The following is a 144,179-nucleotide window of genomic DNA, read 5'->3' as shown; positions in this document are numbered from 1 at the left end:
ATTCACAACTTTTTTGCAGATTCTCCATACTTGATCTGTCAAGTTAATTGGTGGATAGCCTATTCGGCACTTTATCAGAAAGTGGTCAAACTAGTCCTAAATATCTTAATTCTTCAAACGCCATAAGAGCACCGGTGATCGCGACAACAATAGAATACAATAGCATTTCCTGGAAACTGTGATCGAAGTATTAATATTCATACAAGCGTACTTGTACAAAGCTAGGTTTTGGCCGTAGCACCGCGCTACGCGCGTAGCAACGGTGCGTCCACATTTGTATCATTTGCGCGATCAGTCCCCGTAGACAAGTGGCAAAACGCTAACGCGAACGCTAACGCTAGCGCTACAAAATGTATGGATTTGACATTAGTATTCGCTAGCGAAGCGATGACTTATGTCAAATCGCATACATTTTGTAGCGCTAGCGTTATCGTTAGCGTTAGCGCTTTGCCACTTGTCTACAGGCCCAGATCTCCGTCGCGATCATCGCGCCGTATCAAGTATGCGGATCATAGTGTGGACGCCTATTAGATCATTCTGCCGATCATGCGCGTATTTAATACGACACGTATCAAATACGCGGTTAATAACGATCGGGGCGTATCATGATACGCGTATCATTTTAACACGCTTCGATGATACGATCTGATCGGAGATCTGATCGCGCAAATGATACAAATGTGGACAAAGCCTTATGAAACTTCGTATAGTCGAATTTAGTTTCACGCACCGGAACCGTACATTTATTAGGATTCAGGTGTCAAATGTATTCTATGTTCTTTCCTCTCAAAGTATATTTATACCAAAAGTTATCAAAATTGGTTGCACGGTTTATGCGTGAAGAGGTAACAGATAAACACTTTTATAATATTGGTATGGTTGCATTTCAACGCATTGTGAATATCTCAAAAGTAGGGTTCAAAGAAGAGTCGGTAGTGTCGGGAGTCGTTACGGTTCGCGAGGCCGGAGCATCGAGTTGAGCATTATTATTCGTCCTCGGTCGGGGACAGTTTACTTGTTAGGGCGTTCTCGAGCCGCATCTCGGCGCCTGAGACTAGACAAGTATCCGAGTAAACTCTCTAATTTTCGTGCAAGTTCGTCGAGTATCGTGTTAACCAAATGCATGCCACTTCAAAGTTTAAACGAATTTAATTGCACACTTGCAGACAATGTCCATTGTATTGCGGGCTGATTTATGGCGTATTGCCAATATTAATTTAAATCTGTTTGCTTAAAAACTGGGTTTTTAGGTGAAGTAAATGACAATTTTATGAGTATTTGTGTAATTGCTTACTTAACCATCCCGATACTGTAATGTTTCAGATGTCTCATGTTTGTCTCATTTGTTTTATTTCAACAGAACAAACCCTGTTGAATATAAAGATTATAGAATATTATATCTCAAAATGTGTACTATAATTTTATTGACATTCTAATTTCTACTGCAGTATAAAATTTGATGCACTTAAAATGATAGTACATGCCAGTTATACTCTCATAGAATCTGTGGAGCGAGTTTCGAGTAGAGCGGGGCGCCGCTGCAGCCTGGCGCTCATCAAGTGATCATTATAACGCGCCATGTTTTTAAAACGGCCCGCCCGCATCCGCTTCCCGATCGAAATTAATCCCTACTACAATATTGTTTCATAAAATTAGAATAATCTATTTGGAGAAAATATGGCGGCTGTAAAAAAATCCCTCCGCGCTGCAACATTAATTATTTCGCCCTTCGCCTCTGCGGTGTGTCGTCCCGGCCGCCGTGATTTTGCATATAATTTTCTGCTCAATAAACGCCACGTTAACTCTAAAGTTAAACTCCGAACAGAGGCTAGTTCTTTTTTTTATTGATCAATGTTTGCTTAGCCGGCGGTCGGGGTATTAATAAAATGGAAATTGTGAAAATATTTGGACTTTATAAGATCGGAGGAGATTTATTTGAATAGCTTTTTAAATGTCGGAAAAGGGTTTTCTTGGACTTTTAAGGACGGAATATCTTACATTAGGTTTCGATTATTCTGAATAGATACTTGAATATCTATAAATAGCGCACCGATAAGTATTAGTTTGCGACAGCGTGAAAAGCCGTAATCTCATTTAAGCCGCATAGAAGTTCTCGAATCCATCCCCCATTCGCTGGCGTTAATAAAACCATGAATTCCACTTGCAAGTCACGGAGCAAATTACCGCAAGTCTGCGGCGCGGCGCGGCGGTCGCTTCAAATGATGCTCAATTACTAATCTTCCATCGTTACTTATTTTTAAAATTGTACTCTGTTTAGATGCTGAAATTGTCTTAATTTGTGGTCGTCGTTTCGTATACTTTGGCTTTAAGATGTCGATTCGACCTGTAATTATTGACATGATTATATTTTTAAAAGCTTTTATTTAACTTGCTCTGTATGTATGTAAGTATGTATGTTACGGTGGAATTTTGCAACTCAATTTTAAAGTAGATATATTTCACCGATTGAGCTGAAATTTTAATTTTAAGTAAGCAATTACACAAATACTCATAAAATTGTCATTTACTTCACCTAAAAACCCAGTTTTTAAGCAAACAGATTTAAATCAATATTGGCAATACGCCATAAATCAGCCCGCAATACAATGGACATTGTCTGCAAGTGTGCAATTAAATTCGTTTAAACTTTGAAGTGGCATGCATTTTGCATACGCGTTTAGTTTGGATGACCATGCATGCGATATGGTACGTGACATCACTCTAAATCCAATATGGCCGACCATCCAAGATGGTAGTAATGGTAATAATTATTTTCTATGTAGTCCTACAATATGGATATTAAATGAAAGGACTTTATGAGAGTAGCTCGAAAACTAATGTTATTTCATTCTACATCCAACATGGCGGCTCATCCAAGATAGGGGAATAGTTATTTTTAATGCACTTCTGCAATATGGGTATCAAATGAAAGGGCTCATCGAAAGTAACTCGAAAACGAATGTAACGTTATTCTACATCCAACATGGCGGCTCATCCAAGATACGGGAATAGTTATTTTAATGCACTTCTGCAATATGTGTATTAAATGAAAGGACTTACTGGGAGTAACTCGGAAACGAATGTAATGACATTCTATATCCAATATGGCAGCTTAGCCGAGATAGGGGAATAGTTATTTTAAAGCACTTCTGCAATATGGGTATCAAATAAAAGGGCTCATTGAGAGTAAATTAAAAAATAATATACAAGTCGTGTCGTGTCATGCGTGTAATGTCATGTCTTGTCGTGACGTGACGCGACCTGACGTCACGTGACGTGACGCGACGTGACGAAACGTGACGTGACGTGAAATGACGTGACTGACAGCCGGGTTTTATAAAATGCCCGGTAGAATTCAGTCACTTTTGTTAAATGAAAATTAACTTTTTAGTCATGCAAAAATCTAGCCAGAGATAACTAAAAAACAAAAAATAAATTATAAACATAAAACTTTTTGAAAAAAAAAGTTTTTATTTAAATAGTCTAAAAAGAAGAAAATAAACTCCTTAAAAATTTTAACTATTAAGTTATAATCCTCAATATATTATACAATTTGCATGATAATAAAAGCTTGTCGCGAGACTCAACAATCTATCAGTACTTGATAAATTTATGAAAATAAAAATATAATAGCAATTTACTCAGATAAATAGTTATATTTAAGTATATAAATTGGTACTAGTTTATTTACAAATCGCGCGACTTAATAAATTATAAACAAAAAGCTTTTTTTCAAAAAGTTTTTTGTTTATAATTTATTAACTGTTCACATTGAAGAATCAGTTAGGTATCTACTAAAGATGCACGAAAGCAATTAAAATAAGCCAAATGCTAATTTCGAATTTCGTACTTGCGACCGCGCTGTATTGATATGGTTTATTTTTGGCGATGTGCATAGGCCATGTATATTCATAAAATTTTGGAAAATTGCTTTCCCTCATACCTTTACATTTACACACAGTTCTTAGAAAATATATTACCTAAATGCAATTCTTTCAAGAGACGACCAAAGCGAATCATAATTGAAATCACAAAGGAAAATTGAAAATCATTAAAACAAACGTACTTAAATTATATCGCAGTAAAAGGTTCCCAAAATTATTATACTAAAAAGCTTTGCCTTGGGTGTCCTTTAAAAATAATTGTTTTGATTTAAAAATTGCCAATTTCTAAAATCAATTGCACATGAGTCTTAATTTAATTTCAAAAGTAAGAACAAAGAGAAAAATAATAGCTTTAAATGTACTTAGATTGCGAATGAAGTCAAAAAGTATTCTGCTCAGATTTCGTAACACAATTCCTAGCCCTTATCTTTATGTTCCCCTAAGGTTTATATCATCCCTATTACTTATGGATATTACCGGACCCTTCCTGCAAAAATATGGAAGAACCCTTTAATGCAAGCATTACCATGTAAACGTCCCATCAACATATTCCATACAAGTTCATACATCATTGTAGCTTATAGTAATGATAGCGAGGGAGGAAATTGTTACAGTATTACATGATGGCCTATATTAGCCATGATTTGAAATATGTAATGTCTATTCTTGAATTGTTTATTTGTCTAAAACAATATCAACGAGTGGTTATTTGATCCCAAATTATAGAAAAATTAATTGTTATAACTGTAGCTGGATGAAGTAACGAGAAATAAAATGGCCACTTGAAATTTCTTCAAAATACGTAGTAAAAAATAATATAAACGTAGGTACTACATAACAAATAACAGGATAAAAATGTAGACACTTATAACGTATCTATACAGTACATAATCTATTATACTACAGTAGTCGTGTAATAGATTGTGTACTGTGTGTGATAGTATTTGTGGTAATTTGAATCATGGGATTAAGCTAGGATGTATGGTTGGATGGGATATGGATCGCATTAAACCATAATATAATTATTGTAATACTGTGAATATTTTGAAGACAAAAAAAAAGAAGAAAAAAATCGCCCACAATCGTTTCCTTAGTTTGATACTCTAACAAAAATAACTATTATTTTTGTTGGATGGAATGGAAAGGATGATGCTCATATGGGAACCGAAATTAAACAGCACTCGAACACATTGGATTACAACTTCTAATTGTATAAGTCTTTGGTAAATTAAAAGCGTATAAAGAAAGGAGCTCATCAATAAGAGGTAGAAAGTTAACAAATTGAATTGAATAAAACACACAAGTCCGCTAACGAGCCGGTGTTTACCCAAGTGGACAGTAATTGGCTTAGCCGCCGGTCGCCGACGGTAGCCGACGCACCCACACGAAAACATACTTGCAATGGACACGGCACTTTATTCTTAAATACTACCTAGACTAGCTATTTACTGGGGACATCTCTTCCCGTTGCCGTGGCTGTCAAATAAAAAGCGTCTGCATACGATTCCATACCTTTCCTTTCCAATTTTACCGTGACAGGACGCTGCGCCGAACCATGCCACGAATCGCCAATTATTTATTTTTATTTATTTATTTAAATCAGGCTACGCAGGCCCATACAATATATACCTTAATGACTAACATACATAAAAATTATATAAACTTAACGACTACACATTATCATGAATTAACGGCGACGTGACACGCGCTTCATTCCGGAGTCTCCCCCGGAACCTTCAGTAAACCACATCAGTCGGCCAGAATTCCTCCGCTTCAAAGGTCGGGAGAAGATGCGTCGGTACTCTCACCACAAAGGAACTGAAGTTGACCTTGTGGCGAGACTGCAGACGCTCGACCCTCAAGTGGAGGGATGTCTACTTACTGATGTAGTCCACGACGCCTTCGACCTCCATGGACCAGTGCAGGCGGGATATGTACAGGGGCGTCGCGGGGACCTCGCTCCGCAGACGCAGCTCAGGTACATATGGCGCGGTGCCGCGATGGTTGCGGGCGGCGGGCTTCTTCTTCCTTCTCTCCATCAGTAGCCCTCCTCATCGCACCTCTTGCTCTCGTCCTTGCCAGGTCGAGAAGACTTAGCCTTGCGGCTCTTCGTAGCCTTGCGGCTCTCCGTAGTCTTGCGACTCTCCGAAGCCTTACGGCTCTCATTTTCCCCATTTTTATGCGCCCGTGGGGGAGGCGCGGGGCGACCAGCAACATTTGCGTATTTTTGCTGAGTCGCCTGTGGACTCGGCGTCGGCGGAACTGGGAGGGGAGCGCGGGCGGGGACGGCAGCGACGGTGTTCGTTGACCCGTCCGATAATGCTGACGGGCTAAACGTGATCGCTTGTGCGCCTCGGCGATGAGTGACGAATGCGGCGTCAGGTGACCTACATAATGAATTATTACTTTTTAGTAGTGATAATTCATTACGTAGATCACTAATGATAGCTTCTGACGCCTGCAATCTACCCCGAACTCCGGTCAGCTCCTCCTTCAGGAACCTGATGTCCTTCAGTAGGCTGACGACGTCGACGTGGTCCAACGTGACGGGCGGCAGCTTATGCAGCTCTTTAGCCACAAAAGCCGGTACCTCATCTGGATCAGTCTGCTTCAGCATGGAGATTATGATCACATATTTGTTTTCTCGCTTCGATGTGGTAATAATTAGATAGCATGTATTAACATCGTTAGCATCTTGGCTGAACACTCACGTACATCAAAGCCTCAGGACCAATACGGCTGGCTGATGCTGCGTTCTTTTTCTATACCTTGCAATTCAAAGGAAATAAATTGATTATTATAACTCTACACCTGCAAAAGTTTATATTCATAAATTAGAGTCCATTTTCTTAAAAGATAATGAAAACTTTATCAATAAGTTGAAGCCCACGCCATCTAGTCAAAGAAAAGCGAGTTAGAAGCATGTATAGGAGTACTTTTACGCGCTTCGAGCATTTTAATAATAATTTTGAGTGTAAATGATGAAAATATTTTTCATATTAATCATAAGTCTACCTTATAATATTAATCTAAGAAATACAATATTTTTTCTTACCTACGTATTCCGAGATGGAAATACATTTAAAAAATGTTTAATAAGCGCCGAGCAATTTCAAGAACGCCGCGAGGCAATCGCTAACTTAGGTTCACCTTTTCCAACAAAGATGAAATTAAATAAACACACCAAAGTTTGTTGTCATGGAATACGGTTCAAATATCTCTCGTTCTTACATTTGTTTTTGTTGAGAATGTTATACATTTTTTTTTCTTTGAGATTTTTTTTAAATTATTGAAGTAACAATAATTATTTTTATTTATATTATGCATACGTTGTCGATACGTCATAAGATCATACGTATATTCTTGGCAGGTATTTAAAATAATATTATTTTATATAAAACATACTTACCTAGGTATTGATTTGTATTGCTTATTAGTGACAATAAGAAAGCTGAGGTCTCTTAACTTTTTCATAATATAGTATATTAAAATTATAAACTAAACAAGAACCGCAAAGCACCTTAATAATTATAAAGTTCAACGGTAAACATCGTGACATGGCCGTACAAAGACGGGAGATTTTGCAAATATCTAGTATTCACAACGCAAAAGTAATTTTAGAAGTGTTAATACAAGTCGGGCTGAGCTCTGTTGACTCTCACGGCGCTGGCAGCCGGCGCGGGCGTATCAGTGGCTTGTATCTTGTGTTCAATTTGCATATAAATTGTGTCTTCCGGTCAGACAACCCGCCAAGACGACACACGTACATGATGCGTCGCCGACTCGATATTATATTCCGTTATTAGAGCTGATTTCGACTTTCCGTCCTCTATTATTTCAGATTTATATTTAAGGTTTATGCACATCGGTACGATAATGACAATACTAAAAACACACGATTGTTGTAAGTCAGCCATCATCTTTTATCGTTACTGAGTTAAATTAACGTCTATATTAGTCTTCATCACTCCCCGCCTCTAGCGCGGCAATAAAACGATGAAAGAAGCTAATTTTTCAGCAAATCATCTCCGGTCCCCGTGAAGTCATCAATATTCATTTTGCGGCGCGCCTCCGAAACAAACACCTTCCAAAGTAGAGTAACAGGCTTCCTTTGAAGGGAACTATGATGCGGGTGACGGTGGTCGGTGCCCCGCCGCAGGGGCCTAACTCAATTTATTTGGCTAATTGCCTTGTTTCGGGAGCGCGTTCCATATCAATACATTGTTACAAGTTGAATGGATTACAGAAACGTCACAATTGGGACGCCCCGTGCAGTTTACGTCGAACGCATTAGCCGCCTAATTGCGTACTCGGAGCTAAACAATTTCGATTAATAGTTCCGACGTGGTTATTCTAAAATGTCCTATTTTGAACGTCATTTAAATGTAGACTGCAATTATATCCTATATCGAAATATAAGGTACCATTAAAATCACGTAGGTAACTTTACTTTTACACTTATTGTTTCTCATCAAAAAGCTCCTAGAACATCTACAAGTATAATATGTAAGTATAGATAAAACGTAATAAAATTTCCTTACACATTCCTCCCGAAATCTATATTATAATCACTCGGGTATTGGAATCTGTGCTCAGAAGTGTATAATTTAAAGGAAGCGCGCGGTCGAGCGGCCTAGCGAGTGCTCTCCGCACCATCCCTTGTCGTATTACCATATAAATTGTGACTCACATATTTCAAAAGAAAATCTAACAAGTTTTGGGTACATGTATAAGTTAGCGAGGTCTGTAAACTCGGGACAGCTGATGTAGCCTCCGCCCTCCGGTATAATATTATGATCCGTGCTGAAAGTTTTTCTTGACACCGCAAAATAGACGATTATTGCATGCTATTAGTACAAAATATTAAAAAGTACAGCTGTTATCCTTTTTACCGTTTATCCGATGGAAGCTCTCTTTCAGTGCTGCTACTTTTACAGTTAACTCTATAATATAAGGAACACATGCACACCCAAAAGTATTATCATTTATCACTTAGTTAAAAAGATTTTCAAAATAAAGATGATATATATTTCGAAATGTTGTATTTTTATTATACGATATTCTATAGAAGCAGCTGCTTTATCAATAAAATGATTATTGCAACGGCAGCGAGTCGGCAGATTGGTTTAGCCGGCGCACGTACGCGGCTGCGGCGGGCGGCGCGGCGGGCGGCGGGCGGCGGCGCGTCCAGCCGTCATTAGGGCGGCTCGGCGCCAAATTGCGACATCCGCAGCCTTTAGTCGCTGCACTAACCTTCTGTGCGGAGCCAATCAGGTATAACAATTTTCTTCATCACATTCTATCGATACGGACCCGGTGAATTGCACAAAATTTTGTCAACGTAGTTTAGACTCGAATTCCTTTTAAATCTAAAGTCGTTCCACATCCGAAAGAAGGTAATTACTTACGGCTTTGTGGACGTTTTTTGGCTTTAGTCGGGTGTAAAACCCGGTCTTTGTGAGACAAACCTCGCGGCCGTCGCCGCTCCGGAGTAACGAGCTACTTCTGTTTATTTTGCCGCAATGAATTTGCTAGCAATATTTTCTTCGTTTTTTTAATTTTGAATACTTACATCGAGTACAATTTTTTGTGGCGGTCGCGCGCCCTCGGCAATCTCCAAATTGCCTCTTTATGTGCAGATGTTCCGACCCTCGGTTTTTCCGTCTTTTGAATGTCGCTTTGCTGCTAAATAATCTGCTTCTTTATTGTGAGTTAAATCTTATGAATTCTTTTTACGTTCGAACATTATTAAAATGCGCCCGCAGTATCAATGGCAACGAAAATTACATTTATGAAACAATATTTAAACAAAACCGAAGGACTCGCTGGTTTATTTTACTTTCTTTTTATTTGTGAGCTTAGTAATATCATAATTGATATTAAGCTCGATGTTGTCCGCAATTCATTGAAGCTCGAGCCGCAATATTCCGTTTCATGAGGTACTCGTTTGTTTTTTTTTTTGGGAGAAAATGATTACTCGTGAGGCAAATTAATTCTTAAGCATTATACTTCTTCCGAAATCTGAATAAACTCGAATAAGATTTCATAAAAAATAGGCTCGGCTGAGAGCCTGCGGGTACCGCGAAATTACGTCGTTATTTGTGTTTTTATCTTACTTTCAAATAAGATATTGCTTGCAATGTTTCTCAGAAGTCACATACTTACACTTATTAATAAAATAATTACTTTTTGTAAACTGCAGGCATCAGATTATTAGGTTTTAAATGTGTTATTAAAATGTAAGACATAATTATCTCGTACTTATATATTTTAAATCATGAAAAATAGGTTGATATGATTAAAGTCTTCCTTATAGTCGTCGCGTCAGCCCTCAGTCTTGATTATTAAAAAAGAAAATAAAACTGAAAAAAAAAAGAAATGATTAGTACCTAATTATATTCATGGGTAGTGGGTAGATACTTACTACTATGTACAGGCAAACAGCCTGTATGCAAGCCTAAGCCCGAAGCTTACTCACCTTGGGATCTTTTTCATAGGAACATTTGTGAACATCGAATGCTCTTTGACATTTACTTTTGCCTGGAACATCTGAAAGAATTTTAAAACATTTAAATTTATCCTAATTAAAACCTAATTATCTAATGATAGAACCTTTAGACGCATCACAAACCATCATTTGCGATAAAGATTTCAGTAAGTAGTTATTATAAACTTTAATTCAAATTCAATTTGTTTATTTCAGACAAAGCATAATAATAATTATATAGTCCATATTTTAAATTAATGTCTCCTCGGATACCTCTTGTACCTTAAGGATTAAGATAAAGTAGCCTTGCGTGACATACGTAATATCAGAGACCAGACATACATTATTAAGAGTAGTAGCAAGGCTACCATAGAGATGGTAATATGTTTTTTTTTTTTTTTATGAAAAAAGGGGGCAAACGAGCAAACGGGTCACCTGATGGAAAGCAACTTCCGTCGCCCATGGACACTCGCAGCATCAGAAGAGCTGCAGGTGCGTTGCCGGCCTTTTAAGAGGGAATAGGGTAATAGGGGAGGGTAGGGATGGAAAGGGAAAGGAATAGGGGAGGATAGGAAAGGGAATTGGGCCTCCGGTAAACTCACTCACTCAGCGGAACACAGCGCAAGCGCTGTTTCACGCCGGTTTTCTGTGAGAACGTGGTATTTCTCCGGTCGAGCCGGCCCATTCGTGCCGAAGCATGGCTCTCCCACGTATGTATTTGTATAGCTTACCATGATGCTTGCAACTATTAATCATGTTGGTCACTCGGTCGGTATACTCTTCGGGAATCAAACTGATCATCATATCGTAATCAACATTATCGTTTTCGTCCACCTGAAAATCATCAAGTGTTAGTTTTTGAGGGAAACGAATGTTTAAATCACCATCATTTAAAAGAGTATTCCAGTCTTTTAAACTAGATACATAAGTTTTATACAACCATAAATTTTACACGTATTGATTTTGAACAGATATAACAAAGTAGATGGTATAGTACATTATGTACAATAATAGATAATTCTCAGTTCTCACCAAGTTTCCTTCTTCTAGCAAACAAAACATGTAGCATTTTAGTTTTTCATCTTCTTTAAAGATACCATTCTCGCAGTTTGATATGTCCCCTTGAAAAAGTTATTAATAACTTAACTTTATTAACGTCTGTGACAATGACATAAATTATTTTTAGAATAATAATAATTAATCAGTATAACCTCTGACACTTAGCTAACTAATTCATTATAACTCAAAAGCATCAATTAAGTTGTACATGCAGAACAAAAACAACAATATAACGTAAACATAATATTATCTATATTGTATATTTTATGTACCAGGTACCTACATGTAATATACAAAATATATTTTTTATGATAAAACATAATAAAACGTTAATAATATTAGGCCTGAATGAACTTTTACCAAAAATCTTTAATGCACTAGGTCCTGTACAGTGTGCCACAAATGTCTACAATTTGTCTTTAGTAATCACATTCTATCGATATGGACCTGGTAAATTGCACAAAATTTTGCCAATGTAGTTTCGACTTGAATTACTTTTAAAGCAAAAGTCGTTCCACATTCAATTCCCCCTTTCGCAACGCGCGATAAGGAACTTCGTTCCAATAAAAATTACTACGTTAAAGCACAAATTAATTGGCGTGATAGTTTTTCAAGAAGTACAAAAGTACTCAGGTTGTGGGCTCGCTTCGTTCGCCCTGATTATGATTAACTGATCACTATTCGTCTACTAGCCTATATTTTCCCGTTTGCCCTCTATACAAAAATTGCAGTTATAAATGTCACAAAAAACTTTTCCCATGCATTTTAAATAACATTTTTGTTAAGAGAGAACAAAGCTTGGGGGAAATTGAATTTTCTTTTGCTCTCACCCTCAGAGACGCCGGTTTTTTGGACGCACTCGTTGTGAACATGCTGTATTATTTCCAAGATTTCCTCACTCAGTACCTGAAAATACAATTATTGTTTTATAAACAATTTCCCTTTGGCCGACCGCGAAAGGAAAGAGAATTTTATATCGCGGCTTTTATGCTTTTTGTCGTAACTTTGCTTCCGTAATAATAATTTAAGCAGCATTTTAAATTAGATCAGTCTACTATAATTGCTTTTGCTCAAGAGTTACTTTTTTATCGGTCAATCATAGCGATTGAAAGTAACCCTTGAGTAAAAGCAAAATCATAATAATAGGTTTGAATAGATGCCTAATACACTACATAATAAACAGAATTTGACGACCTCTGTGGCTCAGTGGATGAGCGCATTGGTAGCTCAAGCCGGAGGTCGCGGGTTTGAATCCCGCCGAGGGAACAAAAAAAGTTCCTGGGTCATGGATGTGTATTAAATAATTATGTGTATCATATAATAAAAATCTTAAATATATGTATATTGTATGGTATAAAAGTATTAAATATATTTCCGTTGTGTGGTACCTGTAACACAAGTCCTTCGGGTAGGTACTTACCACGGGATCAGACTGACGTGGTGTAAAGCGTCCATAGATCAATAAAAAGAATAAGGGAAGCTGACACTAGCTAAAAAGGTGGAAATAATAATGGTGTAAAGTGAGAAGCAACCTCATTACCTTCTCAAACCAAAAGTACACATATTTTATTATGCTTTAACCTATAACATTAATTAGTTTCATCCTTTAATTTATAACATGTTTACTTTATTCCATTTTAATCCAGATAAAATGCGATACAACGTTTCCGGTCATGTGCTACTTAAAAAGTCTTTCAGGGATATTCTCTACCTTGTTTAAATAAATATTCTTTGTGAACGCAAAGAAGTCACTCCAATATTAAAAGTGGCATAACATTTTCAAAGAAAATTATTAAGTCGCGTTCCCACCGGGAGCGACCCAATGCACATCAACCTGTTAAGCGTTAAATATTAATTTTGGCACTGACTTGCGGACTCGTTTCCACGGTATACTTTTATTTCGGTGGTTTTATTGATAAAATTATATTTTTACAAGTACCTTTATCTTATTTATTCCTACTTGGATAGTTTCGAGTGGGCCCTAATATGGAAGATTGGGCCCTAATATGGAGTATTTTTTTTATTACTTTATGTTGTTTTGTGCTTTTATTTAAAAAAATAAAATAAATTTCTTTATGTCGTAAGTAAATTTATCTGCTGTGCTCACATTGTACGTACCCAAAACATTTTTTTCTTTATATCCAATATATAATATTTAGTCAGTCAGCAAGCAAGCTTAGGGTCAATTCAGACCGCAACATGACGCGTAGGTGCATTTCTGAATTGGTATTGAATTGACAGATTTCAATTGCGTGAGACGTCTTGCAAATCTGTCAAATCCATATAAATTTAGAAAATCTACGCGTCGGGTTCAGTCTGAATTCACCCTAATGAAGCAAACAAACATATTCCTTCTGCATAGTCCAAAAAGTTTTAGAAAATAAAAGGGACCGAAAATATAAATATTATAATAGAACATGGAAACGCGACGAGTCTTCAAAGTATTTTATGTATTCATAAAAGACATTGAGAAATAGTTTTGCCAGAATCCTCATACATCCGTCATCTGTAACTTCCTACTATAATAGGAAGCAAAGAATTTTCTTATTACTTTATTCCACGTATTATTTTAAAGCCACAACTTCGGAATAAGTCCTTTTAAAAATAATATTGGAACTATCTAATTATTGCATTATATTCATTGTTAGGTAAGGACTAAGCATAAACCATTTACTTTATACGACCTATCAAAATCCTGAATAAAGGATTAACTTTATATTTTAAAGTATTGTATATAACAATTTAATTTTATTAACCTTTTGAAGCTGTACCCAACTGCAACCAGCTGGTACCAATAGGTATACACTATACACTATACAGCCTGTATATAACTGTATTATACAGGTGATGATAATACATTCGCGTAGCATATTTTTGGCGAAAACAAACCAATAATCATCATTTTACTGAGTCTCTTCAAATTTTACACGTAACTGAGTCTCTTCAAATTTAATGAAAATTTAATGAGGAAATTAATAATTTATATCTGCTAAATTGCCCCATCTGCTAAATTGGCATCTATTTCTATAAAACCTTTTTTTCAGTAGGAATTGGCCCACCACTGCAACTGTTGTAATCCCTATATGACAAGATAATATTAAAGATAAAACTAAGATTAAGGGGATGTTCACTCAGTAAAAATTGGTAACACATTAATTCATGTACAGATTCAAATACAGAATAAAAAAATATGAAAAATCGTTACTAATTAAATAATTTCTGATTATTGAAAAATGTAATAATCTTATATCTTTAAGCGAGCAATTCTTGTATATTATATAATAATAATTGGAATCTCGGAATCGGCTCCAACGATTTTTATGAAATTTAGTATATAGGGGGTTTCGGAGGCGATAAATCGATCTAGCTAGGAATCATTTTTAGAAAATGTCGTTTAATTCGTGTTTTAGCGAATACCGAGCAAAGCTTGGTCAAATAGCTAGTGAAGTATTTAAGACTCACTGGTTTTTCTTTCTGCCCCAATCCAAGTCCAGCCAGTGCGACCACCGCTAGCGCTAGCAGCGCGGCGGGCATGACTCTACTGACTATACTCTGTCCGCTTCTGTGCACCACTATATACTCTACCAACCTACCATTAGGTAAATGGTTATTACAAGACAACTCTTGTATGTAACAATTAACACGTTGTAACCTTGGAGTTAATTAAAGGGCGATTAAGAGACGATTAGACGAGGATTTTATGGAGTAAGTAGTATATTTACTATAATAGAAGTCACACGGAAACTGTAATCTTATATATAAAATTCTTGTGTCACAATGTTAGTTATCGTACTGCTCTGAAACGGCTTTACTGATTTTTACCTATATGCATATTCAGTTATAGATCTGAGAATCGGCTACTGGCTACTTTTTATATTGATATAAGTGCATCAGTAGAATAAATAATAAATTATTACAACTCTAGACTGACGGCGACCATTGTTTGTACGACGGGATAGCGATGGACGTTGCCATGGTGACATACCTACTTATTTAGTCACTTCAATAAAATAATATGGGCGAAATACTTTATATGGCAAAACAACGTTTGCCGGGACAGCTAGTATAGTATAATATAACCATCTAATATCTTTATGTATGATTTTGGTATGTAGAGTCCGTATCAACTATCATAGTAAATCGAAATAGAAATAAAAACTATTATGAGCATAGTTCTCACGTCTAATCACTGCTCATTCTGTGTGGAGTTTAGTATCTGTTATTATCACGATATAATATATCTCCGTTTTAGAACTCACGTTATGTGATCAAAGTCACCCCTAATGTTTTCGGTTTAGAACTCTCCATTGTATCGGCTGCGTAATTATAAAATTAATGTCAAAATATGCGGCACGCGCTCCCGCCGGCCACAATAAGCCGACGGATATCAGTCTTAATGATTATTAATGGTCGGAATACTTGTAGCATCATGCTGCTGAGCTTACGGTAATGCCAACGCCATACTAAGATACTGTGTGAACGTTTTTTGTTATCTATCAATTACCTACTTTCTCTTCAATTTGTTACGTTTGTAGAACCTGCAATTATTCCGATTTTGCGAGTGTCCATGGGCGACGATAGTTGCTTTTCATCAGGTGGCCCGTGTGCTCGTTTGTCCTCTAATTTTATTTAAAAGACGAGGTTGTAGAGGAAATATGCTCCATATTTAATAGCTTCGTATGTCTTGGAATTATTCCGATTTTGCGAGTGTCCAATGTCCATAGGCGATGATAGTTGCTTTTCATCCAAGGCCCCCGTAAGGGCTACTAGCGCCTGTGTGCAAAAAAAGGATTTTGGCACCCCTTTAGGCAAATTTTTTGGGTCCTTGGTTTTGGCGCCCCTAAAGATGGTGATTTGGCGTTATGCTGCATATTTAATAGTTTCGTTCCTATGTCTTATATGTAGGGCATGCAAACACATAATTTTACTTTAAATGTCTAGTAGAAGTATTCTAAATATACCCGGAGCCAGTATTTTGATATCGTTGCCCGCAGTATCCTAAATATGCTGCATTTTCTCTATATTTACGGTTAATAATATAATACTGTCTATAAGAGTGCTCAATTGCTCACTTATATGATACTAGATGATGCCCACAACCATTGCCAAACCAAAATTCGTTTATGGCGCTGGAACTGTACATTTTTCCGGAATAAAAAGTATCCTATGTCCTGTAGTGTAGTGATGTAGTATGTATGTAGTATCTTGATATATCTTAACCGTATATAAACTGTAACCACTTGATTATTATGTCATAATAAAGCCAACTATTTAACCAGGCACATCTTTCATTTCTCGCCAGTAAGCGATCGGGTTCGCGCTGCATTCCGATCGCCTTATAAGGACTAGAGTATTTTAAACAGTGTCTCTAAGTTGAAACAATGTGTTCGTTAATATTACTGACTATTAATAACCATGATAGACGTTTCTTAGTGTTCGTGAAGACTATTTTTGCGACAAAAAATGGGTAAACAACAGTCGAAAGAAGAGACTGCAATCATCGCACAAAACGCTAGCGGTGGTACCAACACTTCCTGGCTGGAGCAGGTGCATCAACATAACAGCAACATCACCTATATGCTGGGGGTGATATGCTTCGTACTCTACTCTACGGCACTCGCTGTAGTGTACCTTGCGATACGCATTTATCGCAACTGCCAGAGAAACGGGGTGCGAAGGGAAATTCGCGAACATCCAACAGCTGGTTCCGGCGACGTCACGAGGGTTTGCATACCAAGGAGGACCAGCCGGGCGTGAGAATCGCCTAGTGAAGTGTGAAAGTGCATTTCAGTAAATATATAATATAAAGTGTGGTTCACTGTTGTAGCGGTACGGAAATATTGCATATTATATAATGGACTTATTTAGAGGACTTTATATTTTAATTATGATAATTTACTTTTAATTTTACATTTATGGCAGAAAAGTTCGAAGAATATTTTAATTCTTTGTCTAAAATAAAGACATATCTTGTAAAAATAGGCCCACGACGACGTGAAGGCTCTATTTGTTTAAAAAAATATAACGAAGCTAACATAATTTTAGAAAACTTTGATATTGAGTTGTTGAATATAAGAAGTAATTTCCCGGGCCTCAAAGTATCTAAATACCCAGCAAAATCGGTTCAGTGATTTGAGTGTGAAGAGGTAACAGACAGACAGACACACTTTGGCATTTATAATATTAAGTAAGTAGCTCGCAGAGCATCTCAGCTGAGGCATCTACAATACTTTGCCCGATTGATAAAAAACTTTTTAAAATGTTCGTTGTTCATCCACGAAAGCAATTGCTTTATCAAACAGAAGAAACAAATCACAGTTCAAACAAACTGTCCGTGTAAAAGGTTTTCGCTTGTATCCCTTTAAAAATGTGAAACAGGGTAAATTTTTCCATTCAAATCTTTTTAATAATCGCGCTCACACACTTTGCGATGTGCAATCGACATGAAAAATCCATTAAGGCAGTTTGCGTCGGCCGCCGGAGCCGGTGCGCCGCCAGTGACCGTGCTAAGCGGATTTGTTGCAGCCCCGTCGGCATCCGCAGCCATTCTCTATGCAGATGAACACGCGTATGCATCATCGAATGTTTCATGTACTGGCAATATCACGGTCGAATACAACCTGCCCGTTCCGTTATTGTCTTATCAGCTTTTCCTTGAGATACGCGCAGTGGATTGAAAAAAGGTTTGTTTATCTGAATTAGAAGTTAGTCTTTTAGTTACAGGCTTCTTAGCTTAAAGCTTGAATACTTATATAACTGTATCCCAAATATAGAGGAAAATAAAGTAACTAGTAAGTAAAGACTGTCTGTGGCTGTAAATTTTTAATACCTAGGTGCCCATTGCCCAGGTGAAATTCTTTACAAACTCTAGTCGCTTCAAATTCTTGTCTCAAAAAGCCCACGCCGAAACGAACTAAAAAGCTAAACACTAAACACGTCTAGGACACACGGCGAGGCTTAATTAAAAGGCGCATCAATTTGAAAAGAAATAATTTGAAGATAGTCAAGAGCGAGCGGAACGAGGACGAAAGACGTCATTACTGCAATCAAAGCACGAGCCGCAGCATCAACCCCCGCTAACGACGAGGGCTCTCGATAAAAATTAAAAACACGTGCAGGCCCAGTCTGAGGAAAGTTTTAATGAGACTACGGATTGCGCCCTACATATTATATCTAGCGTATTACATCCCACATTTCGGTTCTGTATTTTTAATATTATATTTGCGGTGTGGCTTGTGTGGAGTAAAGTTGAATTAAGATATTAGATACCTAATATTACGAATTCAAGACGTGCGTGGAAGAATTAAGAAGAAGGTAGGTAACATGAAAAAACTTTCCATTTTTTTGCTTAAATGGAGGCTTTAGGGGCGAAAAAATTATTTGAAATAGAAAAACAGCTGTGGATTATACCTAATATGTGAATCCACATATATTAGCTAGGTTATAAAGTAGATAAGTAGGTAAGTTACAAGTTTTATGAAAATAAAAAGGGAAAAAATGAGTTATTGTCCGTATGTTGCGAAATGTTACTTGTTCGATTCTTCCTCTCACGTCTTCATTATTATGATAGTTTGCCTAGGTGCTTAAATTAAAGATAAAATTAAATCTACACATTTTTATAAGGTAAATCGTTACTCCGTAATTATCTGTTGCATTAGGCAAATAATAATATAATATTATGCATATTTAAGTATATAAATATATTACATATTAAGTTTGAATTTAGATTTTCATCCCGTGAACATTTCGCCTAGTGCTCATGCTATCTCGCTATGTTTGTCTGCAATATAAAAAATCATTTTTAATTTTAAATCCTTTTGCTGTTTAATTGCATTATAATGTTCCTTCTAAATTCTAAACATTCGTTACCATCAAAATTCGCATTAACTTTTTAATTAGATGATTCACAAAAATCCTAATCTAACCGCGAAAGATTAATGAAACAAAAGGGTTCTCGAAACTTAAATGTTACCGAAAAGGTCCTTTGTTGGGGCTTCGTCGGCTGCAGTTCGCTAAAAATGGGAATAAATTGTGGGGATCTTTGCAAAACAATAGTTGGAAATGGTCTACGCGAGAAAAAGCCGGATGCAAATGCCATTCATATTAATTAGCAAAGCGAGACGGGGCTTTTACGAAATTAGACCGTGATTCCAGTGAAGATTTATTGTTGTGTTTGAAATGTTTTCGGAGCAAAGGTAGCCATTTAGACGCTGAACGTTGTCAGATGGACTTTTAAATTGAATTGTTCGCTCGCTTATATTATTTTTACTTAGCTACTTAGGTAGATTTTAGATACCTACGTACCTACCTACTTAGATTTTAAGGGTTCCGTAGTGGTTATTAGCAGGTAAGTATAACTTATTTCTTTTGTGTAGGTTTAGTATTATCAATTATGTGTTCTAATTTGTCCAAAAAAATCTGATTTGCCCTGCCCCAGAACCTGGGTAAGGTTCTGGGGCAGGGCAAATCAGATTTTTTTTTGTAAAAATATTGTATTGCAAACAAATGGCAAAAATTCGTTTTCTTAATTTTTATAGATAAAAGTACTAGATAATATACTTAGTAGGGACGTCAACAGTTACATCGTCGTCGTCGTCTCCCCCACGGTACGCCCATGCCTGACCTAGAAGCTACAAAACAATATTTTAAATTCTAATTTCGAGATCGTTAAAAACCATGGAAATAAAGCATACAAGTATCTAAGTCATTCCTTTATTAAATATATTTATCTACACAATTTATGATTCAGAATGTTAATAAAAACACTAACGGACTTGTAACTCACTCATAAGTGGACACAACACAATTAGGTAATGGAAATTTTTCACTCTTAATATTAATATTATTATTTACGCCTTAAGTACGCCCATGTATATTAGATATTACTATAAAATATAAATAAAAAAATAAAAATACAGTTTTTATAAATAATCGTACGTAGTTAATGGTTATTGATCACAATAATTAAGTAGGTATATTTTACAAAAGTCGAACAAGACTTAAATCAAAAGGAAAGTTTACAATTTTTTCGTATACTATTTTAAAAAGTGACGTGTTTTTCGATTTTTATCGTTTGGAAAATTTTGCTGGACTGCTAGTATCTTACATTGCAAAGTTACCTTTAATAGTGGTTGTAACGGCAGCTATTATTTTATATTACATAATATACAGTTTTTGTAATACTAATCCTACTAATAAAATAAAAAAAAAACACAATATCAAGCGGGACTCTTCCCTTACGATTACATTACAATAGTATTTTCTTTCACAAAGAGAAATTTAAGACAGAACCCTGATCAAAAAATCGAAGGATCTAAGTTACGCACTTAATAAACAAAATATAATAAAAAAATATAATCCATAAAACACCATGTAAGTACCTAATGTTTTAAATAAGTAATTATAATTTAATAATATCATATTATTTAACACTAAGGGCCTGTTTCACCATTCCTTGATAAAGTGCCGGATAGGCTATCCACAACTTTTTTGACAGATTCTCCATACACTATCTGTCAAGTTAAGTGGCCCTAAATGTATGTTAAGTATTTTACAATAAAAAAAATTAAGTAGGATTTGCATCTTATCTTCTGTATAAGTGAATATATTTCTAAATTATTAAACGATATATTATAATATTACTATGCACTGCACTTATTCAAACTCAAGGTGAAATTAATTAGAGGGCTACCGACCCAAAAAGAAAATTTAGGTTTTATCAATGCCTTTTTTATATTAAAAAATATTAAAGAAAGGACATCAAACTTCGAAGATCCAAGCAAAAATGTGTCTAACACAAGGTTTTTTTAAAAAAGAAACTATCGAGCATTTTTTCAGTACTTAATCGTGTTTTCGTCTGACATGAACTGAAGTTACTTTAGAGATTAAATGCTCAATTTAATCTCTAAAGTAACTTCAGTTCATGACTAACTGAAGTTACATGTGTAAAAATATCAGTTTTCTAGACCTTACAGATTTTGAGATGTAGGTTTAAGTACCTATGTAGTCAAGTAAGGTTCAGGTGCATTCTTAAAAATAGCACTATGTTTTACATATTATTGTTAATTTTCTTTATATTCTATAATTGTTTTTTTTTTATTATTTGATGGTAAATAATATTTTTAAAATATTTAATTTCAATAAAAATAAGTTCAGAAATAAATGTATAATACACCTCACAAAATGCTTCACATAATACTTTAGTAAAAAAGGAAGTACATTATAAATTATTATTTATAATGGAATTATTTTAATTAATTTTTTAGGTTGTGGCAAAATTTAAGTCACCACTTTTGGAAACTTGAAATACATGTTACACTTACAAGTACACAGTCTACCTACTTTTTTGCCTAGATATTTTTCACGATCCAGGGTTTAATAGTATACTAAAATGTATAAGCACCTACAGGTTAGAATGACTTTAGCATTAATAAATATCAAAAAAGTTGAGCCTTGGAATGTTTTCAAATCAAAAAAATATGATGCAGTAGAAAATGTTAAGCACACCACTGAGATCATAATAATATAATGATTAATGACAATCAGAAGCTAGTAGAATTCATTTTTGGTTAAAAATTGCATCACATAGGTAATTCATTATGAATTTTTCATAGTTTTAAATTTATCAATAATTATTATAATGACAAATGTATATTACTACAATGAAATCAAAATCAAATAATATAATACATAATTAATAAATAATTAAGCTATGCTACAAAAAAAATGGTTTAATTTAAAATGATCATTTGAAGCCTCATAGTTAACTAAGTTGATTTAAATATTTATACAAAAAGCATCAGAGTTTAGATATGAACTCCTGTTTGCGAGTTAATAAATATAGAATGGTCAAGCCAAAATATATGTTTTGGTATTGTATTGGTACTTATTATATTTCTAGGTACCTCATCAACATGAGGTGCCTAAAATTTTTAATTTAATACTTCTTGTTTGCCAAAGGACAAGAGTTTTATGCTCTTACAAAATGCATCTTAGGTACCCCATCCTACTTCATACTACCTATAAACTTAATATTATTTAGGAACACAATGTTTTACATATTACAAAGTTCTTACATTATTAAAAGTGTCGTAATTCTACAATCACCATTAATAAAGAATGGGTTGTAATTTAAAAATACTACTCAGATTTATCTCAATACGGAGAGCAGACCTAAGTCAACTTGAGCAAATGTTATGTACTGTTACATTGTAAGTACGACTAATTTTCTTGTAGTAAGTGTTTTGTAAAAATATTTTTCTTACTTTCCAATGGTCACAAGCATGGCGGAGGAAGCGGCATATCAATCATTTTACAAATCTCAAGAAGGAAATTCTTCAAGATTGCTCTCTGGTTGTCTTTAGAACCATTTAATGTGATTGTAGGTATAAACTTTGGGTTGATAATGCTAGTGTCGTCTCCATGTTTCTTCAGTAAAGCAGATCCCAGTCTGTGAGTTGCACAAATCTTGATTGGCTCTGGATCCAAGTTATATTGTTTTGCACACTAAAAATTAAAATGTATTATTATTGTAATATCATAGAAATACTTGTATTGTGCATGTTTTGGTTATCTAATTCAAAATGATACTGAAGTAGAAAAAAAAATTTTTGCATTTTTCATGTAGCATTGATTATAATAACTTTTTTTATTGATTTGCAAATGTACATTCAAATTATACTAATGTGTTTCAAATACAAAAGAACATTATATTTACCCTATAAAGAGCACTGTCAGCATCCATATTATCAATAATCATACACTCCGTAACTTCAACAGACAGCGTGCTATTTTTCAAAATATCTATAGCGCATGCATGAACCTTATTTGCATAGCACTCTTCTTCTCCGTGTTGGCAAATAAAGTAATACTCTCCATTTTCTTCCTTTGTCTGAAATAAATCAAATTAGGATCATTAATGTTTGGATTTGAAACAATAGCAAGGTTAATTGGATCTATATTTAAATCAAGTACTAGTTTGCAAATAAAATCTTTGAATCTTTGAACTTACACTAGCTTTTCCATAGGGAACTAAAGTAATATGAACAAAGTCAGATAACTTTTTAGAAACTGGTCCTAAATGTTTCACAAAAAAGTGTTTTGAGTCCGGGCATAATGCTTCATAGTAGATCCGAGCCTTCACTTTATCCTTAATATGCTTATTAAACTTATCATCCTCGAGTTCAATGATATTACTCTGTAAAGGAACAAAACAAAATTAGCAAAAATTTTCTCAGTATATTATACTAATATTCATATAACTTTACAAGCATTACCTCGGTCAGTTGGATGCTAGGTTTGTCGCGAGTCAACATGTATATTTGCCACGCTATTAGACCTAGCATTATGATTACAACCATCCTGTATCGGTTACAGGAGTAAAAAGGCATTTTGCTGATAATCACCACTCACAACAATGTTTAAGTATGTTTCAATGGTCAATAGATGAACATATGTTATGAAATTAAGAGTAATAACGTACTCATTCTCTTTCTTATCAAAGATAACCGGTAAAGGTATCGAGTAAGATAATGTCTGTTTTAAAGTTACCAACTTTAACAGACTGTGAAGTTATGAGAGTAACAATGGCAAATCACTAAAACGTCTAAAAACTCATCTAAATTGATTTACACTACACATTAATACATAATTATTTCAGATTTTTGCTATTTTAACAAAATTTTAATAGGATGAAAACATTGAAAACAGAAGTTTAGCGTTCATTCAATTGATTATTGATGTGTCATTGTCAAGTGTCAACGTCACAATTTTGACAGTAGACCAGTCTACTGTCAAAATTTATTTTTTTCTTTAGGATCTTGGCTATAGCTTTATAGAGTAAAAAGCTTTTGAAAAAAGCAAAATATGAGAACCTGTAAAAATAGGCTCAATTTATATAATAGCTATATACGTGCTGCGATAGTAGGGAGTGCGCCCAAAAAATATAGTACAGTCAGATAATACTCTTTGGGCCACCCATGCTGAGCTTTGCTTGCACTAAATAGGCACTTATAAAATTCTAATCATACCGAGCATGTACCGAGCACTCATGCAAGGAAGTATGTAAATATTTTCCAAATGTTTTCTCCTACAATAATAATAATATATTATGTTGGTGTCAACTAGGCTAGGCCTCACTCCTCAGGCACTTTGTAAGTAACATCTATTTTTAGTACATATTTTATCCCTAACATCTACAGTCTGTCAAGAAAGTGAAGAAATTAAAAAGTTGCAACATCGTAGTGTCATCCCTTTCAAATCAATCTAAGAAAAAAGGGATGACTCTACGATGTTGCCACTTTTTAAATTCTTCACTTTCTTGACAGACTGTATGTTAGGAATAAAATATGTACTTTAAATAGATGTTACTTACAAAGTGCCTGAGGAGTGAGGCCTAGCCTAGTTGACACCAAACCTTTCAAATCAATCTAAGAAAAAAGGGATGACACTATGATGTTGCCACTTTTTAATTTCTTCACTTTCTTGACAGACTGTAGTCATGATGAGGTTAAACACTTTGTCTAAATGTTATCTAAATTCAAAGGTATTTTTTATATATGGGTAAGGCCGCCAAAATTGACAATTTATTTGTGTGATGTTTTTGTCGATTTTTTCTGCAGTATCTTATAGTTGCAATTTCCATTAAATTGTAGAGAATATCTGAATAATAAGTAACCATCGAAGAATTAGATGATAGTCCCTTGCTCTAATATTAATATTTTTGCGAAAACTTTTAAATTTACTTGTTTTATCGGTAGTTTAAAATAAAATATAAATCGAAAAGCTTACAGATTTATTAACTCTTTAATATATATTTCCAGTCTCATCTTCACTCTGTTAGTTGCAACAAATTGAATTTTTCCACATCGTAAAATCCGGCTTTGACTTGTCTGCCTCCAAAGAATCTACCATTCAAGTCTACAACAGCTTTAATGGCACTTTCAATTCGTTTAAATTCCACAAATATTCTGACGGCTTCATCTGCTGCTGCATTTGGCAATTCAAATATTACTACTTTGATAACATCACCATATTTGGTATTGCATTCGTCTTTCACTTCTGGCTCTAGTTCCTCGTCTACATCACCTGGGCCAACCATATTCTAAAATAAAAAGAAACAATAGATGTGTTATAAAGAAGAGATCTTGTTTGTAATATTGTAAAAAAAGTTCTGAGACCATAATACAGCATTATTACAAATTACAATATTAAATAATTACCCTCAGTAGCACTACTTTGCTGGGTGTTTTCATTATCTCTGTTATTGAAGGCTCCTGTTTAGATTGCTGTGATGGTGAATCTGTAATGAAAACAAGATTATCAGACAAGGACAGAAATATTTATGTAATCAGAATACACAGTGGGGTTTGTTTGATTAGTGGAGTCAGACATTTTAAAATAACAGTACATTAGATTTTTTTATTTTATCTATTGTCATTATTTCCATATAATAACATTATCACTAGAATGCTTTTACTATAATTATTATTTTATTATATACAGTTATAAATTTAGTTAATGATGCATAGCAAATACCTGGCCCTGATGTTGCTGTCGGGAATCCTGGAGGTGGCATAACGGAGCTGTCTTTTTCATGAATAATTCTCCCACCCCTTTTTGATGTTTTCTCAACTTGTAAAGCAACTGACATGCCCTGTTCCTTCTTTCCTAAGCCTTGACCTTCCTGTGGAGGCAAATATGTATTAACTTGTTAATTCTTCTTTTATTTTATGTAGGGATTGACAAATCTACAATTAAAATTACAATATTTTACCTTAAAACCATATTTGGCCATAATTTTTGCTGCAACAGAACTAGCACCGTAACCGCCGATTGAAAATCCTGCGGAAGGTGTAGGTACGGGGAGAGCTACAGGTGGAGGTGATGGTGTTTCAACTGTCAGGGACGGGGGTGGTGCTATGGCGACACCGGCTGCTCGCTTTGTGATTTCTTCAGCCTCTTCTTCTTCTTGTTTCTAAAGAATAATAACAACATTTAAATAGGCCTCTCAAAATAAAAATAAAAAACTCTAATATCAGAACAGTTTTGAGTTTGTTCAACAAATTTTTAAGATACTATTAAACTAGTTATTACCATAGGAATCATGGTTTTCTCTGGAACAGCATCATCATCACCAAATCTGCTTTTTCTCTTTCTTTCTGATCTCTCTCCTCTTTCACTACCATCAAGGTTGAGACGTTTAGCCTGCATTTCTGAAAATTTTACACAATAGTCATTAGGTAAATTCTGGCATATTATTCATTTCAAATATCAATTTTAGTTTAACTATGTATGTAATGTTAATAAGTATAAAATAATTTGCAATGTTTACCTTTTGCAACCTTTTCATAATCATTGGGCCACATAGGATCATATTCATTTGGAATATTCCAGTCAATATCATTAGGATCTGTTATCTTTGGCTGAACGTTAATAATATTTGCTTCTTCTTCATCTTTTGGTTTACTCTTTAAATCTATTACTGGAGTTAAAACCTGTGATGTAAATACAGATTGACAATACATAGTAAATTAACACGACAAAAAAGTAAAGAAATATTGGCTATGTATACATACAAGTGTAAGGTCTAAAAAGTATAATATATATTTACCTGAGCAGACCTACGCGATGCCTCTCTTTTAGGTTGGGTAACAGCAGCCTTTTTAAGTTGCAATTGCGATTGTAAAAGTTTGATTCCTGATGACCATCCGGCAACCTTTTCAGTCGTGCGTGCTTTGATTGTGTCAACATCATCATATAAGGACATTTTTTATATTAATTAAGATACAAGTGTACCATTAATTATGTTTAGGTATGCTAAACACTTGAGAATTAAGACCGCTTTTGTCTTTCTGTGTAGACATTAATATAATTATTCTATCTGGAATAAGCTTTATCTTAATTTAAGCATAAATTCATAACGTTGCTTATAAATTTAAGATATTTTTTGTTGAAAATTAGCTGAAAATTGGAATTAGAATTTAGAGAAATTGCTACTTCTTCTCAAAACTTAAATTTAATGTCAAATGTCAACATGACAAAAGATTAATAGCTTCTTTGTCTTCTTTTTTAAACACCTTTCCTTCAGCAGTAGCCAGTAGCCACCTAATGCTGTACATCATACATGTACTAGGCTGAAGGCTCTAGAGCTAGACTCTAGAGCTACGGGGCTAAATGGTCACATTTAGCAATTCCTCTCAAACAATTCAGCAAATGAATTGTCAAAACTGTCAAAATGACAAATGTCAAATCAGTACAAAAATACAGAAATGAATTGCAAGCAGAGTTGCATTTTGCGATTTTTTTTTTAATGAAATAAGGGGGCAAACGAGCAAACGGGTCACCTGATGGAAAGCAATTTCCGTCACCCATGGACACTCGCAGCATCAGAAGAGCTGCATGTGCGTTGCCGGCCTTTTAAGAGAGAATAGGGTAATATGGGAGGGTAGGGAAGGGAAGGGAATAGGGGAGGGTAGGAAAGGGAACAGGGTAGGGGATTGGGCCTCCGGTAAACTCACTCACTCGGCGAAACACAGCGCAAGCGCTGTTTCACGCCGGTTTTCTGTGAGAACGTGATATTTATAAAAATGAATCATATTATGATTCATATCATGATTCTTCTAAGCGACCATTTTAGCCCCGCAGCTATCCCCAACCCGCGGCCCGCGGGCCGCATGGACTTTATCTGTGGCCCACGTGATATTAACCATATTTTTGAAATTCACAACCTCCGGCAAAATAATGTAAGGTCGTCGTGAAAGATGTGAAATTTTTTACACTTTTATAAATCGTTAATTTTGAAGAACGTTATTTTTTAACCCTAAAGTTTTTGTTGCGGCCCGTGACACCAAGAACAAGACATGTTTGTGGCCCGTATGAAAAAAAGGTTGGGGACCACGGCTCTAGAGCATAGATAAAGTATTATAATATAGATGTAGGCTTAGCCCGTCATCGCGTGGCCATTTTGTGCTTATTTTCATACAAGTAGTGTGCATTTATTTTCTTGAATATTTCTATTTGTCGATTATTTTGAAGCACATTATGATACAGGAAAGAAAGTTAATTAGTTCATGATATCGATTAACGGCCATTCCCAATATTTGATCTATCTCTGGTTTTGCCCTACTAGAGATAGGAATAGCTCACATTAGACATTAGAGACAATATCACGGAGCTCATACAAAGAGGAGCTGGCCTAAGCAACTGTGCACTGAGATTTTCAACTAGGTCCTGACGTCATCATTGTGGGCGGGGCTTAAGTCAGTACACTTTCAGTGTTTGTCAGGTGCACACGTAACGAGACTCCCAATAAATTGGTGTTTTCTGCGTATTTAACAAGGAAAGGATGAAGTATTGTGTTTTACAATGTCGGAAACACTCAGACAGACGCTCTGATAATATAAATACCATCACATTTCATTTGGAAATAATTTTAAATATAAAAGTTCTAGAAAATTTCAGCTTTCAGCGTTAATTATACTACTTGACACTAGGTGGCCAAACCTTTGAAAGATAATACAGACGTAAATGCGTATAATTTTGCATAAGTTTATTACAATAATTATACTTGAATACTGAAAACCGTTATACACTTAGTCTTAAACACATTTAATAGCTAAAACCGTGATTATATAGCTTTTCTTATAATATCTATACTAATCTATACTAATATTATAAATGCGAAAGTATCTCTGTCTGTCTGTCTGTCTGTCTCGCTTTCACGCCAAAACTACTGAACCGATTGCAATGAAATTTTGTACACAGTTATTCTAGAGTCTGAGGAAGGACATAGGCTACATTTTGATGTGGGAAAATATCTTATTTCCATGAAAATATCGATGAAAATGAATTCGCATTGCGCGTGGCCAGCGCTCATCCCGGGGGTCCTGGGTTCGAGTCCCGCAGGCGGAACAAAAAGTTTTCAATGTTCCTGGGTCTTGGAGGTGTATTAAAATAAAATTTCAAAAATCTTAATTTTATGTATAATATTATAAAAAAATCCAGAAATATATCGATACAATGAACATTTTAGTTCTAATACGATTCAACAGATGGCGTTTTATTTTTTACTTTATTGTAACATAGAACTAATCATACTTATTAGTTAGTATGTTTTTGTTTATAGTTTTTAATACGTTAGAATATTATGTTTAATAATATTATCACTTGGTATAATAATAATCAATCTATCTTATCTTATAGAACTCCTACTGCATTTCTAATATATGTGACAAGTTGACAACAGAAGGCGCTCTAAAATAAAGGAGTTCGAATGTACCGTGTTGGCCTATATTCCATCCAGAAAATAATATATCAATGCAATCAACATTTTAATTCTAATATATGAAAACAGATGGCGTTTTATTTTTTACTTTATTATTGTAACAGAACTAATCATACCTACTTTACTATATAATATTGTTTTTATTCATAACTAGCTGTTGCCCGCGACATCGTCTGCGTGGACTTTAGTTTATAGCGCGCGGTGTCAACAAAATTTGTGTCAAATTTAAAAACTTTTTAAAACCCTGGTAAGTGGTACCCCTCTTAGGGCCGCGCTACACCGGAATGGCAGCGCTAAAAGTGCTCGCCTCGCATGGCAGCGCCATTCCGGTGTAGCGCGGCCCTTAATTAATCAAAATACCCAAAAACAGCTGTGCAGTGTGCACATAATCTATACTAATATTATAAATGCGAAAGTATCTCTGTCTGTCTGTCAGTCTCGCTTTCACGCCAAACGCCAAAAGTATCTCTGTCTGTCTGTCTGTCTGTCAGTCTCGCTTTCACGCCAAACGCCAAAACTTCCGAACCGATTGTAACGAAATTTTGTATACAGATAGTCTAAAGCCTGAGAAAGGACATAGGCTACTTTTTTACTGGAAAAAAGGGTTGTAAGGGGGTGAAAATGCGTAAATTTGTTCAAATTAAGTTAGTTCCAACAATTCATAATAGATGGCGCCGTGCGTCTTCTACATCGCGCTGACGCTTGCTCAAAAGTCTTTCTATAAGACGTGGTATCATCTTACATTTAAGTTTCGATTTTTTTCGATTGTTATATCTACTCGTATTCTACGGTATTAAATAACTCAGTACTTTATCTGTGCAGTGACGTAACCTTAAATCTATCAATGATAAATAGTTTATGGGTAAAGTTGTGTAATTGGAGGGCTAAATAAGCTTTAAAATTTGGCATAAAATATAAAGTTTAATATAAAAAAATGAAATACTTATTGTGTGCACACTGCACAGCTGTATTGATTTAAGGGGTACCAGGGTTTTTTTATAAAAGCTTTTGACACCAATTTTGTTGACATCGCGCGCTATAATATATACGTGGGAGAGCCATGCTTCGGCACGAATGGGCCGGCTCGACCGGAGAAATACCACGTTCTCACAGAAAACCGGCGTGAAACAGCGCTTGCGCTGTGTTTCGCCGAGTGAGTGAGTTTACCGGAGGCCCAATCCCCTATTCCCTACCCTACCCTATTCCCTTCCCTCCCCATCCCTACCCTTCCCTATTCCCTCTTAAAAGGCCGGCAACGCACCTGCAGCTCTTCTGATGCTGCGAGTGTCCATGGGCGACGGAAGTTGCTTTCCATCAGGTGACCCGTTTGCTCGTTTGCCCCCTTATCTCATAAAAAAAAAATATATATATAAACTGAAGTCCACGCGGACGAAGTCGCGGGCAACAGCTAGTTACTTATAAACCGCCATCTGTCGTCACCTATGATAACTATTTGAAACGTAAAAAATATCCAGGGCCTTAGTACGTCCCATAATATTCAAGACAAAATGACATCTAGTGTAAGATAGTTGAACTACGTAGTAACATCAACATCGACCTAAGCTAGTAGTTTGGCTTTTAGCCGATAGATGAAATATTGAGAAGTGGGCGGAGCTTGAGACCCCCTCACCCCGCAAATTGTCACGCGTCGTTTCATAAGGAAACTTGATTGCAACATCTCCTCTTAGTATTAGCTCCGTGGACAATATATATTTTATGCCAATTCAATGTTAGCTGCGATCAGTTGTATGTCAAACCAGAGATAGATTGAATATTGGGAACGGCCGTAACTATAGTTCAAGTGATGAGAATCCGTAAGCACACGTAAAAAGCTATGCAATTTTTATAGCTAAATTATTAATTGATGTGTCATTTTTAGCACTAATGCCTTATATAGCACGAATAAGGGATTAATAAACTTATAAATTATCTTTTTAGATTACAAAAATACCTATTGAAAAGCCCAAAAAACGTTGTTCAAAACTTACGTATTTAATGTTAAATCCACGTGTTTGAGGCATTCTTTGACCATTCTTATGGTTTATTATTTAGCGGAACCACAAAACTCAACAATATCTAGCATTAAATGTTGACTAAAAATCTTTATTAACACTTTTATTACATGAATTATGCAGACCGACTCCTTTGTTATGTCCTAGTAAGTAGGGCATAACATTACACGCTTTTGACGCTTATACACCGATATAAGCCCCAATTTCACCAACGACCGTTAAAGTTAACGCTCGAAATAGTATCACGTTACCACTTTCGTTTTTCTTATGAATGAAAGAGAAGACATGATATTTTAACAAGCTGTTAACACTAACGGACGTTGGTGAAATTGGGGCTAAGGCTCTCTCCAGTCTATAGTACCTCAATGCTCTAGAGTCTAGATTAGAAGTCTAGAGTGTAGAAGAAAGGAGATTTACTTTCTGGTTGACCTTCCGTGAAGTATGATTTATGAGCCTACATATAGGTAGGGATGTAGTGTGTGTCCAATAAAGACATACATATTTGTCTCGTGTGTATGTATACAATGGTACAGACCTCAGAATCACGAGAGCCGCAGCCCGCAGGTGAGCGTACGGTCGTTGTGTATGTTGTGTCATGTGTGCGTGCATTGCCGAGCCAGTGTCAACCGCGGAAATAGCTGTGCCTACAACTGCAACACTGGTACAGTTTTGGGTAGAGTGCATAACTGGTTCCTACATCAGTGGCAGGCATAGACATAATATATACTGTCGTAAAGACCACCTGACAACTCGAAAATGCGTGACCATTTTTGATCTGTCAATGTGTGCGTGTGCTAGTGATGTATATTTTACTATCGATAGTATAGTATTTTGCTATCGATAGTTTAGTCCGTTCGAGTTATTTTACCTGAGTATCTATAAGAAATAAATAATATGCAACTTTGATAGATTTGTATTTCAAATTAGGTATCATAAATTTAATTGGCAAAAAAAGGTGACGATTGAAAAGTAGATACACATTTTCTTTTGGAATGATTTTTCAATCGTCGGATATGTTATGACATGAGGTTCTTATAGGGGTAAATAATTTACACTTAACACATTATAAAGTTACTTATTTATTACTTAGGTAAAATCTATCTGGTAAATCAGTCCTTACATTGAAAGTAAACGTTGAAAGTAAACAACACACATAGTATATTATATTTTATTCATAAATTAAATACATTTTATAAAATATCATAATATTTTATTACAATTATTTTGAACCGACTTCCAAACAGGATTTGGAGATCATTGAAATGATAGGCAGATATTTCTATAAATGAAACTACCAGATCTTCAAAGCTCACTGAAATATAATATTTAAAAAATGCGTGTTCACAAAATCAACATCTAGCTTGTCGCTAGCCATAATAATTTTTTAACAATTTGTCAACCAACTGTCTTCTGTACATTTTTTCCCTCTCCAGCCTTAAAATATAATATAAGCAATAGTGTCATAGACTACAAACTAAAATTATCAGATTTAAATAACGATCATTAATATTAATTAAAATTAAGCTCGCAGGTGCGACAGAGACGCCACACCACCCCCCCACGGAGAAAGCAAACCCCGGGGGCAAACTAATCAAACAATCTGAACCTCACTCGTCTGCCAGACCTTGTTGTGTAAGGTTCTTTGGGCAGATCAGTAGAAGGTGAAGGCTGAGGAGATGAAGTATCTGTGGACGAAGGAATGACAGGGTCAGGAAAAGGTAGATTTGGAGCTACAGAGGAGGGAGCATCATCCTGAACTATGTACGCTGGTTTTATTCGGTCGACACTAACATTGACTGATTTTCCCTTGATAGAGACCGTAAAGGTCTTACCGTCGGCAGATCTATCCAGAATTTTAAATGGTCCGCTATACGGTGGCTGAAGGGGTCGACGAACAGCATCATCTCTTAAGTAGATATGCGAGGCTGAAGCTAGATCCTTGAAAATAAAATTGGATTTATTCCCATGACGAGAAACAGGTGTCGGTCGAATTGAAGACATATGCTGGCAAAGGCGCGTCACGAAATCAGCAGGATCTCTAGAGGCAACAGCATGAAGAGGGGGAACTACTAATTCGCCCGGAAGACGCAAAGTTTCGCCATAAAGCATCTCCGCAGCAGATGATCCAATGTCCTCCTTAAAAGCAGAACGGATGCCCAACAGTGCCAGGGGCAGGGCAGTAACCCAGTCGCCACCGTGACACATGATGGAAGCCTTTAACTGTCGATGAAATCTCTCGATCATTCCATTCGCCTGTGGATGATAAGCGGTGGTTCTGATGCGCTTAGTGGCAAAACTCTGCATCAACCTACGAAACAAGTCCGACTCAAATTGAGTACCTTGGTCAGTCGTAATGGTCGATGGTACACCGAAACGCGAGACCCACTCACGAACAAAAGTTTCCGCTACTTCCTCAGCTGTTATACCTTGCATTGGCCAGACTTCGGGCCATCTAGATACCCGATCAATGGCAGTTAGGCAATAACGAAAACCTTTGCAAGGAGGAAGTGGACCGACAATGTCGATATTCACATGCATAAATCGACCAGTCGGAGTGTCGAATTGACCAAGTGGAGACGAATTGTGTCTCGACACTTTACTGCGTTGACACGCATCGCATGTACGAGCCCACTGCCGGCAATCTTTGTTAAGAGACGGCCAGACATAGCGATCAGCTATGAGGCGAGCCGAACACTTAATGCCAGGGTGGCTCAAATTGTGCATTTTATTAAATACTAAGCGACGTAGATCCAAGGGAACATAAGGACGAGGCTTGCCAGTCGAGAAATCACAGAATAAAGAGAAGTCAGTGCCTGGTACGCTTACTTTTGTAAGCTTTAAACTGGAATTTTTCAGAAGTTGGAACAACTCTTTGTCTGTCTCCTGTGACTTGGCAAGTGCCTCATATTCCTGTTCCAGGGATATTGCGTCGATACGTGACATAGCGTCTGCAACGATGTTGTCCTCCCCACGAATGTATCTGATATCAGTCGTGAATTGACTGATAAATGACAACTGGTTCAACTGTGGTGGAGGGAGCTTTTCGCGACGTTGTACGAAAGCGTACAGCAATGGCTTGTGGTCCGTGAAAACAGTCACGTGTTGAACCTCAACGATGTGCCGAAAGTGCTGTACACTTTCGTACACAGCCAAAAGTTCGCGATAGTACGCTGGCCACTCACACTGACGAGGGGTCAGTTTTTTACTAAAAAATGCCAGCGGTAACCATTGCCCATCGATATGTTGCTGTAAGCAAGCGCCGATATGCACACTGGACGCGTCGGTAAATAAACCGAGAGGTGCATTGGCGACGGGATGGTGGAGCATTGTTGCAGCCGAGAGGGTCTTCTTACACTCCTCGAAATTTTTAAGAAGTTCTGGTGACCAAGGAAATGGCTTCGAGCCTTTACTTTTGGTAGCAACCAGGGCGTTAATGAGAGGCGCCTGAAACTTAGCAGCTTGGGGAATAAAACGCCTATAAAAGTTAAGCATGCCTAGGAAACGGCGCATCCCCTGGACATTCTCAGGGGGCTTAAAATCCAAAAGTGCTTGGACACGTTCCTGTGGAGGACGAGTGCCATCGGCACTGATGTGATATCCTAGGAACTTTACCTCGCTGACACCCAGGATGCACTTGGAGGGGTTTAACACGACACCATACTCCTGGAGACGCAAAAATAGAGTGCGCAAGTGCTCTTTGTGAGTACCCTCGTCTGGTGAAAAGATCAGAATGTCATCCACATAAGGGAAGCAGAAATCAAGACCCCGAGTGACCTCATCGATAAAACGCTGGAAAGTTTGACCAGCGTTGCGCAAACCGAAGGTCATAAAAGGAAATTCGAAGAGGCCAAACGGAGTCGTGATGGCTGTCTCCGAAATATGGTCCTTGAAAACCGGGATCTGATGGTATGCTTTCACCAGGTCGAGGGTACTGAACACCTTGGCTCCAGCGAGGTTGTGAGTAAAGTCATTAATGTGCCTCACGGGGTACTTATCGGGAATGGTCCTAGCGTTCAGGGCACGGTAGTCGCCACAAGGACGCCAGGAATTGTCCTTTTTTACGGTCATATGCAAGGGAGACGACCAGGCGCTCTTGGAAGGTCTGGCAATGCCACTACGTACCATGTCCTCGAATTCTTTTTTAGCAGAAATCAATTTCTGAGGCGCTAAACGACGAGGGCGGCAAGAGACTGGGGGACCATCAGTAGTCTGTATGTGATGCACAGTATTGTGCTTAATGACTCTGGGCAAACCAGGCGGTCGGGTGATATCCGGAAATTCAGCGAGTACAGACACAAAGTTGGAATTACCGGCGACGATGGCTTTGACGCTGGGCTGCTCGACGGATGCGCAGGATGCAGGGCAAGATAAACCGGTGATACCATCTATCAATGTCTTATTGCGACAATCAGGTAACAGGCGGTAATGTGCTAGAAAGTCCGCACCTATTATCGCCCGCTGTACGTCAGCAACGACAAATAGCCACTCAAAGTCCCGACGTAAACCTAAATTGAGCCGGAGGTTGACTGTACCAAAAGTTTTGACATTACTTCCGTTTGCAGCTGTTAACACGTAGTCAGGCGATTCTGCCCGTCTAGGAAGCCAGCTATGGGGGAAGCAGCATAAATCCGATCCGGTGTCAATTAAAAATTGGCGTTTAGTTACCTGGTCAGTAACGAAGAGACGGCGGCTAACTGATGAACAATCAGTCTCCGCCACTACTAATTGCCTCTGGAGTTTTCCGGGGGCTCGGTCCAGGTGCACGGCTTTATGCATTTGGCACCTTTAACCCCGAAATGCCGGTGGTACCAGCAAAGTGTACTTGGAGCTGGTGAGTTCGCACGAGAGTTCCTAGACCTTGACCTGTTCCGGTTGCGGACACGGGGTCGGTCACGTAAGGAGAGAGCGTTGACCTGTTTGCTAAGTTCCTCAACTTTACCCATCAAAGTGACCAAAAGATCCTGGGAAGGAGGAAGAGAGGGTGAAACACTGGCTGATGGCTCAGCTGTGGAGAAAACTGCCGGTGGTCCTGTCAGCTCAGTAATTTTATCAGCCAGATTCGCTAGCTGTTCAAGTGACAAGTCCGGCTGAGATGCTAAAATAACCTGTACATTTTGAGGCAGCCGTCTCAGCCATAACTGCTTTAAAATGTTCTGGTAAGAGAGAGAAACCCCTGCCAGAGATCTCAAGTGACGAAGGAATTGGGACGATTTTCTGTCCCCCATTTCTTCACCACTGAGGAGCTGACGAACCTTTTGCTCCTCCGACAGTGATAATCTTTTAATAAGCTCAGTTTTGAGCGTTTCATATTGCTTTCCTTTCTCCGGAGGCCGCACCAAAATGTCCTCAATTTCCCCTGCATATTTGTGGTCGATCTGACCAACAATATAACTATATTTGGTGGAATCAGCAACGATTCCTGCAATGTCAAATTGAGCCTCCACCTGCGCGAACCATACTGCCGGCTTATTAGGCCAAAATGGAGGTAATTTCACTGAAACTTTACATGTCTCAGACCTTGGCTGAGATCCTTCACCTTCACCCTCACCGTCTGCCATATTGATACAAAGAACAAAAAACCGCGAGAAAAGAAAAAAAAATGTACACCAAATATGTCCCAAGTTAATGTACAAATGGTAACTTAAAAACTAATATCTTATTAATAAAAATGAAAATTAAGTTTTTCACAAACTAATATTTACAAAGGAAAGGTTATTATCCAAAAACAGCATTCAAACACACAAAGAAATGCTAAAATGAAAAGAAATGTTAAACTAAAGGCAATAATGTTGTAAAAATAAAAGTTAGTTTGTTAAAATTAACATTCAGACTTTACAGGCAAAAACACATGAAATTAGTGCAAAAAAACCTTAATTGCGTAAAATTAATGTAGCGCCTGGCGTGAATTGACAATATTATTGTTAGTTATTACCTGTTAGCATATAATTATGCATCAAATTTAATTAAAACTGGTAAGAAACAAAATTAGACTATGTTAATGCAAAGTCCCAAAAATGTTAGTTAATTGCAAACAAAACGTGCCAAACATTTACCAATATACGTTTATACACATTATAACTACGTACTAACTAAATTGTCCTTTGAAGAAAACCTAACTAACTTATTGTTAAAAGTTCGAAGAAAACGACATAAAAACTCTTTTCCCGTTATCACCAAAGTTTGTTTACGTTTTTCTCACTTGACAGATATTGACGTGGGTACCACAAACGACAAAAGACCGTTCCAAGCATAGATAATAATACCATATGTTCCGAGGTGTAAAAGTCACAGTCAAAGATTCGGAAACGAATGACAAAATATTATGTCACTAGTAAGTACGGCCAACACTATAAACGAATGAAGTGAAAGCGGAAGTAGACAACTGTAGGGCCACACCACCGAATTGATCGCCAGGGAAAAGTCCCGATTCTCGACAATATAATATGGCGAATGGCTTGATCGAAGCTTCTCAAGGGAGATTTTCTCTTGATGGAGTCTTCTTTCAATGCCGGAAAACGGAATGGTTGAATTACAGCTAGGAGTATGCCGATATAAGTTGATTTCCACCCGAAATCCAGCGAAAATCTAGTCGCGGAACGGCGGCCGGGTCGTTAAAAGGAAAACAGATTTGTACTTGGTAGCGGCGAAGATGACGGCCGAGATAAAAAACCTCAAGGCAGCCAGCGCAGGAACCAGGAACGTGACGGTGGGGACTGTAGTCCTCGAATCACGTCGGGGTCACCACTTTGGAGATCATTGAAATGATAGGCAGATATTTCTATAAATGAAACTACCAGATCTTCAAAGCTCACTGAAATATAATATTTAAAAAATGCGTGTTCACAAAATCAACATCTAGCTTGTCGCTAGCCATAATAATTTTTTAACAATTTGTCAACCAACTGTCTTCTGTACATTTTTTCCCTCTCCAGCCTTAAAATATAATATAAGCAATAGTGTCATAGACTACAAACTAAAATTATCAGATTTAAATAACGATCATTAATATTGATTAAAATTAAGCTCGCAGGTGCGACAGAGACGCCACAAGGAGGAGTCTAGACGTTCGCCTGTGGATATATTTTTATGTACCTATGTTCAACGATTACTCCGCCGTTTATAAACCGATTTTCAATTTTTTCTTTTGCTGTACATTGTATTGTTCCGAGTAGATATCATGTTCACAAAAGTGGTGGTCAGCCCCCCGATGCACGATCGTCGGAAAGATCTCACGTGAAAAGATTTCATCTGTCAGTATCACAGCGATTCACAAACTTTCCGTCGCCGAAATGAATCCGAAACCAAAGAGAATAATTGACACTTTTTTTTTTTGGCAATAAGTGCTACGGTATAACATTATATAGCCTTGGTTATTTCATCGCTGTCAATATCAAGATCAAAGATGGGAAAATAATTATTGTACCTCCCAAACTTTCCTGCACCTCTTAATTTAATGAACAAAATTTTTAAGACTAAGACTAGTCTTACCATACAAAAAATATATATTTCAGCTGAGTTTTAATCAACGAATGATTTTGAGTATTTCATTGAATATTAAAAATTTGCTACTCATTAAAAAAATTAATACAAAACACTATTTACTATTCAGAATGTAGCCAATACATCAAAGATCTTACCTAATGAAACTTCTTTTAAATACAAAAGTACTTTGTAAGTCAGCGAAATACGTTACATATTATTAAAGTTGGGATAGCTCCTTTAACCAAAATAGTATTTATTCTAATTTTTCTTTAAAAATTTTCAATGAAATGTTTGCTACATATTGTTGAATTTTTCTTGGGATTCCAACCAACACGCCCAATTAATTTCAGCCATTTTCCTCTTATTAGAGGATCTTGAGGGAATCTGTAAAACAAATGATTATGATATATAAATATAAACCTTCCTCTAGTTTTAGAGTCACTCTATATTATAGTAGTTATATTATATTAGCTATATTATAATATACTATTAGTTAAAATAAGATAATATGTCCTTTTAGTCCGGCCGCACATTATCCGAATTTGTGATCACTAAAATTCGGACGCCCCGCCCCGCTCGTACATTTTGACACGTCAGAAATTCTTTTAGTATGATGGGTCTACAACAAAATGTATGAACAGAGTGCGTTCCGCCGGGCGTCCGAATTTTTCTGATCAGAAATTTCGGATAATGTGCGGCCGGGCTTAAGGTGATAAAGGTAAATGATTTTTATTTTAGATTTATGTTATTGTAAAATATCGATAAGCATATCGATAAATTTGATTCAAGCACTAGCGTATATGTAAGAAATTTTGATGAAAAATTTTTCTTCAAAATTTGTGTAATATAGGAACAATAGTACCTTTAGTTACGCAAAATATGAAAGTAAAAGGGAGGATTCACAATATTTTATTTGAAATAGAGAACTAAAGACCAGAATATAGCAAAAATAAACACATCGTAGCAATTATGACATGAAGATTAATTACGGATGAAATGTATATTTTTCAGAATTATTCCTATGATTTACACTGCAATCACTCACAGCACAAGTTATTATTGTTATATATAATAGTATTTGTTGAAAATAACATACGATTTAAATAATAAATTGCAAATACCGAAAGGGCATAAAAACGATTGACGACTTTTGACGACCTGTCAAATAAAAGTTGTTACAATTTTCATAAAGGATTTTCTTCTCTCTCGCACTCTTTGTTGGTCTTTAGGTATATATTATGTCTATGGTGGCAGGCATTACACGCATCATTGATATTATTATGATTCTATCAATATTATCACGGAATCATAATAATTTTGATACGTCATACGTGAGATAATTAGATATATGCGCACGCTAAACGGTAATTCTGCATTACATGCATTACGTGCTGTAATGCACGAATTATCGTGTATTGCAGTGAATGATGCGAATTACATGCAAACTACGTGCTGTACAACGTGCTGTACATTGAATGACAACTTCTTTAATTTTTCAGCACGACATGAGTGACGTGCTGTAATTCACGCATGATCGTTTATTGTAGTGAATGACGCGAATGACATGCAAACTACGTGCTGTACATTGATTTACAAGTGATTTAATTTTTCGTCATGCAATAATGCAGCGGATCGCGCGATCGGCATGTCATCGGCATGCCCATGGGACAACTCAGTTCCAGGGTGGTGCTCCCGAACACTTAAAAAAAATATGCGTTTCTTTGAACAGGGCATACAAACTGTTAGTGTGCGCAAAATTAATAAATCAAATAATATATTTTGCCATAATATAATATTTTATTGCTAATAAATAACTTTTGGACGAATATAGGCTGATATGATGATGATGATGATGAAATAACTTTTTCAATTTAATTTATACAAAAAACGTCGGTAAGTATTTACAAGAACGTATCGTGATCTCCGTAGTCCAGTGGTTTAGCGTGGTCGTGGGTTTGATTCTCGCGTTGGAAATAATATTTTATTTCCAAGATTGGTTAGGACAATGCAGGCTGATCACCTAATTGTCTGACAAGTAATGCGTCCATGCGTCGGATGGGCATGTAAAAAGTCGGCCCTGCGCCTGATCTTTCGCCAGTCGTGTCGTTCTTTCGGCCCACTGCATAGCTAGCACAAGCACGTAGACAAACGAAAGAAACTAAATTTTGACAGTTTTACCGGAAAAACATTGGAGAAAAAGTTTCTTTCGTATCTCGATATCTTCCGCTTTTGAAAATCTATAAGTCAAGCATGACGAACCGCTTTTGACATTTAGTTTCTTGATTCTTTTTTTTTTATTATGGCACTTGGCTATAAAACCATGGCTAGTGTCGAGTGAATGGCGGCAAATTAAAAAAATCGATGTATAGCAACCCTGTCTATAGCCGGAATTATAGTTTTGATCTACAAACTACGAATAATAAAGTTACTTAGTTTTTATTTTTTTATAGTTTTATAGCCAAAGTGCCATGATAAAAAAAAGAATCAAGAAACTAAATGTCAAAAAAATAAAATTTGCCGTTGCTATAACGGTTGCTATGGAAAGAGTTTCTTGTCTTTGTCCACTGAAACTCAAGTCGACGGGTGGCGCCATGCTCAGGAAAAAGATATGTAGACATGGGAAAGAAACTGCCATTACTTTCTTCCGAAGAATCGACTGGGCAACGGCGTGCTAGCTATGCTGGGCTAGGAGAGTAAAAGGAATAAAGAGTGTACCTACTCTTGTGTACTGTGCACACATTTGAGCACTATAAAATTACTCCTGTGGGATGGTCTCAATGAAACCGGCCACCGTCACCGAAACCGGTGTGGGAAACCGGAAATATTTGTACAATAATTTATTCAAGGTGCAATGAATAAGATTATCATCATAAAAAAACTTGAGAGGTGTCAAGGGACACCCGGATGGAACGAAGGTCCAGTTTACATGTTATACTAGTTACTTTAAAAACTATAGCAAAAATGCTAAATAGTTGTAAGCCGTGCGGTAGTGCTTGTTTCTCTCCCCCTCTCTGGCATTGAACAGTGCGGTGAAGCGACGTCTATTTTTGAGTGTAGGGGAACTGCATGCAAAACGGACCATGCAGGCAAAACGGAACGGTCAAATTACTTGAAACCTACTAGGGCCATCTATTTGCTAGGTAACGCTTCTAATTACTCGGGCCCTTCCCGTTCTCGGTCATTGCCGGCGAAACTGTCATACGGAACAGCGGATTTTTATTGCGGTTAAATATTTTTTTCACATTTTGATGTAAAAAACACAATTTTTGACCAGTCCGCACTTTTGTTGTAATTAATATTTTCTATTTAATGATATGACACAGTGTTCTGCATGATTTTAACTTTAATATAGTATTTAAAGAATGAAAGGGGTAAAACGGTTAACTTCAAAATGTGACATTTATTCATGAAAACCTAAAAACAAAAAAGACGGGTGCAGTGCATGATTTGTCTCCTCTAGGCACATTGTAGTTTAGTTGTACACAACATTTATTTGTAAAAGGTATTCCCCAAATGACATATGCATTGGGACCATTTTGCCCTTTACCGTGGTCCATTTTACCTTCACACGCAGGCAAAATGGCCTGTGTGATTAATAGGAATTGTAGAGTGATTAATAATAAAGATATTCTATAAAAAATGTAATAGTAAAGCTATATTTGTTGATGTAAGACGAGTTTTGCCTTAAATATACAATTTTGCCTTCAGTTCCCCTATACAGGTATTTATTACTTACATAAGAAATAATACCTATCTAAGCCCGGGTGTCCTTTGACACCTCTCAAGTTTTTTTTTGTTTATTTTCCGTTATTATGGTGTGTGAAATATTTTAGTGAAATTATACATTTATTCGAGCTAATTTTTTTTTTAATTTTTGGCAGTTTAGAGTTTAGACTGAAATGTTTCATAAAGTGTTTAACCTATACTTGGTACTACTAATATATATTCTGTGCCTAAACATAAATTAAAAAAAATTATACTTATCGGATATTATAATAGGTAGGTACTTACAACTCGGGCGAGTTAACTTGACACCTGGCTTAAATTTTACCCCTCCCTCGCTTCCCCGCGCAGCACCCCGCTCTCGTCGTACGCGTCCAGTAGCGTTAGCATATTATATCTGTTACCCTTACACGTGTGTTATTGAGTTTGCGTTTCGGAGTTATTTGTTAGTAGTTAATGGTTATTGTTTTTGGATTTTTGTTGAGTTTTGTTGTGTTATTTGTTAGTTGTTAACTTGTTACGTTTGAACGTTAAATTTGTTAAGTTTTTGTTATTCGTATTAACGTTTGAACATTGCCGTGCGTCTGTGGTATGAATTAGCTACTCACGGAATATATTAATATGAAGCTAGATACAAATTATCGGACGCATCCATAAACCTCGTATTCCTGCTGGGGAACCCTTGGGCGAGTCCAACTCGTACTTGGTTAATACTGTGGTTAGTGTAGCCCTATAAAAATAACTAGTTCCGGTAACGTAATTTTTTTTTTGAAATAACTTAAAATAAAAAAACTTTTTTTGCACTCAGTACTTATGAGAAACGTCAATTGAACCAGGTGTCATGTTAATTCGCCCGAGTTGTAAGTGTTTTTTTTCTTCTGTTCTGAATTTCGAAATTTAATAATAGAATAGAGAAGGAGATAATTTTCCGAGCTCCACGCGGTACCTAACTTGTTTTCGCATTTCTTTTATTTAATTTTTAAGTTTATTAATTTACGTTTTAGTTTTATTGTTCAATATAGTATTTTGATATGTAACTTCTTTCAATACATATCTGTATCTATCTAATATCACAGCTAATATATAAAAATAAGTCGGGGTTTCCTTCCTGACGCTATAACTCCAGAACGCACGAACCGATTTCCACGATTTTGCATTCGTTGGAAAGGTCTCGGGCTCCGTGAGGTTTATAAAACAAAAAAAAATCAGAAAAACCTCAAGAGAAAAGCAGGAAAACTGGGTAAACAGGCAAAACAACATTTGCCGGGACAGCTAGTACTTATTATAAAACAAAGTCGCTTTTTTTCCCTCATGTCCCTTTGTTCCCTTTAATCTTTAAAACTACGCAACGGATTTTGATGATTTTCTCAGTGTTAGATAGCCCATTTATCGAGGAAGGCTATAGGCTATATTTTATCCCGCTAAGACTAATAGGAGCGAAGAAATAGATGAAAATGTGGAAAAATATTTGAAAGGGCTAACTTGAACGCGCTAATCTCGGGAACTACTGGTCCGATTTGAAAAATTCTTTCAGTGTTAGATAGTCCATTTATTGAGGAAGTCTATAGGCTATATTTTATCACGCTAAGACGATTAGAAGAATGCGGAAAAAACGGAGGAAATAATTTGAAAGGGCTTATCTCGCGAACTACTGCGGCAATTTTTATGTTATTTGGCACAGATAAGAAGTAGCCCACGTGAAGGATCATAGGCTATCGATTTTAATCAGTTTTTTAGTGGCTATATATTTTATACCTACCCGTGCGACGCCGGGGCGGGTCGCTAGTTTTAATTAACTTGTTAATAACACGAGTGTGTTTATTATGACAAAAGCCCCGCCACCCGTGTACAGACACCAGCACTAAATTTTAATTATTATTTTTAATAGTTTATAACATAAATTATAATAATTAGTTTTTAATAGTTTATAATATAAATTAAAAACTATTGAGAACAATTAAATTTTTGTATATTTTTTTAATGAAATAAGGGGGCAAACGAGCAAACGGGTCACCTGATGGAAAAAAACTTCCGTCGCCCATGGACACTCGCAGCATCAGAAGAGCTGCAGGTGCGTTGCTGGCCTTTTAAGAGCGAATAGGGTAATAGAGGAGCCGCAGGGCCGTCTCTAGCCCATGTGGCGCCCGTGTGCAAACATTACCCTAGCGCCCCCTAAGAAGCGCGCGCGCGGTCAAAATGAAATGGGTACAAAGTAAAAGTACAGTTTGTCCGGCCGTTTGAGGGCGAGGACTCTAAGCGGTGGCTTCCTTCGTTCCACCAGACGAACTATAACAGCACATCAAGTTAGTATAGGTACTGTCAAATTTCTCTTATATAAATAAATTTCTCTATTGTTATTTGTTTGTAGATTGAAGTTTTTTTCGGTTTTGACCATGATGTCTTGACTGACCCTAACAAGCTTAACCCCAAAACATAAATTTTATATCGCTTAAGTACTTCAATTTTACTTTATATTTCATGTTATATACTTATTAAACATCATCACAACATCGGTATTAATTCGATTTCATTGAAGAGCTCTAACTTCTCTACATCCGAAGAGCCAGCATGGCACAGTTTGTTTTCTAAATTAGAACACTGTGCTTTTCACATTTAAGGTTCATTTCACGTTGAAAAATAAAGATTATAATATTTATATTGCAAAAGCCGAGCCGCTAATGGCGCGCCTTGCTTTGCTGTAATTCTACAAATATAAGAAGAGCTTCGGATATTACACAAAAATTATGCTACAAATACCCATTCTGTTTAGGACTTGCAGATTTTGTGAAGAGGAGGATGAAACACCTATTCACCTTCTCCTCGACTGCCCTGCTCTACTACAGAGCAGGAATAGGCACCTTGGTCGCCACGAATACTCGTCCACAGAGGAAATTCGTGGCACCAACCCCAACCATATCGTTCAACTTTTGAGCAGTATAGGGTTGGGGATGATACTCTAGTGCGAAGGAGTCACAATACGAGTAGATCCTCATGGGTCGCAGTGACGTCAGGGCTACAGAGACCTGCCTTCTTTAAAAAAAAATTACCCAAAAATGTTTTCAAACTGGAGTTCTTTTTACGTTGGTCAATAAAGCGTGGGCCGTGGCGGCCGGCCAGCGCGGGCGCGCGCCAAGTGCGAGCGGCGCTCGGTGCCCCTAGGACCGCGGCGCCCGTGTGCACCGCACACGTTGCACCTATGGGAAAGACGCCCCTGAGGGGGGGGGGGGTAGGGATGGGATGGGAAGGGAATAGGGTAAGGGATTGGGCCTCCGGTAAACTCACTCACTCGGCGAAACACAGCGCAAGCGCTGTTTCATGCCGGTTTTCTGTGAGAACGTGGTATTTCTCCGGTCGAGCCGGCCCATTCGTGCCGAAGCATGGCTCTCCCACGTTTTTTTTTTAGTTTAGTAAATAACATTATTATTATACTCTTGAATTATCCTCCTGAATTATCATGCTGCATGATGAAAAATGAGCGTTCATCATGCAGCATGTAATTCACGTAAATGAATGGTCATGCTGAATTACCGTGTACGGGGTACTTTATGCGCTCGCTAAACGGTAATTCTGCATTACATGCATTACGTGCTGTAATGCACGAATTATCGTGTATTGCAGTGAATGATGCGAATTACATGCAAACTACGTGCTGTACAACGTGCTGTACATTGAATGACAACTTCTTTAATTTTTCAGCACGACATGAGTTACGAGCTGTAATTCACGCATGATCGTTTATTGTAGTGAATGACGCGAATGACATGCAAACTACGTGCTGTACATTGATTTACAAGTGGTTTAATTTTTCGTCATGCAATAATGCAGCGGATCGCGCGATCGGCATGTCATCGGCATGCCCATGGGACAACTCAGTTCCAGGGTGGTGCTCCCGAACACTTAAAAAAATTATGCGTTTCTTTGAACAGGGCATACAAACTGTTAATGTGCGCAAAATTAATAAATCAAATAATATATTTTGCCATAATATAATATTTTATTGCTAATAAATAACTTTTGGACGAATATAGGCTGATATGATGATGATGATGATGAAATAACTTTTTCAATTTAATTTATACAAAAAACGTCGGTAAGTATTTACAATAACGTATCGTGATCTCCGTGGTCCAGTGGTTTAGCGTGGTCGTGGGTTTGTTTCTCTCCCCCTCTCTGGCATTGAACAGTGCGGTGAAGCGACGTCTATTTTTGAGTGTAGGGGAACTGCATGCAAAACGGACCATGCAGGCAAAACGGAACGGTCTAATTACTTGAAACCTACTAGGGCCATCTATTTGTTAGATAACGATACTAATTACTCGGGCCCTTCCCGTTCTCGGTCATTGCCGGCGAAACTGTCATACGGAGCAGCGGATTTTTATTGCAGTTAAATATTTTTTTCACATTTTGATGTAAAAAACACAATTTTTGACCAGTCCGCACTTTTGTTGTAATTAATATTTTCTATTTAATGATATGACACAGTGTTCTGCATGATTTTAACTTTAATATAGTATGTAAAGAATGAAAGGGGTAAAACGGTTAACTTCAAAATGTGACATTTATTCATGAAAACCTAAAAACAAAAAAGACGGGTGCAGTGCATGATTTGTCTCCTCTAGGCACATTGTAGTTTAGTTGTACACAACATTTATTTGTAAAAGGTATTCCCCAAATGACATATGCATTGGGACCATTTTGCCCTTTACCGTGGTCCATTTTACCTTCACACGCAGGCAAAATGGCCTGTGTGATTAATAGGAATTGTAGAGTGATTAATAATAAAGATATTCTATAAAAAATGTAATAGTAAAGCTATATTTGTTGATGTAAGACGAGTTTTGCCTTAAATATACAATTTTGCCTTCAGTTCCCCTATACAGGTATTTATTACTTACATAAGAAATAATACCTATCTAAGCCCGGGTGTCCTTTGACACCTCTCAAGTTTTTTTTTGTTTATTTTCCGTTATTATGGTGTGTGAAATATTTTAGTGAAATTATACATTTATTCGAGCTAATTTTTTTTTTAATTTTTGGCAGTTTAGAGTTTAGACTGAAATGTTTCATAAAGTGTTTAACCTATACTTGGTACTACTAATATATATTCTGTGCCTAAACATAAATTAAAAAAAATTATACTTATCGGATATAATAGGTAGGTACTTAAGTGTTTTTTTTCTTCTGTTCTGAATTTCGAAATTTAATAATAGAATAGAGAAGGAGATAATTTTCCGAGCTCCACGCGGTACCTAACTTGTTTTCGCATTTCTTTTATTTAATTTTTAAGTTTATTAATTTACGTTTTAGTTTTATTGTTCAATATAGTATTTTGATATGTAACTTCTTTCAATACATATCTGTATCTATCTAATATCACAGTCGGGGTTTCCTTCCTGACGCTATAACTCCAGAACGCACGAACTGATTTCCACGATTTTGCATTCGTTGGAAAGGTCTCGGGCTCCGTGAGGTTTATAAAACAAAAAAAAATCAGAAAAACCTCAAGAGAAAAGCAGGAAAACTGGGTAAACAGGCAAAACAACATTTTCCGGGACAGCTAGTACTTATTATAAAACAAAGTCGCTTTTTTTCCCTCATGTCCCTTTGTTCCCTTTAATCTTTAAAACTACGCAACGGATTTTGATGATTTTCTCAGTGTTAGATAGCCCATTTATCGAGGAAGGCTATAGGCTATATTTTATCACGCTAAGACGAATAGGAGCGAAGAAATAGATGAAAATGTGGAAAATTATTTGAAAGGGCTAACTTGAACGCGCTAATCTCAGGAACTACTGGTCCGATTTGAAAAATTCTTTCAATGTTAGATAGTCCATTTATTGAGGAAGTCTATAGGCTATATTTTATCACGCTAAGACTAATAGAAGAATGCGGAAAAAACGGAGGAAATAATTTGAAAGGGCTTATCTCGCGAACTACTGCGGCAATTTTTATGTTATTTGGCACAGATAAGAAGTAGCCCACGTGAAGGATCATAGGCTATCGATTTTAATCAGTTTTTTAGTGGCTATATATTTTATACCTACCCGTGCGACGCCGGGGCGGGTCGCTAGTTTTAATTAACTTGTTATTAACACGAGTGTGTTTTTTATGACAAAAGCCCCGCCACCCGTGTACAGACACCAGCACTAAATTTTAATTATTATTTTTAATAGTTTATAACATAAATTATAATAATTAGTTTTTAATAGTTTATAATATAAATTATAAACTATTGAGAACAATTAAAATTTTGTATATTTTTTTAATGAAATAAGGGGGCAAACGAGCAAACGGGTCACCTGATGGAACTTCCGTCGCCCATGGACACTCGCAGCATCAGAAGAGCTGCAGGTGCGTTGCTGGCCTTTTAAGAGCGAATAGGGTAATAGGGGAGCCGCAGGGCCGTCTCTAGCCCATGTGGCGCCCGTGTGCAAACATTACCCTAGCGCCCCCTAAGAAGCGCGCGCGCGGTCAAAATGAAATGGGTACAAAGTAAAAGTACAGTTTGTCCGGCCGTTTGAGGGTGAGGACTCTAAGCGGTGGCTTCCTTCGTTCCACCAGACGAACTATAACAGCACATCAAGTTAGTATAGGTACTGTCAAATTTCTCCAATATAAATAGATAACAAACTCTGTTGTTATTTGTTTGTAGATTGAAGTTTTTTTCGGTTTTGACCATGATGTCTTGAACTCTTGACTGACCCTAACAAGCTTAACCCCAAAACATAAATTTTATATCGCTTAAGTACTTCAATTTTACTTTAAATTTCATGTTATATACTTATTAAACATCACATCATCACAACATCGGTATTAATTCGATTTCATTATTCGATTTCATTGAAGAGCTCTAACTTCTCTACATCCGAAGAGCCAGCATGGCACAGTTTGTTTTCTAAATTAGAACACTGTGCTTTTCACATTTAAGGTTCATTTCACGTTGAAAAATAAAGATTATAATATTTATATTGCAAAAGCCGAGCCGCTAATAGCGCGCCTTGCTTTGCTGTAATTCTACAAATATAAGAAGAGCTTTGGATATTACACAAAAATTATGCTACAAATACCCATTCTGTTTAGGACTTGCAGATTCTGTGAAGAGGAGGATGAAACACCTATTCACCTTCTCCTCGACTGCCCTGCTCTACTACAGAGCAGGAACAGGCACCTTGGTCGCCACGAATACTCGTTCACAGAGGAAATTCGTGGCACCAACCCCAACCATATCGTTCAATTTATGAGCAGTATTGGGTTGGGGATGATACTCTAGTGCGAAGGAGTCACAATAGATCCTCATGGGTCGCAGTGACGTCAGGGCTACAGAGACCTGCCTTCTTTAAAAAAAAAATTACCCAAAAATGTTTGCAAACTGGAGTTCTTTTTACGTTGGTCAATAAAGCGTGGGCCGTGGCGGCCGGACAGCGCGGGCGCGCGCCAAGTGCGAGCGGCGCTCGGTGCCCCTAGGACCGCGGCGCCCGTGTGCACCGCACACGTTGCACATATGGGAAAGACGCCCCTGAGGGGAGGGTAGGGATGGGAAGGGAAGGGAATAGGGTAACGGATTGGGCCTCCGGTAAACTCACTCACTCGGCGAAACACAGCGCAAGCGCTGTTTCATGCCGGTTTTCTGTGAGAACGTGGTATTTCTCCGGTCGAGCCGGCCCATTCGTGCCGAAGCATGGCTCTCCCACGTATTTTTTAGTTTAGTAAATAACATTATTATACTCTTGAATTATCCTCCTGAATTATCATGCTGCATGATGAAAAATGAGCGTTCATCATGCAGCATGTAATTCACGTAAATGAATGGTCATGCTGAATTACCGTGTACGGGGTACTTAGGGCCAGTTACCAAGGGGCCGAGGTGCCAGGCGGCGGCGGGACTCGGGGCTCAGCGCAGCACAACTGTGGTTCTGTGCGTAGAATAAATAAAAAAAATCTTCATTATTGACACTTTATTCAACTGTCAAAATATTCAAATTTTCGAAACAGTGAATTTTTAACAAATTAAATAAATTAATGAATAAGTTGCGTGCATGTTGCGTGCTACGAATAGTTTAAATTCAAAATATTGTTCAAATAAAACTGTTTGATCTTAATACATAGTTTTTGTTAAAAGTTAATATTTCATGCTTTTTATTTTGTCGGAATCAAATGCGTTTGTGATGGTCATAAAAGTTAGTACGTAGTATTTTCCATAAAAAATTGGGTAGTTAGTAATATTTTTATTGACACCATTTCCTTATTTTATTATAAAGATGTTATAAAGTATGATAATTCAAAAATTAAATATTTGGTAAGTAAAATATCAGCTACGTTAAAATGGCTAACGACTCTGCAGTGGAACAACAATGTAAAAGTCATACAATATTAGGTAAAATTAATGCTCATTCTACTGAAGATGTGTCAAAGGTAAGTGGAAAGAAATTTTATTGCACAGTGTTTTTAAAGGATGGTCTAAGATGCTTCTACTCTTATAAAATAGTTTTTAATATAATATATTTTTTTAATTTTCTAGGCCCCAGAAATAACTGATTTCACCATTGTTAAGCCTATTAGCCGCGGTGCCTTTGGTAAAGTATTCCTAGCTCACAAGAAGACAAATAAAGATCAGCTATTCGCTATTAAAGTAATGAAGAAGTCGGATATGATAAACAAAAATATGGTAGCTCAAGTTGTAACTGAGAGGAATGCCTTAGCTTTATCAAGGAGTCCTTTTTGTGTGCATCTATTTTATTCACTGCAGTCAGCATCTTCAATTTATCTGGTAATAGGAAATTGTATATTAATGGGTGGTTTCACAAAAATAGGGAAACTTTGTTTCCGCAGCATATTTCAGTTAAAATCAATACTAATTATTTAATACCACAATTGCTAAATCATAGTTTACAATGTGTTTAATTTATCCCCCAAAGTATGTTAAAAATAACATTATATTATATATATTTAAAATCTGTTTTATATGTCCCAAATGTCAGGACCTAGCCGTGTCCGTTCTCCGAAATTTTGTGTTTAGGAATCCATATTTAAAAAAGTACTATGTTTATACTTATTTTTATTATTATTTTTTAAAATATTTAAGTACTCGCAGCTAATTATGTGAGTATTTTGTAGTTAAAATAAACAATAATTATTTTTTCTCGAATGAGTTTAGTGTCCTTAACTTTATTCGTCAGGCCCTAGCCACTTACGAATTTAAAAATTTGGCGACATCATTAGAATGTACGTTGAATATTATTAATGAATTTTAAAGTATTACGTGAAGTTATTCTCTGACAACACTCGCTCTGCGGTAGTCACTTGAAACAAAAATGAAATTTTGTGGGCCACCATGTGGTAATTCCAGTCACTTGTTCAATATCCTAGATAAGTAATTTTGTTGTTTATTGATATTAAATTCTTATGAATTAATCTATATATATATATATCGGCATTGTTCGCAATATCATATTAGACTTCGTAATGTTATTTGCAAAAGAATTTTAAGTTCAATTTTATTCCAAATAATCAGTCCCTAGACCATCAGGCCCTAGCTTGTAAAGGCGCTCGGACTGAAGTTTAGTATGAAAACATCAGTACTATAACGAAATACATATATTGTTTAAGCCTTCTCAACTGATAAAATATAATAGACTTAAGAAAAACAATTATTGAAAAAATATCAAAAGCTAAAACTCATCAAGAGCAGTCAAATTTCAAACAGCTTTGGTCTGGCCTAAATGTTGAAAAATATATACTTTGGTGATACAGTTCCACTCTTTATATTATATCATATAAGAAGTTTCGACCCAGTAGTCCTAAAATAATATGAAATCAGCTAAGTGCGAGTCAGACTCGCGCATGAAGGGTAAAAAGTTGTCAGTCCCTAGATGCCTAAATTAGCAAAACTCAAAAAATTTCCTAAAATAAGACATAAAGTGACTGGCCCTTTTAGATAAGACACAATTAATTTATCACCTATCATTACACTAACAGGGAATTTAATAACAAAATAAAAATGATGCAGACAAAATACCTTCAAAAGTTGCCCTATTTTTGTGCAACCACCCAAATAAGGAAATAAAAATATCTTTACAAAATTACAATTTGTTTAGTAATCATTGATTGAAACTTTTAATGGGACTTTTTTGTCTCCAACATTAAGATTCTTTGATAGGAATAGCATAAAATAACTTAATGCTGTTCACATTATAAGAAGTACAACTTGTATTGTTCTAGGTGATGGAATACATGATTGGTGGTGATCTAAAATCTCTGCTCGGTGTATGTGGGTTCATGGAGGAGGCCATGGCAGTGTTCTATGTGGCTGAAGTCACACTGGCGTTGGACTATTTACACAAACACAACATAGTGCACAGAGATTTGAAGCCAGATAACATGCTGATATCTCACTCTGGTCATGTGAAGCTTACAGATTTTGGACTTTCTAAAATTGAAATACACAGAGGTATTGTTTATTAATATTTTTTTCAATGATTATTTTGTTTCAATTTCATTTGGTAAAAATATAGGTAATCCATACATTTTAACTCCACTTAAAAGTGGTTATGGTATTTTTTAAATATTGTGAGGTTAACATGTAAGATTTAAATTGGTAGAGTTATATATATGCCACTGAGCTTTGTGTATATTTTGACAAAAATGAATTCACAACATACAATTTTTGGAAATTAACATAATTCATGTTGCAAAAATAATAGACAAATAATAGAAATCATCATCACAAAGTTTGGAAATATTTTTGTAAAGTATGTGTTTAACGTTGTTAGTGGCGGCAGAATAGGAAGATCTTCCGACCGAGAGAGATAGCATGCTCGGTCAGGACAAAGCCCACTGACGTCATCTCAGATGTTGCATATATCTTGCCGTTCTCCGAAACTTCGATAGCGCGATGCAGGATTGTTAGGCGAATTGTGGGTACCGCCATATCATTCCCCCCCGAAGACCTGTGGTATTCTTCGATGCGCTTGTGTTGTCAGGTGTGGGCCGAAGCTACCCGTGCAATGACCAGGAGAGGGACCCCGGAGGTGCTCTGCTTGTTGACCGGTGGTTGTAGCCTATGGCTGCCCCGTTCAAGCCAGACGCGGGTTCGACCGGCGCGGAAGCCTAACGCAGCTTATGGTCGAGGCGATCCGGTTATGCTTGATGTCTGCTAACGCGGTGCGGATGGGCAGGGAGTGTTGATAATGATTGATGTCCAGAAGGATGCGTGTTTTTGTCGGTGGTCACCAATTTAACGTTGTTAGTATCGGCCGAAAAGGAAGATCTTCCGACCGAGAGAGATAGCATGCTCGGTCAGGCCGAAGCCTACTGACGTCATCTCAGACGTTGTATATATCTTGCCGTTCTCCGAAACTTCGATAGCGCGATACAGGATTGTTAGGCGAATTATGGGTACCGCCACATGTGTAAATAATGTATTACATACTTTACATTTCAGATTTGGAAATATCAGACTTTGTGGCTCACACCCCCAGTCTGAACATGCGTACGCCAGGGCAGCTGTTGTCACTCACCTCGCACCTGTCCTTTGGGTCTGGTGGTGGTGACCCCCACAACTCAGTCAGCGAAACCTGTGAGAACCTTCTTGATGAACTTAGAGATTCCAGTATGATATTGCTTCTAAATTCTATCCCTCTAATAAAAATTAATATATTATTTACATAGCTGAATATAATGATGTTGGAAAAGTTTAAACTTTTTCAATATATCAAACTGAAAACTTGACAGACATAGATAATAACATAAGCTATTTACTGTGCCAATATTTTTACACGTAATATTTTAATATTTAAATGTGGAAATAATAAAATTAAAAATATTAATAATGAGTCATGAAATGTAAAATAAAATTTTACAGCTAAAAAGAAGAATATGTTGGATGGTTTGGAGAATTCACCAATATTGGACCATTCACAACTGTCAGGAATTCATCCATTTATGAGTGCAGAGAGCATTACATTGGAGGAAAATGCTGCAAGTATTTCCCGCTAAATAGTAATTTATGTCATTATCAGATATTTAATGATTTATTGCACTATTAAGTACTTATACAAAAAGCAAAATGTGCATTATACTTATTTCAAAGTAATGAAAAACATTTTTATACGGAGTGTAAAAGCAAGTATTTATATTTTAACAGTAGTTATAAAAACACAATATTATGTTTTCAGACACATTCAGGATCTTTAAGTTCGTATCATACCTGCGAAAGTTCTAAGAATAGTAATAATTCTAAGAGCAATAAGTCAACTGATGTGAGCAGCAACAATGGTTCAAGTGATTCTACTCTGTTCAGTGACTCGCAACATGATGAGTCTACTTCTCCGCTCTGTAGAGGACATTCACTTAAAAGGATACCAAGGTATTTATTTGCCATTCCTTACTTATCTTTATTATTAAGAGCTTGGTAAATTTTGCAGATAAAATTATGATCATTAGATTTGTTTTGCTATTTTAATCTTACTATAATAGTACAAGAGCTATACATAATGAAATATCTTCTTACTCTTCTTGTGTTTAATTCGTAACTTTAATATCTTAAGTGAAGTTCAGGCTGTTGCTATAGTCCGGTCGCGGCAAAAATTCATAAATTGAAATATCATCACTTGTCTCATTCACTTCGCGTTCTGAGCGCGTGAATCACGCACGAATGTCTTTCTATCTCATTTCCACAAGGAGCTTACAGGAATCTTCAGAAAGAAATCAGGAATCGTGAGTTAAAGAAACGTAGCTATTGTCAATATATGAATTTCTCAATGGCTAGCTCTACAAATGTATCACTAACCTTTACAGTTTTCGTGCCAAAAAAAGGAAGAGAATTCTCGACTGCGACGGAGATACGCCCACAGGAGTGACCAGCCTGGCCGAGTCCAAGGAGAACCACAGTGGACTCACACAGGAAATCATGGCGCTGGAGTTGGAGAAGAGTCAAAACACACCGAAACGTATCAATATTCATCCTACACCTGAGAGACGGAAAAATCCAATCAAAGGTGTACTAAAGAAAAGGTATGATAAAAGCAGTAATACAACTAAGCAAACTTGAGGCATTATAACCAGCGGCAGCGCGCGCGACGTAGGCCACTGCCCACGAGGATAAAATATAAAAATTTGACTTTACAAAAAATTATTTCTCAAGAAAATTCGTCCTCTTGCATCGTCCATCAGTAAGCCTCGCAAAACATATCTTCCCACATCAAATTGCCTCGCCACTGATTATAACGAATCTATTGACACCTAATTCTTTAAATCAGATCAGAGTTGAAATTCCATTCGATATTATATCGACTCATCACTCATACTACAAATTATACATAGATTTCTAAAATCATTCCTCTTCTTTTTATTTATCTGACCGTTGCTTCAAATAGGAAAGAATAAACAATATAATGATAGCGACAAGTTAAAGTGTTAAATATCGTTTTCAGATGGGCGTCACAAAACGACAGTCATCACTTCAATGTCGGCGTAATATTCTCCACCCCCGTGTCAGCTAACAAGACGATGGAGACCAAGAAGAAGGCGACAAGATTTAATCTGCCAGTAGACGAATCGCTGTCGAGTGTTAAAGAAAAGTCGTTCACATTCGGAAAACATATCTCCACAAGCTTAGAAATATTTCCGATGCGGAGATTGAGTAAGGTAATAGAGATGAGTTTTCCATTACACAGTTTGGATATATTTATATAACCAATATAAACACACTATAGTTTGTGCGTTTTATGATGATAATATGCGTGACACATTATAAATGACAATAGTAGGGAAGTTACCTAACAAAAATTAATCGATAGTTTGAAAATATCGAATCACTTCGTAAAGGTATTGCAATCAAAATTATCGAGTTCGTACTGACATTTCAGTGGTGCCGTCGATTTTTAAGATGGCCGCACTTTTTTATCGATTTGATTTCGATTCAACCATAAACTTAATATACACTGTCGTAAAGACCACCTGACAACCCGAAAATGCGTGACCATTTTCGATCTGTCAATGTGTGCGTGTGCTAGTGATGTATATTTTACTATCGATAGTATAGTATTTTGCTATCGATAGTATAGTCCGCTCGAGTTATTTTACCTGAATTTCTATAAGAAATAAATAATATGCAACTTTGACAGATTTGTATTTCAAATTAGGTATCATAAATTTTAATTGGCAAAAAAAGGTAACGATTGAAAAGTAGATACACATTTTCTTTTGGAATGATTTTACAATCGTCGGATATGTTATGACATGAGGTTCTTATAGGGGTAAATAATATACACATAACACATTATAAAGTTACTTATTTATTACTCAGGTAAAATCTATCTGGTAAATCAGTCCTTACATTGAAAGTAAACGTTGAAAGTAAACAACACACATAGTATATTATATTTTATTCTTAAATTAAATACATATCATAAAATATCATAATATTTTTTATTATAATTATTTTTAACCGACTTCCAAACAGGAGGAGTCTAGACGTTTGGCTGTGGATATATTTTTTATGTATGTTCAACGATTACTCCGCCGTTTATGAACCGATTTTCAAATTTTTTCTTTTGTTGTACATTGTATTGTTCCGAGTAGGTATCATGTTCACAAAAGTGGTGGTCTGGTGATGGAAACCATGAGAAATCGAGGTGACTCCTTGATATTCAAATGGGAACATATTATGGTCCCAGAAAACGTTCAAAATCTTTCGATTAATAAATTTAAAAAAGTAGTCAAATAATGTTTTGTGCCAAAGCCTATTATAAGGTCAATGATTTCATAAACGATGGCACATCTTGGGAATGCTGAATTACTGCTTGCAAGGCTACTTCTACATGACTTACAATTATTATGTATCTATCTATGTTTACATTGTATAATTTTTAGTTACAGCATTGTAAATTTTATTTTAAAAGAAATTTTTTTTCTCACGTTTTTTGGTAAAAAGTGGGCCCCGTGCGAGTTTCTTACGCCGGTTCTTCTCGTCGGCTTAGTTCCCGAACCGGTGGTAGGCACCATGTATTCTGAAAATATATTTTATTTTAGATTTGTTCAGAAATAAAGCAATTTTGATTTTGATTTTTTAAAACACCAACTGTAGGTATAGAAAACCTAAGGACAGCTAAAAAGAGTAAAATTATCATTTTTTAAACAAAAAATTAAAACCGACTTCCAAGGTAATGACAATTCTTATTCTGTACTCAGTATTAATTATGTTCTCAATCTTCATTATTTTGCAATCGGTACCAGCTAACCTAATCGCCAGTTCTCTGACAGAATAGGTATAACTGCAACTTATATACTTAGGACTGGTACCGACTTCAAAATTATGAAGATTGAGTACAGAATAAGGATTATTTAATACTTTTTAGTTCATTTAAGTATAATCTTAAATGAACTAAAAAGCAATAATTGCTTATAATTGCTTATTTTTAATAATTGCTTCAGTAACAAGTGCAACAGTATGTCAAACTTACTGGCACAAATAAAGTTGGGATAGCTCCTTTAACCAAAATAGTATTTCTACTTTTTCTTTAAAAATTTTCAATGAAATGTTTGCTACATATTGTTGAATTTTTCTTGGGATTCCAACCAACACGCCCAATTAATTTCAGCCATTTTCCTCTTATTAGAGGATCTTGAGGGAATCTGTAAAACAAATGACTATGATATATAAATATAAACCTTCCTCTAGTTTTAGAGTCACTCTATATTATAGTAGTTATATTATATTAGCTATATTATAATATACTATTAGTTAAAATAAGATAATATGTCCTTTTTAGTCCGGCCGCACATTATCCGAATTTGTGATCGCTAAAATTCGGACGCCCCGCCCCGCTCATACATTTTGACACGTCAGAAATTCTTTTAGTATGATGGGTCTACAACAAAATGTATGAACAGAGTGCGTTCCGCCGGGCGTCCGAATTTTTCTGATCAGAAATTTCGGATAATGTGCGACCGGGCAAGGTGATAAATATAAAGGTAAATGATTTTTAATTTTAGTTTTATGTTATTGTAAAATATCGATAAATTTGATTCAAGCACTTATAGCGTATATGTAAAAAATTTTGATGAAAAATTTTTCTTCAAAATTTGTGTAACATAAGAACAATAGTACCTTTAGTTACGCAAAATATGAAAGTCAAAGGGAGGATTCATAATATTTTATTTGAAATAGAGAACTAAAGACAGAATAGAGCGAAAATAAACACATCGTAGCAATTAGGACATGAAGATTAATTACCTGTGAAATGTATATTTTTCAGGATTATTCTTATGATTTACACTGCAAACAATTACAGCACAAGTCAGAATTTTTAAATATAATAATATTTATTAAAAATAACAAACAAATTGAACAATATATTGGAAATACCGAAAGGGCATAAAAACGACTGACGACTTTTGACGACCTGTCAAATAAAAGTGGTTACAATTTTCATTAGACTGCCTCTCTCTTTTTATCTTGTTATAATTCCATAAAGGATTTTCTTCTCTCTCGCACTCTTTGTTGGTCTTTAGCATTATAGGTTTATGGATTCAACAGTCAATCTCTATTGACATAAGTTCCGTTTCATGCATATTATGACACTTTTCAAATGTTTTCGTAACAATATTTTTATACTCCTATTTCACAGTTAATATTTATAATTTTTATTAATAAGTTAGCATTTAGCATCTTTTCATTTTTTTTATTCATTTACAATTATAGGAAACATTTATTTTTGTAGATGGAATATAATTTATTACATTTAGTTTTTTTTTGTTTTCTTGTAAAAAAAAAACCCGTAGCAAGGAACATGCAAACTGTCACCCATATCATCTTAGAACGCACAAACTATAATAAAAAGATTCACACTGAGTATACTGACTTTATAGTTATTCAATGTTTTGTGCTTGATGTCACGCCACTTTTCTTATGTCTCAAACAAAGATGAAACATTGTGCAACTATAATATCTGTATAGCAGATAAGGACCAGACATTTTGTAATTCTAACAGATGTCATTTTTTATTAAGGGCCAAGGGGGTAACTTTACATTCTTTTCGTTACTTAAAGTTTTTTTTTTATTTCAGGGCGAGGGAAGTATCGAGCAAGCAACAGATCTGTGTAAAACGCCGCTAGCTAATCCTCATACACCGTATCGTACGCCGAAAAGCGTGAGGCGAGGCAACCAGGTGTCAGACCAGCGTATACTCGGCACGCCAGACTATCTTGCTCCAGAGCTGCTGTTAAAGTAATGTCGCGGCCGCACATGCGTCTATCGTCACGAAGCTTCATGCTATGAGACGATACCATTCGACGATACATGCATATCGTCCAGCATAAGACGTATTCATTATTATTATTGAACCATCGAGGAAATTGATTCCTAGGCAGTTGATAGATCTGCATGATGTGGTCGGCTTATGTCAATTCAATGATAGCTGTGATCGGTCGGCTGGGTTTGACGTAACGCGACCAAACTACGTCGTCCCCATCTGCCTAGGAATCAAATTCTCTGTACTCTCTCTGTACTGTTCTCTGTCGTCGTATCAAAATCCGATAGCTGGACACAGATAAAATATATTTTTTGATACAAGATTTCGATACGGATCTCTGTAATTCATAAAGGGATATAACTAGCGTGATACTGTTGCGCGTCTGTAGAACTCGAAGAGTAATATATGTGTGAATGAGTGAAGGAGAAAAGTTGACCTAATATACGAGTTTTGACGTGCAAATAAAGAAATAGTTTTGTCAGAATTCCTATCTGATTAACACATAAATCAGAATTCGTAGGAAAAAAAATATCCACAGCCGAACATATAACCTCCTCGTTTTTCGGAAGTCGGTTAAAAATAAATACTCCATTTATAACACCTACGTTTTTTTTGTTAAGGCAGGGCCACGGTCCCCCGGTAGACTGGTGGGCGCTGGGCGTGTGCCTGTACGAGTTCATGACCGGAGTGCCGCCTTTCAACGACGAAACGCCGCAGGCTGTGTTCAAGAACATATTGTCCAGAAGTAAGTTCAGGGGCTGTAGCCAAAGTCCCTTTCCTTAAAAACGATGACAAAATTCGTTATTAAAATGTATGGGATTTGACATTAGTCTCCGAAAGCGAAATGTCATTTAGCGATGACTTATGTCAAACCGCATACATTTTGATAACGAATTTCGTCATCGTTTTTAACGAAAGATACTTTGTCTAAGGGGGCTGTTACGTTTCAAGCCACGAGGCGAGTCTCAGAAATGCATAAAAAACGTCAAAAGTTGTATGAAATGTTGTTGCTATCCAACTAATAACTAGCTAAAAGCCGAGCTTTGTGAGGGCTCGTGTCCATTAAAAGTGATGTTTCTTAGGAAAAATTTCGGAAGCTATTTCTCAACATTTTAGTACTGAGTGATTATAAAAGAAAAAGTATATGTATTTTTATTTTTATTTTAACAAGGATCAATATATATAATAAATCGTGGGTGGAAGGTTTAATTGCATCCTGTATTTAAATGTAAACAAAATATTATAGGAGATTGGGTACCTACAAATATTTTATTACAGGTACAGGTGAACAAGATTTCATACGTTTCAGATCTAGAATGGCCCGAGGACGACGAGGCATTATCCCCCGAAGCAGTGAGCGCTATAGAAGCCCTACTAACTATGGAGCCGGAGGGCCGGCCCACCGCGCCCACCGTCCGCGCCATGCCGCTCTTCCGACACGTGGACTGGGACAACCAGCTCAACATGGAACCGCCGTTTGTACCCGCGCCAGACGATGTACACGATACGGGATACTTTCAAGGTGAATTTCACGACTATGGTGTTATAGCTTATTATTAGCACTAATTGACGCCCGCAACTCCGTTTCGCCAAAACTCGTTTATCGCGCGGGAACCATACATTTTACCGGAATAAAAAGTATTCTATGTCCTTTCCCGGGACTCAAAGTATCTCCATACCAAATTTCAGCAAAATTGGTTCAGCGGTTTGGGCGTGAAGAGGTACTGTTACCTCTTCATGCATACGGACAAACAGACACACTTTCGCATTTATAATATTAGTATGGATAATATTATGCAAGGTGTCATAGAACTAAGTGATAATAATTTAGGGTGTGTATGTATCCGTTATAATATAAAGTTCACTGTAAAAGTAGCAGCGCTGAAAGAGCAAAATTTTTTGTGTGATTTGTGTGGACAAACACCACCGCGTCAGGATTTACCCATGTGAACGAACGAAAAAAAGTGAACTTAATAGAGGCAGGCCTGTACCACTCGTGCGTGTAGGTATCGAACTGTAAGTACAATCATCATGAATAATATAAATTGTATCGTTTTTCAGCCCGCAACATTCTCCAGCATCTACACGTATCGAACTTCGACATGTAACGCCTAGACTAGTCCATGTGAGTGCCCTAGTATTGTGGTAGTAGCTTGTAGCCAAATATATTATGAGATTATCGTATATTCCAATATCTGCATCATGAATGTGTTCATTGTGATTTAATTGTGAAATATATTTAGATACTGTTGATTTTGATTGTTTTATTACATTAGTTAATCACTTTAAACTTTTAGGGTGGGTTGCACCAGAGGCGTGGTTATAGTTACCGTTATGGTCAAAGTTATGGTTATAGTTAAGGCTAACTTTAACTTTGACCACAGAATTTGACAGATGACAGCTGGTCCGACAAGGCTTTAAATGAATGTGGGCGGGGGCGCTGCTGGTAAAGGAGAACTGTAAAAAATTGCGTTTTTGTTTGATGACAGCGTTAGCTCCTTTTTCGCCACGTTCATTTAAAGCCTTGTCGAGCTCACTAGGTTATCATCAAATATGGCGTCCATTATGGGCTTTAACCAAAGATTTGACATTTTGCATTGTAGTTAAAGTTAAAGTTACAGTTATTACTTATAGGTAAAGTAAGTTGGTGCAACCCACCCTCACTTGGCAATTTTTAAAATTCTTAGATGCATAGTAGCCTAAGAATAAGATTTTATCCTAAAATAAAATACAATCTGAAATATACATCAAATTATATTCTTAAACTTACAATAATTGGCACAAAATGTAATGGCGTTCTAATTTAGATAATCAATTTATTAAGAAAGACAAACATCTATTGACTTTCTCAAAATAATTGACGAAGAAGTTAATGCTAGCGAACAACCCAATCGACACAATAATTACAAGTTCTGATTTGTATTGATATAATAGCGCTATCATCACTGGATTTCCATTTTCCGTGCTGAATTTGCAACATATCAATGTTATGTCCAACGCCCAGTAGTCTAAGGGCCTATTTCACCACTTTCTGATAAAGTTCCGAATAGGCTATTCACAACTTTTTTGACAGATTCTCCAATCTCCATACTTGATCTGTCAAGTTAATTGGTGGATAGCCTATTTGTCACTTATAAGGAAGTGATGAAACAGGCCCTAAGTGTCTAAACCATAGAGTTAATATTACCTATCGGAATATTACCTTTATGCTCTAAACACACTATGCCGAATTTCCGCGGCGTAAATTCCGCATGATTAGGTACGTCGGCAATGTGAAATATCAAACGCATACAATACGCGACGGAATTTTGGCATGGTTTACGTCATCGGTAATTTAAATTCGGAAATTTAGATGTTTAGACACGTAACACGTTTAATGTGTTTAATCCAGATCTGCAGCATACCTACAACAAGCGCTCACTACTACCAAGTTTTTTTTGACACCATTTTATTCAATCAATAGCGCGTTTAATTGGCTTACGCGTAAAGGTAGCCTTTCGAAGCGAGCGTCTATAGCGTCAGTGACGCCGCGACAATGAAAATTGTGTGGTTTGGAGTGGTTTGGAGTCAAGCACAGCGACATTAACGCGTCTGTGACGTCACTTACCTGCGCCAAATCATACATTTTTTACAGACGAGGCGTCACTGACGCTATAGACGCTCGCTTCGAAAGGCTACCTTAACCGACAATAACGCTATTGAACCAATAAATTCCTGTCAAAAAATTAAAAATATCTATCAATGTAAATCAGCACTTGTATTGTGTCAAATGTGTTTACTTGGAGTTCTTCTGTATCCACGGGAGGAAGGAGGTGACGCGGGTGTAGACGCCGGGGTACTGGCCCTTACCGCAGCCGATACCCCACGACACTACACCTACTTGAATCCACCGCCCGCCCTCGTTCACCATCAGAGGACCGCCGCTGTCGCCCTGAAATAATAGCAAAGGGGCTGAAAAAAGTGATTAAGACTGAATTTACAAGAGTAATATTGTAAATCGAATGGCAAGCTGTAACTTCTGTTACTTGTATTATAATAATATCCCCTTTTTTCGTATGGCAAAACATAAAATAGATTTCTATAATATGAAATACTACATAATGCCCGCAGCTCCGTTGCGCCAAAATTAGTTAATAAAATTAAGGGAACCGTACATTTTCCGGGATAAAATCCTAAGTAGGTAATAGGTATCCTATGTTCTTTCCCGGGACTCAAAGTATCTCCATACCAAATTTCAACAAAATCAGATTTGGCGATTTCAACAGAATCAGAGCGGTTTGGGCATGAAGAGGTAACAGACAGTCAGACACACTTTCCCATTTATAATATTAGTAAAGTATGGATAGGCCTAGATATTTCTTAGCACTCACACTGCAGGAGTCCATGCTAGCTTTGCCGGCGCACAGCATGTGGTCGACGATGCCACCCGGCGCCGCCGAGCCGTACTTCGCGCGGCACTCCTGGTTAGACCAGATCGGTATGGTCACTTCCTGCAGGATCGAGGGTTGAGGACCACCTGAGGACAAACAGGACTTTATTATCAGCATACAGGTGTAACAAAACTTTGTGATAATACTTTGGGGTGTGCAAGTGTCCCTTATATAGTTTACTGTGAATGTAGTAGATTTGTATGGGCAAGCGCCCCTGCGTCATAACTTTTTCCATACAAAAGCAAAATAATAAGTTACTAAAGCGCCGCTACTTTCACAGCAATCTTTATATTATATTGGTCCCATTCACACCCTAAGTATTATCATTTAGTTTTGTTACAACCTGTATACTTAGCTTTTTCAGCAGCAGCAGTATTTAATAACAAATCAATTAATCATCTGTAACGTTAAAATTATTCTTGGTTCTTGTCTTAAATGCGCTTTTTTATGTAAGTGCTATGAAAAAAATCACCACTTAGGCCCGTATAAATAGTCAGTACCCAAGATGCATTTCGGTCTCAAGACACGGTTCAGGCTCTGTGATTGGTTAGCTGTCAAAATTTGGACTAATCACATAGCTGAACCGCGTCTTGAGACCGGGCCTAAGACCAACTAATGTTCCTTCTTCCTAATTTAAATTAAAAACTTACTCTCGCGCAGACTGCCCCAGCCAATGACCGTAGCGTCGCGTCCGGTATACGCACGCGAGCCGCCCGTCGGCAGACACACCGGCCGGATCGTCTTAGAGAACGTCACGGGCTGGTCCAGCGTCAATATCGCCACGTCGTTGTACTAGAAGACGGAAACAATCACAATTTTAGCCAAGCAAAATGATCCATGTTTGTCCTACATGGATCATTTTGCTTATCTCAAATCAAAACTAACACTGCCATTTTGTAATACGTTGCTCCATTGCGTGCTGACTTGTGGTGCGTCCTCGCAAAATGACCGCAACAGAGCGACATAGCACGCCCTGGCCCCTGTATGCTAATAACGAGAAGGTTGTGTAGATAGCGCTTATGAGTTTCTACAAGGGAACTATTAGACATAGGTTACAACTTACATGGTCAGACTTGCATCAGTTCAATCCATCAGTCTGATCCATACTGACGGGAGAATGTTCGTGTAACCATTTGATCGATGGGCTGAACTGCTGCCAGGCGGTCAGCTTCTGTAAGCGTATTCTTAGGGTTTTACAGTAATTGTATTCATGAATTGGAGATAATGTCTTACCAAAATTCTCATATCGAAGTTACGGTGTCTCACGACTCTCTTGATTTTCCTCTCGATGTGTTGGGTTTCGAAGTTGGAGCGGATGTCGTGGTCGCCGAGTCTCGCGGTGAGACGGGCGACGTCCCACGAGGTCATGCTGGAAGAATAACCAATCAGTTTTTATAACAACAGACAGTAGAAGCTGAAAATAACAGGGCACCATTAACAAGGGTGCATCTATGCAAACAGTGGTAATAACGCCGTCGCATCTCGCGGACATAGAATTTTATACTTAGAGTTATCGTATCGTGTCTGTTCTTCGCTATGTGTTAATGTGCGATATTCTAAGGGGCAGTAAGTTTGCTCCGCGACCGTGCTTATCGTATAAAAACGTAACACGCGTTGAATGCACCATAATGCCTTTACGAAGGCTTTATATTCTAATGTCCATATAAAATCACACCCTAAAATCCTCAATACTGAACAATTAGGTACATCATGCATATAAAATCACATCATATAAATTATAAGTCCTCAAAACTGAAAAACTTACTGTGCGACACAGTGCGCGGCGGACAGAATGTGCCTGTCGTCGATGAGTGATCCGCCGCAGAACTGGCGGCCGTTGTTGAACAGTCCCACTATCCACGGCCACTCGTTGAGCTCGGCGTTGTGGCCGCCCACTATACGCTGCTCGTCCTCCGTGCTTCCGTACGGCTAAATAAAAAAAGTCAAGAACTATAGGCAGTGACGGATTAAGACTATTTGATGCCCTAAGCAATCCATGCCTGTGGGCCCCCCTATACGTATCTCAACTAGAATCGGTCTTTGAACCTTTACTCTTCTGGTGCCCCCTCAGACGTGATGCTCTAGGCAATTGCTTAATTTGATTAAGGGCTAATTCGTCACTGACTAGAGGTCTACCAGAATCTGATGGCAAATTTTGACGGCAGATTTCCAAAAAATATCCTAGATCATTGGATACATTTTTATATTTGCATGTTTCACATACAGAATAAGCCGCTAACGGCTAAAGGAAAAAAAGGATCACAATGTTTTATTCGACTATTACCCCGGTATTGCTAGATTCAATTTATTTTCTCACTTTTTGCCATCAGATTCTGTAGCTCTACCATGAGTTTAAAGCTTTAGTATTTATCGATACTCGATACCGACTACGTAAATATTTAGTATGGCGATTTTAGTTCCGCAAGTAACTACTAGAGGCGCTGTAAAATTTTCCATACTAAAAATTTACGGTATTCGGCATCGAGTATCGAAAAATACTATAGCTTTAAACTCATGGTAGAGCTACCGTTAGACCTATAACCATTCGGACTTAAGCGAATAATAGTGATAATAGGCACATTATATTCTATTAAATAATTATTTATACCGTGTATTTTACCCGGGATGAATCTATAGACACATTAATTAAATCGGACCAGTACCTAGTGGCTCTATGTTTCAAACAAAAACATACAAACATACTATTATATAAATTGCTTAAATCATTAGGTTAAGAGGATACAACAGCGGCTAGAGAAATGAAAAAAAAGTACGTGTAATATCTATAGCTGTCTCCCTTACCTCAAGCGTATACCGCAGAACGCGATAGAGACAACTGCAGAAAATCCAGAAAATCAACGATTCGTTGTCCCCTGATTCCTTCTCCAAAACTTAACCGATTTAAGTACTTTTTTCGTTAAAGATTAAAAAAAGGCTTGAGCTGTGTTCCTATGTTTTGCTTTTTTTGTATAATCTAGCCAAATCTGTTTTCTGGACGTTTGAACACAGTGGAAAATCTGGCCATTTTTTTGGGTTTTTGAACGTTCATATCTTATTTAATAATTAAATTATGAAAAAAAAGAAAACATAGGGACATTGTATTAGTGGCCGTAGATATTCAGGAAAAAAATTATAACTCTACTAGCATTATCCAGGGAGGAAACAGGGGACAACATTTGTATGGAAAAAAGGGCGGTGTGGAATCCTCTTAAGGTACCTAGGCTTCGCCCATACTCATGTTAAAACAAGCCAATAATTCTTGTTGTCGAAAAATATTCAAGGGAACATAAAATGTTCTTACCAGAGCGCCATTCTTTATGCCACACGAGCTGTCCGTGCCGGGTTGCGCAGGAGGCCGAGTGGGCTGAGCAGTCGGTCGGGTAGGTTGTGTGGGGTACGCTGGTGGCCATGTCTGAAAGGGGAAATATTCTTGTCTATTTAGGAGCAGAGGCAGATTCTTCGATTGAGAAAGAGGGTTCTTGCTGTCTTTGCCCATCGGCAAAGAATAGGGATGATGACAAGGTCAAAGATTAGCGAATTTTGTTAATAATATAAAGAAATCACGGTGAAAAATAAGTGTTCCCAAAATTACAGCTCGATAGCATTTTTATTTTTTTTGTTATGCGCCTTCAAAGTTAGATAATCAAGTCGATATTTTTTTTCAATTAAATTTCTTAATATCTGTTTACCAATCGATAACTTATGCAATTAAAATCAACTTTTGTTATGAAACCACTTTCATAAACGCAATAATTGATATACCTATCGAACAAAGTTCTCTCCCGATGCGTACAAACTACGAAAGAGTGACGTCAGTCTTTCGTAGCACTTTGTATGGAGCGTTTCGGGCAGGTCTATTTTATGAGATGTTTGAATTGTCATATCTTGGTGAATTTTTAAGCTATCAGACTCATTCTTTCAGCGATGTTTCTATTTTTAAGGGTCTTTCAATTACCAATAAGAAAAAAAAATAGTCATCAAGCCTATTGGGAGATAAAAACTTAACCACCCTTATTAATAAAGCTTAATATTATGTAGCTCTTACTGCCACGTCGTTTCCAACGTGTTAGACAAATACTTTAACATTTTTATTCGTAAAGGGATGTAATAACACGTAATAAATAAAATCTTACTTGTTTCGTTGTGCTTGGGCTCGGTGGTTTGGTTCCCCATGTCGTTGACTGAGAAACGGTGTCAGTTTGTGGTGTCGTAGGGGCAGTCGGGTAGCCAACTGTAACGTGTAATTTATTATTAGATGACTATGAGTAACATCCAAGATGGTTATATATGAGCTGTCCGTCAATCCTAATGCCGAACCCATAGTCCATAATTGATTCGTAAATGATTAAACGAAAAATTTTTGGAGTGGTAGAAGTCAAGCCATTCTAAACGGACGACCTATGTAAGGCTAGCTCTATAACTAGTTCGCTTCAATCTTTTTGGGAGCGTCTGTTCTGTTCTTTATTGAGAAGGTTTAGGTGGTATTGTAAAGCCTCAGTTGTGACTTGTTAGCTTCATTGAGAATATGGAAGAATAACTTACAATGCTTAGTGCTTACCCAAGTTAGGTGGATGCGTGGCGGGAGTGTGGTTAGGCGGGTGAGTCGGCAGCGGTGGCTGTGTCGGCGGCCACTGCGAGATGAACTGCCTCTGGTTTGTATTCCATGATGACATCCAAGCGGGCATCAGGTTGTTAGATGACCTGAAAGGTTCATTTCTGACTAGATGACGCCCGCAACTCTGTTGCGCCAAAATTCGTTTATCGTGCGAGAACCGTACATTTTTTTGGGATAAAAAAGTTTCCTGAGTCATTTCCCGGGACTCCATACCAAATTTCAGCACAATCGGTTCAGCGGTTTTGACATGACACACTTTATTAATATGGCTGTCAACGTTTCATAGTGAAAACAATCTCAAAGTAATCGGAACGGAAATCCCTAGGGGAAAAACGCAAGCATGCTACATAGCTTTCGCTACCATGCACGTCAACACACGTCAACGTATAACACAAGAAACAATGTGCAGGCTTCGCTTTCAACCTGCATCCCTGATCTGTGGACAAGAAATATAAGCACATGTAAAATTTAAGATAACTTCGTACCTATGTAGAATCAGATTAGCTTACCCAGCGTATGGCAACACAGGGGAAGAGATGGGTAGGGCGGGGTTGAGAAGACCGAAGCGTTGTAAGTCGAGCTCCTGCTGTGGAGGTGTACCGACAGGCTCGGTACAGCACACACCAAACACCTGGAATAGAATTTGTATTAGACAGACCAAGGTTTTAATAGAGTGCTTAGATACGTCAAGTCTAAAAAAATTTTAGTTTTAGTTGTATTATCTAGCTATTTTGCTATAGTAGGTATGCCTATATAAGTGGTTGTCATCAAAAACAAGTGAATAGTAGGTATATAAAAAGAATCCATTTATTAGCAATCGGATGCGCATACTGCGTGTACAAAACTCAATCTTGTAAATGGCTTGTGAGGAACGAGTTTAAAAATCAAGTTAAAAATAAACACTCATAAAACATACATAAATAGCCGTTATTAATGAGATCAATATTAAATTATAAGTAATTGAGAATATATGCGTTCAATTAATCTTGAATGGTGATTGACTTTATAAATGGTAAATGGGACAAAATTGCATGTTTATTGACAGACATAAAATTAGTACACGTCCAGAAGAATGCGTGCTAAATAGAAAAAAGTAAATTGACGAAAACGCGTCAGAAACTAGCCCGTTTTGTCGAGCAAGGCAAACCACTGGCAGCGCAGAGCTCCCGAGCTCGCTCGAATTTCCGTGTAGCTCTATTAAATCTTTTTGTGCTCATTCCACAGGGTTTATTTTTATCATGACACTGAGTTCTAGGCATGCTTTGTGGATGCTCTTTGTGGCACTGAACTATTTGACAGCTGACATGATATTATGTAGCACAAGCCCGGCCGCACTGTATCCGAAATTTCTGATCAGAAAAATTCGGACGCGCGCCGGAACTCACTCTGTTCATATATTTTGTTGTAGACCCGCATGCATACTATCAGAATTCTGACGTGTCAAAATGTATGAGCGAGGCGGGGCGTACGAATTTTCCTGATCAGAAATTCGGATAAGCCTACGAATAATAAAAACTATGTGCGGCCGTGTTAAATGTCTGTCATTTATCTTATGACCTGACCACAGAATATATATTAGTATTTAGTAGTACCAAACCTGACTAAGATGTTACAAGTGTATAAGGCCTCTACATTGCATAGGAACCTAATGGTAGATTTACACGGGTCGATTTTAGTCGTGCGGCTAAGTCACTAGTCGAATTGCCTGTCCAAGCCGAATTGCCACCCCATTTACACAGTTCTATAAAAATGGCTTGTGTTAGGGAATAATGCAAGTTTCATCAAAATCGGTATAGTAGTTTTTGAGATAGGGAATTTTAGTTCTCAATTACGTATAGTTCTTATTTCGCGTAACTTTCTGCCGCGCACTGTAAAACTCTTGAACGAACTGTCACCAGCAGTATTTCCGGACCTATACGACCTGCAAACCTACAAGAAAAGAGCGTATTCCCTCTTAAAAGGCCGGCAACGCACCTGCAGCTCTTCTGATGTTGCGAGTGTCCATGGGCGACGGTAGTTGCTTACCATCAGGTGACCCGTTTGCTCGTTTGCCCCCTCATTTAATAATAAAAAAAATTTTGAAGTCGGTTTTATCGTTTTTAAATTATTATTATTTTTAATAGATTACCTCGAGCTTGTCGCTATTGGTGTATTTACACCCGTCGTACTGTCCCATGCCCCAGCCGGGGTAGTTGGCGAAGTCGACCATCTTGAACAGCGGGTAACAGTCGCGGAAGCTTTTGCATTTTCCCCGACGACCCAGACTCGTCTGACAGTCGCTCTCTGCGGCCTAAAGACATGAAAGTTAAAGGATGAAAAATATAGTTATAGGATGAAACTTTATTTTTACAGTAAATAATTTATGTAGAGTCAATTGTGAACGTAACGAACCTTGAGTACCTATGGAAATGTAAATACATGTATGTTTTTTTCGCCCAAAAGTCATAGAACAAAAGATTTTCATAATGACCCCTTGAGTCACCCCTTTTCGGCTTAGTATACCTTATTTGAAACACCCAGTGTAATAGGTATCTACATCTACACTACTATTATAAAGAGGAAAGATTTGATTGTTTGTTTGTTTTGAATAGGCTCCGAAACTACTGGACCGATTTGAAATATTCTTTTACCATTGGAATCCTACATTAATTTTGCTGAACATAGGCTAAATTTTATTTTGGAAAAAAATAGGGTTCCGTAAGATATTTGGGATTTTCGGACGCAAGGTGTAAAAAATCAACCAGAAATGTTACTTTTTTCGCGTACGCTGCCTAAACTATAAAAGATAGAACCATAAAATGTTCTAAGTAATTGTAGATCTTTTAAATATCTACAAAAAAGTCCGCAACACACTATACCTATCTATGTTGAGTGAGGCAAAATAACCATTTTTTTATTAAAAAATCTTAAAATGTTTTTGGACTATATTTAAATGCCTTTATTTTACTCATGGCATTAATTCTTATTAAAATAAATCATTTAAAAATCAATGACCACCCGTGCGAAGCCGGGCCGGGCCGCTAGTCGATAATATTTTGGTGGAATAATATAAGATTTCAGATTGGAAATCAAGACACGTTTGGCTCTGTACCGGATCATCTCGTACCTACTACCTATATGCGATGTGCTATCCTTCCGTCATATTATTCCAGTGATAAATAGCATGAATCATTCAAGTGAATATTGTCTATGAACTCAATAATAAGAATGCTACCTACTTACATCATTTAGCCGAAATAATAAAAGCTGTTTTCCACCACGCGCGACATTCGCGGCGCGCTTCTTTCTACTGACGAGTGCTGGAACAAACAAAAGAAAAATATTTACATATTGCCTATTGGAATGTGAAATTCGGCATAGATAAATAATTTAAATACATATAATAGTTATCTACAGTTGTTTGCTTTTGTTAACCGACTTCCAAAAAACGAGGAGGTTATATATTCGGCTGTGGATATTTTTTTAATTGTAAAAACTTGCTTCATAGATGAAAAATACCTACGTATTTAAACTTATATCTAAGCCTTTTAATGAGCACATTATTTCATTATAATTCATTCTCATCTTTGACTATTTTAATATGTAGAATATCATTTAAACATAATATTTTAATTACATAAGATTATATTAGCTGCTTTACATTTTGTATAGTGCGTAGGTAATCGTTCTTCCCTCTCATTTTTCATTTTTGTGCGTATTAAATATTGTATCAAGTACTTTACACTAATTTAAAATAGAAAGTGTGTATTTGTCTATCTTTAACCGCTTAACTGATTTGAATGTTTGGTATGAAGATTGAGTCACATTGAGTCCGGGGACTGGGGAGACGACGCGGCGACTTTTACGCCAAAACGCACAATGTAACATAGAAGTTTATTCATAGGCAGTTGACCACTGACATACAAGTAGTACGTAGTACTTATAACCTCAGTGCAGTTGACGGACCTACGTAATTTGGTCATGTTTTATCTAACCCAGCCCACAGATCACAAATAACATTGAATTGACATAATAAGACTAAATTACGTAGGCCCGTCAACTGCCTATAAATCGATTTCTTCGATGGTAAATGTTCTCAAATCCTACATGAATATTATGAATTTTTTATTTGCTCGAGCCAAAAACTTTCGGGGCAAAAAACCCATGACATCTAAAAGCGCCCTTAGGTGGAACACCATGTAAGGCGTATTCAAATAAGTATTCAAAATATTCGGAATTTTTGGTGGTCTGTTGTGCCGGGCTCGCCTTATGACTAATCAGGTGGAATTGATCATTCAGAGTGCGTCCAAAAGACATTGCTTTGAGGTTTTAGTTGTACAAAATGTATTGGCTTTATAGCTTCAATACGTACCTGTTTTTTTACTTGTTAGAACGTTTTGGAATTTCATTTCACTTGCTTTAATATTGTTTTTAATGTTAGTTTCTGATTTGGGTGAAATTTTGTATTTAGATGCTCTGAGTTTCGGAAAAGTACGGTACTTAATATTGATGACTTAGGATAGTTTGCCATGTTTATCAAGCTTATGCTCTATAAACCAAGTAGATATAGTGTATACTCTTTATTGCGTTACCAAATTGCGGGTAACCTACTAGAAGGTAATCTTAAGCCTAGATAAAAATATCATTGTTAGGGTTCCGTACCCAAAGGTAAAAACGGGACCCTATTACGGATATATACGGGACTTCGTTGTCTGTCCGTCCGTCTGTCTGTCTGTCTGTCTGTCTATCTGTCTGTCTGTCTGTCTGTCTGTCTCCAGGCTGTAACTCAAGAACGGTAAGGTAGCTAGAAAGTTGAAATTTTCACAGATTATGTATATCTGTTGCCGCTATAACAACAAATACTAAAATCAAAATCAAATTAATATTTAAGGGGGGCGCCCATACAATAAACGTGATTTTTTGGCCTTTTTTGCTCTATATCAATAATGACAACAGGTAGGTACTTGAAGTCCTTAATTATATATGTACTTTAAAATTTAATAATAATTTTAAAATAAAATAAAAAATTAAGGGGGGCTCCCATACAAAAAATACAAATTTTGGCCTAATTTTGATCTATAATGGTACGGAAACCTTCATGCGCGAGTCCGACTCGCACTTGGCCGATTTTTATTGGTACTGCGTTCCGATTTGTCCTTCCTTCTTCTCTGCCTTTGATTGTTCCTCTTAATTAATTTCGTTACCTCCAAGACATTTTGTCTTGTCCCACTCCCTGAGATAATATCAAGAGGTTTGTGGTTGGTAACCACTATGGATGATGGATGAACTGTCGATCCTGGTTTACATGACATTAAATGGTGAGTGTCCGCAAAAAATTCATCACCAGTGGGCTTAGCGAACGTTTTCTTAGTGCTTCTTTATAGAATCGCCGATCAAAAATGAATGGAATTGACATAAGCGCTCCATAATATGAAGTCGACATTTGACTCATGTCGTGTCAATTCCATCCATCCATAGATAACGTTTGGCTACGAGCTCTAAATGCTTACCTATATGAAGTCATGAAAAGTTATAATTTATAAAGCTTATCTCGCTAGGTGGTCCTCGAATGTTTTGTATGTCCAGGCCTGGTGTATGTATGTCCAGGCCTGGTTGTGGCAGCATGTAATTAACTAATTACCCTTCGTTATTGAGACCTACGGGTCCGCTGCCTAAGGCTTCCATTGAAATTTATTTTTAACCGACAAAAAACCAGAGGAGGTTCTCAATATTGTATTTTTTTAACAATTTATGAACAGGCGTTTATAATAGTGCCAAAGGGTTATATTCTTTACATCCAGATCCAGAAGAACGAAAGAATAATTTTTCAGTTTTTAAGAGTCCCGGAAAAATGTACGGTTCCTGCTCGATAAACGAGTTTTAGCGCAACGTAGTTGCGGTCATCATCTTGTTTTGATTATAATTTATAAATCTAGATAGTAAATAGTAAATACTTTACATAGTGCCAAAGATACGACAGTACAGTATATTTTTCCAACCATTATTAGAAATACATAATAATATGACGTACCTACAGACTACAAGCTGATTTGTAAATAAACATGGCCGAATAATGGTTTGTGGTAGCCGGTAGGCAAGTGGTTTTAGGGCTGATGGTCGTTTTATCGTTTTGAGTTACTCATATAGGTACCAATTACGAGGCTAATTTGGCATTTAACTCACGGCAGCCGGCGGGTTCATCCGATAAGTAATTCAATACGATGGACGGACAAAAAAATCGTCGTTTTTCCTAGACGTATTGTTTCTGAGGCCTCACAATTAAAAATATACTTTAATAACTTAAAAATAACGTTTCAATTTCAAAACGTGCCTTTTCCAATGCGCGTTGAAATATGTAAACAAGCTACGAGACTGCATGTATCTTAAATCGAAGAAAAATATTAAAATTTTTAGTCAAACATTAAAAAATATTAAATTCGCACCTAACAATGGCTAAACTCTTTTAAAACTGGCCAGAAAGATATAGTAGTATAACTATTTTATAATTGTAAAATCTCTAGTTTCCTTCGTGATGTTTTGAAGTTAAAATGTCAAAGAATCTAATTTTAACGCAACAATTAACCTGAGCTACCATCAAATACCAATGTACTCATATTTTTAATCTGTATTTTATAGGCATAAACAGATCATTTAAAATTATTTTTATTAATCACTTCATCGTAAAGGCTTTGATTTATAGTTCCAGGTGATTTTTCGAAGTACGCGAAGTTACAAAAACAATTTCGTCTAAATTAGCAATCAAGTTTTTTTATTGTCTAATAGCAGCTTTAATGTCACTTACGAGTCTAATTGCGCCACATTTACATTTAAATGTTGGGGACGCGAACTATTTCCAGTACTAAAAGCCTGGTAAATGCCAACGGGTCCTAATCTCGGTCCAATTAAAGACCTTCAAATTGAGCGGCAAAAAATTGGCCCCAGCAGTATAATAGTGATGGATGTCGTTGACGGCGGGCCGTGGGCGGGAAATTTACATTGAATCGATTCGGTACATCCGAATAATGACCCCGGCTGATTGAAGGCATCAGATTAGATCTAACCATATTGCTCACGCTGTCACCGTCACCAATCACCATAGACCTACGAATAATAAAAACTAAGGAAACCGCCTTCCCGGCCAGGGCCGAATATTGCAAATGTATTGAAATGTGTACCTAAGGTACACTTTTTTGACAAGTATTGTGGAGCATGTTTTTTGACGGAGTTACTTTTCCTTAGTTTTTATTATTCGTAGCCATAGACCTAAGAATTATTGTCCTGACGTTAAATGTTTTACCGCTTTTTACATCGACCAATGAACTATTAAGTAGGGGTTATTTCTGATCTTCAATGTAAATTAGATTGCAGGGTAAGTTGTGTATTCCACAATAAGGTCTATTAATGGTACCAAACCATTGCGGAAATACACAACTTACTTATTTAATAAGGATTAATTTTTTGAGTTTCACAAAATGTGCAACCATTTCACATTTAAAAAATCACGTTACAAAATTCCTCCTCTGTAATGTTATACAAAATATATAGAGCTGGAAAATATTTATGCTATATTATAGCTTAATGTTGCTCGAATTTACTGAGAAACATCCGATTTTAAACTTAATAACAATAGAATACAATAGCATTTCCTGGAAACTGTGATCGAAGTAATATTGATTGAAATAAGTCAACATAGTAACGAGGTAAAATTTAGCTACAATGCATTTGCACTGGAGCAAGTAGGTACCAATGCAAGTAGGTTCAATGGGAATGTAGAGCAAACTCATAACTTAGAGCAAGAGCCCATTGGACTGTCTCATAAAGGTTTAAAAGGATATCATAAACAAATGTGAGTTAGATTACTATTCCTCAAAACCATATTCGAATATCCTTATAGTTATTTTTACTTTCTCTAGCCTCAAAACTGTCCGGCCAGCATTGTTTGGAGTACGCAACGGAATACACAAAGTGAAAACTGTCATCAGGGTTAAAATTAACAAAACAATGCCATTAGTTATTGGAAATTGAAGTATACTTTAGCTTCTTTTGGCTATATTGATGAAGTATGAAAAAATATATTTTCAGTTTTCACTTAGCTCTTAATTTAAATACTAGATACATCTAGATCTTACCATCGATGTAGACAGCGTCGTCGGTGAACCAGGTCCCGTTCCCGAGTCCCTTGTCCTCCTCGGCCACACTCGTCGAAGCAAACAGTAGGAAACATACTATCAACTTATATCCCAGCATGATGGGTGCACATACAAAGTCGGTAAGGACGCGCGCGCGATGTGTGTCGCGAGGAGTCCGTGAGCAAAATGCTTCATAAACTTGTATATGTCGCCTTATAATATTTTTTCTTCGCTACTGCAATCCAGTGCTGCAGATAACGAGCATTTTTTTCTCCTTTTGTATTGAGCTGACATTTGCCGATCCTTATACAGCTTTTATGAGACAAATATTTTGTCTTCAGGCGGTTTTTGATTGAAACCTTTGTAGGAAAATGAGCAATAAATTATTTTATTGTAATTAACTAATCTGAACTAATCTATTTATTATTTTATAATTATTGTTGATTATGATTTGTAATAAAAGTAAGCAAGTGTGACAACTAATAAAATAAATTACGCGTGATTTTATGCGTTAATCAAGTGACAATTATTATAGTTTAATGTATAAAATTAGAGTCTACTGCGAGTTTAACAAATTTTAATGCGGTAATTAGTCATTGCTGATCGACGTTATGCGTGAAAAATGGCTTTCATTAATTTTATTAAGCCACTGGGCTTTTAAGATACACGATTAATTAATTAATAAAAAATATTTATTCGCAAATAAATAATTATGTTAAATTAATATGATATTCGGTTATATTGTGACTTTGTCTACTGCATGAAATCCTTTGAATAGCACGACTGTCTTTGGAAATGTAATGCAAAATTAAATGTAAATTTTATTTCGTTTAGTACGTCTTGTTTAGTAAACAAAACAATTTTAAATAGGTAAATTGCTTTGTTGCTATTTTTTAACCAATTAACAACATTTACGTAGGTTTTAAGAAATCCTGAAAGGCATTTTAAAACTTTCGAGCAGTTTTTACTGTTCAACAACCTATATAATATGTCACCTAAGTCTTTAGGCTCTAAAGAAAAGCGACTCTAAAGTTGTAGTAAAAACGTGTTGCGTCGTAAGAGATGTTTGACCCTAGAAGTTCACAAAGGAGCACATTGGAATACATAGATGAGCGGTTTGTGAAAACTGGAAATAGCCTGTTACAATTCTACATCAGTGCATGTTTTCTGGATGAAAATTTTCCTCTTGTAGAGTCTCTATGCAGCTTTGACATTTGTATCTATTCATACAAATGTCAAAGCTGCGTAGACCGGTATTGTTAATTCATAGACTTTATACAAGCTCCAATTAAACACCATAACCATTTATCTCTGTTCAATAAATATGTCAAAATAATATCATGTCTAGTACACACTTACAAGGTTGTTTTGGTGCGTGGCCAAATACTGAACTAGCGCTGCAATATTGTTTGTTGTTTAATACTAGGTGCAATAGTGTGGCTCGAGGGAAATATTTTTTACACTCCCGGCCCCGCATTAATGATATACAAGCTTCGTTTTTCACTGGCCGAAATTTAAACTAACGCTGGCGTTATTTTGACTGGCAGCTGCTACCTATCCATGGCAACGTCGACGCCGTGCCAAAACACTCTTGGAATTAAAAATAAAGCCGAAAATAAATTGCAAAATAAAGCAAATAAATGTGGTTGTTTTTTTCGTGTAGGTTACATTTATCATTACAAAGTCGCTACTTAACTGTGCATTTCCGTGTTTTTATTTTTATCTTGTTGCGAAATTTCCTAATAAAATTATAATTCAACCTGTTTCATCAAATATTAAATTATCCCAAACATACTCTAATTAAATATGACATTGCAACAATAACAAACTTATTAGTGCCTAAACAAATACAGTTTTGGCCTACCTATTACCTAATATTTTTTTGATAAATGCGTTCTTGGTTAAATATTCACTATGAACAAGCTCAACTTTATTTATCAGCTTGTTTTTTTAACACAAAGTAAAGTAAAACAAAAAGCCTATATCTAGAGTAGATAGAAACTAGCCCGGCAAACGTTGTTTTGCCATATAAATTATTTCTAGTATCAATATAAAAAGTAGATAAAAACCTATTCTCAGGCCTAACGAATGTACATACAAAATTTCATTAAAATCGGTTGAGCTGTTTTGAAGAAGTTCGCGCACAGACTCTGTGACATGTCACATGAGAATATAACTAATATTATAAAGCTGAAGGGTTTGTTTTTTTGTTTGAACGCGCTAATCTCAGGAACTACTGGTCCTGTGACTCACAGTGACTGGTGGTTTAAAAAATTCTTTCAGTGTTAGATAGCCCATTTATCGAGGAAGGCTATATTATAACGTCACGCTGTGGCTTTTAGGAGCGAAGAAACAGAGGAAAAAGTGGAAAAAAGCGGGGAAAATTATTAATCTTTGAGAGCTTCCGTTGCGTGCGCTGCAAAAACGGTCGAAGATACCCAAAAAATATGTATTGAAGAATAATTCCACTTTAAATGATCTAAAAAATGTGCGCGATAGTACAATATATCTATCTTTTAAGATTAACTCACAATAATCGTTTTTATATGGTCTAAGAATGGTCGAAATTAATGCATTAATGAAATAGATGCAGACGAAGTCGTGGGTAACAGCTATAATTAATAAAGCTGAGGAAATTATTCGCCAAAATAAATATGATGCCCATAATTACTTTTCCACGCGAACGAAGTCGCGGGCACGGCTAGTTTTATATATTAGAGATCTTCATGTAACATGTCACAATTTCTATGAAATTATGTGTCTTATATTTAGTAACAAAATTGTGATTGAAAATTGTTAATAAGTAAATTTAAATAAAAAAATAAATGACGTTTACTCATCAAGGAATATGAAACATTAAAGCCATACGAATATGTTTTGGCACGTGTTCAAAGTCAGAAGTAAAGCCATCTTTATTACTTCATGAACTGTTAGGTATTTATGGGACAATGCACGTTTCACTCTTGTTCCTGTTTAATAGGTACATTACTACTTAGATATAATATAAAGTATCACTTGGGTCAGTTTGTAACAGTTTTGTTGAATCACTCTGGATCACTGACACTGCTAATCAGTTTAATATCAGTGCAGAGGTTTTAATGTTATTCTGATGTTTCAGATTTGGGATCAGCTTTGGACAAACCCGAATATGTCAATTATTAACCGCAGCGTATTGTTATCTGCAATTTAATCCAATAAGGGCTTTTAAAATGTCAATACGAGTCTGAGGTCTAACCGCAAAAACAATTAAGTAAACATGAAAATATTGAGTTATTGGATTATTTTTAGTGTAAAGTTTTTAAATATAAATTTCCCCCTTCGTAGGCTCTATCACTTATTTTCGTAGGTGAAAGTAACTAATTTCTTAAAAATTTATCAGTATGTAATATGTATACGATTTATTACAGATAATAAATAATATATTATTATCCTTTGTTCTGCTGAAATATTTTGCTATTTTTAGTTATTTGTAAATATTGTTAAAAAAATTATGTTACTTGCTTTCAATGTATTATAGTTTTATATGTTTTATTGTTATATTAAACAACCTAAAAAATAACCTTTTAGCTTATTTCACTCTATTTATAGCTAAGTAGCGTGTTTTGTACATAGATATTAGAAGTAATTTATTACGTATATTTATTCATCTAATGTTGTTCTCGCGATAAAAGGTGTCTTGGGTCTGATTCATCACAATTGTCGTCACCTTAACTTTTATACGATCCGACACGATATCGTCAGCAAAGTCATAACGACGCGTGTTTTGTTTTAAATGTCTAGATCCTGATAATCTTTACAAGAAATATTCTATGTAGTTCTTAACCATTTTATTGCAACTTTCAATTTTCGTAAATCGACTAAACACAATATCTAAGGTATCGTTGTACTGTAGAAGTAAATACTACCTAAGGCTTAAAAAACGTAGTATAAAATAGTACATATGCTTCTCAGATACACTTCAGTGGCACGATTCTTTTGCCTCGAATTTCGCTTCCATCTTCGACTCTTATAAGTGCCCTTCAATTTTCAAATGTTGAGACATACGATTGCAAGTCGATATTGTCGTTTGATATAAAATACTTTTATCTTGAGCCATAATTTAGATTTAAAAAGACAAAAGAAGTGTCAACGGCCGCTGTAAACGAAGGCAAGCATCAATTTTAAACATGCGGTTTAGTGATCTATGCTCGATAAGTTTCTCCGTATTCGATGTCTATCTTGCTTCAAAACAGACAAAAAACAATGCATTATATAATTAAGAATCTATTAATTTCCTTTAAATTGAAAAGTTTTCTGGTAAAATAACAATAAATAATTAAAAAAATATTTTAATCTAGGACCTAGGAGGATCTAATTGCTAAAATAATTGCCAACAAAGTGCTTTTCGACATTTTTGAATCCAAATTAATAGTTGCAGTTCTTAGTTTGAAAATGTAGCGAACAAATATCTTATATTTTTGATAGATACAGTAGTTTAGGTTTTTGATAGAGTTTAAAATATTTATTTTCGAAACTAAATCAGATGACTGCAGATGTGGTACAATTTTTAAAAGCTCGTAAATTGTAGTGACGTACGAAATTTCAATACATTTTTGTCTTCCGTCAATGTCTTCCGAGAGTTCCGAGTAAACGTCATACGGATTGTTTGTTTTTTTACGCAGTTTTACTCAGGATGTTGACTCTACCATCGTGACTGTACTAATGTAGAGACATTAGGCATAATACACTCATTTATTCAGCATTCCGTTATGTCAATTAAACATAGCGCTCTCGATGCGTACTTTTCGCTCAATTAATCTCCTTTATTCGTATATTGTGTGTTTAGATAATGAACCAATTTATTTGATTTCAACGTCTACTAAGAATTTAAAAATTGAATTTCAAAGTTTTCCACTGGTTATTTATATCGTTGACGACCTCTGGGGCTCAGTGGTGAGCGCGTCGGTAGCTCAAGCCGGGGGTCGCGGGTTCGAATCCCGTCGACGGAAAAAAAAGTTTTCAATATTCCCGGGTCTGGATGTGTATTAAATATGTGTTTGATATAATAAAAATCTTAAATATATGTATACTAGTATTAAATATATTTCCGTTGTCTGGTACCTGTAACACAAGTCCTTTAGGTACTTAGCACGGAGCCAGACTGACGTGGTGTGAAGCGTCCATAGATATTATTATCTAAAGTGTAGTACATATTCATATTTTTTATACAGATCACTCTACCTACCTCAACAGCCGTAATATGTACGATATAATGTATACGAAACTAAATATAAACTAAATAATTAAAAGTAAATATTATTGACATCCGCTTTGCTTACGCAGAAATTTGACTATCACGCATATTTTTTAATTTTTTTCATGATGAAATCTATCCTATGTTCTTTCCCAGGATTTGAGGTATCTTCATTGCGTTTTCGGCAAAATATGTTATGCACCTTATGCATAATAAGATGACAGACAGATAGAGGCACTTTCGCATTTAAAGTATTAGTATGGATAGCTGTAAACATTTTTTTTTTGTACGTCCATATATCCGGGCTACAACTCCAATACAAAAGACTTAAACGAGCGCGCAGGAATTTTTCCAATGTTTGTTAATTGCATTAAACATTTTGGTCTGGTTATTAAACGTGGTTAAAATTGCTTTTAATTTAAGGGTTTAGTAAAAAGGGCATAGCCCTTATCGTCATCATCATCATCAACATGAGTTTAGGATTCCAGTTAAACATGAAAGAAAATCTGAATACATAAATGAAATGACAAAGCCTTGGACTACACTGCTGTTAATTATTATGTTTTAATATAAAGTTTATAAAAAATAATAAAGTATTAATTTGCTTTGTATTAATATAAGATAATAAAGTATTAATTAGCTTTGTATTAATATAAGTAATATTAGCTAGGTCTGCATTAAAGTTTAAATATTTTTTATATTATGTCTAATAAGTAATAACTACAAGTAATATTAACGAATTTGGACTTTGCATAATAGTAAGCAAAAGACACTACGTAACTTATCGATCTATAAAAAATATTTTTCTTAAACTAAAATAGCCTTAAGGCGAGGATAAACCCCAATTTGTTATTCCGTGACTCCCGGTTTACCTAGTTCCAATATAATAACGAAGTGTTAAAAAATATGAGATATAAAGCACAATATTCAAAATACCTTAAATCATAAACATTTTAATAAAACGTAATACTTTTTTGAAATATAATCTGGATGTTTTCAATTAAAAATTTTTTAATTGAAAACATCCAGAAGAAGTTTATTCGTTTTCTAAATTTTAAGTCTGGCTCTTCTTTACCCACACAGAATTACGTTGAAGAGTGTCGTCATTATAAACTAATGCGCCTAGATGATCGTCGTAACTTATATGACATGTGTCTTCTATATGATATATTAAATGGTAATATAGATAGTCCTTATCTGTTAAATCTAGTCTTGTTTAACGTACCCCATCGCAGAACACGTCAAACTCCTCTATTTTATGTCCCATTTCAGTATACTAATTACGCTAAAAATTGTGTTCTCACTAGAATTATACAAACATACAACAAAAAATTTTCTCATATTGATCCCTTTATAGAAACAAAACCATCATTAAAATCAAAAATTAAATTATCCTTGTTAGAAAAATAAAAAGCCTGTGTGATAATTGGAGTCGTTAGTTAGTTTTAAAATTAATGAAATTGTACTGAATTTATATATTGTTTTCAATATCCTCATCTATAATTATTAATTAATTACTTTTACTATTTAAATTATACTTATATCTTATATGCATATATCATACTTATTTTATCATTTATTCACCAAATTATATCATACACATTTATATATGTATATATTTATTATTTATATTATACTATAACTTATAAGTTATAATAGATAAAATAAATGGCTTGATATTATTATAAGAACTAGCATTAAGTGTCAAACATGTTTTCATTTCCGTTTCTATGCTGTTTACTTTTGGTAAAATTGTAATAAGCATTGTAATAAGTTGTGGATAGCTGTTATTGGCCTTATGTACTTGTTGTATTCTTCTATTGTACATTGTAAAATTGATGGCTGTTGTTATCCCAAATAAATAAATAAATAAATACTTTGGCTGTAATTAATTTACAAACTTACCTCCGAAAAAACTGTATTTCATCGAAATATAAGTATTAACTAGGATAATTGTACATTTTATTTGAATAAATTGTTAGTAAATCTATATTATAAATTCTTTAACCGAGCAATTTTGTTTCTTAATATTTATTTCCAAAGATATTTAAAAAAAACATGAAAAATAGAGAAGATCCGCCCGAGAACCTATAGTTTTATGCTAGGCTAAAATGAATCTTATTGCGATGCGTATACGCTTGGTCTTTGGTTGTGTGCAAGGTTATCGTTTTTGATTGAGATTAATCCCCGCCTTAATTTCGCCAGTGAAGTTGCATACACGGTCATGGGTTATTATTATTAATAATTGTGGTAATAGAATGTTCATCGAAGTAATTTTTTTCAAAATTTTTGACCTGACTAAAGGGATAATCATATCTACTCGTAGTGGTAGCCGATTGTGATTTGTGGACTATGTTCTACTTCTCAGTAATGTTCAATATTGGAATTACTTGTACTGTTGTAATTCATTAATTTGATCGAATCGGAGTATCCGCGGCGGCTACCGACTTAAATGTCTCATATCAACCGTAAGTACAATTGAGAAATAAAATGCCACATAAATTCGGTCGTGTTTGAATTTTTTGTTTACATTTTAATTAAAATGAATTGAAACGGAGTATAAAACAAAAATAGGTAGGTATGTGTGTTTGTTAAGAAAAAATACTAAAATAAAAGCCACGGAGCCTAAAGAAATCTCAGAGAAGACTTTAAAAAATTTAGGCGTTTACATTAAAAATTTTAGACGTTTACTTACAATATAACCGCCTGGTTTTTGAAAAATTATACATTATTTGTTAAAAGTTTTTGATTCTATAGGCCCTTAAAATATAGGGCCTAAAGAATCAAAACAGTGTTGATCCTAGTATATGGATATTTTAACTTAACAATGCTATTTTTGAACATAAATAGTTGTTTGAATGTGCCTCGAGTATGGAAAGAGCAATGCGTTTATTCACACTTGCTTGATGACTGCTCAAATCAAGACTCAAATAAATTAATGATTTCTAAAATGTAACCTCTGGTCGGCTGCAATTCGTCGTTTTTGTGGTAAAACTTGAGTGAAAGTAAAATAAGCTGTATAAGACAATTACATTTTGATAGCGTTTAAACTGAAAATAATAGTGTTACTAACGACTTACTTGTTAGTTTTTACAAATAACTAATAAGTCGTTAGTAACACTAAGATTTTAACAATCGGGGCTCGGGACCAATAAAAAATCTAATCCATCTTACCATACTTCTATACTAATTTTTGAATGCGAAAGTGTGTCTGTCTGGCTGTTACCTCTTCACGCCCAAACCGCTGAACCGATTTGCTGAAATTTGGTATGGAGATACTTTGAGTCCCAGGAAAGGACATAGGATAATTTTATCCCTAAAAATGTACCAAATGTACGGTTCCCGCGCGATAAACGAATTTTGGCGCAACGGAGTTGCGGGCGTCATCTAGTGCTAATAATAATGGGTCCCTACTGCCGTCTACTAAGTTTTTGTTAGTTGTAATCTTATTATCACTTATCTACAATAATTATCTATATGTTTTTATTATTTAAATATTTTAATAGCCTTTCAGGTGACTGACATTCTTTATGAACACATTATTTGCTCGACGGACAAATCAGGCGTTACTTAGCCATACCATCAGAGTTGGCGAACCTACGTTCTTCTTCTTCCTTTGGCGTATGCCTTCCTGGGGGTGAGCCAAGATCTTTTCGTTTTCGCTTCGATATAGAATCGCCTATCAAATGTATGGAACGACATTAGAGATACTTTGAGGCGCGGGAAAGGCCAAAGGAAACTTTTTGTCCCGAAAAAGGTACGGTTCCCACGCGATAAACGAATTTCGCCGCAACGCGAACGGAGTTGCAAGCGTCATCTAGTCCTTTCATTAGTGTAAACACGTTGTCCTTGAAACTAGCAAATGAGCCCGTCAAAATGAACAACTTTTTCTATGAGAACAATGCTGGGAACTCAAAAATAAAATGCCGTCTTCATACCCATAATGCCCGGATCGACATTTTGTATAGGTATGAAGACGGATTTTTTTGAGTTCCCAGCATTTCTCATAGAAAAATTTGTTCATTTTGATGGGCTCATTTGATGGTTTCAAGGATAACGGCGTTTACACTAACATCTTGTATATACATATAATATTATAAAGCGGAAGAGATTTATTGTTAGTTTGTTTGAACGCGCTAATCTCAGGAACTACTGGTCCCAATTAAAAAATTCTTTCAGTGTTAGATAGCCCATTTATCGAGGAAGGCTAAAGGCTATAAATTATTATCACTCTAAGACCAATAGAAGCGAAGAAACAGAGAAAAATGTGGAAAACCCGGGAAAATTATTTGAAGCCGCTTATCTTGCGAACTACTGGATGAATTTTTAAGGGGGCGACTGACCCTAAAGTCTCGATTTTATAAATCATTTTTATACTTTAAAATAAGCCCCGAACTGTTTCATTTTCTAAAATTAGATACTACATTATATTTCCGAGAATTCGATCTGAGCAAAAACACGATATCTTAAAATTTTCTCGATAGAAAAAATCACAAAGATGCATCTAATTTTCACGATTTTTTTATTTATTGTCATAACCGTGCATTGAACTAAGTTTAAATATTTTAACAAATTGCATAAAATTATACCATTGAGAGATCGACCTAGCGGATTTTTAAAATGTTGAATATTTATCGAGTTATTGAGAAAAAACTAATTTGGCGATGAATCCGCGTCATTCCTTTTCACCTGGCATATGAAAGACGAGCGTAAGTGTGAAGAGAGAAGGACGATGTTTGATTTTTGGGGTTAGTCGCCCTCTTAAGTCATTTGGCACAGATGTAGAGTAGACCAATTGAAGGGACATAGGCAATTTTTTGCGGGAAAATATACGGTTTCCGTAAAATTCCTAATTTTAAACTTTAAACGTCTAACTAGTATTAGGATAATTTTCATCTCTCAAATGGACCGTTTTCACTTGAGTTTTGTTAGGTGTATTAAGTTAACAATTAACATTTACCTGTAGGTACCTTAATATTAGTATGTTAAAACAATCTAAGCGGGCCCCTAGACGATCAATTTTATTGTGCAATATCACGTATTGTGCAATATTATTGACCGTCTAGGATTAATATTGAACGCGCCCGCCTTTCAATCTTATTGTCAAATAAACTGTTCAATATTAAATTGAAACGTAATATTGCACAATAAAATTGATTGTCTAATTCTAGGGGCCCGCTAAGATGAATATTATACTACTCAAAAATTGATACGATAGGTCGTATCAATTTTTGAGTAAAATGATGATTTTACTACCGTTTTTATATGAAAGTAAGTTCCTTCAAGGTTTTGCTTGTTTCGCAGTGATACAGAAAGTATAATTAATATTTTATTTTGTGTATAAATGTATACTTGTAAGCATAATATTGTTATCAGAAACTAGTTCCTGCAAAACACGCCAAAACATTGGTTTTGTCTTATGTAACGTAAGCCGGTTGTAAGGCTGAGGTCAGTAACGAAGGTCCCGGGTCACTAACTGAAGGTCACTAATAAAGACAATAATAATTATGTTTCTTAAAACATGTCTGCGCTATTATAAAGCCTTTTGCATCCGTAGTAGATGGTTTATACAGTATTTTAGGAATGTAGCGAACTCTCTTCAATTATTATTATTGTAGTACCTGGGACATCATTTCAAATGTCTATGTTTTGGTTGCTCATTGTCAGCCTAGTCCAAATGAAACGAGCTAGTCACTACGTCTGGAACCTAACTATGTGCGGGTTTTCTCCCGATGCATTCCTTCGCCGTTAGACCTTCCGTATTATATTATGTACAGGGGACTTGAAATTGTCTCAAAGATATGGAATCAGGATCCGTGATGAGGGATCGAACCTGCACCCTCTCGAGTGAAAACCAAAAATCTGTCGGTCTGTCCACTAAGCCACGGAATCTCATTTATACATCTTGTATTGTTTACAAAGTAATTTGGTTTTGCGTCATATCGTAATGACTTTTAATTGTATCCTGACAAGAATTGACCATCATTAAGTGGGCAGCGCTCACGTCTAGAGTTTTACACGGTGACATTACAGCATATAATGTGTTGGATTACACGTCGTTGCGCTGGTTATTAAAAGTTAACAATCTATATACGTTATGAAACCAGTTCAGCGTTGTTACCTTTAGTTCTAGGAAACCAAAGTCATCATCACATCATGTCATCTTTAATATTTTCGCTATTAGAAGTAAACTAGAGCGAAACGTACGACACGACGTCTAATATTGAAGTGAAGTGTCGCGTAGTTCTTAGGAAGTTCTTAAGAATATATTTAGGCCATTACTATTTACACTATTTTTTAATTATAGGGTACTAGATGACGCCCGCAACTCCGTTGCGTATTTTATTGAACCGTACATTTTTTATTATACTTTTTGTACACATCAAGGTACAGAGGCGGGCTTAATGCCTTAAGGCATTTTCTTCCAGCCAACCTTTGGGTGATGTAGAGACGAGATGAGGTAGATGGAAAGTACATGTACATTTTTCCGGGATAAAAACTGTCTTATGTCCTTTCCCGGGACTCAAAGTATCTCCATGCTCAGCGGTTTGAGCGTGAAGAGGTAAAAGACATACAGACAGACACACTTTCGCATTTATAATATTAGTAAGGAAGTATGGATATTGGGTGTCTATTATATAGTGGTCCTCACGCTATATAAATTTTCATTTTCTTCTAATTTCTGCTGACGTTTTTTTAAGTCTAAAATGAATAAATAATCCAAAGTGAAATATTGCTTCTCATCGGTTATTTTTTTTACAAAGTGTATTATTATAATATGTCAGAAAACGCTGAAGCAAATGATGGAAGAAGTAAATGCTTTGGTGTTAGTTGTTACCCAAGATACCTACACCTATACTCATGAATTAATGACATAATAACTCTATGTATAAATATTAAAAAGTATTAAAAGTAAGATGGCGATTAAGCAGACTGGACAAACTAATAACAGTCTTTATGTAAAATGTAACTTTTAGAACTGTGTGTAACTTACACAACGACTATTCGTTTTCTAAATGTTACATTTCTAAATTTGGCATTCTATGACGATGTAACAATGTATAATATACAAGGTGTAACAAAATAAAGTGATAATACTTCAGATATTAGGGTATGTACGAGTCCTTGTATTGAGTTAACTGCCAAAGTAGCAGCGGTGAATGGGAAAGAGTTACTTTTTTATTAACTTTTGTATGGGCAAATTCCTAACCTAAGTGCTAGTCAATACAAACAACCAAAAAATATATTTTAGCGCTGCTACTTTCACATAGAACTCTACACATTAATGGGACAAATACACACCCTAAAGTAATTATCATTTTGTTACACCTGTATAAGAGTATATTTTTATTTTATTTTTTATTTATTTATTTAAATGCACAAAACACATTACAATCCCAGCTAAACAAATATAATATATTACATTTAAATGTACGATCTAGATCGCAACGTAACAAATATGTGCACACATTAAAATTAAAATATTAACAAGACGTAAAACTAGCACAATTTTTTGGTTTTTAACTTAAGGCAGTACGTTTGGACGTTACTTATTTCACTCATAAGTATAATAAATTAATTGATGTAAAAATCAGATGAGGCTCGCTAACTCATATTGGTAAATCTTGAGTGTGAACAAAGTACCCACTCTAATATGATTTATGGACTAAAATTATTTTTTTTACTTAAGTGTTATAAGAAAAATTGATGATAAATAGTTTATAACCCGTTTTTTATCAATCTTTAAGAATAACGACCATAAAAATTATTTAATTAATGTACAGTGAGAAAGATGTCGCCCATAGTAACGATATTAAAATACTCCATAGTTGCTTGGAGGAAAATAGCTTGTGTTCAGTCAAACATGTAAAATACATCTGAATATTTTGTAATTCTTACTTATTATGGTTTATATAAATCTATTAAAGTCATAATATGTGAGATCAGCATATTTTATGTAATATAATATTATATAAGTACCATTTTGAATCAGTTATTTAATAAAACCGGCCAAGTGCGAGTTGGACTTGCCCATGAAGGGTTCCGCAGCAGCAATAAGGTTTATTTCTCGTAAAAGTCTCTCTCGCAAATTATTTTGGTTAGAAAAAAAATGATATTAGAAACCTTAATATGATTTTTGAAGACCAATCCATAGATACCCCATACGCATAGGTTATATGAAAAAAAAAATTGTTTCAGTTGTACCCATGGGGACCCCTAAAATTTTTAATAATTATTTTTCCATTTTTGTATCAAAATCTTAATGCGGTTTACATACTACATCTACTTACCATTTACAGTTTCAATAGTATAGCTATTATAGTTTCGGAGAAAAGTGGCTGTAAAATACGGACGGACAGACATGACGAATATAAAATAAGGGTTCCGTTTTTTGCCATTTGGCTACGGAACCCTAAAAATGGATTTAAAATCCTTTAAGCAATTCACGTCTAGTTCACACTTCACATGACGTGCATCATTAACAATTAATATTACAATTCATAATATTAATAACTATAAACATAATTATCTACTATTCATTAAATCTTAATTTCATAAAAATAAACCTTATTGCTGCTGCGGAACCCTTCATGGGCGAGTCCAACTCGCACTTGGCCGGTTTTTTTGTAAAGTAGAGCATTAATTTAAATAACGAGTAGTAGTTACTTTTTTCTATAAAAACAGCTCGTTCAGTTCAGCTTTGTGTTTTTTCCTGATATTTTATTGCCACGAAAAAAAAAAACCTAATTTAAAATAATATTATGATTTCTTCAATTTACAATGATTGGTATTTGTGTGCTTTTCTAAATTATTGTTAGATTTACGAATTTCAAAGCATTGGCGATCTTTTTTGGCAGTCATACCTACTCTATATATCTAACAATATAATATACTTATTATATATAGACTTTTCAAACATTTTTTTTACTGCAAAGCCCATTTAGGGTCACCTTACATCCACAATAAGTGTCATTGTTACGCCCCTGGATAGAAGGTGATAGAAGGGTAAGAAATTCTATAATAGAGATATTATTTCTATGACCCACTTCTATTAACACTACATTATTTTTGTGTATCCAATTATAAATCTGACTTCCATTTGGCGAGTGTGGCCAGCAACTGATTAGTCCTTTATTTTCTTCTAATCACTAATCACCTGCACTCGCACTAATCAAATTGAATACAGTAGACCTACTACGAAACCGTTTTGAAACTCTAACAATCGAATCAGAATGCCGCGTCCTGCTCTAACGACGTCATTTCACGTTTGTTAGGCTGCGTCCCCATCAGACACGGCACGGCGCCGCCACCGTGTTACGGCACGACGCCGCCACCGTGATACGGTACGGCGCCGCACCGTGACACGGTGCCGTGTACGGTGCTCCGCGCGCCCCTATTCTGGTGAAACTTCCGAACAAAGTTTGTGTCCAAACTTAAACGAGGCATAATATGAAAATACAAATCAAAGTCGCGTAATGCAAATATTGTAATGTATACCGAGGAAATTTTATCTATAATAAATAATAGATGAAATTTCCTCGGTTTCTTTTTAAACAAAAAATATTTAATGATTCTTTTTCAATCTTCGTCTTAGTAACAACAAGAGAATTATTTTTTCGCGATCCATATCCATTATCCAGACAAGCACTCTCGTTCGAGCGCAAATATCGACTGAATAGGGACGCACCGTACGCGGCACCGTGACACGGTGCGGCGCCGTACCGTATCACGGTGGCGGCATCGTGCCGTAACACGGTGCCGGCGCCGCGCCGTGTCTGATGGGGACAGAGCCTTAGAGTAGGACGCCGCATTCTCGTACGATTGTTTGAGTCTCAATATGGTTTCGTGGTACGGGCTACGGCGCCTGGCCCTTAGTTTAGAAATGTTCTGATCTACGAATACTATTTAAATATTATTATATTTTTGTCCGCTCGTCAAGTCGTCACCCGATGTACATTTAAATATACAAATTTTATTCAGTCTGTTTCTTCATTGACTTTTTATTACAAATGTCGAAGAAGATTCTATAAATAAATAAGGTAGATAGATGTATTATGCAATTTATAGAAATACAAGAATTTTATATTTAAATATAAATAAGAATCACTAATAAGTAATAAGCATCGTACGCTCTATAATTGACAAATTGGAAATAAGGAAACTGTAGCCCATACTTTTATTACCGACTTCCAAAAATCCTCGGCTGTATGTATCTTTTTTTTTGTATGTTCAACGATAACTCAGCCATTTGTGATCCGATTTTCAAAATTCTTTTTGTATTGTATAGGGTTTAACTCGAATTTGGTACCATGTTCACAAAAGTGGTGATCTGATGATGGGATCCTGGATGAATCGAGGGGACTCCTTGAAATTTGTATGGAAACATATAGTGATTTCAATTTTTTCTGAAGCATTCGAGGTAACTGCTACCAAAAAGTAAGATTTTATACCCTGGAACCGAAGGTACCCAACAGAACTTTTGAATCCTTATAGATACAGGTTCGCGAATTTCGGCGTTGTTTAAACAACTGAAAACATAAGCCAACACATCAATTTATTTGATCATCATCATCAAAATCATAATTATGCCATGGGTCATCACATTATGACCCAATTATTGATGTTTTTCGTGATATTTTGCATCGAAGCATTTTTTCGCTGATTATCAAGATTATTTCGCTGTTTGTGGACCGATTTTCAAAATTCTTGTGTTGTTGTATAGGATATAATCTTGATTTTGTATAATAATTACGAAAGTGGTGAGTTGACGATGGGATTTATGAGCAATCGAGGGAAATGCTTGAAATTTATCAAAATACTCATATTGGTTAAAATGTTGTTTCTAGTTACTTAAACATAAGAGAAAGTTCATACGAAGGTGTCTCTTGGTCCAAAGGCACTGAACAGAACTCCTGAACCTTTAAATATAAAAGTTTTTAAATTGCAGCATCGCTTAGATAACTGCAAGCATTTACCACAATTTCGCTTACCGTAACATAATGTGAATAGTTAACATTCGTAGTGGTTATTTACGTATAAAGATCTTGCAGGTAACTAAAAAGAGTGAAATTATTATTTTTAACAAAAAATTAAAACCGACTTCCAAGGTACTCGTAAAAACAATAATAATATGAACTAAAAAGTATTAAATAACTCTTACTCTGTAATAGTGCCTTTTTCAGAATTCGTCTAAATCTCAACTATTTCTGTACATAAGTACTACAGTCTTCATTACTTTGAAGTCGGTACCAGTCCCAAAAGCTTCAGATATTCTGACATTGACTGAACTCACGATAAAATTAGCTGGTACCGACTTCAAATAATGAAGACTGTAGTATGTACAGAAATAGTTGAGATTTAGACGAATTCTGAAAAAGGCACTATTACAGAGTAACAGTTATTTAATACTTTTTAGTTCATATTATTATTGTTTTTACCTTGGAAGTCGGTTGTAATTTTTTGTTAAAAATAATAAATATAATAATTTTAAGTGCCTCGAAGTAAGTATTTAGTAAGTAAGTAAATCTTGCATTTTAATCTTATTTATATACTTATATCATACGAATTTAACGTATTAGTCAATTTTCGACTATGGCAGTGGGGAATACCCTAGATCGGATGCCTATATGCCTAAAAATTTATTCGATTTCGCGCTACTCATTAACATACTGTATGCGAAAAATAAAATTATACTCAATGTTATTGTTGAAATTTATTAGTGCATATTATAATTCCGTATTTATAAGAAATCTTAATTAAGGTCTTCTGGTCCTATGCAGGCGGCATTGAAGTTTGCGGCATGTTAAGGAAACACACCGAGGCTTTGATTTCATCGCAAACCATGTCCGACTGTCTCGCGTGATACTCGTCTTTTGTTTTACTAAAAATTCCTTTTTCGAAAATGATTTATCGTATACTTTTCCTGTTCTGCGTCTTCTGCAGCACCTTTGGCGCCGTGGATATAAGTGAGTATTTAATTTTGTTTTGTTTAATATTTAATAACTGGTTGTTTTAATATTATTTTGCATGCAAATGTAAAATATTTTGGTTTCCCCACAAAATTCCGTACATTTTATGCTCTCAAATGATGTAAGTAAGAATTGTTTCATCTCTGTAATCTCATGATTGTTTTATTTGTGAGTTAGCGCTAACATCATGATTACTTGGCCGATGTTTTTGTGATTGTTAAATTGCCGTTGCGACGATGAATTAAATGAATTTGCATTTATTAATCAAACACAAGAAAATAGGTATAGGTTTTCCTGGGTATTTTCATGAGGAAGCAATTTTCTGTGCATTTGAGTTAATTGACCCTTGTGCGTGTATCACCAGAATTAAAACAAAATCGTTACACCCCAAAATTTAAACATTAAATGTGAACATGGGCGTACTGAGTGGGGGCAGCGGGGGGGAGGGGGGGGGGGGGGCGCTGGGTACGCCCATGAATGTGAAATAGCACATTTAATAAATGTTAAGTATATTTTTCTTTTCATGGCTATACTTATTATTTAAAATTTATATTACATTGTGTATTTTTTAATTAAGAGTATTGTAGGTAGGTATAAACTATAAAGTAATAATTATTGTCCCTTGCACCGTAATGTGCAGGTAGTGTAGAGATTGTTAGATATAATAACAGGTGCTCAACTAAGAATTTTCTTGCAGACTTTGACTATAATTATAGAGTAATCTTATATATAAAATTCTCGTGTCACAATGTTAGTCACTGTACTCCTCCGAAACGGCTTCACCGATTTTTACCAAATTTTATATGCATATTCAGTAGGTCTGAGAATCGGCTACTGGCTACTTTTTATATTGATAAGTGCATATTTTATTGAATAAATAATAGTAAATTATTACAACTCGAGACCGACGGCGACCATTTTTTGTGCAAAGGGATAGCGATAGACGTTGCCATGGTGACATATTTATTTAGTAACTTCAATAAAACTAGCTATTTAACCGAGCTTTGCTCGGTATTCAATAAAACACGAATAAAATGACATTTTCTAAAAATGATTCCTAGCTAGATCGATGTATCGCCCCCGAAACCTCCTATACTAATACTAAATTTCATGAAAATCGTTGGAGCCGATTCCGAGATTCGTGTTGCCCCCGTTTCCGTAATTTGTTTACACATATTACGTATTAAATATTTATTACATTAATATGTTTCTATTATAAGCATTGTCGTAGATAAATAGCGATGAATATTATAGCAGAAGCCTTTGCAGGAAGAAGGAAAAGTAAAGGCTTTTGAAATCAATACAAGTCAAGTCTGCATAAAATTATAACTTTGTCTTGCATCACCAACAGTTAGGACATAATTCAGCCATACTTTACACTCATACTGCAGTACGTATACTTATCATAAATATAAAATTCTCGTGTCACAATGTTAGGCCGCGTACTCCTCCGAAACGGCTTTACTGATTTTAAGCAAATTTTATATGCATAATCAGTGGGTCTGAGAATCGGCTACTGGGTACTTTTTATGTTGATAAACTGCATTTGTTGAATAAATAATAGTAAATTATTACAACTCGAGAGTCGAGACCGACGGCAACCATTTTTTGTGCGACGGGATAGCGATGTACGTTGAGAACTCCGAACTATGTCTAGTCGAGGGTTTTTTCTCCTTGAAGATTACATGGCAGGGTATCTCGCGCTATAAAAGAATTTCTGTTTGGAGTTGCTGTAGCTATTTTTATTTAAATTATATTATTACCACTAGATGACCCTTAACTCAGTTGCGCAGGAATTTCATTTGTCATTTTCCGGGACCCAAAGAATCTCTATACCAAATTTCAGCAAAATCGGTTCAGCGGTTTGGGCATGAAGAGGAAACAGACAGAGAGACACACTTTCACATTTTTAATATTAAGTATGGATCATAATATAAAACATTGCTTTTCCAGGGAAATACCTGAAAGTATGTGATCGGAACTCCCCCGACGTGAGCGACTGTCTCGTGGACGCGGTGGCTGAGGGCATCCAGACCATGTCCAACGGCATCCCGGAGCTGGGCGTACCCGGCGTTGACCCCTACCACCAGAAGGAGCTGAGGGTCGACTACTCGCGGAACCAGGTAGGCAATTTAGGCAATGATGAAATGATTATGAGTTATGACCGTATCGTTAATATTGCATGAAAATTATGACGACATAGAGTGGATGAACCACATAACCAACATTTTATAACATAAAGACTTTTACTAATTTTTTTCCCTTATAATTTTAACAAACCTTCTAACTTATCTACTTTATCATCTAGCTAATATTATATTTGGCTACACATAAAATCCCCAGTTTTTTTATTTTATTCATTTTTGCAAATGTGTATTTTTTATGCAAAAAATTGACAATTTTTAGGGTTCCGTAGCCAACAAGGAACCCTTATAGTTTCGGTCTGTCCGTCCGTCTGTCTGTCCGTCTGTCCGTCCGTCTTTCTGTCCCTCTGTCCGTCCGTCCGACTGTCTGTCCGCGGTTTTGCTCAGTGACTATAGGACTTACAAAGCTGTAATTCGGCATGAATGCACATAATAATGTACGTATACACTTACACAAGCACGACTGAACATGAATTCTATGAGATTAAATTGTCAACGTGCCGATAAGTGCCGACTGGACGTCAAAAAAAGAGTTCTGCTGTCATGTATCACACGTCTCTTTTTACCACGCAGTGTTACTGATAATGACATCTCGCTTGCTCAGGCCTTTGTTTTTCTATTCCGCTAGGTATAATTTATAATATTAACTTTATGATCCACACCTAAGCAATTTGATTGGGCTATGTCAAGATTAGCCGACAGATAACAACTACCATTTATTAGTTTTTATTATCCGTAGATATGACCCTACTAAATTGTACGTTATAGGCGCGCCATTTACCTCTGAATCAATTTCTCCGATGATGCATTGCATTTTGTGTCAATGAGCCATAAAGAGAAACAGTTTTTTAAAGTAACCGAAGCAGAAAATCAAACATTGTTTCAGGTACAATTATAAAAATATGAGAATTTAAAAATAAACATTTTGTAATCACGTTTTTGCTAACAGGAACTTGATTTGCAGAGATTAATTAGATGCTGTGTCCAAAAACTTTTGATATTCAACATAAAAACTAGTTAAAAATGGTCATATCAAAAGGATGTTAATTGCGCTAAAACTACCATAAAGTTTTTACTGTGGTTATAATCGACTTGTTACATCATCATAATAGACAGGTTTAGTGTACTACCTAATCTAAATATTAGGTATATTTATACCTTTTTAGGGTTCCGTACCCAAAGGGTAAAAACGGGATCTTATTACTGAGACTTCGATGTCTGTCCGTCTGTCTGTATGTCTGTCTTCAGGCTGTTACTCAAGAACCGCTTTAGCTAGACTTCTGAGATTTTCACAGATTGTGTATTTTTGATGCCGCTATAACAAAAAATACTAGAAAACAACATAAAGCTAAGATTTAAGGGGGGCTCCCATACAACAAACGTGATTTTTTACCCTTTTTGGCTCGTAATCCATAATGGCTACATGACATGTAGATACTTGATTTTTTTTCCTATAACTTTCGCTCTATATCGATACGGAACCCTTCGTGCACGAGTCCGACTCTGTGGCTCAGTTGGTGGGCTGTTGGCAGCTCAAGCCGGGGGTCGCAGGTTCGAATCCCGCCGACGGAACAAAAAGTTTTCAAAGTTCCCTGGGTCATGGATGTGTATTAAATATGTGTATTAAATAATAAAAATCTTAAATATATGTATAATATAAAAGTATTAAATATATTTCCGTTGTCTGGTACCCGTAACACAAGTCCTTCAGGTACTTAGCACAGGGCCAGACTGACGTGGTGTGAAGCATCCATAGATACTATTATTAAACAACGACTAAGTCGTTCCAATGGTCTGGAAATTGGCCGTCTTGTAATTACAGTTGCTTCCCTTAAAACGCCTTTGGTAGGTAGAACAAAATTTAAATTCTTCTCATTCAATTTATCTTACTTAGGTAAGTAGCCATTGCCACTTTCTCGTTCTGTTACAATGGCAGAGAAAATAAAAGTATATACAGCCGAACGTATAATCTCCTCCTTTTAGGAAGTCGGTTAAAAAGTAAAGGCAGTTACTACTATAACATCTTTGCAGATATCGAAGGTGTTATTCATAGTATGCTTTAGGTATAAGACAAAATACGGAAATAATTTATTAGTTCAAGTCAGTCTGTGAATATGTAATGAATATTTTTTGGTATTCTATTCGTGTTATCCTTGTACAAACAATGCATTGATATTTTGGCTGTGTCAAAGTCATCGTCTAACTTGGTCAAGTGTATCTACCAAATTTGTAGAGTTCTTTCTATCTACCAAAATATATTGTGTAGAGTTCTTTCTATCTGCCAAAATATATTGTGTAGAGTTCTTTCTATCTCCAAAATATATTGTGTAGAGTTCTTTCTATCTACAAAAATATATTGTGTAGAGTTCTTTCTATCTACCAAAATATATTGTGTAGAGTTCTTTCTATCTACCAAAATATATTGTGTAGAGTTCTTTCTATCTGCCAAAATATATTGTGTAGAGTTCTTTCTATCTGCCAAAATACCTACATTGTGTAGAGTTCTTTCTATCTCCAAAATATATTGTGTAGAGTTCTTTCTATCTACCAAAATATATTGTGTAGAGTTCTTTCTATCTGCCAAAATATATTGTGTAGAGTTCTTTATATCTACCAAAATATATTGTGTAGAGTTCTTTCTATCTACCAATATATGCAGGGTGTAACAAAAATAAGTGATATTACTTTAGGATGTGTACGTGTTCCTTGTAGAGAGTTCACTGTGAAATTAGCAGCGCTGAAAGACCAATTTTTTTTTCACTTTTGTATGGGCAAGCGCCCGAACGTCACGAGTTTCCCCATACAAAAGTAAAAAAAAAAGGTCTTTCAGCGCTGCTACTTTCACAGTGAACTCTCTATAAGGAACACGTACACATCCTAAAGTATTATCAGTTATTTTTGTTACACCTTGTATTGTGTAGAGTTCTATCTATCTGCCAAAATATATTGTGTAGAGTTCTTTCTATCTGCCAAAATACCTACATTGTGTAGAGTTCTTTCTATCTCCAAAATATATTGTGTAGAGTTCTTTCTATCTACCAAAATATATTGTGTAGAGTTCTTTCTATCTGCCAAAATATATTGTGTAGAGTTCTTTATATCTACCAAAATATATTGTGTAGATTTCTTTCCATGGGCGTACCGAGGGGGGGGGGGGGCAGGGGGGGGCAGTTGCCCCCCCTGGATCATGTTGACGTTCCTACTAAGTATATTATCTAGTACTTTTATCTATAAAAATTAAGAACGAATTTTTGCCATTTGTTTGCATTACAATATTTTGACAACTAAAAATTATTAATTTTTTATTCTTTATAAACACCTAGCTTATGAAAAATCTGATTTGCCCCCCCCCTGGCCCAGAACCTGGGTGATTTGCCCCCCCCTGGCACCAGAACCTGGGTAATTTGCCCCCCCTGGCCCAGAACCTGGGTACGCCCATGGTTCTTTCTATCTGCCAAAATATATTGTGTAGAGTTCTTGTCTAGGATATTGATAGTTAATTACTTAACCTACTCTTTATCTTTTTGCTATTAAAATGTATTTACTCATAAATTAAATAATGAATTAAAATCCGATCGCATTAAAACTGAAAACCTCCTTCTCTTTTAACTGTCTTTCAAAAAAGAAAAAAGTTCTTTGTTCGGTTGTCGATATCTTTTTCAGCACTACAATTAATGGTAGAGCTTTGTCCGAATGAATTATATAAAACAAAATTATATACAAGTACTTACTCAAAGTAAAATATTTTGTTTCATTCTTTTTCATGCAAAAACTACTGAATTAATTTTGATGTAATTTAGGTTGCTAAAGGTGCGTGGTGTACAGTACATAATAAACAATCTTTTTTTCTATAAAACCTAAAATGCTCATTAAAACCCACTTCAAATTTAGCTTAATTATAACAATTCAGTTTTCAGACAAATTTTACTTTAACCGGAAACCGAGTCAGATCGGGTACATAATATCATTACATTAATTATTGTACCTGTCTTATTATTATTCATTGTTTTTGGCTTTTCGAATAAAAAATGGCATTGGTGTTTTTGTTGAAAACATGATGTTATCAATAGATAATAGATATACAACAATTAACATTAACTATTCTAAAATTTTAATATTAATTATTATGTTAACATTATTATTTAAGTAGTTAATTTAACCCTCCGTGTACTAGGTGACTAATCTCACCATGCTGTACTAGGTGGGGTATGACATACCCCAACAATGAAAGGCAGTTAAATTTGAAAAATTGTTCCTTGTTGTGATTGTAAAATAATAAGTAATATATTTAAATATCTAATAATGATTTGGTTTAAGTAAAGTAAATTCAATTTTACATTATAAAATACATTTTATAAGCAAAAGTCCAAAAACTTGACTTTTTCTTCAAACTGTAAACTATGAAATCTTTTCTTCAGTACAAAAATCAAATGGAAACTATTACAATCAAATTCTTCTCAATTTCTAAGACTATAGTATATCTAGTTTTAACCTATTTATAATATCAATTTAAAATAAACAATATGAAATAGATCTTGGTCACTTAAGTTTCCTTAATATTGACAGTTATTTAGACAGAAAAATTAGTATGTAAAATACATAATATGGACATATTATATTTTTTGCAAATGTGCCCAGTATTCCTATAAAATATTAGTATAGGCCATATCCGGTATACCTGATTTGATATTCATTACCAGCCGATTCTTGTTCGAAACTCATTAGCTCAACGTCACAGTCATCATCTTCTTCAGTCAGTGCTCGTAAAATATTTTTTTTCGACAACCGAGACATTTTTAGCAAAAGTTATACCAGAAAATAATATTTCATCAAGTTAAACACTAAATTAAACATATCAATAAATAAAAACAAAAGAAGTTACACTTAATTTTTTAGCTACGTGCTGTACTAGGTGGGGTATGTGATACCCCAGCGCACTTTAATCACATTTAACAGAATTGGTGATAAACGTAGGACTGAATATTTGGTAGGAATTAAAACAGTAACGTCTTATTTGCAGCTATTGAGTAAACCAACTCGCATACTTTTTTCGTTTAAAAATGCTGTCAATTTTTTTAGCGCTGGGGTATGTCATACCACTCATACCCCACCTCGTACACGGAGGGTTAAATTACTTTAAACTCTGTAATTAAATTTTAAAAGAATAATTCTTTTAAAATCATCTGACATCTGATGTAGTATCAAAGCGCACGGAGTGCGCGGCCAAGTTCCAGCAGGTCGCGCGCATGCCGTGCACTATTTACACGAACCATTTCGACGCACTTTTAACCCCCCCCTGTAGCTCAGTGCCTATTGCGAGAGCAAAGATAAAATTACACCTACGTAATTATGTGCTAGTACTTAAGCAGTTTACCAAATTTAATAGATATAGCTTCAGTAGATCCTGAAATATCTCCCTGTGAAAATAGCTAATTTTGGCACTCACTCACTCATTGACCGGTACCTAATCAAAACCTCTGGGCCACTTCCAATTGTCCTAGCGTTATGAAATTTGGCACACAGGTTGTGTGTTATATGCAGATTAACAAAAAATTAAGAAATTTAAGAAATCGGTCAAGCGTGAGTCGGTTCACCTACAAACCTTAGAGGCCACTTCCGATTGTCCTAGCGTTATGAAATTTGGCACGCAGGTCATATTGTGTTATAAGTAGATTAAAAAAAAATGAGAAATTTGAGAAATCGGTCAAGCGTGAGTTAGTTCATCTACGAACTTTAGATACCACTTCCAATTTTCCTAACGTAATGAAATTTGACACTCAGGTCGTGTGTTATAATATGTAGATTAATAAAAAAAATAAGAAGAAATCGGTCAAGCGCGAGTCGGCTCCTCTACGAACTATAGGTAAAAATTCTTATACGCCAGTGATACAATGAGAATACGATGTCAAGGGTGGGAGGATTGGTTTAAAATATTGTCATCATGTATAATGCATACTGCATAGGCTATAGCTTATTAATCCTTCGATCGCGGATTCTTGGAAATCTATTGATTACGCGGTCGAATTCGACTGCTTGGGAGTTGATATAGGTTAAATAAATACTGTTTACTTGAAAATTTCGCTTCTATTGATAGTTTAACAAATACAACTAGCACCATATATCGAATATATTGTTTAAGTCGGGTGTGGCACAAAAAGAAAAACAAGTTCCTATCGGCAAATTTTTGGTCTAAAAAGAGTTGAAATCCAATCCAATACCAAGTTTAGATGCACTTCATCGATCGTTATCATTTTCATCAACAGCCTGATCCATAATACTTCTAAATTTGAACTTGGCAGGTTTTCGTGCTATACGTAACTCTTGAATAATTCATAATTGTATAATTAGATAATAATATAATTAAATTAACCTGCCACGTTCAAATTAGAAGGATTATGGATCAGGCTGTTGATGAAAATGATAACGATCGATGAAGTGCATCTAAACTTGGCATTGGATTGGATTTCGACTCTTTTTTTAGACCAAAAATTTGCCGATAGGAACTTGGCCCCATTTTAACAGGTATGTTTTTGGTGGGATTTCAATTTTACGATCCAAGCTGCATTTATTTCAAAATTATTATTTTTTATTTCCAGATACAAGCAACGATTACAATGAAACAAATCATAGTAGCAGGCCTCAAAGCATCTACTGTTAAAGATGCACGGTAAACATTTAAAATTATATTTCTTTAGAGTTATAACTGTAGACCGTATGTCACTTGCTCTATTCCGCTAGGTATAAATTAATATACCTAGCGGAATAGAGCAACAATCTCGAGCTGTCAAACGAAACCGAAATTGGTTTCATCTGTGTGTAAAATATGTGTACGTATACACTTACACGAGCATGATTGAACATGATTTCTATGAGATTAAATTGTCAACGTGCGGCACGTGCCGACTGGACGTCAAAAAAGAGTGCTGCTGTCATGTATCACACGTCTCTTTTTACCACGCAGTGTTACTGATACTTGATAGTGACATCTCTCTTGCTCAGGCCTTTGTTTCTCTATTCCGCTAGGTATATTAGGGAGCATACCCATACTACGTGACCCATTTAGGAGGGGGAGGGGGGTCTTCAAAATACTACGCTCGGTCACGAGAGGGGGGAGGGGGTCTAGAGTTTTGTCACGTAGTCAATTTCGCCGAGAGAAACGTCATACGAAAATTTTTTTCTCGTCATTTAATACTTAACACTGGCATTTATTATGGTTATTTATAGCCACCAGCCATTAAAAAAACAGGCACTGTTGTCACTTATCAGGCATTTTGAAGTTTGGTGAAGCTGTCAAGCTTGGTGATCTTATTTACTATATATTTTAGTGTTCAATTACAATTTGAACTACACTCGTGACTAAAATAGTGTACCTACTATACCATCGAGGAAATTGATTCCTAAGTAGTTGACAGACCAACGTCATGTAGTGATCTGTCGGTTGGGTTTAACTTTAAACGCGACCAAATTACTTAGGTCCGCCAGCTGCCTAGAAATTAATTTCTCTGATTGTTCTATTGTAATTTTAGACTATCACTAAATATTATAAAACAAAGTTTTTCTCCCATGTCCCTTTGTTCCCTTTAATCTTTAAAACTACGCAACGGTTTTTATGCGGTTTTCTTTAATAGATAGAGTGATTTAAGAGGAAGGTTTATAAGTATAATAAATTTCCTTAAATAGTGGAGAAATACTGTTATTGTTGGGGTTTCTAATGTGATGTCGTAAATAATTACATTTTTTTCCGCTTACATTGCAAACGCAGGCTGAAACCTACGAGATTTATCAAAATAATGTACCAAGTACTGCTGTACACATTGAAAAGGTCTACAGGAAACTCCGCAATCGTATATGTCTACCTCTTATGGATATCCCACAATAACAGTTTTTTGTCATTTACTTTTAACGACAAAATATTATAATGGCTAATTTTCGAAGCGATTTTAACCAATGCGGCATTAATCCTTATTCAATAAAACCACGTTAATTACATTGTAAATTGAATATCTATACTAATATTATAAATGCGAAAGTACCTCTATCTGTCTGTCTGTCTGTCTCGCTTTCACGCCAAAAGTACTGAACCGATTGTAATGAAACTTTGTACACAGATAGTCTAAAGCCTGAAAAAGGACATAGGCTACTTATTAACTGGAAAAAGGGGTTGTAAAGGAGTGTTTATACGTAAATTTGTTCAAATTAAGTTAGTTCCAAAAATTCATAATAGATGACGCTGTGCGTCGTCCTACATCGCACAAGCGCTTACTCAAATGTGTTTCTATAAGAGGTGGTAAGGATAACGAAAGTTTTTCGCGAGTTTATTTGAAGTTATAAGAAGATTTTTGAAGTTTGAAATAATCGTACCGCGGAAGCATTTCTGTAACCTACATGGAAACGGGAACTACCGCACGCTACAAGCTGAAGTCCACGCGGACGGAGTCGCGGGCAACAGCTAGTAGATCTATATGGCTCTTTACACTCATATATTTTAATAAATATATTTTCGAAGATATTACAAATTAAAAAATTGCGAGACTTAGCTTTTGCGGCAGTACCGACCAATGCGGGCAACCGGCCACGGGCTGATATAGATAGAGTATAAGTAAAGAATATAAATCAAAACTGCTGAATCGATTTTAATCATTTTTTTCAGTGGCTATATATTTTATTATACTCGGGCCGTGCGAAGCCGGGGCGGGTCGCTAGTTATTATACAATATTATACATAAATCTAAGTGATAATACTTTAGGATGTGTATGTGTTCCTAACATAGAGTTCACTGTGCATGCTATGGTGCATGCACCGCCTGAGTTCATATTATGCACTCTAACACACACACACACACACTCACATACACACACATACTCACATACACACACACTCGCACCATGACACAATGTATTAGGTCTTATGTGTTAAAAGTCAAAACATACATTTAATATTATACTTAGTACCCACACAAACACACAACATCCCTAATTCTTGCACCATAGCAGTTTTTACTTACTGAACCCAAGACACTGTCGTAGGGCTATGGGGCTCGCACTTTCAGCGCTCATACAAGCACTCACACGAATACACTGAACACACACACACACACACACACACACACACACACACACACACACACACACACACACACACACACACACACACACACACACACACACACACACACACACCCTTCTTTCCCCCTAGACAGTACCATTTACTGAACCCAAGACACTCGTGTCGTAGGGCTAGGACACCATAAACACAAACATACACTCGCACACACACACACGCACACACAAAATGACCTTTTTATCCTTAACTCTAGCCTATGTTTTACATTTAATAAATATTATCTAAAAGTATTCGTTTACTAAACCCAAAAACATGATAGATTATAAAATTATAATAACATGAACATTGGATTGTACTTCTTTTACAACCGCCTCAACTGTGAGAATCACTGACTCCGATATCACATTTAGTTTCGAAGTCAGAGATCAACCAACCTGTGCCATCCGAGTTTAAATCCTAATTTGTGTACAATATTCATTGCCTGTAAACAAGATGTAAGTTTTTGGGATATCAATAAACGTATTACTGTGAAAGTAGCAGCGCTGAAAGACCATTTTTTTCACTTCTGTATGGAGAAAAAAAAATTGCTCATTCAACGCTGCGACTTTCACAGTAAAGTTTTTTTTAGTGGTGTCAAGTATTTCTTTTTGGCAATCTATTGGGTAGCAATGTATTTTTTGGAGATCGTTATTTTTATTCCCTTATGTAATTAAGTAGTAATAATTATTATAAACATGCAAAGAGTCTTTTGTAATAAATAACTTAATAAGCACAAAATATATGAGTCAAACTATTTTCATTTGCTATCTAGTATCTACTCTTGCAAAATGATTAAAAAATATTCTTGTCAATACCACGTGAACAATTGAAGGGGGGGGGGTTTGGGCATATACCACGCGTGGTCACCAGGGGGAGGGGGGGGGGGGGGTCAAAAAATCTTAAAAAGTAGGTCACGTAGTATGGGTATGCTCCCTTAACTGTATGGTCACTTGTAAGGTATTATACTTTACGCCAATTGAATAAATATTATTTACTTACATAGAATATAGATAAGTAGTTAATAACATGGTTTTATATCCATAACTCATAAGTTATAACGACGTCGGGCGTGAGTTCCGAGAAATAGAAAAACAGGTGACCTGTAATAATCCTCCTTATTTAATCCTAATCCTTTTGAATAAGCTTTATACACGAGCTTGTTACGCGGTATAGGTACTTTGAGATGTGTGAGTGTGACAGAATGTGCGCTTTTGTAATTTTGGACGTGGCGGTAATATCGTGGACGTACGCAGTAAAACGATAACATAGAGAATTAAAATGTATTGAAGTATAATATTATGAAGACGCTTTTAAATTTCCGTCGACAATAACTTCAGAAGAGTGGTAGACGTCGTGACTCGTGATGTCCTCTAACGTGCACGTTAGAGGACATCACGACGTCTACAGTCTACACTCTTCTGTAGCTCTACTATGAGTTTAAAGCTGTAGTATATTTTATCAATACTCGATACCGACTACGTAAATATTTAGTATGGTAATTTTAGTTCCGCAAGTGACCGCTAGAACAAAACGTCCGCGGTGCGTAAAATCAAAAGGGCATTTAACGTAGGTACCCAACGTTTTATTGTGGAAGTCGGCGTCCACGATAACGTGACGTCCGGAATTATAAAAGCGCACAATACCTATTTTTTTCTAGGCTGAAGGCAGACGACGACAAGTTCCATTTAGAGGTTGACATGTTCACGCCGCGCGTGCGCGTGACGGGCCGGTACAGGGGGGAGGGCGGATACAACGCCATCTTCGTCAACACTACGGGAGATTTCTCCGTTAATATGAGTAAGGGAACCACTGTGAATAACTCTATACGATAGAGTATAATATATTGAACTTGGCTTGACACGCTACTGCGTGTCTAAATAGTAGGCTCTATAGTTCAAACGTCTTGTTATCTATGAAAAACGTGTTGTATGAGAAGCAACGATTTTCTTAAGATTATTATCAAAGAGTTTTAATAAAACACTTGGTTAAACTGTAGACAGCTGTATATTATGAAGGTAGTTCTTGAGTTGAAAACCTAGATTAGGTACTTTTTGTATAATGTATGTTTTCATTGCTTTCACTACATTGCATAAGCTAGTTATATACTTCGAGCACCGACAGCATCGTTGTGTAGCTATCATTTTACAGCCCTAGTACAAAAAACTGTACTAGAGTACTGTGTAAACAGCCTTAGGCTGTTTACACACACCACACGCCGCTGCATACATATTTTCTATGGGCCCTTTTAGTAGAGGAGACCGAGGGAGATCGACCTTCACCGATCTGATAACCAGATGAGACGTATTTTTTATCAAGTATAATTTATAAACAAATATGCCTATAATTACTTGCCTATCTAAAAATGCTCATGGCTATTTTTAATTAAATTAACTTTACCTAATAGATTTTTTTTATCACTTTCATTCTTTTGATAACCAAATGAATTTTATTTCACTGATTACTTTTTAATACACAGAATATGCCTCAGTAGGCTTGCCTACTCATTTATGTGTATAGCTACCTGGCAAGCCGATGTGAACACTTGAACAGGTAAGTCAATATAGGTGACTCCATCGTTCTGCTAATTTATCGAAAGTTATATCAAATTTTAGATTATTTTATTACAAAATCAGTCATATAGATTTGCCTGCAAAAATCATACTTAAAGTACTGTTGCCTAGCTAAAAAATAGCCATGAGCACTTTTATATAGGCAAGTAATTATAGGCATATTTGTTTATAAATTATTTTTGATAAAAAAAATGTCTCATCTGGTTATCAGATCGGTGAAGGTCGACCTCCCACCGACTCTTAGACCATTTTCACACGGCGCCTGCCACCGCGGCGCCGTGTGTAAGCACGCTAGGCTAAGGGCTCGTACCTACATAAAAAACGTTCCAATCTCATAATAAACACTTTAAAATTCGCAAATATTTGCGGTGCGACGTAGCATCGCAGTTTTGTGTACGAGCCTATGAGCTATTAAAAGAGGATGTAATACAGGCAGATTCCTCGAGAAATATCAACAGGTCATTCAGTACAATTGTAGTCATCATGATTGCTACATACGTATCTCACCATACCTTCGTATCTAACGCACGTATTTTTTTACAGCTGACCTCACCTACACATGGAAGTTAGACGGTAAGCCGGAAGTGATCGACGGCAAGACGTACGTCAGAATAAACAGCTTCTACATGCATCCCGACCTAGGAGACCTCAAGGCCGATATGACTAATGAAAATCCCGAATTTGCGGAAATAAGTAAGTTGGAATATGAAGTACCTACTACATAGTCTAGAAAATGAGGCGCACTTTTCAAAGTCCAACATTTCATCATTATTTTGACAAAATGGTGGTCGATACTTACCTAGTTTTAAATGTTTCCTATTTTTTTACAATCATTTGATGTGATTTGAATGATTGATGAAAATAATGAACTTTCATATTAAGCGGGCTCCACACTCGCGGCGCGAATTGCGGCCGCGATTCACGGGCGTTACGCGCCAGGAACACGACGCGGATAAATATGGGCCCTCTAAACTCGCAATCTTTGCATTAATTTTACATTCCCGCGTTTGAGTAAAATGGACGTTGAAGTCATTGTTGCTGCTGCTCTTACAGAGTGTGCTTATCAAAATGTCGCGGGCCAAAAAACCGACACCGGACGGGGAAAGCTGCGAAGCGCGAACGCGAAGCCGCGAATCCTTCCACAGTTGCGGCTCGCGGCCTTTGCGGGCTTTCGCGCCGCGAGTGTGGAGCCCGCATTATAATAATTGGATGAATTTCATAAATGTAGCGTACCAGAACGCAAATAATATTGCCTAATGTTTTCAGTACGATTGGGAGTAACTTTGTCAAACGAAAACTGGAGGACATTCTACAAGGAACTGCTGCCCTACGCTCAAGCCAATTGGAACAAGATCGGAATAAAAGTCGCCAATAAGATTTTTCTCAAAGTTCCATACGACGAGATCTTTCCCAACAAATCCTAAACAGCCAAAATTATTATGTATAATATAATTCGTCTATGATAATACCTAAGTTTTTTAGTAAGAAGTAAGAAATAAGTATTTTATACCTACTTATATTAATATAATATTATTATGTTATGGCTTTGTTTTTTTTTAAAACCTTATTAAATTGAGAAATAGCCCAAAGCCCCAGAATAATTTTCAATTGCGACTCAGCAGTCAGTACTTACCGTTACACTTGTCTGTCTCTCTGTCTGTCTGTCTGTCTGTCTGTCTGTCTGTCTGTCTGTCTGTCTGTCTGTCTGTCTGTCTGTCTGTCTGTCTGTCTGTCTGTCCGTCCGTCCGTCCGTCCGTCCGTCCGTCGTGAAAAAAGGTAGCTAAAGTAAAGCTAAGGTAGGTAGATAAAAATGCATCACAAAAAACTAAAATATCCAACGCTGAACATATAACCTAACTAACCTAACCTTCATCTTTAGAAATTGGAAGTCGGACGTTGTTTTAAATCTTGGCTGCCGGCAGTATACTTACCCGCGCCGGTTCCCATTACTGATATTTTTGGGAGCCGGCGCCGGCAGCGGAGGCACTCCCTTATTTAAATAACTCTGATATTGGCGATTCCATGGCGATTCACAAAGAAGATATCAATAAAAAAGAAGAAGGTGAAGATTGCCCATAATATCTCAAAAGTGACAATTTGGAGTTTTTGGGAGAATGTGAAAGAGTGATGTTGTGTTTTTATATTATTTTCCTAAAATTGTGTTATCTGGGTTTTTAATGTGTAATATTGGTAGGATTATAATATTAATATTACTGAATCGACCGACTTGACTTCTTGACTGTATTGACTTTATACTTAGACTTTGGACCTGACGATAATGTATAAAAAATTGTATTAGAGAATATTGTTTTCCCGCCATAATATTATACTCGACACTGGCCATGGTTATAGCCGAAGTGCCATTATATGAAAAAAAAAAAACTGACAATTCATAATTGTCATTTGTCAATTTCACAAACACAAGGATTGTCATCCGACATCTGTAGATTTTTATGTATTTATTTATTATATTAACGGAAATGGACCTCATTTCTGTTTAAAAAATATTGTATTTGTGATTTACAAGAAGTGATGTTAGTAACAAATTATCAACTTTAAAATGGCAACATCAATCAAGTATTTACTAGCCGGTCTAGTCCGACTTTGGCTTGTATACTCGGACTACTGGCAAATAATTGCGAATAGAGTGGAAATTGCTACCCCTCTGAATTCATGGAAGCGTCTAATAGAAGGTGTTTACCTCTACGATCATAACATTGACCCATACGAGGGCGACGCTTTCCACGAGTCGCCTATCCTACTTGTATGCTTTCATTTCTTACTTAAAAGAGTGCCATTTCTTCTACCTCTGCTTTTTACCATCTTGGATCTCGTGACAGCTTATTTACTATATAAAACGTCTAAAGTATTCATAAACATCTTTAAAACAAGTCAAGAGGAGAACCTTAAAGATGTTGCTGAAGAATCGAAGACTTTGCTCCTCAAAGACTCGCAATTGTCTGAAACGTCGGAGTATGTGCTAACGGTGTATTTATTCAATCCATACTCAGTTTTGAACTGTGCTGGTATGACAACAACTGTAGTGCAGAATTTTCTGGTAGCAGTTGCACTGTGGGGAGCGACCAGTGGCCGCAGGGTTGTGGCTTGTGTGTTCATAGCTTTGGCTACACACCAGGCACTATATCCTATACTACTTACCGTACCAATATCCATTCTACTGGCTGATATGAACAAAGGTTGCAATAAGTGCTCCTACATCAGAACTATGCTGTACTTTGTGTTGTCATGGGGATTTTGGATATTCATCTCAGCATACATAATGAATGGTTCCTATAACTATGTTTACAACACATATGGATTTATGTAAGTTATCTATTTATTAACCATTGGTTTTCCTTTCTCAAATTATTTGCTCCATTAAAGTAGAAAAAGGTGGTTGCACTTATTGTCAAATTGTGAGCTCTATGTTTTTTATAAATGGCATAAGTTTTCTATAATTTATACAATAAATTTTACTTAATTTTACTGATGCAAAACTTTTTATTATTTCAGACTATCAGTTCCAGAATTGAAGCCAAATATTGGAGTGTTTTGGTACTTCTTCACTGAAATGTTTGAGCACTTCCGGCTGTTATTTGTTTGTGCATTTCAAATTAATGCGCTAGCTCTGTATGTTGTACCTCTCACACTGAGATTCCGGAAAGAGCCTGTTCTACTGGCTACGGTTCTGATTGTCTTATCCACAATATTCAGGTCATATCCCTGTGCTGGGGATGTCGGATTCTATATGGCCTTGATACCTATGTGGAAACATCTTTTCTCATGTAAGTGTTTAAAACTTTGTACATTTCAAAATAAGTAAATTATGCTTAAAAATTGCTCTTAATGAAATTAAACCACCAGACAAGACTATAGAAGATTCAAGATTATCTCAGAGATACTTAATGCATAAGTAGTGGATTTTTTTACCATCCTACACAAAACTACTTCCATCTTATTTTTTTAAGTTTTTGAATTCTCAAATACCACTTTTTTTTCAGTTATGCAGCAGAAATTTACTGTGGCCTGTGCATTTATCATCACGTCAGCACTGGGGCCAACAGTCTGGCACCTCTGGATCTACTCGGGCTCTGCAAATGCAAACTTTTTCTTTGGAGTTACTTTGTCTTTTGCCACAGCACAAATATTCCTAATCACAGATTTATTATTTGCCTACATCAAAAGAGAGTTCACTTTGAAACACGGCTACTCCCGTGAAATTGATGGCAAACCAGCAAAATTAGTTTTACGGTAATACAAGATAGTATTATATTTGCTAGCTCACCAAACTATCTTATAAATAAAGCATTTACAAGTGTTGCATAGTGTTAATATTTTTTAATGGCTGACAGAAACTTGTTAGGGTGTTTTTAAAGTTATGCAGATTTGCCTGTGCACACAGGAATGGTCAACTTTTCTTACACTTTGCAATGGATGTTGTGACGTGAATCCATTATAAATAATGCCAATCAGCATGCATGTCTAAATCGACATTAATCTAATATCACCCTAAATCTCATGAACAAATATTTATATGTGTATTATTCTGAAAGTATTTCATAACCAAAATGTTATATTTTTATATTATAAAACAGGAATGGTTTAAAAAACAGGAATATGAATATAATTCACAATCTCAGAAGTCAGAACCCTGTAAATTTTTTTTGATCTTCCATTTGTACTAGGCATTTCATTGTCTGAATATTACCGATCATTCCACTTGACACCACCAAAACAACACAGTGTTGTTTTGGTGGTGTCAAGTGGAATGATCCCACTTGACACCACCAAAACAACACCACTGTCCACTGGTGGTGTCATTTGGAATCTCTAGTCCATAATATGACACCACCCTAGTGATGTCAAGATCGCGATGACCATTTGAATGACAGGTAAATATAAACTTTACTGCTAGAACTTAATTGGAGTTTTTATATCAACAACTAAGCAACTATGTAACATCACTAATATAGTCGGTGGTGTCATATGGACTAAAGATTCCATATGAGACCACTTATAGTGGTGTCGTTTTGGTGGTGTCAAGTTTAATGATCGGTAATATTCAGACAATGAAATGCCTAGTACAAATGGAAGATCAAAAAAATTTTACAGGGTTCTGACTTCTGAGATTGTGAATTATATTCATATTCCTGTTTTTTAAACCATTCCTGTTTTATAATATAAAAATTAAAAATGCCTATGAGATATAAAATATAAGTATGTTTAATATGTTAAGGACATCACACACTTAATTTTATAATATAATAATATTATAATACTAGTACTTGAAAACAACGACATAGTATCCATGATATAATATTGCGTGTGTGGTTTAGTTTAGCAGTAATATTGCAATAGTTTGCATACTATAGGGTGCAATTAAACCTATCGGCCAAATTTTTTTTCGGGCTTAGGTATCATTAGGAGAGTCCATTTAACCAAAAAAGTTGGGTGTTAATTTTTGTACAATAACATACCTATTTTATCCCAATTAAAATTGTAGCTTAATGTTCATTGTTCACTTTGTACAAATTACGATATGGCGCCGGCTGATCTCTCGCAATTCACGCACGTAGGGGTAGAGCGGGGGTGACACGGGCGATGGCGCCAGGGAGGCGCTGTTATCAATGAACGCCTAAGCAGGATGGCGCGTAGTGTCCATAATTTTCGTGTTTTGTAGGAAAACTTCCGGAAGCTATTTCTCGACATTTCAGTACTGAGTAATTATAAAAGAAAAAGTACGTGAATTTTTATTTTTAACAAGGAACAATATATCAAAATTTGGCCGGAAGGATTAATTACATCCTGTATATTTTTCAATTTTCATAATCCATTGAACGATGACAATAGCAGAATGCCAAATGTACAAAATTGTATAAAACTCTATTGAAAAAGTTAAAATTAAAAATAAACCTAAAAAATTATGGCTAACTACAGGGTTAAAAAAGTCGTGTAAACACAAAAGAATGTCAAGAATTATATTAAACCAAACAAAAAATGATATCATCGCCCAGTTCTACAAAAAATACTGCAAAACCCTAAAACGCAGTATTAAAATATCCAAAAAATTTACCTACAAAAAACAAATGGATAAATCTGATAACAAGACAAAAACTATGTGGCGTATAATAAATCAGAAATCGGGCAGAACAAAAACTCATACACATCAAAACATCTCACTAAAACTTAACAATAAAACTATTAAATGCCCTATAGAAATAGCAAACGCTTTCAATAACTATTTTGCAAAAGTCGGTATAGATCCAAATGAAAAAACCTCCGCAAAAGGTCGACCCGTCGTTAACTCACCGCTGTCCTCTATGTATTTAAATCCCGTGGACCGAAAATAAATTATTAATCTAATTCGATCTATTAAAAACAAACACAGCAGTGGTATCGATGACATCCCACCAATCCTGCTTAAACATTGCGCCGTAAATCTTTCCGTACCCCTAACATACCTTGTGAATCAAAGTTTCATAGAGGCCAAATTTCCTGATGCTTTAAAAATATCCCTAATAAACCCAATTCCTAAAAAACACGACACCCAAACCCCAAATAACTATAGACCTATAGATTTACTACCTACATTCTCCAAAATATTTGAAAAGGCCATGTGTAACAGACTATACAACTTTCTCGAAAGAAATAATATTCTAGATGACAGTCAGAACGGTTTTAGGCAGGCGAGATCCACGACGCTGGCTGTCTATAAATAAATTCAAACCGCACTCCAATACATAAACGATCAAAAGTATGTTTTAGGTGTTCTACTGGATATGACAAAGGCATATGACAAGGTACTATATGACATACTCCTTGAAAAACTGATAGGGTCAGGTATACGTGGACCAGCATACTCGTGGCTTAAATCCTATTTAGAAAATAGGAAACAGATTGTACAAATGCAACACTATGATCATGACACGCGAGAAATAACTAAAATAAGATCAGGCGAACTGGAGATGACGTGCTCCATTCCCCAGGGAAGTGTAATAGGGTGTGTACTATTTTTAACTTACATTAACGACTTACCAAAAGTCTTAAATAACCAGATAGCTTTACAAATACTATTTGCAGACGATATATCCATTTTAATAAAATATGAGAACATAAACCCTAATGATAATCTATTGCAAAAAGTATAAAAAGACGTTACGAATTGGCTTCGTGATCACAATTTAGAAATTAACTTAAAAAAAACAAAAACTATTCAATCTCGATCGTACAAAAAAACAGCTATTAACATAAATACAACATTTGAGAACATGACCTTAGAAACAGTAGACACATTCAACTTGCTCGCGATAAATATTGACACACATCTAAACTGGAAAACTCATATCGAGAACATTAAGCAAGCGCCTGCACAAGGCACTAAGTTTGTACTTACATTAAATTTGTTTGTATACTTGGTTTGCAAATAAAGTATTTGAATTTGAATTTGAATTTGAAACTTCCTTATTTTTGTGTTTGTCATATTGTGCTTAACTTGGTAACAAGAGTATTCAATTAAAACGTGAATAAATTCTTACTTTACGTTTTGACCAAAGTATATTTAATCTGTAAATTCTTTAGAGTCATTCTGTAAATTTAAGCATGCCTAATTAAAATACCTGTTCATCAAATATTGTGTCAATTTCAGTATTAAAATTTCTTAAATTAACTGTTTAAGAAAGACAATTGCATTTCATTTTCATTCCAGTCTTTTTAAAGTCAATCTAATTTATTTTTTATGAATATAATTTGTCACAAAATGTTTACGTAACGCTTTTTTTCTAAACGTGCATTTTAATTATTCTCACAAATTATTTTTTGTGGGGCATCTTCTGCTGTATGAAATATGGTTATATGGAATTTCAAAGAGTGAATAGATTACTTAACTTGTAATGTTTTCAATTAATATTATATAAAGTCAATAAAGACTGTATTTTTATCATTTGTTTTTATCAGTACCTTTAGTATTATACTCATCGCCCTACATAAACAGAATGCTTTATCTTATCAGATCATTAGTATCTTGGTGACTAACCAACAATGTGTGCAGCTATGTTACCGTGATTAAGTTTCGCATAATGAGAAAACTGTGTCAACTTTTGTTATTTACTCTGATAGTTTTGTGTAAGTTTTATAAACATTTTATTTATATTATGTGAATATAGTCAAACTTTGTAACGACGATATTTTTGAGAATTGAGTCATTTTAACGACTAAAACATTTAATATGTAAGGGTTTTAAGAGAACACAATAGCAGTGTAAATAAATGTTTGTAATTAAAATATTTCATAAATATTACCAGTTTCAGAGGAAGCTATATTGTCTAGTATTCCGAGGCATTTGCAGCAATGTTACCAAAACGGAGGACCGCTTTTGGGTGCTCCAAAGCGCCTAGACGTGTTTCTCTCTCTTATAAGAAGATTAGAAAGAGAGACAAGTTTGGATGTGAGATTATTCAGCGCGTCATTACTTAGGAGGTAAAAATATTTGACTAATTAATATCGATGATACATTGTTATATTTGCGTGAGGTTTTTAGTTTGCTACATTAGAAACCCCATAGAATTTGTTCGGTTTCCAAACGTAATTTCGTCTTGTCTTTTCATCTTCATTTTATTTGTGACTATTACAGTCATCCTATTTATAACATTTTATTATTGACATATATTCCAGTTTGCGACTCGACGGTATCGAAGAGGCCGGCAATTCTGTCGAAACTGACTACCTGCTGCCTTATAGAGCGTCCGCCTTCCAGTACAACAGATATAAGCTGCTCATGAACATATTCCTGCCGAGCCAAGATCTAATAGATATTGACGAAATACTGACGATCGAGGAGAAATGCTTGCTGCATACTATGCTCAGTTCCACCGTACAGAGATGGGAGAGAGGAGATGAGAGCACTGTATGTCCGCTGTCCATTGAACAACGACAGACAGTAATGGCACAGTCTATGAATAGGTAGGTTATTAACCCATCAATCACCAAGCGGCAGCCGGCTGCCGCATAACAATTGAACATCTATTGTCTGCGATACCCACGTTGTGTTAAATCTTTTTTGATTATGTTTTAATAATTATTCATACCATGACACCAAAGAAGCGGTTGGAGATAATATGACAAAATCCTTCAAGCACGTTTCTTCGAGTGAGGATACTGGAAACCCAAGACTCAAAAGTCAAGACACTCAAGAGGAATGTGGGTTGAAAGACAATATATTTTGAGCTTTGGTATAATTGCCATTGTAGATGGCGCTAATCGTTAAAGCGCGATGAAGTTATTTATTTATATCGGCTTAAAGATAACATAAATGAACTCTTTCATTTTAAACATCTCTAAGTATATCAAAATGTCAATTTCTACTTTTTGCTTCAGACTAACGAAATACAGCAAGCCTTAGTCCTTACCCTAGGACTTATTTTCCTACCAAATGCTTTCAGGCTAAACAGTCGATGTCCGATAGAGCACGGCGTTATACAAACCGATTGGGGGCCTATCGCCCCGGGCACGGTGGTAGCAGCCATCGCCGCGTCGCTAGAGGCTCAGAGAGTATCCATAATAGATGTCCTTAACACCAATGAGTTTAGAGAGGAAGTATCGCAGGCTCTCCTAGACAACGCCTTACAAGAGTGGGACGACAAAATTGAGACGCTAGATGAGAACGCGAACATGCTCGAGTCCAATTCCGATGTAAATAATATCTGGGTTGCTACTTTAGCAGGTATGTAGAATTACTTACCTAATCGACCTTGAGAAATTACCCCCTTATGGAAACAAGGTCTGCATTATTTATACGGTCATTATAGTTATACAAGGCATGTAAGTAGCAACTTACCTGCCTAATATAAAAAAGGTTTACAGATAGGTAAGGATAAAACATTACATAACTATAACTTATATTATGACTTCGTTGTGAGTCAATGCAGAAACGTATAATAGGTATAATTACGCCATCTATTGGCCAAATAAAAATGGAAAAACTATTATGATAGCAAGAACTGCTGCATAAGAGCCTGTCCACACGGGCGTTGTGTCAGCGTTGCGTCGACGCGGCGCTGACGTTTGATGCATAGCTGGCCACACGGACGCTGCGTCATCGCAGCGTTTTTTTTTACAAAGCAGTCTTAACGTCAACATCCCGCTTCGTCTCGGGGGCTGTTGTCTGTCTTGTGTGCGTTGCGCACTGCTGTCACGACGCAGCGCGCCGTGTGAACACCTTGGTTATTTGTATGTAAAATAACGCAACGGCAGGCGTGTGGACTGGCTCTAACTTGTGTCTTCTACGACGCGCAAACTATTTCTAGAATTTTTAGAAAAATTAAATTTAGAAAAATCAGCTAATGCAATTTTCAGGTGACCTAGCCGAGGTGGTAGTGAATCAGGGACCTCGGGTAGGTGCTAAGCGGTTGTCAGTTGGCAGCAGTAACCGGTGGAACGATACTCTGCTACCGCGACACCACTACATGTTCCCGCAGAACGAGACTGTCACTGACTGGCAAATCACTGACGCTGAGATATTGGCCGGGATCGATGGTATGTATAACTTTCTCTGAAGTTCTGTCGGGGTATACGTTTAAAGATACAAGTAGCGATGAATCAGGTACGAAGTATTTCTGGCAAGAAACTTTGCTTAGGCTTCAGTCTCGAAATCAGCGGGCAGCGGGGCGAGAGCGGCGGCGGCGCACGACAATGTATAGATTTATATGGATAAGCCGTCTAGTACGCTGCGCGCCGTTCACCACTGTCCATATAAATCCATACATTGTCAAGTGCCGCCGCCGGTCCCGCTCCGATGGCCGCTGATTTCGAGTCTGAGGGTCACAGCATACATATTATTATCAACTCGGAAAGGGATCGTTACCGTATCGCCTTTCGCCTAGCCGTCAACCAGGCGTCGACCTAACGTATGCACGTAACCAAAGCGTATTAGTAGCGCATCTACGTCAACTCGTCTAGGCGACGCCTCGCTTACGGCTCGGGGAAGGGGAAAGGGGCAAGGGTGGACGAAGAAACGTAAGCTTAAGTACGGAGAGACGTAAGCACGGGGACGACTAGCCGTAAGCGGGGGGATGACGAGCCGTAAGCTAGTTGACCACGCTTCCCGGTTCGGAGCCTGTTCCGAGGCGAGGCGATTAGGTTACGATTCCGCTTAGTGTGCGTTGCAGTAGGGAGTTCCGAGTTTCATACAAACAATATTGAACAGCTCGAGGGGATCCGATGCCGATGCCTTTCCAAGTTGATATGTTTGCTGTGACCTTGAAGCTTTGATCGGATAAGAAATGTTTTAAATTATTTAAGTGCAAAATTAAGTCGGAAAATTGAATGAAACAGTTTGAATCCTTGATAGTTAATTATAAAAATTCCTATGTGATTTTTTATAATCAAGGATTCAAACTATTTGTGTAAACTGTTTCTAGGGAGCCTAGGTGTTTAAAATTCTTGGTAAGTATAGTTTTGTAGTGATTGCAATAATATTATAATCTTATATCTTTAAACGAGCAATTCTTGTGTATTATGTTTATGAGTCCTAGCTAGATCGATTTATCGCCCCCGAAACACCCTATACAAAATTTCATGAAAATCGTTGGAGCGGATTCCGATATATATATATATATATATATATATATATATATATATATATATATATATATATATATATATATATATATATATATATATATATATATATATATATATATATATATAAAACACGAAGAAAATGACATTTTCTAAAAATGAGTCATATATATATATATATATATATATATGACTCATTTTTAGAAAATGTCATTTTCTTCGTGTTTTATCGAATAGCTAGTTTTATAATTAAATGTGTACCTCTTACTTTCAGGTCTCATATTAGCGCATCATGTTCCCAATTGGGTGGAACAGAGGCGGTCTTTGCGGTTGTCGCAGATCATCGAAATGTACTACTCAAACGAAGGTCCTACTTTCGATCAAAAAGTCAGTGCGTGGAACCGGCAGGCGTTGTTCTCAAGTCTCATCAACAGTAATGACTTGTTGGAGGAAACCTTTAAGTTCTCGAATCTTCTGTCCTTGCATCAGATCACGGTGTATGTGCCGAGAGAAGAAATGAGAAGACTTAGCGAGGCAGCCGCGACCGCGTTTATGAACTATGTTCGTAAGTTACATGAAGGAATAAAGTTTAAACCAATAAACTTACTAACCGCCGTACTCAGAGACATTTAATTATGATTAATCTTCAATTTAATGAAGAGTTTGACAGATAATGTATGGGGCTTATGTCAACATTTTTAATTAATTATTATATTTAAGTAATTAATGTTCCACTCTGAGTGCGGCAGTTAGTACTGTAAGTTTTAATAAAACTGAAAATAGGTTGGCCATTTATGACGTCTTCTAAGACCGCTTATTCTAAACGCTAATAAATTGCGATTAGAATATCCATACTATTATTCTGCCATCCTCGAGCTTTAACGGCATTTTAGCTTGAGGACGGCAGAAATTAGAAATGTTCTACTTTGCCTTATATATTTTTTTATGAAATAAGGGGGCAAACGAGCAAACGGGTCACCTGATGGAAAGCAACTTCCGTCGCCCATGGACGATAGGGGGTGAATAGGGTGATAGGGGAGGGTAGGGAAGGGAATAAGGGAGGGTAGGGAAGGGGATTGACCCTCCGGTAAACTCACTCGGCGAAACACAGCGCTAGCGCTGTTTTACGCTGGTTTTCTGTGAGCCCGTGGTATTTCTCCTGCCGAGCCGGCCCATTCGTGCCGAAGCATGGCTCTTCCATGTCATATTGTTCGCATCAAACATAGTTAACGGTAAATAGAAAAACTCTTTGTCGTTTATAATATCAGTATAAAGTATTCACTGCATATTTTTTATATTTCAATGTGCTATTAATTAAAATGAATCAATATTTGTATGCGATTCCAGCGTCGGTCCTGCGGATGTACCACAGCGACTACAAGTTGACTAGCGGCGTGACCACCGCCGACTTCATAGTGGCCACTGACGGCTCGTGGAAGAACTATCAGGTGGAACAGTTTATGTCGTGAGTATTCAGGCTAGAATCAAGGTGTTGCTAATTTTGTTTGTCGCGCGAAAACTACACTTTCAGGATAGCGATACTGTCCTATGTATGTCCTTTTCTGGGACCTCAAAGTATTTTCACACCAAATTGCATGGAAGTCGGTTTAACAATATGAGTGTTTTGTATGGCAAAAGTTTGTGAGTCTTTATGTTTCTTACTTGTTACTTCCTCACACAAAACCTACTGAATGTAAATTAAAATAAATAGTACTGAAGTAGCTAAGGTCAAAATGTACACGGGCTTTGTTCATAAGTCATACAATCAGTAGACTCGTGTTGTCTGCATGACCACCTAAACATACCTAATTACTGGTGTTCGCGTTGTTGATTCTCTTCTCTTTATTCTATTTGTCTTCTCATCTCAACACGAAAATAATACAAAGGTATTCCTAGCAGATCAATAGTTTAATATATTATATCAATGTCTAATTTTGGTGTCAGTGCCGGTTTTAACACTACCAGCGCACTGGTAGTGCCAAAAAACCGGCCAAGTGCGAGTTGGACTCGCCCATGAAGGGTTCCGCAGCAGCAATAAGGTTTCTGATTTATTTTCATATTTCAGTTGATTTAATGAATGGTTTTTACCATTTATGACGTAAAAAAAAAACTACTGGCTAGATCTCGTTCTAACCAATTTTCGTTGGTAGTTTTGGTAGTAATGTACATCATATATTTTTGACTTATCATGCCCCTACTTTAGAAGTTAGAGGGGGTGGGGGCACACATTTTACCACTTTGGAAGAGTGTCTCTCGCAAACTATACAGGTTAGAAAAAAATGATATTAGAAACCTCAATATGATTTTTGAAGACCTATCCATAGATACCCCACACGCATAGGTTAGATGAAAAAAAAATGTTTTTGTTTCAGTTGTATCTATGGGGACAACAACAACATCCGCCTAGTATGGGTCCCGGGCCACAGCAACGTCCCCGGCAATGAAACCGCTGACGAGCTGGCTAGGCTTGGGGCCGAGAGTCTCATATATGGTCCAGAACCATTCTGTGGTATAACTCCCAGTACCACAAAGCAAGTGCTCAAGGAATGGGGTCACAGACTATGCAGGAAGCAGTGGGCTGAGACCCCTGGCCTTGAACACTCCAAGGCACTAATTCCTGACTTCAACAAGAAACAATCAGAATTAGTGCTCACCTTGGGTAGGAACCAATTAAAAATCCTTACCAGAAGCCTAACTGGGCACTGCAAGCTCAACAAACACCTAAACAGAATGGGTATTTGTAGCATAATGACTTGCAGATTCTGTGAGGAGGAGGATGAAACACCTATTCACCTTCTCCTCGACTGCCCTGCTCTACTACAGAGCAGGAACAGGCACCTTGGTCGCCACGAATACTCGTCCACAGAGGAAATTCGTGGCACCAACCCCAACCATATCGTTCAATTTATGAGCAGTATAGGGTTGGGGATGATACTCTAGTGCGAAGGAGTCACAATAGATCCTCATGGGTCGCAGTGACGTCAGGGCTACAGTGACCTGCCTTCTTTAAAAAAAAAAAAAAAAAAATCTATGGGGACCCCTAAAATTTTTTATAATTTTTCCATTTTTGTATCAAAATCTTAAAGCGGTTCACAGACTACATGTACTTACCAAGTTTCAATAGTATAGCTCTTATAGTTTCGGAGAAAAGTGGCTGTGACATACGGACGGACGGACAGACAGGCAGACATGACGAATCCATAAGGGTTCCGTTTTCTGCCATTTGGCTACGGAACCCACAAAAGGGGGTGACAAATAAAAAAAATATTCCAGCTGGCTCGGCGGCGCTGTCGAGGTGGACGCAGGTCGCAGCACGTTAGCGCTGCTGCACGGCAATACGGGACAGTGGTTGGTGCCGCCCGCCAGCAACTTGACAGCGTTCTTTACTACCCTCAACAATGCGACGATTGAGTGTAAGATGCTCTGTTTATATTGGAACAAATGTGCAGTTGTAAATAATGTTGTGTTCTTTCACAAGATAATATTGCTATTGCTCTCTCATCGCGTACAGTAATGTCAGTGTAAATATATAAGTACTAGATGACGCCCGCAACTCTGTTGCGCCAAAACTAGTTTATTGCGCGGGAACCGTACATTTTTACGGGATAAAAAGTATCCTATGTCCTAACCCGGGACTCAAAGTATCTCCATGCCAAATTTCAGCAAAATCGGTCCAGCGGTTTGGGCGTGAAGAGGTAACAGACAGACACACTTTCACATTTATAATATTAGTATCAATCATCCTATAGCGGAGGGTACCCTCAGAAAAGTTGATTCCTAGGCAGATAGCGGACCTAAGTAATTTGGTCGCGTTAAGTCAAACCCATTACCCATCCGACCGATCACAGCTAACATATGTCGACCAAAATATGACGTAGGTATTCCCGTCAACTGCCTAGGAATCAATTTCCTCGATGGGACAATTAGCCCGTGGGCCGTGATCAATGGAAACAATGCATATTGCAATGCACTGCATAACTAGATGTCGAACTGGATTGAAAAATATTTACATTGATATCGTGTTTCGTGATTACAATGCCAGCACCGGAATCTAGTAATGCTTGCTGTAATAATTTAAATCAACGTTAAATAATAAGAGTGCATAGTAACTGGCAGCAATGACCGATAAAAATAGTATGAGGAACCTCGAGAAACAATATACTCGAGTTTACAGACGACACTGTGATAAAATTTTGTAGTATCAGAATCGTACATTTGATACATTTTATTTTGATAATTTTATGTGTCCATAAATCTGCCGAAACAAAGCGTATTGTTGCTTTATGTTTTAAAGCTGAAAACAGTTAAAACAAACGTTGACGAATGCCGTAATTTAAGCTAATCTTGGGCCAGGATTCCGCACAATAATGTTTTATATGTCTATAACTTAAGAGGAGTCCACACCGCCGTTTTTCCATACAAACGTTGTACCCTGTTTCCTCCCTGGATAATACCGGTAGTGTTATGATTTTTTCCTGAATATATATGGCCACTATTAGCATGTCCCTATGTTTTCTTTTTTTTTTATAATTTTATTATTAAAAAAGATAAGAACGTCCAAAAACCCAAAAAATGGGCCAGATTTTCCTCTGTGTTCAAACACCCAGAAAATAAAACTGGCTAGAATATACAAAAAAAAAACTGGAACACAGCTCAAGCTTTGCTTTAATTCTAAGTGAAAAAAATACTTAATCGGTTAAGTTTTGGAGAAGGAATCAGCGGACAACGAATCGAAGATTTTCTGTTCTTTTATTAGAACTTTTGTCGTATTATCTCTATCGCGCTCTGCGGTGGGAGACTTGAGATTGGTGAGACAGCTATATATTTTCAAATACCTATTTTCAATTTCTCTCGCCCCTGGTGTATCCTCTTAACTTGGTTCATTTAACATTTAATACTTATATCAGAACTAGCGACCCGCCCTGGCTTCGCATCCTGGTACATTGAAAAAATGATTAAAATCGATTCAGCAGTTTTGACTTGTATCCATTATTATTTATTACTACCCGTGGCCCGCCGCAAAAGCTACTTCCCGCAATTTTTATCTGTAATATCATCGAAAATATTCATTTAAATATAATATGCTGTAAAAGGCCATATCGATCTACATTAAATCAACAATGTATTTAAGTTATTTAAATGGATAAGGATTAATGCTGTATTTATTAAAATTGTTTTGAAAATTAGCCATTATTTGTCGTAAAAAGAAAATGACAAAAAAAATTATTGTGGGATATACATATGAGATAGACATATAGCATCGCGGAGTTTTCTGTAGACCTTTTCAATGTGTACAATACTTGGTACATTATTTTGATAAATCTTGTAGGTTTCAGCCTGCGTTTGTAAAAAAAATGTAATTATTTACGACATCACATTAGAAACCCCAACAATAACAGTATTTCTCCACTATTTAATGAATGTTATTATACTTATAAGTTATTCCTTCCTCTTGAATCACTCTATCTATTAAAGAAAACCGCATCAAAATCCGTTGCGTAGTTTTAAAGATTAAAGGGACTTGAGGGAAAAAAGCGACATTTGTTTTATAATAATTATGTACCATCGAGGAAGTTGATTCCTATGCTGACAGACCAACGTTATTTGGTCGAATATGTCAATTATTTTTTTTTTATGAAATAAGGGGGCAAACGAGCAAACGGGTCACCTGATGGAAAGCAACTTCCGTCGCCCATGGACACTCGCAGCATCAGAAGAGCTGCAGGTGCGTTGCCGGCCTTTTAAGGGGTAATAGGGGAGGGTAGGGAAGAGAATAGGGGAGGGTAGGGAAGGGAAAAGGGTAGCGGATTGGGCCTCCGGTAAACTCACTCGCTCGGCGAAACACAGCGGAAGCGATGTTTCACGCCGGTTTTCTGTGAGGACGTGGTATTTCTCCGGTTGAGCCGGCCCATTCGTGCCGAAGCATGGCTCTCCCACGTCAAAAAATTCAATATTAATTGTGATCTGTCAGCTAGGTTTGACGTAACGCAACCAAACTACTTAGGTCCCCGATTTGCATAGGAATCAACTTCTCTGATAGTACTTATAGAAGATACCAAATCATTGTCATACTATTAAATCTTTTGTTTACTTATTCAAATACTAAGTAAGAAACTAGGGATAACTTCTGTGATTTAAGACTTAAGTATTCTAATTTTTTGTCAAAATTTTGTCTAGATTGTATGTTTATTTATTTTATAATATTTTGTGTAAGTAGATCTCTAAAATTTTTGAATGCGTCATAGGTATTTAATGTAAGGTTATAGGTTACTTATGATCCCATCAGGTTTTTTGTCAAGGATAAGCAAAAAATTCTATGAAATTTTATAATGTATTGCATGGATGACTTGTAATGTATTGTGATCATAAAAACTCATATTATGGTCTTGTATGAATATGGGACAGCAGTATAAATAAACTTTTTTTTATTTCCAGGGCCAAATCGTTTGAATCTGCCGAATGTAGTGTCCAGAATAATCACGCACTCGCGCAATCAAACCGTGAGCGAGATAGAAGACATGAGCAGCGCGGGTCACAGTACAGTGGTGCTTATAGTCAGCCCTACCGACCGACCATCCTCAGTTGAGCTGGAAAGAGCGAGACAGCTGATGGCTTCCCTGCGCACTAGCTTCTTCGATGTCTACTTCACGTATATTGCCCAGGATTTGACGGACTTCCAAAACGTTAATAACGAATATCTCGACTATTCGGAGATATTTTTACAGGTACTTCTTCATGTTTAGTTGTTAAAGTAGTGTAGCATAAATTAGAAGAAAGAAATCCCAATTCCCATGGCCATACATGAAAGTAAAAACTTGACATAATATAATGGTCCGTTGAATATTGTCCAAAGCATGACATCGTGCTTGTAACTGCAATGCATTGGAGGCACTTCACTTGGCTATTTGTATTTTCGTATTTGATGTATTCGCCAAACAATCACCATGTGTAGACGGTACGTTTGACAAATATTGACCTTATTTGCCTATTTGACAAATATGACAAATATGATAATACCAAATACACGTATCCGTACCTTTATCAGTTTTTGACGCACATCAAAGGAGTCAAATAGGCAAGTAAAGGAAATCAAGTAAAAGTTTGGTATTTGAAGTCGACGAATTTAATAAAAATAAGGTAATTGAAAGATATGTATTTTGCAGGTGCCTTCAATCAGTATTGCTGATGTGATGAATGCCGTGGAAACTCACGTCGTGAACACTAAAATTCCGAGTAGAATTTTTAGTCCGCAATGTCCTGTAAATGGTAGCACATTTGAACAAAGGCAGTATGAGGATTATGTTCTACCAGGCAGGGAACAAGCGTACAGAATACATCCGTTTTACTTAAGGCAGACGCCAGTTGTGAATGTTCAGGTAAAAAGATAAAAATATATTAAACATAACGTTTAAAGTCCTACTTACTATGTTTGTTTAGGTTGGGTTGCAACTTGCACCAGAGGCGAAGTTATAGTTAAGGTTAAAGTTATCGTCAAATATGGCGTCCATTATGGACTTTTACTATAGTTTGTGCGTTTTAAGATGATATGCGTGACACATTATAATTGACAATAGTAAGGAAGTTACCTAAAAAAATTATTCGATAATTTAAAAATATCGAATCACTTCCTAAAGGAATTGTCGATTTCGTACTGACGTTTCAGAGTGGTGCCGGCGATTTTAGATGGCCGCCCTTTTTATCGATTTGATTTCGATTCAACAGAGTCAATCTCTATCGGCATAGGTTCCGTTTCATGCATCTAACATTTTTCAAATATTTTCGTAACAATAATTTTATACTCCTATTTCACAGTTAATATTTATAATTTTATATTATTAATAAGTTAGCATTTAGCAACTTTTAATTTTTATTCATTTACAGTTACAGGAAACATTTGTTTTTGCAGATGGAATATAATTTATTACATTGGATTTTTTTGTTTTCTTGTAAAAAAAGTAAAAAAAAATCCGTAGCAAGGAATATGAAAACTGCCACCCATATCATCATATAACGCACAAACTATAGGTATTTGACAGTTCATTTCACATTTTGTTAACCGACTTCCAAAAAGAAGAAGGTTACTCAATTCGACCGTACTTATATATGTTCTTTTTTTATGTTTGTTCGCAGATATCTCCGCCGTTTGTGGACCGATTTTCAAAATTCTTAAAAGTTAAAGTTACCATAAAATTATTTTTTTGAAACTAATATACTTACCTACTTCAACAAGTAACACAATAGGAAGGGCAGTCTCATAAAAACAAATATTATTAAAATTTAACTGCCGTACTCAGAGTGGAACATTAATTACTTAAATTGGAGGTTAATCATGATTAAATGTATCTGAGTGCGGCAGAAATAGTATTTGTTTCTAATTGCATAAAGCGCCATCTATTAGCAGATATTGTATATAAACAAAAGTGTAAGCAACTATAACATAGGTGATTTTTTTAGGAAGTAAAGTTGCTTCCATAGAAAAACTAGTTATTTATATTTAAAACAACATAATATTATATTAATTCTTATTTCAATTGTCATTTTTTTACAGTTTCGCAACGATGGCCACGGCCGGCTTTTAGTATGCACGTGGCGTGGAGCAGATATGACCCACAGGTGTCAGGCCATCGCCGAGAGAGAATCCTATATATTCAATATCACCAACCCGTGTCCCTCGCCAGAATTCTGTCCTCCAGCGAATTTCTTGGTTACAGCAACTACAACATCAAATATATGCGCACGTAAGCACAGCTATACCAATAATAATTACAAATATGCATGTAATACGTATGTATTTGTCATGCTTTAACCAATTAACCAATTTACATCATAATATTATTGAATTTATTATACATTATACATAGGATTAAAATAGAAAAAAATACATTATTTAAGTAGAGTTTCAACTTGAAACAAGAATCATTTTCATTGGATGCTTTTTTACATAAAAATTTACTTACAAAATAAAAAAAACATGCGTGTAATAAATATGTATGTATAAATAATAATTACAACAAGCTTAAAAAAATATACAAAAAGCGTCCACACTGACGAGGCCCCGGGGGGATTCGAACCCCCGATCTCCTGTTTACTAGACAGGCGCTTTAACCAACTAAGCCACGGCGCCGTTGCATCACTTTGCGAAATTTACGTTTATAATAAGTAACAGAACTTATCGTCGTTGCGCCTGCCAAATCCTGTAGTGTTTAAGCCCGGCCGCACATTGTCCGAATTCTGATCAGGAACAGTTGAATTTCGCCGGACCGCCACCCCGCACACTATCCGAAATATCCTTCCGGCGAGTTCGAGCTCACTCGGCTCAGTACAAAATGTAAGAGACAGCGCGGACGTTCAACTGTTTCGTATCAGAAATTTCGGACAATGTGCGGCCGGGCTTAGTCAAATTTTCCGGGGGAAACAAACAACTATTTTATTTAATGATTGATGTACTTATTAACAAATTAAGACCCAATTTCACCAACCTATGTTTGTTAAAACCTAACGATGCATTACTTAACGGAGCTTAGAAAATTAAACAGACTGTTAAAATACTTATGTCCCACAGTAAAAATTTAACAGCGGATTAGTAAATGCAATGTTAAGTGAACAACGAGTGAACAACTATCAATTCGTTCATTCTTGTTATAAGGCGACGAAATTGCAATGTACATTACGACATGTTTGCTGCAATGTGTCACTTTCTTCCATAGTAGTATAATAGTAGATAATGCGACCAAATTAAAATATCACTGATCGCATACATTTGTTACGCTATAATAGTTCTTAATTTACCACGTTAATAATTATTATCTGTCAAAGCTGAAAACATGAATCATAGTATAAACTTTTATTTACATATTTCGGTTTGGTAATTTTGATACAAGTTAGTATATTTGCAATGTCAAGGAAAATCGGAAGGCTGAATTTTTGGCAAAGTGAAAATAAATAATTATTCATATCTATGAAAATAATTAATAATAAGGACGTAGCGGAAACATGGCGGAAAGATTAAAAAGTCAAAACAGATTCTTTTATTGATATTGCATATTATTTTATTGTCTTTGAAAGTTGTTATTTTGACTCATATAACAGCCTGTTAAATATTTAACGGACCTCCATAGCAGGAATTAAATTTAACACCGTGTTAGGCGATTTGACATGACATTAGCGTATGGTGGATCGCTCGATAGTTCTAACAGGCCGTTAACTGATTTAACAAGCGATTATTTATTTAACATTGCTTGATGAAACTGGGTCTAACATGACATTAGGGCATGGTGGAACGCTCGATAGCTCTAACAGGCCATTAACTGATTTAACAAGCCATTATTTATTTAATATTGCTTGATGAAACTGGGTCTAGTGAATAACGAGTGAATAACATTCAATTCGTTCGTTCTTGTTATAAGGCGACGAAATTGCAATGTACAAGTTTAATACGACATGTTGGCTGCAATGTGTGATTTTCACCTTATTCGTTTATTACGTCATCTGGTAGATAATGCGACCAAATCAAAATATCACTGATCGCATACATTTGTTACGCTACAATAGCTCTTTTTAATTTACCAGGTTAATAATTATGATCTGTCAAAGCTGAAAACATGAATCATGATACAAACTTTTATTTACTTATTTCGGTTTGGTAATTTTTATACAAGTCAGTGTATTTGCAATGTCAAAGAAAATCCGAGGGCTAAATTTGTGACAAAATGAAAATAAATAATTATGCATAACATGAAAAATAATAAATAATATGTAAAGTTTTGGCGAAACATGGCGGAAACACTCAAAAGTCGAAACAGATTCTTTTATTGATATTGGATATTGTCTTTGAAAGTTGTTGTTTTGACTATTATAACGGCCTGTTACATATTTAACGGACCTCCCCAGCAGGAATTAAAATTTAACACCGTGTTAGGCGATTTGACATGACATTAGCGTATGGTGGATCGCTCGATAGTTCTAACAGGCCGTTAACTGATTTAACAAGCGATTATTTATTTAACATTGCTTGATGAAACTGGGTCTAACATGACATTAGGGCATGGTGGAACGCTCGATAGCTCTAACAGGCCATTAACTGATTTAACAAGCCATTATTTATTTAACATTGCTTGATGAAACTGGGTCTTAAGGTCTTTCATGATAAGATTTGCCATTAAGGTCAAGTGGGGTAAGAGAAACATATTTTACTGGTTTGTGAATATTTTGACTTTCAGCTATCAAAATTATACATTTAAATATCAATATTAATTGAAACAAATCTTCGCTTTTGAAATATTATACTATTTTTTTTTTGATACAGAACTAGATTGTTTCTTATAATTACGGCACAATTTAGCAACAAAGCTAGGTCATAAAAATGTTCCTATTACCCGAGATTTGGGGTAAGAGGAACACTCGATACTTTTAGGTAATATCTTATGTTTTTAAGTGTTTAATTGTTTATAGGTACTTATAGCATGTATTATTTTTTTTTTTTAGTTAAGGGAATGAAAATCTTCCCTAGTTTAAAATAGGGTCTTATTTAGGCTGACAGCATACAAAAACGAAATTTAGAGTAACAGGAACATATAGGTAAGGTCAGAGGTGCTAAACTTTTTCCGGTATTGAAAAATAACTTTCCGCCCACGACTTCGTCCGCGTTTTGGTTATATCGCGCTTGGCACAATTTTTCAAAACATGAACCCCCTTTAGTATCCCGGTTAGATCGGTTAAAATGAAGCCTATGCCCCTAGCCCCGGACATCAAGCTACTTACCTTCAGTTTTAGGCGTCAAAACGCAACAGACAGACAGAAAGACAGACTTTCGCATTTATAATATTAGTTGGAATAAACTTGTAGGATAAACCTTAACCTTTTGAATGTAACCAACTTTCGTACTCAAAAAAAATAGTAGACCTATTTGATATTTCATTCATTTTGGTCACAGCTACTTTTATATGGAACAGCTGACTTTAATTTTATTTCGGGTACGAAAGTTGGTCCTATAGCAAAATTTGTTCATACTCATAGGTTCATCCTACAAATCTTGGCCAGTACTTAAAAAGTCAGCCGGTATTTTAGCGGATTCAAAAAATGTTTGTTACCCCCTGAAACCGGGAAAGAGGAACATAATATGTTTCTTTTAACCTGGTATAGCCGTTCCTCTTTCCCAGCTTGACGTTTTGAAGGTTATGTTTTTATTGACATCAAAAACACTAAAAACACACACAACAAACAATGCAATACGTAGAAAATAAAAATTAAATGCAATAATAATTATTACACTTTCCATAGCAATCAACCGCAAAACTGATGTTTTTAATATGTTAATAACACAAATAAGGAATGTCTTGGTTTTTTACTTTGACAACAGATTTTTTTTTTCTATCTTTTACCCGCTTAGTTGCCGTGTTGTTGCTTCGTCTACCCAAGAATATATGAACTACGCCTAATAGGTACTGTTTTATCGACGTGGTGACCATAGAGCTCGGCGTTATAGTTTTCTTGTTATTAGTTACAGTTTCTCTTCCCCCCACGTCCCTCTTACCCCACCTGACCTTATTTTTTCATGTTTCTTTTATTTATGTAGCGCGTTGATCATTTAAAGCAGGGGTTCTCAAACTTATTTTGTCTACCGCCCACTTTGAGCACAAATTATGTTTTAGCACCCATTTGTTTTAATTTAAAATGCATTCAGATGAAATTAATCACCCCCCAAGTCTCTACAAAATTCTTTTCTGGGTCCCACACCGCCTCCCTTAAGACCTTCAGCGCCCCCAAGGGGGCGTTATCGCCCACTTTGGGAAAGGCTGATTAGCAACTTTCTCTCGAAATATGTATTTGTTTCTTTTATATTTAAATGTGTATTCTTACTGTATTATAAAACTTAATTTTAGCTTAATTTTATTTTTAAAGCGGAAGAGTTTGTTTGTTTGAACGCGCTAATCTCAGGAACTATTGGTCGGATTTGAAAAAATCTTTCAATGTTGGAGAGGCTATCTATCGAGGAAGGCTATAGGCTATATTTTATCACGCTAATACTAATAGGAGCAAAGAAATAAAGGAAAGTGTAGAAAAAACGGGGGGAAATTATTTGAAAGGGCTTATTTGAACGCGCTAATCTCAGGAACTACTGGTCCGATTTGAAAAATTGTTTCAGTGTTAGATAGCCCATAGAAATAGAGGAAAATGTGGAAAAAGCGGAGGAAAGAAACTACTGGAGCAATTTTTATGTTATTTGGCACACATGAAGAATAGACCACGTGAAAGGACATAGGTTTCTTTTTTGCGGAAAAATGTACGGTTTCCATGACATTCATAAATTACGCGGGCGAAGCCGCGCGGAACATCTAGTAATAATATTATATCATGTTGTGACTCATTGTGGTATGTATTATTTTACATAAAACCGAAATATATTAAAGCTGCTCATTATTATTTCAGATAAAGACTGTCGCCTGCCACACCAAGTAGGTTACTACATACAACATTCTGGTTTGCGGTGCCTGCCACTGATGGGTTCCGCCGCCAATGTGTCGCCAGTTTTGAAAGTACATCTTATACTTTCTCTTATAATCTCGCTGGTAAAGTTATAATGTCTGCAATAAACATATTTTGTAAGTACAAATAATTTATCGTTTTATTTATCGAAGAGACTTGTTTGAGATAAAAATTAGAACACGTTGTTGCATATTAAAGGTTCTACAACTTAAAGAAAAAAAAACAATAATATAATTTTAAGCCAATTTCAGTTGCTTTCTTTATGTTCTAGCTAATTAGAAAATATTATAAAAATAATGAACATTCTGTACCCCTGGTGGGACTCGAACCCACAATCCCCGGCTTAGGAGGCCGATGCCTTATCCATTAGGCCACAGGGGCTTATGTTGCAATTACTCAATTTACTGTATGTATGATATACGAACAATTTGTTTTAAAAATTATTTATAACAACTATTTTAATATGAAACTATAATAATAATGTACCTGTTTACCAACCAATTTTCGCTAAAGCTACAATGGAATTATCGATTCAAATGGGAAACGAGGAACATGTTATAATGAGCGCCATCTATGATTTTGAAAGAGAATTAAATGGCTCTTTTCGTAGACCTCCTGGATAGAAAACTATTTATAGGCAACAAGAGGGCGTTATGTAACCATTTGGTACTTTTGTAGGTTTATTTCTGTAACAAAAGTAAATGTTAATAATTAACCTACTTTTATAAATGCGAGTGCTATGCTTAAACATTTTTTTATGTTTACTGTTCATAATATAAAGTTATCACACGACAAAAGGAAAATCGATACAGAACAGTAAAGTCTTCTACTAGGCCTGCTTTTTAAATACCTATTGTGTGTAGTAAATTTAATGTTTTCATTATGAAATGGTTTCAGCAATAATATTTTTAAATATTCTCGTGGTCGTGATAAAAATTAAAAATAATGCAACTTGTCCTTTAAAACGATAAGTGTACATACTTTTTATCTCTATCATCATCGACTCCGTGGCGCAACGGTAGCGCGTCTGACTCCAGATCAGAAGGTTGCGTGTTCAAATCACGTCGGGGTCAATATTTCTTTTTGTTTTACTTTAGTTTTAATTTAATGAATAGAATTTTTCATTCAGCTTTTTATCATCGACAATTAAATAAGTTTGGTTTTCTTAATGTCTTCCTCCACCTAAAATTCACAGTTCCATTCATTTTTCAATAATAACATTTTTATAAGTACTTACATACTCCTATGAAGGTAATAAAGGTGACGTACGTAACTAAAGTGAGGCTTGTGCCTATGTAGATAACAAAAATAAATTATACTCAACAAAATGACCATGGCTTATAAGATCACGATTTACGATGAAGCCGTGTCGTTATAATAAATTACAAAAATACGAGTCAAATTTAATAAAAAACATGTCGCTGAACCGGTATAAGCGACTCCGGAGCTGCATCGCTCAGGAATACGTCTGTAAATATCAACTTTAATTTGCAGCAACTCCGTAATTGATGGGGCAAACATTACAGAATGTTGTACGCAAATGGCACAGAATGGCACAGATATGCGACAAGAATATGTATTCTACTGATTATATCGATTCTAGTTCAAGCGAGTTGAGTTTTTAACATTGTTGCTTACCTCATACTTAGTAAATAACTAGGAATAGCAGAGTTTCACAAAAGCGGTTTTTTAATATATAATCCTATCGAAGGTCTTTGACCTTCAGGCTTCAATAATTGGTATCGAATTGTTTATCCTCATGAACAATAGATGCGAGGGTGAGGGATGCTTCAGCCCTTAAGAGGAGTCCACACCGCCCTTTTTTCCATACAAACGTTGTCCCCTGTTTCCTCTCTGGATAATGCTAGTAGAGTTATATTTTTTTTCCTGAATATCTACGGCCACTAATACAATGTCCCTATGTTTTCTATTTTTTCATAATTTAATTATTAAATAAGATATGAACGTTCAAAAACCCAAAAAAATGGCCAGATTTTCCGCTGTGTTCAAACGTCCAGAAAACAGATTTGGCTAGATTATACAAAAAAAAGCAAAACATAGGAACACAGCTCAAGCCTTTTTTTAATCTTTAATGAAAAAAGTACTTAAATCGGTTAAGTTTTGGAGAAGGAATCAGGGGACAACGAATCGTTGATTTTCTGGATTTTCTGCAGTTGTCTCTATCGCGTTCTGCGGTATAGGCTTGAGGTAAGGGAGACAGCTATAGATATTACACGTACTTTTTATTCATTTCTCTTGCCCCTGGTGTATCCTCTTAACTCTTAAGTTACTGCTAAATGTTTGTAAGACACTGTAGGTATTTCTTTGAAACGCTAACACATTTTGCATTAAACTATAAATCTTAAAACAAGGAAACCAAAACACAAAATCCTTTTGCCGAAAAGTTTATTGGCCGTCAAGTGATTGGCATACGTGTCTAGAGTTGTTTGCAAATAGTTACATTCCTCGTTAGTCGCACACACACAAAATTCTCCCCGTAACACCTACACATTTACGTTACATGTGGGTGTGTTAGTCTTGGTTACAGGTATATGAACTGCTCATAAAACAATTTTCGGCACATGCTGCATGCATATTCAATTATCGCATATACCGCGTGATTGTTTATTTTCAGTCATGGCCTCACGTCTGACTTTAAATTTTTAAAAATATTCCATGCAGGTGGAAAATATTCTCATTGAAACTGATCAAAAGCAACGGAAAGGACTTTTGCCTTTGATTGTTTCTCTCTTACACGTTGCCTTTACGTAATTAGACCCCTGAAGAACCGCCATACTAGTACAAATAACCAAGAATTTTGTGTCACCATCTCCCGGTCTATTACTTGCTAAGTACCAACACTACTCTATAAGTAGACAATGTGTCTTCTAAATATTCTACTTAATTTCCAAAAACATCTACCAAGTGTTGCATGGCCCAAACCTCTGTGCCTAAAAACTGATTGCCATTGAAGACCTAACCCTTTCAATAATAAACCAAAAACTGCCTACGTCTATACTGACAAGCTAGGTACGTTTTATTTGTCAGACTAAGTAAGCTATTAAAGGGAGGTCATTAAAACCTTGGTCGTATGTTAAAGCAAATTAGAATTAGTTCTAGGTAATACGAATGCCGTTAGTTGGATTCTGTGGTCATTGCAGTAATTGCTGTAAGTAATCACTTGATATTACGTAGTGTGAGCCTGTGAGGTGAGGAGAATAAGCGTCCATCGTACTCAATCTTATTTACATATTATTTTTATTTATTCAACTATTATTGCACACAAGACACTTATTGCATACGAGCTTTTGCCCGCGGCTTCGCTCGCGTTAACAAGTATTATTATATACAAACTTTCATCCCCTACTTTAACCCCTTGGGGTTGGAATTTATCAAAATCCTTTCTTAGCGGATGCCTACGTCATAACATCTACCTGCATGCAAAATTTCAGCTCGATCGATCCAGTGGTTTGGGCTGTGCGTTGATAGATCACCATGTCAGTCAGTCACCTTTGAGTTTTATATACTTAAGTACAAGCTTTTGCCCGCGGCTTCGCTTGCGTTAAGAAGTATTATTATATACAAACTTTCATCCCCTATTTTAACCCCTTGGAGGTAGAATTGATCAAAATCCTTTCTTAGCGGATGCCTACGTCATAACATCTACCTGAATGCCAAATTTCAGCCCGATCAGTCCAGTGGTTTGGGCTGTGCGTTGATAGATCACTCGCCGATAGCACCGGCGATAGAACTCCGCCATAGCGCATAACAAAAACATGCTTTCGTTTGTATATTATACTAGATGGAATTGCTTCTGTAATGGCTTGTATATGAAACATGGCCATGTTCCCCTGCTGTTTTCACTTAATTTCTCCGGTTATGATACGTTCGACGTTAAACTAATAGCGCGATTACATCGGCTAATCGGATGTTTTCAACACGCTAGGTATCTGATGGAGAGTCATTCCAACTGTTTTCTTTTATGCGGCAAATACAGGAAACTATGACGAAATTTCCTAGGAAACTAAGACGGTAAAAAATAACTATAAACAACACCAATAAGGTTAATCTCTACATAATAATTCAGTGAAATAAAGGATAATATTACATTAATTAATTATTACTAACCAGATTATTAGGTCGAGAAGTGAGGAGCCTTCTGAGTTCTGATTGTCATGTTTTTGGGGCGACGGTCTGTAGGAATTTCATTTACAAATTGCTTAGGTACCACATAAAAAGATGTCAATTTGTATCCAACTCCAAAGGCTAGTAATTACGAACATTGGACAATGATATTCGCAATTCTCAAATCTCAAAGCAGACGTCATACTCATGTTTTTGACGATTAGTAAAATAAAATGGCCAGGTCATGCTGAAAAATAAATGCTGGCGCAAAGTAGCTTAGAAACAAGATAATACCATATAATACTAAATAATAATAGCTCCCACACCGGTTTCGGTGACGGTGGCCGGTTTCATTGAAACCAGGCCAGCTACGCAGGAGTAATTTTATAGTGCCCAAGTGTGTGCGCAGTACACAAGAGAACTCTCTATTCCTTTACTCTCATAACCCAGTGGGACGGACGACCGACACGACTGGCGAGAGATCAGCGCAGGACCGACTTTTTACATGCCCATCCGACGCATGGATCACCTTACTTGTCAGACAATCAGGTGATCAGCCTGCATTGTCCTAACCAAACTTGGAAATAACATGTTTCCAACGCAGGAATCGAACCCACGACCTCCGAGTCCGAGTCAAGAGCCGCGCTCTATAGAGCGCGGCTCTTGACTCGGACTCCACTAGACCAAAGAAAGTAAGTAAAGTGAGTATATTTTTTTGCACTGTGTCTAGACTCATTTCTGCAGTTCTGTGATGACTGTTGGGTCTTCTCTACTCATTTTTAACAAGTTTAAGGAAAAAACAATAATTAAAGTTGACTACCACTTATTGCTACCTCCACTTACTGCTACTGCTGCACGTCATGTATGGCATGTCAATTCTGTAAGGGTCAGCTGTAATTACCTTTCACTATAACCAACAGTGGGCAGCTCTGACCTTGATGATTTATATAACATCGATCAATATTGACGTCAACCAAACGGTTGACGCAGATCGTATGTCCCGCAATTATTTTTTATTAATACCAATTCGGATTCGGTTGTTCTAATTGACCCCTCTGATGGGTGTGCGTGCGAGCAGGCACGCCCATCACGTGTACATAATAGATATGTTTGCACAGTAAATTGCCTGTAACCTTCGAATATTAGCTGTTGGATGACAAGGTTTAAGTTTTAATGAAGCTACATTAACAGCTGTTGTACATGCCGAATGTAATCACAACTCTCTCTATCATAATTCACAACCTCTGTGTCTAAGTCTATAGTGTATTGACCCTATATAAATTTTGATTCACCTAAACTATAATAGCAGTAACGTAGAGTTCCTGTAACTGATAACACCATTTTTGTTGCCTTCACCCACCTATTGAAGACAATCCGTTATCCAAATCTCTATCTGTTATACATGTTAATAAGGCTATATTTTCAGGGTATGAAGAAAAACAAGCTACTTGATCATAGATACTGCTATTCCTTTGCCACGCCGAATATTGTTTTGTAAATATAACTAAAATTTTTAAGTAGGTAAGCTCGCAGTTAGGTCATTAGGTTAGCCTACCCATTGATAGGTGATGCAAAGAGGCAAGAGCTTATGCTCTTATAATGCTTTAATATTAATATTATTTATAATGTTAGTAAGATTTATATTAATGTGACAAATAAAAGGGAGAAGTCTCCCTTTAGTTTACTTATATTTGTTTCAGTAATATTTAAAAAGAGTTACCGAATATTTCATACTCGGTGTTAGGAAGCCACGTTTTTTAAATTTATTCAAACGCAAACGTACTTCTCTGAGTTTTGCATACAAATCATTATGATTACTTAAATTATGTATCTAATTAGTTAAATTTTATATATCTACGTCTTCGTGGGTAGCAACTCGAAGGTCGATTAGTCACGTTGCAGACATGTTACTAAATATTGTAACATACGTAATTTATCTTTCAATTTCTTATATAAAGTTTGATGAAAAAGTAAACTTCTACTTTTTCATCAAACTTTATAAGAAATAACCCAACCAGCTAGGAGAGTTTTACCACAGAATACATAATTAGTTTTACGGACGAATACGTAGATATTTTGCATACCACTGTCCACTAAGCGACCTTTTTGTTTGACAATCAGTATAGGTAATAGGTTTTAGAATTTTAACATAATAATTGTGATCCAATATAATACTTAACATACAGTAAACGTCTACCCACAGGTTCCGACAGATTTGCCAAAAATATGAATTAAGTACACGGTATCTAATATTTCGTCAGAAATCATCATTTAGGTCAATTAGTATTATTCATCCGACCTTATATTCGACCGTTCTAATGATTGTTTTTCAGTCAGTCGTAAAAAAATTCAGTGTCTCAGTCCACCTCACTGGATTGCGTTGCAAAGTTTTGGTGATCATTTTATTTTTATATCTGAAATACAAAATGTATAATACGCAAAATCGTTTCTCTATAGAAATCTACAGATGCATGATTTTGCATATAGATTCAGCTACTACTAGCACATACATAGATATAGAGGTAATTATAGAGGTCTAACCGTCCACTGCTAGAATGCTAGAGTCATACCTCAAAGTAGCTGAGCTACATCTATTTCTGACGATACAGCTAGCACGCGAACTAAAATAGGATTTTCGATGTAAGCAGTCATTATTTTCATTACAAGCTGATTATGCATTTCACGATATTGGCATATATATTAGCCACGAAGCTAAAACAAAGATAGAAGAACATGATAAGGTTTATTTCAACATAGTGACGCTTGGGGGCTTGGTAGCGTCGACCAATGAGCGTCTGCCGTCTGTTTCGTGCGTCAGAGAGGGAAAATATTACCTATGTTGTAATTTGTACCGAAGCCAAAAGTTGATAACGGTGTTTGTTCTGTGGTTAGGACTGGGAATAACCACGTAAGTCGTAACGGGAATTTTCCTGTAGCAATATTTGCCTGAAAGCACGTCAACAAATTCACAATGAATCAAAATTCAGAAAATAATACTAGCTATCTGCCCATAACCACAGCCATAACTTATTGTGCCTTTAGACCAAGATGATAATGATGATCTATGAAGATGTATGGAGGTAATTCAACGAAGCTTTGAAAAGTTATTAACTAATAAGCAAGAGAAAACAAAAATCTTAAATTTAACACACTCTACAGATGAGTTAGGTACTGGTACTTGTACTAATATGTATTCTGTGGTACTGGCACAGAATAGTACTGGCAAGAGATGATGAAACTTGTGAAAGATGAAGCAACAAAAAGTTTTCTATTGCTTCATCTAAAATAAACTTTACTGCGCTTGCGTCATTGTTGCTTAGTAACAAAAAAAAACTGTTTTTTTTTCGTCCACGAAAACAATGTATCAAACGAGACACACCTTCATCAGTTGAAAGATTGTGTTTATTAGTCATTGCCAGTTTTGGCAAGTCATAGCTGTACGAATTTTCGGCAATGAGTTGTTCACAAATAGCATACTGCATGATGCAATATCAGTGCGAAATGTCAGTTGTGCCGAGCCGAACGCATGGGCGTACGAGCCACACCTCTACTTTCTAAGATACGTCATGGTAAACAACCTCATAATTACAGCGGGGCTAAAATTGTCACATTTAGCAATTCCTCTCAATCCATTCAGCAAATGAATTGTCAAAACTGTCAAACTGACAAATGTCAAATCAGTACAAAAATACATAAATGAATTGCAAGCAGAGTTGCATTTTGCGATTTTAGAAAAATGAATCATATCATGATTCTTCGAAGCGACCATTTTAATTTTTAGCCCCGCTGATTATTTCGAGAATTCCACGTTCGCGTGTCATTTTTTAAATGTGGAGTCTAATATTTCCGCATAAGACATAGTTCCAGTAAGTCTTCTTTGTAGCTTACCTAATACCTATGACTGTACTATATTTAATTATTGTAGTCGCTTTCTCTCTAATATTAATTGTTATTACTTAATTTAATGTTTTTGAGCTTGACCTTGTTTCTAAACTTGATTTAAACTTCGCTGTCTTTTTTTTTATGAAATAAGGGGGCAAACGAGCAAACGGGTCACCTGATGGAAAGCAACTTCCGTCGCCCATGGACACTCGCAGCATCAGAAAAGCTGCAGGTGCGTTGCCGGCCTTTTAAGAGGGAATAGGGTAATAGGGGAGAGTAGGGATGGGAAGGGAAGGGAATTGGGGATGATAGGGAAGGGAATTGGGCCTCCGGTAAACTCACTCACTCGGCGAAACACAGCGCAAGCGCTGTTTCACGCCGGTTTTCTGTGAGAACGTGGTATTTCTCCGGTCGAGCCGGCCTATTCGTGCCGAAGCATGGCTCTCCCACGTATAAACGTCATCGTGACGTCATATTAGCAGTTACTTTACTTGGTCTAGTTTTACAATTGGATCAGTCACTACTCACTAATCTCTACATTTAGTCTCTACACTTATAAGGAACTAATCTAATTTAAATATTAACACTTCTTAAGTTCTTACATTTAGGTTATTGTAATATTAGGTACGTATAGCAAAAACTTCACATTTAGGTACCTATAACATTTTACGAAGGAATTCAGAATGGTAGAGTTCGGAGGATTCATTACATTGGCGCTCCAAGTTTAAACTTTCGTTGTATTTACATTACTATTATTAACATTATAAGATATGCTAAATCACATAAAATATTGTTCCTTGAGATGCTACCATGATGGGCCGGTAATTAAACGCAATACAATCATGGAATTTGCCGTCGTTATAACATGCCGTCATGTTCTATAAAATTGAATTATAATTATACATTAAATGCATCGACTTGAATATTAATTGCAATCAATTCATGGATTTATGCACAAACTCGTGATGACGTACAGCGGGACAAGCATGCCTTTATTATGTGCATTACGATTTACGACGATCGTTATGATAAAATTATGAATCCTTTAGATTGTATCGATAATTAATTGGAGAGGAATTCTGATAATTATTACGTGGAACATGGCGCACGACTCGAGAAAATTCTAAGTTAGATAACGTTAATTACGTATTAATTAACTCTTAAATTAAATTCAGTTTTGAAAATTAATTTGTTATAAGAGGAAAAGTTGTTTGTGAATATACCTACACTACAGGGCCGATATTGATGAAATAAAATATAAAAAAAAATATAATTTGGCGTACATTTTATTTTGATTAAGTATATACTAGCGACCCATCCCGGCGTCGCACAGGTATAAAATATATAGCCACTAAAAAAAGGGTTAAAATCGATAGCCTATGATCCTTCACGTGGTCTACTTCTTATCTGTGCCAAATTAAACATGAAAATTGCTCCAGTAGTTCGCGAGATAAGCCTTTTCAAATAATTTCTCCCTTTTTTCCACATTCTCCTATAATTAGTCTTAGCGTGATAAAATATAGCCTATAGCCTTCCTCAATAAATGGGCTATCTAACACTGAAATAATTTTTTAAATCAAACCAGTAATTCCTGAGATTAGCATTATAACATTTAAGTTAGACCTTTCATATAATTTTTCCCGTATTTTACACATTTTCCTCTATTTATTCGCTCCTAGGTATTAGTCTTAGCCTGATAAAATATAGCTTAGCGTAATAAATGGGCTAAAATATGTTGCGTAGTTTTAAAGATTAAAGGGAACAAAGGGACATGAGTGAAAAAAAGCGATTTTGTTTTATAATATGTATAGATTTATTATTATAGTCTACCACGGGGAAGACATTAGGATACTTTTTATTGCGAAAGAATTATGATTATCTCGGGATACTGTTTGGCTCCGCCAGTGAGCCGCGCGCAAGCTTTAGTTTGTAATAATTTTGTTTTCAATGTAGGTACCTACTTACCTAAGTAGTAGTAGTTTGCGAGTTTCTTACGCCGGTTCTTCTCGGCGGGGTAGTTCCCGAACCGGTGGTAGCAACGTAGTTTCTTCGTTCGACTTTCAAAAAGTGTATCATGATACCCATTTTGAATAAAAAGATATTTTATTTTTATTTATTTATAATGTAATGATGTAGGAAGTACCTATAGGTACTGAGTAATTCGGTACGTAGAGTCTTATGTTACAGTCTGTCCTAATTAGACTGTACTACCTACGAGTGCTCGAGTGACTACTTTGAATATGAAATTCAATCAGTTAATTATAATTGGCTTCGACCCAAATCCCAATGCTAATTGTGTAACAACTAACAGTTGAACTTCAGTGAATACGTTAACTTTAATAAATATTTTATACGTTAAGGACGCTGTCACATTTTTTCACAAATATCAGCGATTTTCAGGTATGTACCATTTTAAAGAATTAGGAGTCACACTGCGAGGAAAATATCCTCGCAGTTTCAAATGAAAGATCATATATTCATCTCCACGTCTACACCATAAAAATTTTATAGCCGCATACAAATTTTTTACATAAATACTTACGTTTTAACTATCACAATAATCGCAAAAGATAAAAAAATCGGCCAAGTGCGAGTCGGACTCGCGCACGAAGGGTTCCGCAGCAGTAATAAGGTTTATTTTAATGAAATTAAAAGGTTTTTGATTTATTTTTATATTTCAGTTGATTTAATGAAAATTAATTTAACGTTTACCATTTACGACGTATAAAAAGAACTACTTGCTAGATCTCATTCAAACC

At 36.1% G+C, this 144,179-nt stretch overlaps 8 protein-coding genes and 3 non-coding genes across 13 annotated transcripts; 5 read left to right on the top strand and 6 right to left on the bottom strand.

Moving 5' to 3' along the window:
• Positions 1-10,131: 10,131 nt before the first annotated feature.
• On the bottom strand, positions 10,132-14,972 carry LOC121730473 (general odorant-binding protein 83a-like). Its single transcript, XM_042119521.1, has 6 exons — positions 14,893-14,972; positions 12,261-12,336; positions 11,404-11,492; positions 11,103-11,205; positions 10,363-10,433; positions 10,132-10,246 (listed from the first exon to the last, which is right to left on the bottom strand). The coding sequence occupies exons 1-6, from the start codon at positions 14,962-14,964 to the stop codon at positions 10,229-10,231; spliced, it is 429 nt and encodes a 142-aa protein (XP_041975455.1). The 5' UTR covers positions 14,965-14,972; the 3' UTR covers positions 10,132-10,228.
• Positions 14,973-22,148: 7,176 nt separating this feature from the next.
• Positions 22,149-24,103, bottom strand: LOC121730472 (GILT-like protein 1). 2 transcript variants are annotated; one of them, XM_042119520.1, is made up of 5 exons: positions 23,984-24,103; positions 23,706-23,922; positions 23,441-23,626; positions 23,147-23,320; positions 22,149-22,935 (listed from the first exon to the last, which is right to left on the bottom strand). In XM_042119520.1, exons 2-5 carry the CDS (start codon positions 23,817-23,819, stop codon positions 22,705-22,707), a joined length of 705 nt encoding a protein of 234 aa, XP_041975454.1. In that variant the 5' UTR covers positions 23,820-23,922; positions 23,984-24,103; the 3' UTR covers positions 22,149-22,704. The 2 variants fall into 2 exon arrangements, with proteins under 2 accessions (XP_041975454.1, XP_041975453.1); XM_042119519.1 differs by having other exon boundaries at positions 23,706-24,103.
• Positions 24,104-25,207: 1,104 nt separating this feature from the next.
• Positions 25,208-27,382, bottom strand: LOC121730469 (splicing factor 45). Its single transcript, XM_042119513.1, has 7 exons — positions 27,041-27,382; positions 26,762-26,924; positions 26,524-26,642; positions 26,204-26,404; positions 25,966-26,113; positions 25,650-25,729; positions 25,208-25,531 (listed from the first exon to the last, which is right to left on the bottom strand). The coding sequence occupies exons 1-7, from the start codon at positions 27,194-27,196 to the stop codon at positions 25,259-25,261; spliced, it is 1,140 nt and encodes a 379-aa protein (XP_041975447.1). The 5' UTR covers positions 27,197-27,382; the 3' UTR covers positions 25,208-25,258.
• Positions 27,383-51,030: 23,648 nt separating this feature from the next.
• LOC121730464 (serine/threonine-protein kinase greatwall) lies at positions 51,031-62,435 on the top strand. Of its 2 annotated transcripts, none has more exons than XM_042119506.1 (12): positions 51,031-51,342; positions 51,449-51,697; positions 53,149-53,377; positions 54,371-54,538; positions 54,791-54,906; positions 55,104-55,294; positions 55,726-55,941; positions 56,361-56,574; positions 59,997-60,157; positions 60,803-60,927; positions 61,492-61,704; positions 62,244-62,435. In XM_042119506.1, the coding sequence occupies exons 1-12, from the start codon at positions 51,253-51,255 to the stop codon at positions 62,288-62,290; spliced, it is 2,019 nt and encodes a 672-aa protein (XP_041975440.1). In that variant the 5' UTR covers positions 51,031-51,252; the 3' UTR covers positions 62,291-62,435. The 2 variants fall into 2 exon arrangements, with proteins under 2 accessions (XP_041975440.1, XP_041975441.1); XM_042119507.1 differs by having other exon boundaries at positions 51,032-51,342; positions 54,371-54,505.
• Positions 62,436-63,866: 1,431 nt separating this feature from the next.
• On the bottom strand, positions 63,867-77,483 carry LOC121730466 (proclotting enzyme-like). The gene is made up of 12 exons (XM_042119509.1): positions 77,336-77,483; positions 72,450-72,526; positions 71,356-71,517; positions 69,737-69,858; positions 69,171-69,313; positions 68,746-68,843; positions 67,914-68,024; positions 66,378-66,541; positions 65,846-65,981; positions 65,263-65,404; positions 64,553-64,698; positions 63,867-64,113 (listed from the first exon to the last, which is right to left on the bottom strand). The coding sequence occupies exons 1-12, from the start codon at positions 77,451-77,453 to the stop codon at positions 63,958-63,960; spliced, it is 1,575 nt and encodes a 524-aa protein (XP_041975443.1). The 5' UTR covers positions 77,454-77,483; the 3' UTR covers positions 63,867-63,957.
• Positions 77,484-94,418: 16,935 nt separating this feature from the next.
• On the top strand, positions 94,419-110,907 carry LOC121730470 (putative beta-carotene-binding protein). The gene is made up of 7 exons (XM_042119514.1): positions 94,419-94,534; positions 96,491-96,660; positions 103,278-103,348; positions 107,442-107,581; positions 108,898-109,047; positions 109,621-109,795; positions 110,894-110,907. Exons 1-6 carry the CDS (start codon positions 94,471-94,473, stop codon positions 109,776-109,778), a joined length of 753 nt encoding a protein of 250 aa, XP_041975448.1. The 5' UTR covers positions 94,419-94,470; the 3' UTR covers positions 109,779-109,795; positions 110,894-110,907.
• On the top strand, positions 110,830-112,675 carry LOC121730468 (phosphatidylinositol glycan anchor biosynthesis class U protein). The gene is made up of 3 exons (XM_042119512.1): positions 110,830-111,678; positions 111,868-112,139; positions 112,356-112,675. The coding sequence occupies exons 1-3, from the start codon at positions 110,915-110,917 to the stop codon at positions 112,607-112,609; spliced, it is 1,290 nt and encodes a 429-aa protein (XP_041975446.1). The 5' UTR covers positions 110,830-110,914; the 3' UTR covers positions 112,610-112,675.
• Positions 112,676-116,329: 3,654 nt separating this feature from the next.
• LOC121730463 lies at positions 116,330-133,537 on the top strand. The gene is made up of 12 exons (XM_042119505.1): positions 116,330-116,475; positions 116,655-116,829; positions 117,025-117,312; positions 117,792-118,072; positions 118,705-118,884; positions 120,203-120,493; positions 121,276-121,393; positions 123,202-123,341; positions 126,364-126,653; positions 127,092-127,304; positions 128,477-128,666; positions 133,357-133,537. The coding sequence occupies exons 1-12, from the start codon at positions 116,430-116,432 to the stop codon at positions 133,506-133,508; spliced, it is 2,364 nt and encodes a 787-aa protein (XP_041975439.1). The 5' UTR covers positions 116,330-116,429; the 3' UTR covers positions 133,509-133,537.
• On the bottom strand, positions 128,979-129,052 carry Trnat-agu. Its single transcript has one exon. It is a non-coding gene; the product is annotated as a tRNA-Thr (tRNA).
• A 184-nt stretch (positions 133,538-133,721) lies between the features above and the next one.
• Trnar-ccu lies at positions 133,722-133,794 on the bottom strand. The gene has a single exon. It is a non-coding gene; the product is annotated as a tRNA-Arg (tRNA).
• Positions 133,795-134,414: 620 nt separating this feature from the next.
• Trnaw-cca lies at positions 134,415-134,486 on the top strand. Its single transcript has one exon. It is a non-coding gene; the product is annotated as a tRNA-Trp (tRNA).
• The last annotated feature ends 9,693 nt before the right edge of the window (positions 134,487-144,179 follow it).

The sequence above is a fragment of the Aricia agestis genome, chromosome 9 (assembly GCF_905147365.1).
Source record: "Aricia agestis chromosome 9, ilAriAges1.1, whole genome shotgun sequence".
NCBI classification, from domain to species: Eukaryota; Metazoa; Arthropoda; class Insecta; order Lepidoptera; family Lycaenidae; genus Aricia; species Aricia agestis.
This window is presented reverse-complemented; position numbering and strand designations above follow the sequence as displayed.

Coding starts and splice junctions, on each gene's coding strand:
- LOC121730469 (XM_042119513.1), bottom strand. CDS start 27,196: ATGTCCTTATATGATGATGTTGACACAATCAAAGCACGCACGACTGAA. Junction 26,643..26,761: donor TTATGAAAAGGTTGCAAAAG/GTAAACATTGCA, acceptor TAAAATTTTCAG/AAATGCAGGCTAAACGTCTC. Junction 25,532..25,649: donor GCAAAGTAGTGCTACTGAGG/GTAATTATTTAA, acceptor TTTTTATTTTAG/AATATGGTTGGCCCAGGTGA.
- LOC121730472 (XM_042119519.1), bottom strand. CDS start 23,819: ATGCCTTTTTACTCCTGTAACCGATACAGGATGGTTGTAATCATAATG. Junction 23,627..23,705: donor CTAGCATCCAACTGACCGAG/GTAATGCTTGTA, acceptor GTTCCTTTACAG/AGTAATATCATTGAACTCGA. Junction 23,321..23,440: donor TTCCCTATGGAAAAGCTAGT/GTAAGTTCAAAG, acceptor GATTTATTTCAG/ACAAAGGAAGAAAATGGAGA.
- LOC121730470 (XM_042119514.1), top strand. CDS start 94,471: ATGATTTATCGTATACTTTTCCTGTTCTGCGTCTTCTGCAGCACCTTT. Junction 103,349..107,441: donor TCTACTGTTAAAGATGCACG/GTAAACATTTAA, acceptor ATTTTTTTCTAG/GCTGAAGGCAGACGACGACA. Junction 109,048..109,620: donor TCCCGAATTTGCGGAAATAA/GTAAGTTGGAAT, acceptor TAATGTTTTCAG/TACGATTGGGAGTAACTTTG.
- LOC121730466 (XM_042119509.1), bottom strand. CDS start 77,453: ATGCTGGGATATAAGTTGATAGTATGTTTCCTACTGTTTGCTTCGACG. Junction 71,518..72,449: donor TATTATTTCGGCTAAATGAT/GTAAGTAGGTAG, acceptor TCATGTCTTTAG/GCCGCAGAGAGCGACTGTCA. Junction 64,699..65,262: donor CTGGGGCAGTCTGCGCGAGA/GTAAGTTTTTAA, acceptor GTTTGTCCTCAG/GTGGTCCTCAACCCTCGATC.
- LOC121730468 (XM_042119512.1), top strand. CDS start 110,915: ATGGCAACATCAATCAAGTATTTACTAGCCGGTCTAGTCCGACTTTGG. Junction 111,679..111,867: donor TACAACACATATGGATTTAT/GTAAGTTATCTA, acceptor TTATTATTTCAG/ACTATCAGTTCCAGAATTGA. Junction 112,140..112,355: donor GTGGAAACATCTTTTCTCAT/GTAAGTGTTTAA, acceptor CTTTTTTTTCAG/TTATGCAGCAGAAATTTACT.
- LOC121730473 (XM_042119521.1), bottom strand. CDS start 14,964: ATGCCCGCCGCGCTGCTAGCGCTAGCGGTGGTCGCACTGGCTGGACTT. Junction 11,493..12,260: donor AAAAACCGGCGTCTCTGAGG/GTGAGAGCAAAA, acceptor AACTTTTTCAAG/GGGACATATCAAACTGCGAG. Junction 10,434..11,102: donor TAATAGTTGCAAGCATCATG/GTAAGCTATACA, acceptor AAATTCTTTCAG/ATGTTCCAGGCAAAAGTAAA.
- LOC121730464 (XM_042119506.1), top strand. CDS start 51,253: ATGGCTAACGACTCTGCAGTGGAACAACAATGTAAAAGTCATACAATA. Junction 55,295..55,725: donor TCACTTAAAAGGATACCAAG/GTATTTATTTGC, acceptor TAACCTTTACAG/TTTTCGTGCCAAAAAAAGGA. Junction 56,575..59,996: donor CGATGCGGAGATTGAGTAAG/GTAATAGAGATG, acceptor TTTTTATTTCAG/GGCGAGGGAAGTATCGAGCA.
- LOC121730463 (XM_042119505.1), top strand. CDS start 116,430: ATGAGAAAACTGTGTCAACTTTTGTTATTTACTCTGATAGTTTTGT. Junction 118,073..118,704: donor CTGGGTTGCTACTTTAGCAG/GTATGTAGAATT, acceptor TGCAATTTTCAG/GTGACCTAGCCGAGGTGGTA. Junction 127,305..128,476: donor CGCCAGTTGTGAATGTTCAG/GTAAAAAGATAA, acceptor ATTTTTTTACAG/TTTCGCAACGATGGCCACGG.